General features: G+C 39.1%; 3 protein-coding genes and 1 pseudogene across 6 annotated transcripts; 1 reads left to right on the forward strand and 3 right to left on the reverse strand.

The window, feature by feature from the left end:
• Positions 1-17,773: 17,773 nt before the first annotated feature.
• LRIF1 (ligand dependent nuclear receptor interacting factor 1) lies at positions 17,774-33,870 on the forward strand. 2 transcript variants are annotated; one of them, XM_032361209.1, is made up of 4 exons: positions 17,774-18,289; positions 29,470-30,979; positions 32,146-32,418; positions 33,412-33,870. In XM_032361209.1, exons 1-4 carry the CDS (start codon positions 18,222-18,224, stop codon positions 33,847-33,849), a joined length of 2,289 nt encoding a protein of 762 aa, XP_032217100.1. In that variant the 5' UTR covers positions 17,774-18,221; the 3' UTR covers positions 33,850-33,870. The 2 variants fall into 2 exon arrangements, with proteins under 2 accessions (XP_032217100.1, XP_032217101.1); XM_032361210.1 differs by lacking the exon at positions 29,470-30,979 and having other exon boundaries at positions 17,776-18,289.
• On the reverse strand, positions 30,034-88,125 carry CD53 (CD53 molecule). Of its 3 annotated transcripts, none has more exons than XM_032361212.1 (8): positions 87,894-88,125; positions 67,938-68,017; positions 66,302-66,478; positions 64,767-64,841; positions 64,155-64,250; positions 63,555-63,635; positions 62,380-62,463; positions 30,034-30,104 (listed from the first exon to the last, which is right to left on the reverse strand). In XM_032361212.1, the coding sequence occupies exons 2-8, from the start codon at positions 67,998-68,000 to the stop codon at positions 30,090-30,092; spliced, it is 591 nt and encodes a 196-aa protein (XP_032217103.1). In that variant the 5' UTR covers positions 68,001-68,017; positions 87,894-88,125; the 3' UTR covers positions 30,034-30,089. The 3 variants fall into 3 exon arrangements, with proteins under 3 accessions (XP_032217103.1, XP_032217102.1, XP_032217104.1); XM_032361211.1 differs by lacking the exon at positions 30,034-30,104 and adding an exon at positions 60,695-61,568 and having other exon boundaries at positions 87,894-88,124; XM_032361213.1 differs by lacking the exons at positions 30,034-30,104; positions 66,302-66,478 and adding an exon at positions 60,695-61,568 and having other exon boundaries at positions 87,894-88,124.
• On the reverse strand, positions 78,532-80,804 carry LOC116600841 (annotated as a pseudogene).
• Positions 88,126-132,756: 44,631 nt separating the features above from the next.
• Positions 132,757-133,707, reverse strand: LOC116567432 (olfactory receptor 11A1-like). Its single transcript, XM_032302484.1, has one exon. It carries the CDS (start codon positions 133,705-133,707, stop codon positions 132,757-132,759), a length of 951 nt encoding a protein of 316 aa, XP_032158375.1.
• Positions 133,708-144,179: the final 10,472 nt, after the last annotated feature.

Raw genomic sequence — 144,179 nt, forward strand, 5'->3', positions numbered from 1 at the left:
ATCTCCCCGTGTCCTCCGTGTTATTCCTTATGCTCCACAAATAAGTGAAATCATATGATAATTGACTCTCTCTGCTTGACTTATTTCACTCAGCATAATCTCTTCCAGTCCCATCCACATTGATACAAAAATTGGGTAGTCATCCTTTCTGATGGAGGCATAATAATCCATAGTGTATATGGACCACATCTTCCTTATCCATTCATCAGTTGAAGGCATCTTGGTGCTTTCCACAGTTTGGAGACTGTGGCCATTGCTGCTATGAACATTGGGGTACAGATGGCCCTTCTTTTCACGACATCTGTATCTTTGGGGTAAATACCCCAAAGTATTTACCCCATGCAATTGCAGGGTCATAGGGAAATACCCCGTGCAATTGCAGGGTCATAGGGAAGCTCTATTTCTAATTTCTTAAGGAATCTCCACACTGTTCTCCAAAGTGGCTGCTCCAACTTGCATTCCCACCAACAGTGTAAGAGGGTTCCCCTTTCTCCACATCCTCTCCAACACATGTTGTTTCCTGTCTTGCTAATTTTGACCATTCTAACTGGTGTAAGGTGGTATCTCAATGTGGTTTTGATTTGAATCTCCCTGATGGCTAGTGATGATGAACATTGTTTCATGTGTCTGATAGCCATTTGTGTGTCTTCACTGGAGAAGTGTCTGTTCATGTCTTCTGCCCATTTTTTGACATGATTATCTGTTTTGTGTGTGTTGAGTTTGAGACATTCTTTATAGATCCTGGATATCAGCCTTTTGTCTCCACTGTCATTTGCAAATATCTTCTCCCATTCCGTGGGTTGTCTCTTTGTTTTGTTGACTGTTTGCTTTGCTGTGCAGAAGCTTTTGATCTTGATGAAGTCCCAAAAGTTCATTTTCACTTTTGTTTCCTTTGCCTTTGGAAGCATATCTTGAAAGAAGTTGCTGTGGCTGATGTCAAAGAGGTTACTGCCTATGTTCTCCTCTAGGATTCTAATGGATTCCTGCTTCACATTATGGTCTTTTATCCATTTTGAGTTTATCTTTGTGTATGGTGTAAGCTAACGAGTGTCATTCTTCAACACATAGCTGTCCAATTTTCCCAGCACCATTTATTGAAGAGACTGTTTTTATTCCATTGTATATTTTTTCCTGCTTTGTCAAAGATTAGTTGACAATAGAGTTGAGGGTCCATAACTGGGCTCTGTTCCACTGGTCTATGTGTCTGTTTTTATGCCAGTACCATGCTGTCTTGGTGATCACAGCTTTGTAGTAAAGCTTGAAATCAGGCAATGTGATGCCATCAGTTTTTTCTTTTTCAACATTTCCTTAGCAATTTGGGGTCTCTTCTGATTCCGTACAAATTTTAGGATTATTTGGTCTAGCTCTTTGGAATTTTGATCAGAATGGAATGAAAAGCATAGATTGCTCTAGGCAGTATAGACATTTTAACAATGTTTATTCTTCCAATCCAAGAGCATGGAATGGTCTTTGATCTTTTTGTGTCTTCTTCTATTTTTTTTAAAAAAAGATTTTATTTATTTGACAGAGATCACAGGTGGGCAGAGAGGCAGGCAGAGAGAGAGAGGAGGAGGAAGCAGACTCCCTGCTGAGCAGAGATCCCAATGTGGGGCTCGATCCCAAGATCCTGGGATCATGACCTGAGCCGAAGGCAAAGGCTTTAACCCACTGAGCCACCCAGGCGCCCCTGTTCTTTGATATTTTCATGAGTGTTCTGTAGTTCCTCGAGTACAGATCCTTTATCTCTTTGGTTAGGTTTATGCCCAGGTACCTTATGGTTCTTGGTGCTATAGTAAATGGAATCGACTCTCTCATTTCCCTCTCTGTATTATCATTTTTAGTGTATAAGAAAGCAACTGACTTCTGTACATTGACTTTGTATCCTGCCACATTACTGAATTGCTGTATGAGTTCTAGTAGTTTGGGGCTGGAGTCTTTTGGATTTTCCATATAACATATCATGTCATCTGCAAAGAGAGAGAGAATTTGACTTCTTCATTGCCAATTTGGATACCTTTTATTTCTCTTTGTTGTCTGGTTGCTATTGCTAGGACTTTTAATACTTGTTGAGCAAGAATGGTGAGAGTGGGCATCCTTGTCGTGTTCCTTATCTCAACGGGAAGGCTGTGAGCTTTTTCCCATTGAGGATGATATTTGCTGTGGGTTTTTCATATATAGATTTTATGAAATTTAGAAAGGTTCTCTTTATCCCTATACTTTGAAATGTTTTAATCAGGAACAGATGCTGTATTTTGTCAATGCTTTTTCTGCATCAATTGAGAGGACTATGTGGTTCTTCCCTCTTCTCTTATTGATTTGTTCAATGAGAGATTTGCAAATGTTGAACCATCCTTGCAACCAGGAACGAATCCCACCTGGTCATGGTGGATAATCTTTTTAATGTGTTGTTGTATCCTATTTGCTAGGATCTTGTTGGGAATCTTAGCATCTATATTCATCAGTGATATTGGTCTGAAATTCTCCTTTTTGGTCGGGTCTTTGCCTGGTTGATCAGGGTAATGTTGGCTTCATAAAAAGAGTTGGAAGTTTTCCTTCTGCTTCAGTTTTTTGAAACAGCTTCAGGAGAATATGTGTTATTTCTTCTTTGTAAGTTTGGTAGAATTCCCCAGGGAACCCATCAGTCCTGAGCTCTGGTTTTTGTTGTTGTTGTTGTTGTTGCTGTTGTTTTTAAGATTTTATTTTTTTTTTTTTATTTCACAGAGCGATCACAAGTAGGCAGAGAGGCAGGCAGAGAGAGAGGAGGAAGCAGGCTCCCTGCCAAGCAGAGAGCCCGATGCGGGGCTCAATCCCAAGACCATGGGATCATGACCTGACCCAAAGGCAGAGGCTTTAACCCACTGAGCCACCCAGGTGCCCCCTGAGCTCTTGTTTTTTGGGAGGTTTTTGATCACTGCTTCAATCTCGTTACTAGATATCAGTCTATTCAGGTTGTCGATTTCTTCCTGGTTCAACTTTGGAAGTTTATAGTTTTCCAGGAATGCATCCATTTTATCTAGGTTGCTTAACTTATTGGCATATAACTGTTGATAATAATTTCTGATGATTGTTTCTATTTCCTTGGTGTTAGTTGTGATCTCTCCCTTTTCATTCATAATTTTATTAATTTGGACCTTCTCTCATTTCTTTTGGATTAGTTTGTCCAATGGTTTATCGATCTTGTTGATTCTTTCAAAAAACCAACGTCTAGTTTCATTGATGCGTTCTACTGAATCTCTAGTTTCTATCTCATTGATCTCTGCTCTAATCTTGATTATTTCCCTTCTTGTGTGTGGAGTTGGCTTAATTTGTTGTTGATTCTCCAGTTCTTTAAGGTGTAGAGACAGCTGGTGTATTCTGGATTCTTTAGTTTTTTTGAGGGAGATTTGGATGGCTATGTATTTCCCCCTTAGGACCACCTTTGCTGTATCCCATAGGTTTTGGACTGGAGTGTATTCACTCTTATTGGTTTCCATGAATTGTTTAAGTTCTTTGATCACCTGGTTGATCCAAGCATTCTTAAGCAAGGTGGTCTTTAGCTTCCAGGTGTTTGCGTTCCTTCGGAACTTTTCCTTGTGGTTGAGCTCCAGTTTCAAGGCATTGTGACCTGAGAATATGCAGGGAATAATCTCAATCTTTTGGTACTGGTTGAGCTCTGATTTGTGACCCAGAATGTGGTCTACTCTGGAGAAGGTTCCATGTGCACTCAAGAAGAATGAGTATTCTGTTGTTTTAGGGTGGAGTGTTCTGTATATATCTATGAGGTCCATTTGGTCCAATGTATCATTCAATGCTCTTGTTTCTTTATTGATTTTCTGCTTGGATGATCTGTCTATTACTGAGGGTGGCATGTTAAGATCTCCTACTAATAATGTATTCATATCAATATGACTCTTTATCTTGATTAACAGTTTTCTTATGTAATTGTCTGCTCCCATATGGGGGCATAAATATTTACAATTGTTAGATCTTCTTGGTGGATAGTCCCTTTAAGAATTAAGTAGCATCCTTCTGTATTTCTGACTACAGTCTTTAGTTTAAAATCTAATTTATCAGATATGAGAATTGCTACCCCAGCCTTCTTTTGAGGCCCATTGGCATGAAAAATGCCTCTCCATCCCTTCACTTTCAGTCTGGATGTATCCTTAGGTTCTAAATGGGTCTCTTGTAGACAATGTATGGGTGGGTCCTGTCATTTTACCCAATCTGCAACCCTGTGTCATTTTATGGGTGCATTTAGGCCATTCACGTTGAAAGTGATTATTGAGAGATACGTTTTTACTGACATCGTGTTACCTGTGAAGTCTTTGTTTCCATAGATTGTCTCCATATATTTCTGTTCAATGATATTCTTAGGATTTTTCCTCTTTTATAGAAACCCCCCTTAATATTTCCTGCAGTGTCGGGTTGATGGTTGCATACTCTTTTAAACCTTGCTGGTCTTGGAAGCTCTTTATCGCTCCATCCATTTTGAATGTCAGTCTTGTTGGATAAAGTATTCTTGGGTGCATGTTCTTCTCATTTAGTGCCCTGAATATGTCTTGTCAGCCCTTTCTGGCTTGCCAGGTTTCTGTGGACAGGTCTGACGTTAAAGTCTGATGGGCTTTCCTCTGTACATAAGGCATTTCTTTGCCCTAGCTGCTTTGAAGAGCTCCTGTCCACAATTAAGATTCATCATTTTCACTATCAGGTGTCTTGAGGTCTTTCTAGATTCTATGATCTTGGGGGAGACCTTTCTGCCTCTAGTACATGAACGCTAGTTCCATTTTCGAGATTGGAAAAATTTTCATGGAGAATTTGTCCAACTATATCTTCTAGTTTTCTTTCTTTCTCCTCCCCCTCAGGGATTCCAATAATTCTGACATTGGAACATTTCATGGCATCATTTATTTCTCTAATTCTGTTTTTGTGGCTTCTAAGCTGTTTATTCCAGGCTTCCTCCTGATCTTTTTTCTCTATCTGTTTGTCCTCCAGATCACTAATTCTATCTTCTGCCTCAGTTACCCTAGCTTTTAGAGAATTTAGATTAGATTGGAACTCATTCAGAACATTGTGAACATCATCCTTGGTGGCTTTCACTTCTGCCCTAATCAATTCCATTTTGTCATCAACGGCTTTCTGCAACCTAGCTATTGCCTGGATAATTGTTAGCCTGAATTCCTTTTTTGACATGTTGTCTATTCCATATCCAATAGCTCTGATGCAGAAGGCCCAGTCTCTGAATTTTTCTTCTGTTGGGCATTCCTTCTCCTAGTCATTTTGGTGAGAGATGGCTGAACGGAAGTGTAGCTGAATGTATTGACTGTGGTGCAGGCAAGGTGCACCCTGGAACGCTTCTGAGTAATCAAGAATCCCCACCCAAAAGAAAGAAAAAAGAAAATAAAAGACAGAGAGAGACAGGGAAAAAAAAGAAAGATAAAATAAAAAAGAAGGCCCAGCCCAAATGGGCCCCAAGGTAAGATTTATGAAGTATACAAATGAAAACAGACAAACAAAAAGACCGACAAAAGTAGATGACAAGAGAAAAATAAATAAATAAAAACAAAAAAAGGAACTTCTTGAAAAAGAACCCCAAGTATAAGATTTATATACTACCAAGACAAAAACAAATACACAGAAACACTGGCAGAAGAAAAAGATGGGAGAGTGGCTATAAACTCTGTGTGGGCGAGGAAGTTTATTTTGATTCTTCCTAGATGTATCTTGATATCTCTGTTAAAGGACTCAACTTTCCTAAGATAAAGGGTGATTAAAATGGTTTGCCTATAGGGGTAGCATTGACTGGGGAAAGGGGATTACCTTGAAGCTTATCTCTATATGACTATTAAAAAAATAAAATAAAGTAAAGTAAAATAAGATAGAATTAAAAAAAATTAAAAATAGAAAAGCAAAGGAAAACACAGTTATATGTATCAAAAAGTTCAGGTTAAAAGGTTATTATGGAATTTGATGTACTGGACATCTCATTGTGATGGTAAATAGGTTAAAAAGTTATATATATATTTTTTTAAAAATGAAAAGAACCAGAATAGTGGGGATGAATTAAAAATAAAAGTTGTATCTGTGAAGTAGTGGTGGTTGTCCTCTTGTCTTTTTTTTTTTTTTCCCCAGTTGGCTTTCTGAGGGAGGCATCTGCCACGTGGGTTTTCAGGGAGTCTTTCTAGAGTCAAGTCCTCCTTCCCCCATCAAGGGGGTGGACTCTGAGGAAACTGGTTTTTCAGGCTTTTGCTCTCTGGAGGTTTTGTTTGTTCGTTTGTTCGTTTCTCTTCCCTTGGCAGCTTTTGATGGTTTTTGGAGATTTATAGGAAAGCAAACTTCACCCAGACCTCCCTCTCAGAGAGAAGTCTCAGTCTGTTCCCCTCTGGGTGCTCCGGAGCACATAAATTCCCCCTCTGCTTCTGGCAGAGCACGTTCCCAGTCACAGTCTCTGGGGTCACAGGAACTCCTGCTTGTACTCAGGAAATGAGAAATACTAGCTGCAACTATCTGGGCATCTCCAGTCCTCCAGAGAGGTCCCAAGCATGATAGCGCACTGCGATTTTCACACTGGCCCAGGCTGGGAATGCTCAGACTCTCCGGGTCCAAGAGAGCTCCAGCTCGCACCAGCACACAGCTCTCTCAGGGGATGGTGCAGGGCACAACTCAGACTCTGGTTGCAGGGCCTGCATGTGGAGAGTGCAAAAGGCTGTGGTTCTGCTGGCTGGTGAGGCTCCCTCACCCTCACGGGTCCCACCACCCAGATGCTGTCAGGTGCACTGGTGACTCAGAGACCAAGACCTGGCTTCCTTGCCACACTCTCTCTGGCTCAGCACCATAGGTGGCTGTCCTGGGTTGGTGGACTTAAGCCCCTGTCCCTAACCGCCTGATTCCCACAATTTCTGCCCATGATCTTTGCTCTTTTTGAGTGCTTTCAACCAGACTCCAAGTTAATGCTGGTCCCCAATCACAGGGCACTCTCGTATTGGGGTATTACTTTCCAATGGGTCTTTTCTAGTGGCTCCCTCCCCCTTTTGTTTATCTTCCAATATCAGTCCGATGTTCCCACTCTGCTTTACCTTCCCACTGACATCTTCTGCCCCAGCAGAGATCCAGAAGTGTATAATTCTAATCTCAGGCTGATTTCATGGGTGATCAGAGTTCTTTGGTAGGTAATCAGCTCACTTTAGGATACAGGTTGAAATGGTGCCCTCTCCTACTTCCCCCGCATCTTGTCTCTCCCCCTAGAGGGATGTTTTTTAATCACCAAGTGTTTGAGTTCCTTTCAAATTTCTTCTTGTGGTTGAGTTTCAGTTTCAAAGCATTGTGATTTGAAAATATGCAGGGAATAATCAGAGTCTTTTGGTATCTCAATTGAGACCTGATTTGTGACCCAGTGTGTGATCTATTCTGGAGAAAGGTCCATGTGCCCTCTAAAAGATTGAGTATTTTGTTGATTTAGAATGGAATGTTCTGTTTATATTTGCGAAGTCCATCTGGTCCAGTGTGTCATTCAAAGCCCTTTTTTCTTTCTTGATGTTCTGCTTAGATGATCTGTCCATTGCTCTGAGTGGAGTGCTGAGGTGTCCTACTATTAATGTATTATTAGTAGTAGGTTTCTTTATTTTGGTTATTAATTGGTTCATATCATTGGCTGTTTCCATGTTGGAGGCATAGATATTTACAATTGTTAGATCATCTTGCTGGATAGACCCTTTAAGTATGATGTAGTGTCCCTCTTCATATCTTACTATAGTCTTTGTTTTAAGATACAAATTGTCTGATATGAGGATTGCTGCCCCAGCTTTCATTTTGAGGTCCACTAGCATGGTAAATGGTTCTCCATGCCCTCACTTTCAATCTGGAGGTATCTTTAGTCTCAAAATGAGTCTCTTGTGGACAGCATAAGGATGAGTCTTGCTTTTTTATCCAATCTGAAACCCTCTGTCTTTTGATTGGAGTATTTAGCCCATTTACATTCAAAGTAACTACTATAAGATATGAATTTAGTGTCATTGTATTGCCTGTAAAGTCCATCTTTCTGTAGATTGTCTATGTTACTCTTGAGCTCTCTGTTCTCTTATGGTATCCTCTTAATATTTCTTGCAGGGCTGGCTTGGTGATCACATATTCTTTCAGTTTCCATCTGTCCTAGAAACTCTCTATCTCTCCTTCCATTCTGAATGATAGCCTTGCTGGATAAAGTACTCTTGGCTACATGTTCTTCTCATTTAGTACCCTGAATATGTCTTGCCAGCCCTTTCTGACCTGCCAGCTTTCTGTGGGTAGGTCTGATGGTATTCTGATTTTTGTCCCTTGATACATAAGAAACCTCCTCTCCCTAGCTTTTCTCAGTATATATTCTTCACCTCTGAGATTTGCAAGCTTCACTATTATATGTTGGGGTGTTGATCTATTTTTATTGATTTTTGGAGGGATCCTTTCTGCCTCTTGGACATGAATCTTTGCTTCTTCTCCAGATTCCAGAAGTTACTCAAATTTACCTTCTAATACCTCCCCCCCGCACCCCACCCCACCCCCTACCATCTACCCTCTCTGTGATCCTGATAATTCAGACATTGGTTTGTTTCAAGGCATCATTAAATCCTTGAAAACTTGCTTCATGGGTTATTAGTTGTCTTTCTTTTTCTCAACTTCCTTTCTATCAGCTTGTCCTCTAGATCACTTATTCTCTCTTTTGCCTCATTAACTCTAGCTGTTAGAACATCCAATTTAGCCTGCATCTCATTCATAGCGTTTTTAAGTTCAGCCTGTTTAGAACTCATTTCTGCCCTTAGAGATTCTGTATTTTCATTTATGCATTTTCAAGTCTACCTATTAACTTTATAATTGCTATCCTGAACTCCATCTCTGACATCTTACTTATATATCTATATATTGATTAACTCTGTGGCAGAGAACATTGCCTCTGTTTCTTTCCTTTGTTATGAGTTCCTCTTTCTAGTTATTCTGTCCAGGGAAGGATAGGTAAGTGAAGTGAGTACAAAATATCAACCACAACCCAAGCAAAATGCACCCTAGAAAAAAATCTGAAGTGGTCTGAAGCTACCACAGAAAAGCACACGAACCCAAAATGCAATAAAACTAACATGAGGAAACACCTGGAACTCAATATACTATTTTCCCCTGGTGCTGGAGTTTTACAGTTTCATGGGATCCATAAGCTTTTCATTCACCTGTTCTTCTATTCTGTCTTCTGGGGGTGGGGCCTCCTGTGCTGCTTCTGAGGTGTCTTTGTCTGAATGGAGTTTCCCCACCCCTTTTTGGGGGCTGGGCTTAATGTAAGCTGGTCCTCTATGTGGCTTTATTTCCCTGGCAAATTTCGGCACCTCTTAAAAGAGGGTCAGAGCAAAAATGACCATACCCAAATCTCCATCCCAGAGACACAAGATTGCAGTGTCACCTCTTCAATAAACCCTCTGAGTCAGACAGAATCCACTTCTGTGTGTGCCAAAGTCTGCAGACTCCCATGGTTCATACCCACTGCAATCCTCCCCAAGGGGGGTTAATACCAGGGAGCCATGAGCGTCACTGTGCTTTGTGTCTTTGTGACTGTGAGCATGTGTGAGCTCATGTGTGCACCTTGCTCCACTGTTCTCAGTTCCTGGCTGAGTGCCACCCTATTGTCCTTTCCAGGGCTGCTACCTCCCTGAGAGCCATTTTCCAGGTATGGGAACACCCATGTCATCACTCCCAGGATTGATAACTGACCCACATGTTCTGGTCCTTTTCCAGGTTCTCAGGCAAAGAGTGGTCTCCCTACCAACCCCGCTCATGGTTTATAGCGACCAAAGCTGAAATCCCTACTGGGTTCACTGACCATAAACAGTTTCCCATCTCCACTGCTTGGGCACTCTATCAGTTCAGGCACCCTCATTCATTCTGTCTCCTGGGATCTTGAGACCACAATGACCCACATAGAATTCTGTACTTTGAATTCCCTGAGCCCTTTTCAGAAAGGGATGTCTCTCACTGGAGCAGATTTCTAAAGGTTCCAATCTTGTGCTCCAGTGTTATATCACTTTCTGGCAGCAAGCTTATTGAGGCTGCCTCCCTCCTCCACTTATCTTCTGATATTTCCCTGCAGATTTATGACTCCCCTCTTCCTACCTTGCAAAAATCAGTTGCTTTTTTGCTTGTAGAGTTCCAGATATATTTTCTTACATCTCAGGCTGATTTCATGGGTGTTCAGAATGGTTTGATAGATATCAAGCTCATTCAAAGGACCAAATGAAATGTCCTTTACTCTACCACCATCTTCTAGAGGGAAGTATATTGAATCAGTAAATAAAAAAACCTTCCCAATAAGGAAAAAGTCCAGGGCAAGATGCCTTCTCTGGTGAAATCTATCAAAGATTTTAAAAAGAATTGAAAACAGCATTTTTCAAACTTTTCCAGAAAGTTGAGGAGGGAACACTCTCCAACTTGTTTTTGTGAAACCAACATTACCTAATACCAAAGCTAGTCAATGATACAAGAAAAGAAATTTACAGATCAATATTTTTGGTGAATACTGATATAAAAATCCTTTACAATACTAGCAAACCAAACTCAAATGCATGCTAAAAGGATCCTACATCATAATAAAGTGGGTTTTATCCCTGGAATGCAAGGATGATTCAATATAAGCATATTGGTAAAAGGGATATACCACATTAACAGAATGAAGGTAAAATCATTGATCATTTCAGTAGATGCAGAAAAATTATTTCACCAATTTAACTTGCTTTCATACTAAAATATATTTTCAACAGATTAGGGATAGAAGAAATGTACCTCAGCATAATAAAGTCCATAAATGAAAAGCTTACAGTGAACATAAAACTCAAATGTAAAAAGCTAAGAACTTTTCCTCTAAGGTCAGGAACAAGACAAGGATTCCCACTCTCCAGACTTATATTCAACATAGTACTGGAAGTTCTAGCCAGAACGATTAGGCAAGAAAAGGAAATAAATGTTCATTATAGATCCTGGATATCAACCTTTTGTCTGTACTGTCACTTGCAAATATCTTCTCCCATTCCGTGGGTTGTCTCTTTGTTTTGTTGACTGTTTCCTTTGCTGTGCAGAAGCTTTTGATTTTGATGAAGTCCCAAAAGTTTATTTTTGCTTTTGTTTCCTTTGCCTTTGGAGACATATCTTGAAAGAAGTTGCTGTGGCTAATATCGAAGAGATTACTGTCTATGTTTTGCTCTAGGATTCTGATGGATTCCTGCCTCATGTTGAGGACTTTCATCCATTTTGATTTTATCTTTGTGTACGGTGTAAGAGAATGGTCGAGTTTCATTCTTCTACATATAGCTACCCAGTTTTCTCAGCACCATTTATTGAAGAGACTGTCTTTTTTTCACTGTATATTTTTTCCTGCTTTGTTGAAGATTATTTGACCATAGAGTTGAGGGTCCATATCTGGGCTCTCTACTCTGTTCCACTGGTCTATGTGTCTGTTTTTATGCCAGTACCATGCTGTCTTGGTGATCACAGTTTTGTAATAAAGCTTGAAATCAGGTAACGTGATGCCCCCAGTTTTATTTTTGTTTTTCAACATTTCCTTAGTGATTCGGGGTCTATTCTGGTTCCATACAAATTTTTGGATTATTTCCTCAAACTCAACACACACAAAACAGACAAGCATATCAAAAAAATGGGCAGAATATGAACAGAGACTTCTCCAATGAAGACATAGAAATGGCTATCAGACACTTGAAGAAATGTTCATCATCACTAGCCCTCAGGGAGATTCAAATTAAAACCACATTGAGATGTCACCTTACACCAGTTACAATGGCCAAAATTAACAAGACAGGAAACAACATGTGTTGGAGGGGATGTGGAGAAAGGGGAACCCTCTTACACTGTTGGTGGGAATGCAAGTTGGTGCAGCCTCTTTGGAGAACAGTGTGGAGATTCCTCAAGAAATTAAAAATAGAACTTCCCTATGACCCTGCAATTGCACTCCTGGGTATTTACCCCAAAGATACAGATGTCATGAAAAGAAGGGCCATCTGTACCCCAATGTTTATAGCAGCAATGGCCACAGTCTCCAAACTGTGGAAAGAACCAAGATGCCCTTCAACGGATGAATGGATAAGGAAGATGTGGTGCATATACACTATGGAGTATTATGTCTCCATCAGAAAGAATGAATACCCAACTTTTCTAGCAACATGGACAGGACTGGAAGAGATTATGCTGAGTGAAATAAGTCAAGCAGAGAGAGTCAATTATCATATGGTTTCACTTATTTGTGGAGCATAACAAATAGCATGGAGGACATGGGGAGTTAGAGAGGAGAAGGGAGTTGGGGGAAATTGGAAGGGGAGGTGAACCATGAGAGACGATGGACTCTAAAAAACAATCTGAGGGTTTTGAATTGGCGGGGGGGGGGGTGGGAGGTTGGGGTACTAGATGGTGGGTATTATAGAGGGCACGGATTCCATGGAGCACTGGGTGTGGTGAAAAAATAATGAATACTGTTATGCCGAAAATAAATAAAAAATAAATTAAAAAAAAAAAGAAAGAAAGAAAAGGAAGTAAATGGCATCCAAGTCAGGGAAGAAGAAGTGAAACTGCCTCCATTTGCAAATGACATTATCTTATATATGGTAAACCCTAAGATCCCACCAAACAGCCATTAGAACTAATCAACAAATCTAGTAAAGTTACAGGATACAAAATTGATGTATCAGTTGCATTTCTATACACTAACAATGAACAGCAAGGCAAATTAAGAAAGCAATGCCATGAGCAGACACTTCTCCAAAGAAGATGTACAAATGGCAAACAGACACATGAAAAAATGTTCATCATCATTAGCCATTAGGGAAATTCGAATCAAAACCACATTGAGATACCACCTTACACCAGTTTGAATGGCAAAAATTAGCAAGGCAGGAAACAATAAATGTCAGAGAGGATGTGGAGAAAGGCGAACACTCTTACCTTGTTGGTGAGAATGCAAATTGGTGCAGCCACTTTGCAAAAGAGTGTGGAAGTTCCTCAAAAAATTAAAAATAGGGAGCACCTGGGTGGCTCAGTTGGTTAAGCCTCTGCCTTCTGCTCAGGTCATGATCCCAGGGCCCTGGGATCGAGCCATGCATTGGGTTCCCTGCTCAGTATATGGCATGCTTCTCCCTTTCCCTGCCACTCTGCCTACTTGTGCTCTCTCTGTCAAATAAATAAATAAAATCTTTTAAAAAATTAAAAATAAAACTACCCTATGGCCCAGCCAATGCACTAATGGGTATTTACCCCAAAGATACAGATGTAGTGAAAAGAAGGGCCTTATGCAACCCAATGTTCGTAGCAGCAAAGTCCACAATAGCCAAAATGTGGAGAGAGCCAAGATGCCCTTCAACAGATGAATGACTAACTTAGTTTTGTTTTTTAACTCTTTTATCTCTTTGGTAGATGACTTCCTGAAGTCTTCCATTCTTTTCTCAAGCCCAGTAAGTAACTTTATGCTTATTGCTTTAAAATCGTGATCAAGCATGTTACTTATATCTGTTTCACTTAGGTGTCTGGCCTATCTTATTCTTTCATTTGGCATGAATTCCTCCACCCTGGCATTTTATGTAAGTCTTCTTACATAATAATATGTCTTCTTCTGTTTATTAGAAATTGCCATTAGGTTTCCTGCTCCAGAGAGTAATGGCTTTATGAAGAAGAGGTCATATAGTCTAGGATCTGTTGCTTCAGGGGGTGTCTCTTTGTGCTGTGTGTGCTCTGCTGTTGTGTTTTTGACTGCACTATCCTTCAGGCAAGTCTGCAGAGGTTCTCCTTGTCTGTAGTGGGCAGTGTCTGGACCTTTGCCATAATGTGGTAACTTTTGTCCTAGTGTGCTCTGGTCTGCTTGTTAAACAAGACCTGATATTACTTCCACTAGAACTGAAGCCCTGCAGAAATGTTTGGATGGGAGAAGTGGTGTGGGCAGGAGTTTCTGCTGGTCTTCTGGGGAAGGGATTTGCCACACTAGGACTTAGACAAATTTGATGAAGAAGGACAGTACTATGAGAGTGCAGGGGTGTGGAATTTGGTGTAAGCAGGCTAGGTAGCCAATTTTGTTACTGTGCTGCTTACTGCAGGTTGCTTTGCTCTTATGCTGAGGGGTAGGAAAATGGGGCCAGTTTCTTTGTCCCTGGAGCAACGTGGGAGGCAACAGAAATAATTTTAATAATTTAAAACTTCCTTTCTCCAACCTGATCTTTCACTATGTTCTCTAAGTGTTCTCCACCCAACTGCAGCTATCTTCTTCCCTTGCCACATACATTCATTGCTTTAAAACAGCCTTCAGCTCCCTCAGAAACATTTCTTAAAATGTTTCCCTTTTATAATTTAGATAAAGGAACCAGCATCAAATGGTAGCTCATCATTGTAGCAGGATTCAGCAAGTGTTGTATTATAACTGCTGTTCATAATATTTCAAAGAAAAATCTGTCTTGTATTTAGTTATTTTCCCTTTTTATTCTGTCTTTTGCTTACTTGTATCTTTTTTGGGGAGGGAGCTTGACCAATCTTGCTAACTTTATCTTTTCTTTTTAGAGATTTTATTTATTTACTTCAGGGGGGAGGGATACAGGGAAAGGGAGAAAAAAAAATCCCAAGCAGATTCTGCACTGAGTGAAGAGCATGATGTGGGGCTTGGTTTTGAGACCCAGAGGTTCCGAACTGAGCTGAAACTAAGTCAGATTCTCAACTGACTGAGCCTCCCAGGTGCCCCACAACAGTTTATCTCTTTCATTGGTCTTATCAAAGAACAAGCTCTGGTCTTGTGAGTTTAATGAAAAATTTTTCTTCTATACTCCACTTATTCTTGTGTCTTTTGGTTTTGTTTTTGTAATACTTTTCTTTGACTGTTTTTTCTGCATTCCAAGATTCATTGTTTATGCACCACACCCAGTGCTCTATACAATCCCTGCCCTCCTTAATACCCACCAACAAGTTCACCTATCCTTCCACCCTCCTTCCCTCCAAAACCCTCAGTTTGTTTCTCGGAGTCCACAGTCTCTCATGCTTCATCTCCCCCTCCAATGTCTCCCAATTTACTTTCCCTTTCCTTCTCCTAAGGTCCTCCATATTTTATAATATGTTTTAAATTGAATGCTTAATTCATTTGCTTTAATCTTATTTTATGACAAATGTATTTAAGTCACTTAATTTCCATTATTTCTTCTTTAATTCAAAGGTAATTTAGCAATAGCTTATTTAGTTCCTAAATGTCTCAAAGATATTCTTTATTATCTGAACTTCTAATTTAATCAATTTGCAGTCAGAAAACATAGTCTGTATAGTATTGGTTCTTTGAAACTATCAGGGTTTCCTTTATTACCATTACCATTATATAGCTTATTTTCATACATATTCTACATATGCTTAAAAATAATGGTAAACTAGGTGTCTTACTGGCTCAATCAGAAGAACATATGAATCTTGATCTTGGGGTTATGGGTTACTAAAGTAACAAATTAATTAAGAAAATGGTAAACTATCTAATGAATGGAGTTATTTATATATCTACTGGATTGACTGGGTTTATTGTTTAGAATTTGTTATCTATGCCAGTTCTTTGTCTGCTTCAACTATTAATTTCTCAGAGATGTGTGTGTAAAATCATCCTCTACATGTATTGACTTATGAATCTACTCATTTCTGTCAGTTGTTCTTTAAATTTGTCACTATCTGTTATCAAAATATATATTTCAAGATGCTCTAATTTCTTTTTGTTCTTACTCTCATCCCTTTATTCTGTTATGTTATTCTCTGTGCATCAGTTTCTTTAACTGTAGTAATTTTTACTAGTTGTTGAGTAAGAGTTAATATTCGTAAAATACTTGAATAGCATTTGGCATAGAATTACATAAGTATTTAGTTAGTATTGCAATGAGTAGACGTGGTAATTAAAGCTATGGGCATGCCTGAAAACATCTGAGGAGACATGACAGTTCAAAAAACATAAAAGGATCAATGATCAATACTTAAGAAACTCATTTAATGGCTGAGAAGGGAGGGATAAACCTCCAAAAAAGACCGAGGAGAAGACAAAAAAGTAGGATGAAAACCGAGAAAGTACATTCCCAAATGGATAAAGAGTGAAGGAATAATTAAGTGCTGCTGAATACAGATCTGAATAAATGTGAGACAAACAGCATTAATTTGAACAGTTGAATGAGAGATTTAATGAGTACTGTGGATGCCGTGATGTATCTCTAGGACCTCCCTTGAGGAATAAAGTCTTATTCCGCCAGTTGCTGGGAGTGCTGCCAGCAGACATGTCTCAGCTGTCAACCTCCTTGAGTAATTGCTTTGGCTAAAGAGATCCTCCTTGCCTAAGGTCATACACCTTTCCTTGGCAAAGCCTGCATTCCTACTGGGAAAACTTTGAAAGTACATCACGTTAGAGGTCTATGTGGGATACTTTGTTGAAACTGGGCATTACAACTTAGCTTCTCCCTCTTCCCAGTTTCACTTCCCCTCACTCCCTTCCCCAAATATTGATACCTAATAAATTCCCTTCACAGCAAAAAGGCATTGAAAAAGTCTGCTTCCCAAGGAAATCAATTTGTGACAATGAGTTTCATTTATAGGAAGAGGTGATGGACATGAAAACTGAGAATGCGAAAGGTAAGAAATAAATAATAAAAACATGGAAGAAGCTATGAATGGGCAAATTATTCAAGTAATTTGCTTTCACAGATCAGAGAATGACCAAAATGAAGACAGTATAAAAGGGTCACCACCCTGCTCCTTCTTTAGTATGGGCAATATTCGACTGAAAGATAAATGCCAGTTTCACATACAGGATTGTGTATCGCTGAAACTAACCTTCAACAAAGATTAACAACAATTAAAAAGTATTGCTTTCCGTTAAGGTACCAGGACATTAAGCTCTTTAATAACTATTAATTCATTAAGAAGTTAGGTGAATAAGTAAACAGCATTTTAGAAAGATAAACGTAAAGCTTTGATTCGGCCACCTTATGCCAGCCTTCTAAATTTGAACAGTCCGTTTGAGCCAGTTTACATTTTTATTTTCTATACCTGATAAAACCATCTTCTAAACTACTTCTCCCACAACTTCCTTCTAGTTCCAGCTGAACTAGAATGTCCACCCTTTAACCCAGAGACCTAAACATTTCTCAGCTAAGTGATTCAACAACAGGAATCAAGAGACTTCCGGAAAGGACTTCTCTGGAAATCCAAATGAAGGTGGAAAACAAAAACAAAAATAAAAACAAACAAACAAAAAACCCAAACAACAACAACAACTATGTGGAGAATAAACTTTTGAAGAATTAACGAATTAACTATATGGCCATGAGTAGTAATTTTGACCGAGGAATGAGATGAGCGTGGGGTGGAGGAAAGGTTAAAACTAGAGCCAAAGCTTCAAGAAAAAGTTAAAAAACAAACAAACAAACAAACAAAACTAAAGTAAACAAAACGAGAAACCCTATAAAGCAGCAAGAAATACAGCGCTGGCTACACGCAGGCGTCTAAAAGGTTCACACATCACCAGTGCACAGAGTCCAAAAGAGCCTTCCGACCCCTTTTAAAGCACTGGCGGGAAAGGAAAACTTACACTACCGGCTAACACATAGGCTGAAAATTTACGAATGACCCCGGAAACATTTTATTTTGCGTAGAAATCTTGAGAATATTCTTTTGTGATTCGTTATTTGATCCGGAAGAAGAGAGAGCAAACGCCACTTGCGATTGGATCCCATCATAAGGGCGGTGCTTCAGCGAGCCAGTCACCTTGGCAACCGGACGTGACGAACCCGGAAGCCAGTCTGAGCTTTGCCCGGCTGGCTACTGCGGTGGGCGGGGTCGGCCGGGCCAGTCCCGCACGGTCTTCTCCACTGACCCGGCACCCCTAGAGGCGGCGCCGTTAAAGCCACGCCTTCCGTGTTGTCTCCGGATGGCTCTGAAGCGATGTCGTAGGCTCGCCGGGGCGGAGACTCGGGCCGCTCCTCTCAGAGGCTAGGACCCGAGCGGCGTCGTCACCCGCTTGGATTCTTCCGGTTTGTGGTGGCTGCGTCGCGTCTTTCCGAAGGCTAGGGATACGCCCTCCCTAGACCCTGCCGTCGCCCTCCTTTCAGCATCGAACCTGAGTTGCTCCGGGACACCTCCAGCCCAACCTTCTTTCGCTCAGGTTCTCTCCCTTTGGAGGACCTCGGCCCCCCATTGCCCACTTTCCTGGATGTGCTGGCCCCTCCCACCCCTCTAAAATGTCCAATAACCTACAGAGGGTCTTCCTGAAACCCGCAGAGGAAAAGTCAGGCAACGCCTCGCAGTGGTAAGTACCGGTTTCGAATCTCCCTCGACACACTGCCCCTCGCCCGCCTCTTAGCAGGGTGCTGAGTCGGCCGTCGTTTCCGGACGCCCTGAGAGTCAGAGGAGCGTAACCCCGTAGTGGGGGCGACTGCCGGGCTCGTCCCTTGGGCTCCTCAGAGCCCTCAGAGCGCGCCTCGCTTGGAAGCGTAAAGCCTCTTCAGACCCTGACGCGGGCAGCCTCGGCCGCGGTTCCGCAGGATTCCAGCGTCTCAAGTTTCATAGGCGAAGGAGTAGATCTCCACGGGAGAGGAAGACCAACATGGCCGACGCTCCTGTGTGACTAAAACTTTCTGGAAGATTCTCGCGCACTCGCAGAAAAACACGCCGCGCCCAGCACGGAATAATAGCAAGTGCAGCCCAGGTGGCGCTGGACCTTCCGTGGAAATAGCTATTATTTAAGAGTTAGTGAAAAGGGAAGGAAAAATTTGTGCAGATGATAAGTACATGAATTCAGAAACTGAAAAATTGATACAGAGCTGGAATGGATTTTTAAAAAATTTCAAATAATAGTTTTTATATGCAAAGGAAGAAAAGTAGAGTAATTCTCATGTGAAATCCATCCTTTGGAACAGCGTGTTTGAAGCGGGTGTAATGAGAATGCCGTCTCTAATTGGATGTCTCTATACAGGAACTCTGACATAGGGAGATCGGTATTTCTTAAAAAGAGTTGCACATTTACAAGTTTTTTTTTTTTTTAATCACTCAGTTAGTAGTTTCTTTCTTTCTTTCTTTCTTTCTTTTTTTTTTTTTAAGGTTATGTTAGTCAAGATGAAATTAAACGGGAACAAAACTGTTAGAGAAGATCAAGTATTTTAAGTTGTAGACTCCATGGTCAGTGGATGTGTAATTGGTGAGAAAAAACTTAATGAGTCTCTGCAGAAGGAAAATGTGAAGAAAACATGGAAATTGGAATGTAAAATTCATGGAAGAGGATTTATGTTTGAAGAACATCAGTCTACCTAAATTTAACCCTAGCTTTGACATTTACTGTTCCTGAGGCCAAGTGCGTTCTCTCCAGTCTCCTTTCCAGTAAATAAGAGTGCCTAGAGATATTTTAAGGATCAAAAGAATGAGTATATGTGAAATACTTAGTGTAGGAAAAAAGAAAAGCAATACTTATATGTTATGTATTATTATTAGGAGAATACAACTTTATTTCTGTACAAATTTTAGCCCAGGAAATAGGTTTCTTTTAATTACAAGTAGAGGCAAAACGGAATTGTAATAACGACTGAAAAAGCACGCACAATATTTTAAGAAGAACTCACTAAATGCGATGGGCCAAAACAATATGAAGAACTGCCAAGAAAGAACCGTTGCATTTCATGTTGTAAAAAGAGCCAGCTTGTGTATACGGATAACGTTTGTTGGTTTCCTTTTGGTGGAAGCTGGGGGAAGAGGCAGAGATAGTACTCTGTATGGATGACAAAAAAGTACAATTACTTCCTAATAACTGTTCATTTCTTCTCATTTGTTTTGGTATCTGGATATTTGATGACATTTGACTTGCCGTAACTTAACACAATTTGTCTTAGGATTGCATTGTTTTTCAGTATTAGAAATAAGAATAAGAATTTAACATTTTTGTTTATTGTGTATTTTAACTCTTTTATTTAGTTTCTAAGCCTTTGGCTATCTGTATTTGACTTTTTTTTTTTTAATTACAAACAGTTGTATTTTGATTACATTCATAAGTCATTGGAAGTTCATTAACTCATTGGTTTATGCACTGTTTTCATCATCTTCAAATGCATTTATTTCTTCAGACCACTAAGGTTTGACATCACATTTTTGGAACATTACCAGATGCTTTTCTGAAATTATTTGACTCTTATTTTCGTTATTGCTTGCATATTTGATTCTATTCTGTTTTGTAAGTAACAATTGGCATGATGTACAACTATAACTTAAAAATCATTTGATTAATATCAGCTGTTGGAAGTTTGGTTTCCTTATTTTTCTGATAATTTTAATGGTACTAAATCATCTTCATAAACTTAAAATGAGTATGATTTATTTTCTATAGATGCTTGGATTTTTCTTGAGTTACTGCTGCTTGCTTTATAAGTTTTTCATTATTGGTTTTCAGAATGTTTATTTAATGTATATCTAATTCATCAGGGCATAAAGTATAAAAGTCTTTAGAGTACAAAGGAAAAATCTGGAAGATATTTGTGATAGAAGGCATTCAGTTTATCTAGATTGATGCTTTATCTGCAAAGAGCAAAGCAGGAGTTAGAATGGTATAGTGGAAAGAAGGTAAGCTTTGGAATTCTAGCAATCGAGGTTTATGTCCTAGTTTACCATTATAGTATAGTTCAAACATTTGGTTGAAAAACATTCACTGAGTGCCTACATGATAGACTTTGCTAAGTGGAGAGACTGACTAAAGAAGAGAATATGAACCATGCACGAAAAACCTTACAGTCTAGGGGGAGGTGATGTAATACACTTTTAAAATAGTGTTGTGCATAGGATGCTGTGAGAGCATAGAGAAAGGAAATTGTAGGAAAGGTTTATGGAGCACCTGAGTTTGGGAATGTAAGTGTCAGCTATCCAATTAAAGATGAATGCAGGCTGCATCCAAATGGAGGGAACTGGTAAATAAAGCACCAGTATGACTTATTACCAGGAATCAGTATTTTTGTTTGATTCTGTACTACAAGCAGGATAAATAGATAGCTCTTCGTTTGCTTTGCTCTGCTGGGAAGATTAGACTTAATCTATCTGAGGTCATTCAGAGGATTTTAAGAAAAGGTGGTCATGTTCCTGTGTGCATTATAGATAACTGATGGTAGTGTGGATTTGCGGGTGATGGATAAAGATTCTATTTAAGTTGTCCTTTCAGATTTCAGAGATTTTGAGGGCCTGAACTAGCTGATGTAGAGTAAGGTTGGATTCAAAGAAATACAGAAGGGAAAATGGGCAGATTTTGTCAGTGAATTGGCATGAGGAAAAGGGGATCAATTATAATGCCAATTATCTGGATAAGTATTGGTAAATTAATTGAGATGAGGTGAACACACCCCAAAAAAATAATCGAAGAGGTATTTGAATTTGAAACTCAGGCAGGGTCAGAGCTGAAAACAGAGATGTAAGTCATCAGCTCAGAGGTATTATAATAAAAGCCTGTGATGATACATGTCAGAATAATGAGAATCAGGAAGTGACTGGCAACTGGCCTCTATCTGCATTTAATCCTTTGTTGTTAGATGGGGAGCTAAAGTTAGTGTCCTCAGCAGTGGGCGTGGTTTGGTCAGAAACATGATGTTTCATTATCAGTTTATTGTGCATTTCCTTTGTAAAGTGTGTTATATTATCTTTACTGTTTTGGTGTGTAAGAAAGAGACATTGATACATATACCTGATGGGCTAACTGAAATCTGTTTCTCATTAATCTCTCACTTTAATCAGTCGAATATTTTGGATCCTGTTATGTTTGGTTTATACTAAAGCATATTCAAAAAAGTGGATGGGATTGTCAAAGAAAGCATGTAATTTTGAATAACTTATTTAATATTACTGAATCTCCAGCTATAAAAATCATAATGGCAATATCCACATTGCTGATACGTTTATCAGAATTAGAGTTAATGACAACTATTTACAATAATGGATCTATTATGTGTATAATATGTAGTATATATTGTTGTATGTTATTACATTATGTATATTGTGTATGTACATAATGTTAAATCATAGATGGAAAAAAATGCTAGCAGTTGAAAAAATATATTTCGCAAAAATATCTGCAAAATGTTCATAAGTCTGCAAAATTTTTATCATTCCATTTCTTATATGTGAATGTTTTATGTCAATATTAGAATAATTTAAAATGTCAAGTTATGTAAGTATGTTTAATATACTTTTTATTAAGAGTTCTCATACCTTTTTATTCAAGTTCTTACATTGTCAAAAAACTACCTGATTCATTTACTTATTTTTGGACACCAATTATATATTTTAATGGAATATGATAACTAGCATATATTGGACATTTATCATAATTCCAGCCAGTTATTTCATTTACTTCTCATTGCAAGCCTTACTGTCCCCATTTTGCAAATGAAGAAACAGATTCAAAGAAGTTAAGCAAATTTACTCCAATTAATTAACAATCGGAAGAGCCAAGATTAGAATCCTGTGAACTTTCTAATGTATTCTTTTCAGTTTTTTTAAAGTCTTAAACTTGACTGTGTTTGCAGTATAGTTCTCAGTTCAAACACCAACTGATCTAAAGTAACTAGCACATTGATGATTTTCTAAATTTTTAAATAACCACACCAGAACATGGGGTGCAGAATCTGATTCTAATTTTAGTTCTTTTTTTTTTTTTTTTTCTAATTTTAGTTCTAACATTAGCTAGCAGAATATGATTATTAAGAAGGAGAATCTTTATGAGGTTTTAGTTATAGGTGTTTTTTTTTCTCTTTTTGAATTAGTTATAGTTTAAATGGAATGTCTTTTCTAGATCTGAAAAAAAAGTATACTAATTGAAGAAGTATGAATTTCACCCTGATTTATTATTTTTTGCTTAGCATTCTACACTCCAGTTGAATTTTTAGAACTTATTCCATTTTCTGCTAGGAAATCATGGTGCTGTGGTTTTGTTTTGTTTTGTTTTGTTTTGTTTTTAATGATGACTTGTAGCAGGAGATAATTCAGCTAACATTTTTACAATGTGCCAGTTGCTCTTTTAGGTGGAGAGGATGTGAATTGGATAATGAATTGGATAATTTACCTTTAAGGAATTTATGGTCTCTTGTAGATAATGTGAATCTGTATTGATACACTGACATAGAAGTTGTATTTTCCTTCGTTTTTTTGGGGGGGAGGGGAAAGGGAAGAGAGAGGAAAAATGAATGATGAGACTTGAAAATAGTTTGTGCAATATAAATGTTTTCTGTAAAGCAGAAACATATAGGCCATATAATGAAGTATGTGAGTGAGGTATCAGAAGCCTGTGTCCTTTCTTTAAAAACCATACCAATTAAAAATGTACATTCCCATATGCAAATAATTATAAAAACATTATAAAAGTTCTGCTGTGTTGAAGCTTCTAGTCTGTGAGCCAGATATTATTGACAGATTCATTGACAAAAGTGTGTAAATAAACAAAAGGAGACTAAAGAAAAGGTATTGAGATAGTTCAGTTAAAGTAGAAATTTGAAAGAGCTCCATTTTTTATATAAGTTTTTTGAGGGCCTACTATACTTGGTATTGGGGGAATCATTACAAAGTAAATGATATAGTCTCTGTAAGAAAAACAAAATTTTACTTACTTTTTAGAAGACACTATATAGAAGGCATTATATAACTCCTAGCATTAGTGGCATCAGTGGGAGTACTTTAGGCATTTTTTTTTTAAAGATTTTATATTTGACAGAGAGGAATCACAAGCAGGCAGAGAGGCAGGCAGAGAGAAAGGAGGAAGCAGGCTCCCTGCTGAGCAGAGAACCCGATGCGGGCCTTGATCCCAGGACCCTGAGATCATGACCTGAGCTGAAGGCTTAATCCCAGGACCCTGAGATTATGACCTGAGCTGAAGGCTTAACCCACTGAGCCACCCAGGCGCCCTACTTTAGGCATTTTAAGTTGGAAGAAATCAATGTGAGTTTGACGGACTTGGAAATATTCGTGGAGAAGATGGAGTTGGTCCTCAGTTTATAGCTATGTTTTAGATTGTTGAAGAAAGAAAGAAAATAACCTGAAGAATACTTGGAGTAAATAATATACTTAGGATAATCAAGAATAATCCTCCAGGATCAGAGATTTTTAAGTTGAGAAGTTATAGATGGTACTGTTGTAGAGATTGGTTGGATCTAGATTTTAGACAATTTTTCAAGTCAAGCTGAATTGGCAGTGATGAATCATTGGAACGTTGAGAAAGGAGGTAGCAGGATGAAAATAATGCTTTAATCTTCCAGAGATTAAAAACTTAAAACTAGTTTAAAAGTGAAGCAAAATACAGGGGTGAGATAATGAGGACTGGACACAAGGTAATGCAGGTCTGATCTAGATAGTAGGAGTGGCAGTGGTGAAAGAGAAGAATGAGTAAAAGCTATAAAAAAAAAAAAAACTTTACAGACTCAGTGATTCATTCACTATGCATTTATTGAATGTTTACACTTTGTAAGCATCTATACAAGATGTTTAGGGTGAATCAAAGGTCAAAAGGGTGATAAAGGTAAGTCAGAGACGACTAGGTGATTTAAAACCTAAGTGACTTGGGAAATAGTAGTGCTAACCTATGACTGGATAACTGGGTGGTAGGATTAGAGTACTAGTTAACAGTAGAGAGTAATTTGAACTTGAAAGTCATGGTTTAAAAAAAAGTCATAGTATTAAAAGTGAAAATGTTTGGTAAGACAACACAGATAAGGAACTGAAGTCAATATTAGGGAATAGGAATAAAGGATATAACTATGGGAGTCACTATTGCAAAGGCAATAGTTGAAGCAGGTGATGCAATAGTTGAAGCATTTGGTTTTATGTTTAAGGAAGAATGTCTTGAGGAGAAACGGGTCAAGAGTTGTGCTTTGGGGAATAGACATAGTTGGATACTTAAAATGCAGAAAGTGAATAAGAAAGGAAACATTAAGAAAAACAAGCAAATTGTGCACAGTGGAATTCATGTTAGGTAGAGGTCCACAGTGTGTAATTAGCTAGAAATGTCAGTTTCACCAGGGGGCACCTAGACAGTGAGGATAAAGACAGATTTAACTGTGAGAACATAAATTGATAATCTTTGAGAATGAGATGTAGTAGAATAATGGGAAAGAAAATAGACTGCAAAAGAGAATGAATTTCTAGTGAACTTTTTGGCATATCAGTGACCAGAAGTTGGTAGATGGTCTTAATTGTGGTTCATGAACATCATCTACCAACTTCCTGTCACTGAATTTGGAACACAGGTCACAATCATCTCTCTAATCCTGTGTGACTTTAGCAATTATATGGATAATCTGTTAGTCATCTAGTCTTTCAGTATAAAGTTCTTTTTCTTTGGTGATCTTATTCTCCATTCTGTCGCCATCCATCCACTTCTGTAGTTCTTGTTGTAAGATTCAATTGCTGCATCTATGAAATTCTTGATTCAGGCATTCTCTTTTCTCAACACCAGTTGCTTTATTCCTAGCTTACTTTTTAAAGTACCACACTCTGTGGTGTTTTTTTTTTTTTCCTTAACTTTATCTGGCCTCCAGTCCAGTAATCCCTTCATTCTCTACTTTTGCCTTCTACTTTTTCCTTTTGTGTTCTCATTTTCTTCTCCTTCTGTTTAGATTCTATATGTCCTCATTTTAATAATTTTTACCAATATCCTAAATTATTTTGTTCCTCTTTGACTTTTTTGCCCCATTCTTCTGAAGCCGCTCCAACCCTGGATGAACTCAGGGATTTGCTTATACTTTGCTTAAACCTGATGAGACAAGGAAGATCTCACAAAAGCACAGACTGGTCTCACTATAAATTCATAATCTGCCTATATCCTTAGCTATCTTAGACTGTTTCAGATCTTTTTGATTCTCCTCAAATTTCTGTTTTTGCTCTCCTTATCACACCTTACACTTAATTAGCCCTCTTTATCCTCTAAATCTTGATAACTCAGAAGAGCATTAATTTATGCTCTGATTCATTTAACCTTAAAAAAGAGAAAACAGATCCCTTCTTGACCCCATTTAGCCTCCATCTACTTGCCAGTCTTTATCTTCCCTTTGACAGTCAAAGTTCATAAAAGTTGTCTGTACCTTCTATCTTAATATCCGTTTTTCATGTTAATTCCTGTGCAACTTTTGTCCTCCACCAAACTGTTTTTTTTTTTTTTTAAGATTTTATTTATTTATTTGACAAAGAAAGAGGGAGACAGTGAGAGAAGGAACACAAGCAGGGGGAGCAGGTGGGAGAGAAGCAGGCTTTCCTCCAAGCAGGGAGCCTCAGACTCAGGACTAGATCCTAAGACCCCAGGATCATGACCTGAGCCGAAGGCAGATGCCTAACGACTAAGCCACTCAGGTGCCCCCAAACTTTTTTTTCCATGCAAGTTTACATTTTAATCTGCATCCTACTTGGCTTGTTAGAACTTTTAAATAGACTTGCCCATTTTCTCAAAACTCTCTTCTTTTGGCTTCCATTGCATCAAAATCTCTTGGTTTTTGTTCTCCTGCTCAAAGAAAATGGGAGCCTGCTGAACTGTTTTAAGCAGGGAAGGATCTGTGGCTGAAGAAGAGACCAGTTATGAAGCTACTACAGTAGTGCAAGCCAGCAGTGATGTTTGCTTGAATAGAATGGAGGAAGATAGTTTGGAAAGAATTGAAAAGATTAAGGGAAATTTAGGAGATAATACCAACAGGATTTTGTGATAGATTAAATGTAGATGATTAGAAAGCAGGAAATTCCTTGTTCTGATTTATGATATGCCACTTATCATAGGGGAAGGAAAAAAAAAAAAACACTGGAAAAGTCCATGTTGAGTTTTAGGTGCATTTGAAATTCTGAATGGAAATGTCATTAGGGTAGTTGGATGTGTAAGTCTGAATCTCCAAAGAGCTAAGATGCAAAGCCTTTAATTGTTGCTGTACAAATGGAAATTTATTGAAGTCATGCACATTAAAGAAATAATTGAGAAAAGCTTAAGAGTAGGAAGAGAATTCAGTCTCAGCTTTGGTGAATTTCAGCATTTGAAGGTTGATTCAGGTAGGATGAGTTGAGTTGACAAGGAAGACCAAGGAACCATTATGGAAGTAGGAGAATGTCCTATCTAGGAAGCTTTTAAGAAAAGGAGCAAGCAGGGGCGCCTAGGTGGCTGAGTCATTAAGCATCTGCCTTCCACTTGGGTCATGATCCTTGAGTCCCAGGATTGAGCCCGCATCAGGCTCCCTTCTCAGCAGGAAGCCTGCTTCTCCCTCTCCCACTCCCCCTGTTTATGTTCCCTCTCTCATTGTGTCTCTCTCTGTCAAATAGGTAAATAAAATCTTAAAAAAAAAGGGGGGGGCAAGCATTTTTGTTCTCATCCAAATATAGTGTATCATTTATCTCACCTAATGATAATTGCCTGTTTACCTGTCCATATAGCCAACAGTTTAAGTTCTTTTGGGGATTGTGGGTCGAACTAGCTTGGAGACAAGCAAATATTTTCTGTAAAGAGCCAGATAGTAAATATTTCAGGCTTTGTGGGCCATATGATCATTTCTGGTGTAACTACTCAACTGTGTTATTGTAGCATGAGAGCAACCATATGTAGTACATTAAAGATGAGTGTGACTGTGTACTAATAAAACTTTACTTATGGATGCTGATATTTGAATCCCATAATTTGACAGATAACAAAATACTGCTCTTGTCACTTTTAAAAACCATTTCTTTTTATTCTTTTTTCTTTTTCTTTTTTTTAAAGATTTTATTTATTTATTGAGAGAGAGACAGTGAGAGAGAGCATGAGCAAGGAGAAGGTCAGAGGGAGAAGTAGACACCCCATGGAGCTGGGAGCCCGATGCGGGACTCGATCCCGGAATTCTGGGATCATGACCTGAGCCGAAGGCAGTCATCCAACCAACTGAGCCACCTAGGCGTCCCTAAAAACCATTTCTAATAGAAAAAACATTCTTAGCTTATGGGCTGCACAAAAACAGGTAGGGGGCAAAATTTGGCTGAAGGCTGTAGGTTACTAACCCTTTTCCCATAATTGAGCCAGGTGCCTGACCCATAACAGACACTCAAGTAAATTTTTGTTGAATAAATTAAAGTTGAATAAGTTCAGGCCTTTTCTCTGTTTTTTGGGGAGTGGGGAGGTAATGAAAGTAGGTTTAATTGTATTATTTTGGGTTACAGAAAAGTAAAACTGAGTTCCAGGGCTTCCTAGAATGCATAGTTTTTGGCTTTGATTTTTCTAATATGTAGGTTTTAAAAACACTTATGGGCAGTAAAACACACCTTTACATCATTGAGAATTCTAATTATTACTTGTTTTCATTTGGTCTTAGTCATATATAAGGTCATACTGTTGGTAGGACATGAACTCGGCATTTCTGTTGCTAGGATTTAGCATGAGAGACAGTCTATATGCAGGTGAACAAATAGATTAGTATATATTGACAACTTGTGATGTGTACCATGAAACTAACAGGTGTAGTATTATACACTAATTATGAAAGATGGGCAAAGATAGTTAAAGTGGTTAGAGAATGCATCTCTTGGGAAGTATTATTAATGCTGACACTTGAGTTATATGGGTGGGAGAGGAGAGGAGTAGCTAGGTAGAGAGCACATGTGATTACTCTGAGTCCCATGAGAACTGAGTATTTTCCAGGAACTGAAGTGGTTTTAAGCATAAATAACTTGAGGTATCTGTATTGAAGAAATCTACAAATAATTGCTTATAAAATAGAGATTGGTATATTTTGGATTTTTAAAAGTCAGAGAGTCTGTACTAAGATACATAAGTATCAGAATCAAAATAGGCTAGTTAAAAAAAAATATCCACTGTGTTCCACGTTCATTGAAAACCACTTAACTGAAATGGCATTGCTGTTATTTATATGGATTGATAGGCAGTGGGAACTAATATGAATAATTTCCATACCAAGGGCTATTTAGCACCAAACTTCAAATGTGCTAAAACAATAAGTCAAGGAAGAAAATGATTCCTACATGAGTTACTCCATTTAGTCTCCGAAAATGTGGTACACTAAGGTATCATACCGTAAGAGATTCCTTAAGCAAAAGAAGGATGGCTGACAGTAGGACTTGTGAGTCATTGTCAATGGGAAGAGCACAACAGATTGGAAAGGAGGACAGAAGGAAATAATATGAGTTAAAAAAAAGAAGGGAGAATACTACTAGTTTAAGAGGAAAATATTGTAATAGACATAATTTTATACACGGTAAAACCTTAGAAAAGTCTAATTTCCCCTTTACCTAACCATATGAGCAATTCTAAATCGAAGCTGATCATACCTTTATCTCTCCTTCAAAATCTTTGTTTTGCAGTATTTCACTTTGAAAACTCAAAGTGACAAATTATATACTTTTACCATATTTTATAAATTTTTATCTTTTTAAAATAATATTTGCAAATATCTGTTTTTAAATAAAATGTATATACCGTCTAGTATGTTGTATTGATTTACTCAATGTTCTTTTAAGTGTTTCAGGCTGCATGTACCAAGTAGTTCAGACGATTGGCTCCGATGGAAAAAATCTTCTGCAATTACTTCCAATTCCTAATTCTTCTGGAAATCTTATACCGCTAGTTCAATCTTCAGTCATGTCTGATGCTTTGAAAGGGAATACAGGAAGCCCAGTTCAAGTTACTTTTCAGACTCAGATTTCCAGCTCTTCCACAAGTGCATCAGTTCAATTGCCCATTTTTCAGCCAGCCAGTTCTTCAAACTATTTTCTTACAAGAACAGTAGATACAGCAGAAAAAGTTAGAGTTACTTCTGTGGGAACTGAAAATTTTACCTCATCAGTTTCTAAAGTTCAGAGTCATGGTGTGAAAATTGATGGACTCACCATGCAAACATTTGCTGTTTCTCCTTCCTCAACACAAAATGATTCACCTTATATTTTAGTAAATACTCAGAGTCTTCCAATGACTGTGAAGTCTCCAGTTTTGCCTTCTGGGCATCATTTACAGATTCCTGCCCATGCTGAAGTGAAATCTGTACCAGCGTCTTCATTGCCTCCTTCAGTTCAGCAAAAGATACTTGCAACTGCAACCACAAGTACCTCAGGAACAGTTGAGGCCTCCCAAATACCAACTGTTATTTACGTATCTCCTGTAAATACAGTGAAAAATGTAGTTACCAAGAACTTTCAAAACATTTACCCAAAACCTGTTACAGAAATAGCAAAGCCAGTGATACTAAATACCACACAAATTCCAATGAATGTTGCTAAAGAGACACAGTTAAAAGGTGGTCAGCATTCTCAAGCTGCTCCTGTGAAATGGATTTTTCAAGAAAATCTACAGCCTTGCAGTCCATCTCTTGTTCCTGTTAAGTCTTCAAATAATGTGGCTTCAAAGATTTTAAAAACTTTTGTAGATAGGAAAAATTTGGGAGATAACACTATAAATATGCCATCACTAAGTACTCTCAGTCCTAGTGGGACACAATCCAAAAGTATGCCTATTAAAGATAATGCCTTGGTTATGTTTAATGGGAAAGTCTATCTATTGGCTAAAAAGGGGACAGATGTTTTGCCATCACAAATTGACCAACAGAATTCTATTTCTCCTGATATTCCACCAAGAAAAGATACATCACAAATAGTGAGTTCAAGTCCAATCACAGAAATATCCAGAGAGGTTGTAAATATTGTTTTGGCTAAAAGTAAATCTTGCCAGATGGAGACAAAATCACTTTCAAATACTCAGCCTGCTTCCATGATCAATCTAAGGGCAGAGAAGAATAAAAAAGTGGAGAAACCATCTCTTTCTACCCCAAACCCACATAATATGAATCAATCCATTAACTACTTAAAACAGAGTAAGACTTTATTCACAAAGCCACACTTTCCAGATGGATTTAGTACAGTACAAAATGCCCCCAGAAAAGGAAATATCATCCAAAGCATAGAGAAAATAAGTTCCTCTGTTGATGCAACAACTCTTACTTCACAACAGTGTGTTTTCAGAGACCAAGAACCAAAGGTAATTTTCCCATGTCAGGGTGTTCTTTTTTTCTATCTATATAGAAAATTTTTCTTTCTTAATTCTCAAGTTAGTTACCTGTGATACCTCTTCCCCCTTCCTTTCCCATCCTCCACTCCCATCACACACAAATACCATACACACATGAATGCTTAATTAAGTCAAAGCTTTCATCTGAAAGAAATGTTTGAGGAGCATAATAGAGTACAAGCAGTACCTTTCTCTTAAATCATTTGGCATGCCAAATCTTTAAGACAAAATCAAACAAACAAAAAACTCAGCAACAAAGTTTAGAAGAGATAATGTGACATCAAAGCTTGGTAAAATTCTGTGTGTGTATATATATACATTTGTACACATATATATACATATATCTACTAGATCAATGTTAGTGTATGAAAAGATCAATACTATGCATCTAGGAGAGCTGGGTTTTTTGTCTGTGATGGTGGGTAGATGTCTGGCAGTTTTTTTAGGTAGATGGTAGAAGGAGCAGAATGGGGCTGATCAGTACTGTTTGGTCATTTGCGGAAATAGGATTTATTAACATCTTTTTGTTGTTGTTGTTGTTAATAGACAAGTTTCCCTTGTTTTTTTTTTTTTTAAAAGACCTTTCTGACTCTTCAATTATTCAACATATCCACATAGTTACCTTTCTGTTGTACTTAAGGTATGTGTCTATGCTAAGTATTTGTGCTCACTCTTTCCTTATGGAGTGATCTACTTAATAATGCCAGTGTATCTCCCCTTCAGTATAGAATTCATTGAATTCTAGATATGTAAGGAGGTAAATTCTGAAGTATAAGATTGATTAAAGGCATAAGACTTTTCCAGAAGACTATAATTTCCAACTAATGTTTTATAGATTATTTTTAACTTGTCATTAGTTTGTATTCTTATTTCAGTTTGAGAATCAACTGTCTGTTAACCTTTCTAGTACAAGAAAGCAAAATAAATGAGAAATTTTAAAGGGACAGTTTAAGTTTGTACTCAGTTAAATTCATTTTTTCAAGTGAGGGTGGTAAGATAAGGGTAATGTAAACCCCATTTAGGACTTTAGAGCATGATGTTTTAAGTAAGATGAGATGAACACTTAGCTGCTAGTCTGATAAAATAGCTTAAGTAATTAGCAGTATTGTTTGTGTGTTTTGTTTTCCTGATTCCAGATTCAGAATGAGATGGCATCAACATTCAAAAAAGTTACTCAAGAAAGAAATGACAAGAACCATTCCCAAGGAGGAAGCAGTAAGGCATCATATCTGAAGAGTGATGCAGAATTTAAAAAGATATTTGGTCTCACTAAAGATTTGAGAGTATGCCTTACTCGTATTCCTGATCATTTGGCCTCTGGAGAAGGTTTTGATTCCTTTAGCAGTTTGGTGAAGAGTGATACTTACAAAGAGACTGAATTGATAGTGAAGGAAGAAAAGAAAAAACAGGTAATAGATTTTTGATGTCCTTTGTAGTTACTCCACAGGTTCATGAATGTATTTTCTTAATTTGTTTTTTTAGTCTGTACATTGATATACATGATAGTTACCAAATTTGCATATGTGTATATATTATATGAAGTCAGTGTTAAAGAGAACCATATATACAAAGGTAAAAATACATCTCCAGTTAAAGATGTTGTATTGTTTCTATTCACCTATTTATTTTTTCATCAAAAAATTATAAGAAAATTCCCATAACTTTTTAATCTAGTTATCTTACTTTGAAGACCCAATGTAAAACAAATAATCCAACATGATCCAGTAAGCACTGGATATTAAACACAACTAATGAATAATTGAACACTACATCAAAAATTAATGCTGTACTATATGTTGGCTAATAGAACTTAATAAAAAAAATTTATAAATAATCCAAATGTAGGGAAAATATAAGCATGTAGCTGTTCATTGCAGTATTACCCTTAATATAAACATTTTAAGAACTCTACTTGGTCAATAATGGTGAAAAGAAACATCTGTATAATTTGGCCTATTACTCTACTCTACTTTGCCTATTACTCTTAGAAGTATATCATTATACTGTTTAATACCTCAACTTTAGATCAGAGACCAGTGAACCTTTGCCAATGAAAATCTTCAATATGTGCTTACTGTGGAAAAGGAAACAAAAAATTAAGTCAATTCTTTTTCTCAAGTACTTTACAAATGGCTGTTATAGTTTGGTGATAAATTGATACATCTAATACTTAAGTAGGAAAATGTGAATTAAGCAATTTCTTCTCTGTGAATATCAGTAGGACACTGCTGTTCATTTTAGTACTGTACAGTGGTAAACAATTTTTTGCTGTAGTTGTCAGTATATTTTGTTGAGTTTAGTTTTAGTACCTGTTACCTGCAGATCCTGTTAAATTTGAGAGCACACTGTCTATATGGCAATAATTTGTTTTTCTTTTGGAATCTTACTCAACATAACAACAGGGTTTTGATAAAAAAAGAAAAGCAAAAACCGTTAAGAAGATGGATCATACAAAGAAGAGAAAAACTGAGAGCGTGTATAACACAGCTGCAAATGGAGGAACTAACGTCACCAATTCCCAACTCGTCAGCAGTATTTTACCAACTTCAGATGTATCATGCCATAACATTCTCACAAGCCGCAACAAAACCAGAGAAGAAAAGAGAACTGAGGTTGAACATTATACCCCTGAGAACCAGGAAAAAGGCACATTGAGTTCAAATGCAGCTTTTGAACAGAGTCATTCCTTTAATAAAAATTACACTGAAGATATTTTCCCCATGACGCCACCAGAGTTAGAAGAAACCATTCGAGATGAAAAAATAAGAAGACTTAAACAGGTTCTGAGAGAGAAAGAAGCAGCTCTTGAAGAAATGCGTAAGAAGATGCAACAAAAATAATAAAATATTGCTATACTTAAAGACTGCAGTGAAATAGCTGTGATTTTTTTCATATACTTTTGCATTAAGTTAATTATAGATGCATTCTGAAAGTGTCTTTAAATATGAAACTTGTTTTTTCATCAGTTAATGATTAAATTTTATTTAAAGACTACAAAAAAGGTTGATTCACACATGCCTCTTGTGAATAATCTACATGCGGTATCTGAATCTTTGCCTAGATACTTTTTTTGGGGGAAGGAAAATTTTTCTATTTTTCTATTAATTAGAATTCCCAAAGTTTGAATATTTGTGCAAGGTTTTTTGTTTTTGTTTTTGTTTTTAATTGTCTACATCTTTAGCTGAACTGTACAGGTGTTATTCCAACAGTAGAGAATTTATTGTATACTACTGAAATTACACAGTCCAAGGGAGGATACCAGTACTAACTTAGCCTTGCCAATGGGCTTATATATGTACTCAGGCTGTATCCATAAAATGATACCATTGTTGTAAATCTATTTTATTTCATGAAAAAAATGTATTATAACAGTATTATTTAAAAATTCAAACATTTCTCAGAGTGAGGGACACTTGTTTTGTGGCTTTTACAAAGTAGTTTTATATAATTCAAAATGGGTTTTAGAATCCAGGCTACATAGTGTAATGTTTGCTTAAAGTAATAAGTTATTATTCCTAGGTAAATGCTTTTTCTTCTTCTCCATCCTCTTCTTCCTCTTCTCCTCCTCCTCTTTTTTTTTTGGATTATGTACATATGTAACTATGTGAAAAGTAAATCTGAACAATGGCCTCACTTAATACTTTTTAAAAATTGTAAAGTATACTTTTTCTTAATGGAGGCAAACATTTTTCTGTCTGATTGTGTTTGATTTGGAGAGTTCAGGAGTTGTATGGGGATAGGGATTAATGGGAAGAAAGAAAAGTTTACCCCCCCCCCCAAAAAAAAAGATCTCCAGAAGTAAGGTCACATAAAAGTTATACATACTGAGAAAAATGCAAACTGATTGACTAAATTCTTCTGCCTTTTTTTCTTATACCAGTTTTATTGAGATAATTCATTTACCATAAATTCACCTCTTAAAAGTGTACAATTCAGTGGTTTTTATTATAGTCACAAAATTGTGCAACCATTAACATGACCTAATTTTAGGACATTCTCATCATTCCTCAAAGAACCTCATACCCATTAGCATTCACTCCCCAGATCCTCCACCCCCTCAACTGTAGGCAACCACTAATATAGTTTATGTCTCTAGGGACTTGAGGAAATTTTTAAGCATGGTAGGAATTATTCAGGATGTTTTCTTATGTGATTGGCTTCTTTCACTTAGCTTAATGTTTTCAAGGCTCATCAGTGCTGTGGCATGTATTGGTACTTAATTCTTTTAAAATTTGCTGAACAATATTCCATTATATGAATATATCACACTTTGTTTTCCATTCATTGGTTTATGGACATTTGGGTTGTTTACAGTTTTGGCTTCTAGGCTCTTACGTTGCTGTGAATATTTTTGTATAAGTTTTTATGTGGACAAAAGAGTATATACCTAAGACTATAATTACTGGGTCATACCCTAACTCTGTTTAACGTTTTGCAGAACTGCCAAACTATACATGGGTATTTCTTACCCTCCTCCACCAAAATGGATCTTGTCAAGGATACCAGTGACTTCTGTGTTACTAGATATAGTAGTTATCTTAATTTATCTATCTGGGGAAATACAATTTCATGAATCAGTGCCTCCTTTGAAGAATTTTTAAATGTTTTGTTTTTAAAGATTTCATTTATTTATTTGACGGACAGAGATCGCAAGTAGGCAGAGAGGCAGGCAGAGAGAGAGGAAGGGAAGCAGGCTCCCTGCTGAGCAGAGAGCCTGATGTGGGGCTCGATCCTAGGACCCTGGAATCATGACCTGAGCTAAAGCCAGAGGCTTTAACCCACTGAGCCACCCAGGCGCCCCAAGAATTTTAAAGTGTTTTATTAAACAAGCAGTACATGTGCATTGTAAAAAACTTAAAAATACAGCAAACTGAAGTATTAAAAATTGAATCTTCATCATCACACTTTGAAATATTAATGTTGGGACATGGAGACACGTAATTACCTCTTTTATTAGGTTTATTCACAGTTATCTTACGGTTTTTGGGGTAGCTGTAAATGGGGTTGATTCCTTAATTTCTCTTTCTTTTGCTTAATTATTGGTGTATAGAATTGTAGCACATTTCTGTATGTTAATCATATCCTGTGACTTCACTGAATTTGTATATCAGTTCTAGTAATTTTCTGGTGAAGTCTTTAGGGTTTTATATATAAGGTATCATGTTATTTGCAAATAGTGAAAGTTTGACTTCTTGACAATTTGGAGGCCTTTTATTTCTTCTTGTCTGATTGCTGTGGCTAGGACTTCCAGTACTGCATTAAATAACAGTGGTTAGAGTGGACATCTCTGTCTTGTTCCTGAGCATAGAGGAAAAGCTCAGTTTTTCCCCATTGAGGATGGTATTAGCTGTGGGTTTTTTGTTCTCTCTAAACCTGCTTTATTGATGGCTTTTATTATGTGTGAATGTTGTACTTTATGAAATGCTTTTCTACGTCTACTGAAATGATCATACATTTGTATCCGTTTTTAATTAATGTGGTGTATCACATTGATTGATTTGTGAATATTGAACCATCCTTGCAAACCAGGAACAAATCCCACTTTATTACAGAGAATGATTTTTTTAATGTACTGTTGGATTCTGTTAGCTAGTATTTTTTTTTAAAAGATTTTATTTGTTTATTTGACAGAGATCACAAGTAGGCAGAGAGGCAGGCAGAGAGTGAGAGAGGGAAGCAGGCTCCCTGCTGAGCAGAGAGCCCGATGCGGGACTCGATCCCAGGACACTGGGATCACGACCTGAGCCGAAGGCAGCGGCTTAACCCACTGAGCTATTTTTTTTTTATTTATTTTTTTTATTTCCAGCATAACAGTATTCATTATTTTTGCACCACACCCCGTGCTCCATGCAATCCGTGCTATTTTTATAGAGAATTTTTACACCCATGTTCATCAAGGATATTGTCGCATACTCTTTGTCGTTGTTGTTGTGTATTTATCGGGTTTTGGTTTCAGGGTGATGTTGGTCTCATAGAATAAATTTGGAATTTTTCTTTTCTTATTTTTTGGAATAGTTTGAGAAGAATAGGTAGTAACTCTTCCCTAAATGTTTGATAGAGATCTCCTTTGAAACAAGCCATCTGGCCCTGGACTTGAGCGTTTTGGGAGATTTTTGATTACTGATTCAGTTTCTTTGCTGGTTATAGGTCTGTTGATGTTTTCTATTCCCATTTCAGTTTTCATAGTTTATATGTTTATTGGAATTTGTCCATTTCTTCCAGGTTGTCCAATTTATTGACATACAGTTTTTCATAATATTCTCATAATTTCTTGTTTATTTCTGTCATGTTAGTTATTTCTCTTCATCACTTGTGATTTTTATTTGGGTCTTTTCTCTTTTCTTTTTGATAAATCTGGCTAGAGGCTTATCAATTTCACTTTTTTTTTTTTTAAAGAACCATCTCCTGGTTTTCACCAATGTGTTCTGTTGTTTTTGTTTTTGTGGTATTTTGTTTGTTTTTCTGTATCATTTATTTCTGCTCTATATTTCTTCTGGCTTTAGACTTCATTTGTTGTTCTTTTTCCAGCTTCTGTAGGTTGGAGATATATAATTAAAGCCTTTTAGTAAATAGATATTTGAAGTCATAGGTCTGAATAACATCACTTAAGGAGATTGTATAAACACAGGATAAAATTTAAAGGTCGGGAAAAGGACAATCATGAATTTTGAGGATTGGAAGAAGTGAATGTTAAATGAATTGTATTTACAAATCCTTGAATAGTGTCTGACACATAGTAAACAATATATCAGTGTTTGTTAAATAAAATAAATTCTAAAATCACCCTGATATATTGCATTCATCTTCCATTTCATTTTCTTACCTGTTTTAGCCTACTTTCTCCTTTGATTTTTCTGCTTCTTTATATTAAGGTTTTGTTGATCATGAAATCAACAAGCACCTACATTTCTTCTGATATCATATTCCATTATGCTGAAATGAAATGCTTGAATCCTTTACTGTACCATACCACTAAAACTTAAGGTCTCCAACAACGTTAAAAATTTGCTGTATCTAATGTCAATTCTTAGGCTCTATCTTACTTGACCTGTTGGTAGCGTTTGACAATTTTTATCAGTCTGTCAGTGAAATGTGTTTTTCACTCGGCATCCAAAGCACCATATTCTTGTTTTCCTGCTTCCTTATTGGCTGCTCCTTCTGTCTCTTTGGCTGGTTCCTTACCTTCTCCATGATTTCTTAAATGGCTCAGTGTGTGTATGTCTTTTATTTTACATCTGTACTTGTGTTGACCTCATCTAGTTCTTACACATCAGTGCTTCTGCATACTACTATTCCCTTTGAACTTCAGCACTATATATCGAATCATCTTCTTGACATTACCACTTAGAAATTTGATTGGCATCTCAAGTTTGACATGATTCAGACCCAGCTTGTGTTTATCATCCACACCCCAAATTTGCCTCAACCAAGATTTTCTCTAAGTTAATGACAAATCTAGGCTTTCATTCTTTCAAACAGAAACGAGAAACCACCTTGATCTCTCTTTTGCTCATAACCTACAGCGTGTCTGTTAGGAAAATTTTCTGATTTACATTCCCATGATACCTGCAGTGTGACCATTGCTCACCACCTCTACTCTGACTACCTTCCTTTAATTCATCTGGATTATTGAAATAACCTTCTCCCTGTTTCCAAAAGTATCCTCCTACAACCTATACTTAGGACGATAGCTGAGTGATTTTGCTGTAAGGAGGGGGAAGGCACTAAAAACCCAATAGAAAAATGGGAAAAATACATGAACAGACAACTCACCATAAAAGATTTTAAAACAAACTGAAACATATAAAAAAATTCTCACATTCACTCAAAATTGGACAAATGCAAATTAAAACCATTCAAACCATTTCTCATTGGTGAGACTGGAAAAATTTTAAGAAAATGGCAACACATTCTGTTGGCAATGCTGTGAGGAAATAGACATGTTCATATATTGCTGATGGGACTACAGATTGTACAATTCTGAAGAGAAATTTGGCAATGTCAAAAACAAAATTTTCCTATGTATTGTTTTGACCAATGCAGCCAGCAATTCTAAGAATTCACCTTGAAGATATGCCTCCAACAATATGAAAATACATATGCACAAGTTTTTAATTACAGCATTGTTTTTTTAATTCCCAAGTATAGGAGGGAGCCCAAATGCCCATTCATAGGAAAGGGTTGAAAAAATCATAGTATATCTACACCATGGAGTACTAAGTAGCTGTAAGAAAAAAAAAGAAGAATATAACTGATACGGAGTGTTTTCTAAGACTTGCTGTAAAATGAAAAAAAAGTACCAAAGAATATATATAGCAACCACCTCTCATATAAGGAAAAAAGAGAAGAAAATAATAGATATCTGTTCATTTGTACAAAAGAAATTAAAGATAAACCAAAAACTAAATAAGGGGAAGAGAAAGAAGAGAAGGGGACTGGGTTAACAAGGATGAAGTACAATAATGTGTCTCTGATAATATCTTTGTGTATATAGCTCTTACTCTTAGAATCATAGAAGGGTTTTTGCATACCCTTTACATAACCCCAAATAAACAAATGATTAAAACCAAAAAGAAAATAGGGAACCTAAAAGGGAATGCAAATACTAACAAACGAAAGGGTATTTTACAAGAGAATAGCGTGAACACAAAGGGATGGGAAAGAAAGCTAACCTAAGTGACTTAGGAAGCAGTAGCTTCACCAGGCACTGGAAAAGCCAAAAGCTTAAATGCTGTAATCTGCTTGGTAAAAGTGTTTCCCATAGGAGTATGGGTTTGCAATCCCGACACTACCGTTACTTGTATACTAGAACTGAACAAATAAGTACATATATATTGTAGATAATGAGAGACCACTTTCACTGTTGGAAGATACTACGAGGAAAGGAGGAAGGCTAAAATAAACCCTGTGGTATTGGATTAGAATAAGAGGCATTAGTATAAACTCAGGTTTTTAAATATATATTCAGGCAGATAAATATACATATGGGTGTATGTGTGGGTTATACATACATACATACACTCATATACTTTCTAACTTTGTTCATTGGGATGGCCTAGAAGCAGTGACACTCCAGAACCATGAGCACACCTAACACCAAATCTTGGTTTCTAGACACATTCTTCAACATAAAGAACCAGGACTCCTTGCAGAAGTTGATTTCAGGACAGGCAAGAAAGATACAAAATGAGCCTAGAACATCTTGTGATGTCAGAAGGTAAGGAAATGCCCCCCAAATGATGGGGGAGAATTTGAAAACAGGAGCCAGTTTGAAGGAGTTCCTAATGGCCAAAACTGGAATACCTTGAACAATGGTATTTGACTTTAAGCCCTAGAACAAAATATGCCCAGTAAATCTATACCATATATATAAAAATCAAATATGTAAACAAGGGAGAAGGAACAGCTCTTCCTTACAATTGAATTCCAATTACTAGATGTAGACAGAAGGAGGGAATACAGAATTCATCATTGAAATTGCCCTAATTACTTGCAAACAAGATTCACCAATGGATGCTAGAATGATTAGGCAAAAGTTGGGGAAGAAACAAGATTTGCAGTTTCAAAGTATCTTCCCAAAGACGTTTATTAACTGTGAATGTAGAGATAGTCTTTAGTGGAGAAACCTAGCAGACACCAACCCATGCAAATGATCAAGGTAAATATCACCAGTAATAAGACATACCAATATCACAAATCCATTATATGATGCATAAAGTCACGTGTGTGGTAGTCTCCAAAAATATAAAACCTTTCTGTTATGAATGTTCGTTTCCCCCTGAAACTCATACTATGAAACCCTAACCCCCCATTCTGGCTGTATTTGGAGATAGGGGCTCTAAGGAAGTAATTAAGATTACATGAGATGGTAAGGATAGGGCCTTAATCCAATAGGATTAGAGTCCTTTATAAGAGGAGACTTCAGAGTGCACTCCTCTCTTCACACCCTCATCCAACACAAATGCACTAAGCCAGCAAGCTGAAACTGGGGAAAGGTTATGCCACGACTATAAGAATGATGCCATCTGCAAGTCAGGAAAAGGGCTCTCACCAGAAACTGAATTGAGTGGAACCTTGATCTTGAACTTCTAGAACTCTGAGAAATGATATTTTTGTTGCTTAAGCCACCTAGTCTGTGTTATTTTGCCATGGTAACCTTAGCAGACTAATATACTTTCCAAGCATGAGAAATTATCAGATAAACTCTATTTGTGGGGCATTCTACAAAATTACTGATTATTATTCTTCCAAAGTGTCAAGATCAAAAGACAAGGAAAAGAGTGAAGAACTGTTGCACACTGGAAGAAACTAAGGAGGGAAAAAAACCCCAAAACAACTACATGCAATAGGGGACCCAGGTTAGGATTGTGAAACAGAAAGATGATACAAGTGGAAAAAAAATATGTGAAATGTAATAAGACCTATAGTTTAGCTAATAATAATGCACGAACATTAATTGCCTATTATTGTTGTAGGGTGAGATAAGGGATATAAGGGAACTTTTTGTACTATTTTTGCATTTTTTCGGTAAGTCTAAAATTAGGTCAAAACAAAAGTTTAAAAACAAAAGAAAATCTTTTAAAATGTAAATCAGAACATTTCCTCCCGGTTCAAAATCCTCTAGTGGTTTTCTGTCTCACTCAGAATAGATGCCATCCAGACACCCCTGTATATCTGTTTTGAATGATGTATGATATCAGCAAAAATATATCTCATATACTCAAGAGCCCAGAAGATATACTTTTCATCTTTTCTTCTTGAATAAAACTACTTAAACACATACTATTACCACTGCTCATTGTGTCGTCTTTCAGAAAAATATTCCTACCTTTGGTAGCTTTGTAGTATGTCAGTTTGGCTAGGCTGTACTACATTTCCCAGAATTCGATTTGGTGTACATTTCCAGTTAGGGTTACAAAGAGATTCTTGTGGGAGAACTGGGGGGCAAAAGTGAAGCAACAGTTATCTTGTAGCCCTCACACATTGTCTCTGATCTATAGGCTCATCTTGGCGTGAGATAACAGCCAGATCCTAAACTACTTTATCTTCCCCTAGATCTTTCTTCAGCTTCTCTTACTCCAGGTGACTGTGTTTAGCTCTGTGAAAAAATCCCTGACTTTTGGAGGACACGTGTACCATCAAGAGCAGAGACAAAATGACTGACACAGACTTCGGTCTGTTCTGGTGGCCTTCAGCTTGTGCCTGTGTGTTCCAATTTGTTCTTACTCTCCCTCACACTACATTCATCTTTTCTTCCTGACTTTCTGCCCTGTGGAATTCAAGTTCCAGGATCAATGGGGAGACAGTGTCTTCTCACAAAGAGGCAAGAAGATCAGACTCCTGGAATCTTTCTACACACACACCACATTGTAGTAGTTCTGCTTCTTTGAACTCTGACTGATACACTACTCTTGAATTTATAAAGAAATTCACCAATAATTTCTCCTAAGCATTTTAGAATTTTGCTTTCAAAGAATGGTCTTTACCTCATGTTGATTTTTGTGAATTGTGTGAATAAGAAGTGCAATTTCATTTTTTCCATATGTTTAACAAATCACACCAGCATTTTTAATTGAAAAGTCATAATTTTTTTTGAATGACATTGAATAACAACTTTATATAGTAGGTGTCTATATGTGTGTGGACTTATTTTCCTTGTCTTTCTCTTAGGTTCCATTGGTATATCTATGTCTCAGTAATGTGTTTTGATTACAAAAGCTTTAATATAAATCTTTTTAAAAAGATTTTATTTATTTATTTGACAGACAGAGATCACATGTAGGCAGAAAGGCAGGCAGAGAGAGAGAGAGAGAGAGAGGAGGAGGAAGCAGGCTCTCTGCTGAGCAGAGAGCCTGATGTGGGGCTCGATCCCAGGACCCTGAGATCATGACCTGAGCTGAAGGCAGAGGCTTTAACCCACTGAGCAACCCAGGTGCCCCAAGCTTAAATCTTAGCGAGTACTCTATTTTATCCCTCTTTATCAAAAGGATCTTTGAATTCTTGATTTTTTCCAATTTAGTATATATTTTAGAATTATCTTACCAAATTCCATAATGCAATATATTGGGCAGGTATTGGGGTTGAATGTAATCAGTAGAATAATTTGAAGATAATTGACATATATACAATGTTCATAGATATAATCTGCAAGCATGATACATTTTTCCTTTATTAGGGTCTTCTGTAATGCCTTCCAATTAAGTTTTAAAATATTTTCTAAGAAGGTGTTGCACAACTCTTTGAAGATTTATTACTAAATACTTGATATTTTTTATATATTAAAAATGGTAATTAAATTTTTTAATGTGAAATATAACACCCTAAAAGTGCTCAATGCACTCAATATTATATTTTAAAGATTCAATCATTAGTTTGTTCATTTTCATTGCCATGTGATATTTCATTGTATGTATATACCAAAACTTAACCATTCTTTGGTTGATAGACATAGGGCTTTCCCCAGTGTTTGGCTGTTACAGACAATGCTTCTATAAAACAAATTTTGTATTTTTGTCCTTGTGAATGTAAGAGTGCATTTTGGGAGGACTTATCTAATAATGGAATTACTACATCATAAAAATGTCATGTTGTTGTAAAGGGGTTGAATTATATGAGTATATATTTATATACCCATCAGCAGTTTATAAGAGTTCCCAATATTCCACATTCTGTCCAACACAGGAACTAGTTAGTTCATTTGTTTGTTTATTCAAAGTGATATATCTTTATATCTATGTCTAAATCTAGGGGCACCTGGGTGACTCAGTGGGTTAAAGCCTCTGCCTTCGGCTCAGGTCATGATCCCAGGGTCCTGGAATCGAGCCCTGCATCAGGCTCTCTGCTCAGCTGGAAGCCTGCTTCCTCCTCTCTCTCTGCCTACTTCTCTGCCTACTTGTGATCTCTGTCAAATAAATAAATATAATCTCTAAATATGCACTCTATCTTTATCATCTATCTATATATAGTGATATATTTTTTTCCTTGATTCCTAATGAGTTTGAATAATTTATCATATGTTTAGTGGTCATTTGAATTTTCTTTTTTGTGAAGTGCCATTTCCAGTCTTTTGCCTATTTTCTATAGATAGATTTTATTGACTATATAGATTTTCTTTTTTTTTTAAGGATTTTATTTATTTATTTGACAGAGAGAGAGATCACAAGTAGGTATAGGCAGGCAGAGAGAGAGGGGGAAGCAGACTCCCGATGAACGGAGAGCCTGATGCGGGGCTCGATCCCAGGACCCTGGGATCATGACCTGAGCCGAAGGCAAAGGCTTAACCCACTGAGCCACCCAGACGCCCCTATTATATAGATTCTCTATAGATTGTATCTTATCATTTATAGGTATTCTTTATATATTCTGAATATGAGATTTTTGTTCACTATATGTGATGCAAATATTTTCTCTTCCTCTGTGGTTTGTGTATTCAGTATTTGGGGATTTTTTGGATAGGTAGAAGGTAATAAAAATAATCAGTCTTTTCCTTCTGCACTTGCTGAGTCATATTTTTGGAAAGTCCTTTTCTCCTCCAAGATCATGAAGTAATTTTTCTATGTTATATTCTAAAAACCATGGTTTTTCCTTTCACGGTTAGGTGTATATTTCACCTTATTATGAAGTGATCTTGATATGGTATATTTATTTATTTTCAGACTGATACTCAAATGTCACAGCACCATACTAAGACATCCATACTTTCTCTGTGTTCTCTAATACCACATCTGTTATATATAAAGTTTCCATATATGCATGAATGTTTCTGTTTTTTGTCTCTGTTCCATTGGCCTATTCATCCCTATGCCATTACTGTGTTGTCTTCATTACCCTAACATAACGATGTCTTTTTTTTTTCATTGAGGTATAGTTGACACACAATGTTACAGTAGCTTCAAGTGTACAGCATAGTGATTCAACTTTATATGTTATGCTATGCTCACCACAAATATAAGTATCATCTGTCATCATACAATGCTATTACAATGCCACTGACTATATTCAATATGCTGTATCTTTCATCCTCATAACTTATTTATTTATTTATTTATTTGACAGACAGAGATAACAAGTAGGCAGAAAGGCAGGGGGTGGGGGGGAAGCAGGCTCCCCGCCGAGGAGAGAGCCTGACCCGGGGCTCGACCTCAGGACCCTGGGATCATGACCCCAGCCAAAGGCAGAGGTTTTAACCCCCTGAGCCACCCATGCGCCCCTCATAGCTTATTTATTCCATAACTGGAAACCTGTAACTCTCAATCTCCTTCATCCATCTTGACCAGCCTCCCTCCTCCCCAGCAAACACTAGGTTGTTCTTTGAATTTATGGACTTTTTGTTTGTTCTGTTGGTTTTTTTAGACTCCTAGTATAAGTGAAACCTTATGGCATTTTTTCCCTCTAACTTATTTCACTTAGTGTATACCCTCTAGGTTCATCCATGTTGTTGCAAATGACAATAATCTCATTGTTCTTATGGCTGAATAATATTTCATTACGTGTGCGTGTGTGTGTATCACAATGTCTTTATTCATTCATCTTTTATGTTTTATTTAAATTCCAGTTAACATACAGTGTAATATTAGTTTCATGGGTGCAATATAGTGATTCAACACTTCCATACAAACCTTATGCTCAGCACAAGTGTACTTGTACTTAATCCCCATCACCTATTTAACCCATCTCCCTGACCACCTCCATTCTGATAACTATCACTTTTTTCTCTATAGTTGAGACTGTTTCTTGTTTTTTTCTCTCTCTCCTTTTTCCTTTTTGTTCATTTGTTTTCTTTCTTAAATTCCACATATGAGTGAAAGCATATGGTATTTGTCTTTCTCCCATTCACTTATCTTGTCTAGCATAATACTCTCTAGCTCCTTCCATGTCATTGCAAACAGAAAGACTTCATTCTATCTTATGGTCCATTATATATATATAGACCACATCTTCTTTATCCATTCATCTGTTGATATACACTTGGGTTGCATCCATATCTTGGCTACTGTAAATAATGCTGCAATAAACATAAGGGTGCATATATCTTTTCAAATTAGTTTTAGTTTTCTTTGGGTAAATACATAACAATAAAATTATTAGCTCATATAGCATTTTTATTTTTAATTTTTTGAAGGACCTCCATACTATTTCCTGCAGTGGCTGCACCAATTTACACTTCCACCAATGGTGCACCAGGGTTCCTTTTTCTCCACATCCTCATCAACATTGTTATATCTTATCTTTTTGATTCTAGCTATTCTGACAGGTGTAAGGTGATATCTCATTGTGGTTTTGACTTGAGGTTCTCTGATGTTGAGTGATATTGAGCATCTTTTCATGTGTCTGTTGGCATTTGTATGCCTTCTTTTGTAAAATGGCTATTCGGTTCTGCTCATTTTTAATCAGATTATTTGTGTTTTTTTGGTGTTGAATTGTATAAATTATATGTTTTGGATATTAACCCATTACCAGATATATCATTTGCAAATATCTTCTCCATTCAGGAGTTGCCTTTTGTTTTATCAATGGTTTCCTTTGCTGTGAAAAAGCCTTTTATTTGGATGAAGTCTTAATACTTTATTTTTGCTTTTGTTTTCCTTACCTGAGGAGGCATATCTAGGAAAATGTTGCTAAGACCAATGTACAAGAGATTACTGCCTATATTTTTTTTAAGGAGTTTTATTATTTCCAGTCTCACATTTAGGTCTTTATTTATTTATTTAGTAAAGTTGACATTCTGTTTTTATTTATTTTTTAAATTAATTTAATTTTATTTTTTCAGTGTTCCAAAATTCATTGTTTATGCTTCACACCCAGTGCTCCATGCCATACGTGCCATCTTTAATTAATAGGTTTTTTATTTCAAGTTGGTTAGATTTTAGCTCTTTTATTTCTCCAGAAAGGGATTCTCTAATATCTTCCATACTTTTTTCAAGCCCAGCTAACACCTTGATAATCGTCATTCTGAACTCTAGTTCTGACATCTTACTAATGTCTGTATTGATTAGATCCCTAGCCATGGGTACTGCCTCTTGTCCCCCCCGCCCCCCACCAACCACCGAGGTGAGTTTTTCCTCCTTATCATTTTATCCAGATAAGAATAGATGAATGAGGGGCGCCTGGGTGGCTCAGTGGGTTGAAGCCTCTGCCTTCGGCTCAGGTCATGATCCCGGGGTCCTGGGATAGAGCCCCACGTCGGACTCTCTGCTCAGCAGGGAGCCTGCTTCCTCCTCTCTCTCTGTCTGCCTCTCTGCCTGCTTGTGATCTCTGTTTGTCAAATAAATAAATAAAAAATCTTAAAAAAAAAAAAGAATAGATGAATGAGAACAAAATACTAAAAAGGTAGCAATGACCCCAGAAAAATATACACTAAACACATCAGAAGCGACCCAAAACTGGAGGGAGAATAAAGGAGGGGAAAAAGGTAAACAACAACAACAACAACAAATATATATATTAGATTGGTGAATAGAACAGAGGCACACACTTGATTTTGGATGTATTTTGATCTGTTAGAAGAGACTGCCTCCCGAAATTTTAAAGAAAGAAAAGCTTATGTATATACAAAAATAAGGGTAAACACAATGAAGGGATGGAATATGACATTCTAAAAAAAGAATTGATAAGTTGATTGAAAAAATAATGAAAAAAAAGAGGAAAGAACGTGATTAGGCTGGAGACTAGAACAAAGATATGAGCTAAATTAGGGTATATTTTGATTGGTAGAAGAAACTATATCCCAAAATTTTAAAGAAAGAAAAACCCGTATGTATACAAAAAATAAGGTTAAAATAATGAAGGTATAGAATATGACTATAAAAATGAAAATTAAAAAAGATTTTTTAAAAAAGGCATTGATAAAATAGTTTTAAAAGGTTAAAATACAGATGTAATGAAAAGAAGGGCCATATGTACCCCAATGTTCATAGCAGCAATGGTTACAACCACCAAACTGTGGAAAGAACCAAGATGCCCTTCAACAGATGAATGGATAAAGAAGATAAGGTCCATATATACAATGGAATATTATGCAGCCATCAGAAAGGACGAATACCCAACTTTCATATCAACATGGATGGGACTGGAGGAGATTATGCTGAGTGAAATAAGTCAAGCAGAGAAAGTCAATCATCATATGGTTTCACTTACTTGTGGAGCATAAGAAATAACATGGAGGACATTAGGAGAAGGAAAGGAAAAGTGAATTGGGAGAAATCAGAGGGGAAGATGAAGCATGAGACTATGGGCTCTGAGAAACAAACTGAGGGTTTTGGAGGGGTGGTGGGTGGGGGAATGGGGGAACATGGTGGTGGGTGTTAAGGAGGGCACATATTGCATGGAGCACTGGGTGTGGTGCATAAACAATGAATTTTGGAACACTGAAATAATAAAATTAAAAAAAACAAATTCAATTTAAAAATAAGGTTAAAATAGGAAAAAATTTTAAAATAGAATAAGAAAAAAATAAAATTTAAAAAATTTAACTTTGAAAGGTGAAAGAATCATTGGGAGGGAAGCCATGAATTCTATGTGTTGCATTCCCCTAATTCTGGAGTTCTGCAGTTCTCGTTGATCAGTGAACATGGTCTTGGCTGGATGTTCCTGCTAATCTTCTGGGGGAGTGGCCTGTTGCCATGATTCTTAAATGTCTTTGCCAGAGGTGGGATTGCACCACCCTTGCCAGGGCCAGGCTGCGTAATCTGCTCGCATTTGCTCTCAGGAGCTTTTGTTCCCTCAACGCTTTCCATAGAGCTTTGGAGGAGGAGAATGAAGATGGCAGCCTCCAAATCTCCAGTTGGTAGGAGCCAAGAGCTTGGTCCCTACTCCTCAGTGCAACCTCAGAGAAAAGCAGGCAACTATGCCTGTCTCCCTGGTCTCTGGCCGCACTCCGTGCTCACCCAGCCTGTAACCAAGCCTTTCTATCTCTGACATCTGGACCCATTTGGAGTCTCCAAACCCAGCAGATTCCTGCAGCGTGATCCTCTGCCACTCCTCCCAGAGAAGAAAGGTGAGTTCCCCCAGATCTGCTGCTTGTGCGGTCCCTGCCTGAAGAGTAGTGGTCCATCTGTGCCTCGGATCATGGTCTAAGGTAACCCCAACCTGGGAGCTCACTCCCTGGCTCCATCTCTGCAGCCAGCTTCCCCGCTCCAATACCTGGGAGCTTTGACACACACGCCCCTGGTCTTTCTCTGACCCTGAGGGCCCTGAGACCACATTGTCCCTGTGAGGGTTCCACCACACCCCCACACGGCCCCCTGCCCTGTTAGCCTCTGGAGCCGCTATGCTCCTCAGTGGAGCAGACTTCTAAAAGTTGTGATTCTGTGCTCTGCTGCTTACCAGGGGCTTACCAGGAGCCAGCCCCTCCCCCCACAGTCTCTCTTCCTGTATATCCCTTTGGATTCATCTCCGCACATCCTACCTTCCAGAAAGTGGTCACTTTTCTGTTCATAGAATTGCTGCTCTTCTTCTCTTCAATCTCCTGTTGAGTTTGTAGGTGTTCAGAGTGGTTGATAACTATCTAGCTGAACTCCTGGGACCTGCCGAAATTTAGATCTCCCACTCCTCTGCCATCTTGCTCCTCCCTGCTCTGTTTGCTTTTGCTGGTTCTCACTCATGTTGCCATGTTTATTGTGTCTATTTCTATCTTTGGCTAATAATTGGTAATTAACCTTGTAAAATTAAATTTGAGATATCCTTAAGGTCTCAGGTAGAAGTTCCTTCAGCTATAATTGCTTTATTACTTACTTTTTCCTGGTCCTTGTAGATACCATGACTCAGGAATGACCCCAAAATAACTCTACACAGCTTGGACCTAACCTGAATGAGGGCCCAACTGCGGACCCTACTTCTTATGCCCAGTTTTGTTTTTTCTAATTCTTATACTCTACTTTTGCCATAGAAGTTTAAGAAAGTACCTTTCTGTTATAGTTTTGTTAGAAGTTTTTAAGTGTGTATTTTATTCTTTGGTGTTTTGTGGGGGTTTTTTTGTTTTTTTTGTTTTTAATTGAAAGATTTTTTTATTGCAGCAAAATATATGCATAAGATAAAATTGACCGTTTTAACCATTTTAAGTGTATAATTCAGTAGAATTAATATTGTTGTGTAATTGTTAAACCTCTCATTTCATATAGTAAGATAGTAAAGCTCAAGAGGCCAACTTGTCCAATGTCACACAGGTGATTGGCAGAAGAGCTCTACATTGTGCAGTCAGTGCATTTCCTGCTTTTCCTGTTCATTCATTTTATGGTTAAATAAATCGAGCCCAGAAAGGTAAAGTATCCTTGATCACATCAGGAGGAGGAGTAGTCACATCTACAGACCTCATAGTCCAATGGTCGGCTTTCTCCACCTCACTACTTCAGACTGCCAATATCCCTCACTATTTTCCTTTTCCAGTCTTTCCACAGGAATTCCAGGCTTCTGTGCACCAAAATGTGAGTTTCACACAGCCCGTTATCACCTAAAAGTGATTTTCTAAATTGGTGCTCGGCAAGTGTCAAATCCATTGGCTGCAATATGTCTTCACGCCAGACTTCAGTATTTGTCAGTTATGGATTAAAGACACTGCTTGCCACCATTTCCTGCCACAGCTAAAGTTTTTCATGCATTATTTTTGGCTGAAAATCAAGTTTAAGGTATTGGGAGAGTAATTTAGATTATATATATTGGGATTAATTTGATTAAGCATATGGTCATTTACATATAACAACTGATAAATTACTGAACACCACATCTGAAACTAATGATATACTATAAATTAGCTAATCGAATTTAAGTTTAAAAAAATTAAAAACTAAAATGATACTCCCCCCCCCCACAAAAGAAAAAGAAACTTCAGAAAATGGGACTTGTCTCATAATATGGTAGGTTTTCCTCAGTATGAGGGCAAAATAGTCACAAGATTCAAGCTGGTCAAAGAAAGGACACATGCCCACCAAGATTCCAAAGCAGGTCCATGATGATGGTCAAACAGGATTCAGTATCTATGATTATGCTTTGCATTATACCTCTTGTTTTGTTATCAGGAAACTATTACACTTTGTCTTAAATAAAATATCTCTATCAGTACCAACACAGATCATACAAACGTGTAAGCTAATATGAGCTAAAGGTTTGAACATGCTTACTTCCTATAGTCCCAGATGCCAATAAGCTTTTAAACAAATAAAAAGAAGTTAAAATTCACATGTAATGAAATCTGGAATTAGACCAAATACATTTCAAGTGGGGAATGGATAAGCAAACTATGGTACAATACACAATGGTATACAATGAGCTACTTATATAATGCATTAATACAGAACTTTAAAAGTGTTATGCTAAATGAAATAAGCCAGACTGTAAAGGTTGCCTACTGTGTGATTCCATTTATGACACTCTTACAAAAGCAACCTAGAAGGATAGAAATCAGATGTGTGGTTGTGAGTGGACTGAGGAGGATAGAAGGGCCTGACTACAAAGGGGTGTGGGGAAATTGTGGGGAAGTCGTGGTGGTTATATGACTGTAAACACTTGCTAAATCTCACAGAACTGCATACCTAAAAGGGTGAATCTTACTGCATGTATGTTATACCTTAATTTTTTAAATGGGTGAAAAATCAATGAATATATCTGCATTCACTTTTTCCAGCCTATATTTACTGATCATCCACTATGTGCTGGGTACTCTTAGGTGTTTTTTTTTTTTTATGTGAAGTGATGAATGTGTCAAGTATTTTGATCTTGGTAACCATTCCACAATGTATATGTATATCAAATCATCATATTTTATGCCTCAGATATATACAATTATATTTTTAAACTATTCTCCTATAAAGCTAGGGGAAAAAAGGTGTCAGTAGGAATCTTACCAGTAGCAGTTTAGACAATTTCACTGCCTAATTTTTATTAGGAGTATATTTTGAATTTTGTCAGATGTATTTTTAAAATATTGAAATAATTACATAGTTTCTCCTTTAATATGATGTAAATTACATTCATGGATTTTTAAGTGACATACATTTATTTAATTCCCGAGATAAAATTATTTGAACACAAAATATCTTTTTTATATGTTGCTGTTATTAATTCTGCCAGTATTTTATTTAGAATTTTTGCATCTATGTTCATGAATAAGATTGTGCTCTAATTTTTCTCTCTTATATTGTTCTTGTCAAGTTTAAGTATCATAGTATTTTATTTTATTTTTTTATTGAAATTCAGTTAGCCAACATAGAGTGCATCATTATTTTTGATGTGTTCAATGATTCATTAGTTGTGTATAACATTGCCCCTTAGGCAATCTAATTTTTTTCACAGTACATGTCACTTCATAACATACTACAGAATTTAATTGTACACTGCATTTATTTCTAATGTTTACCCCTTTCCAGAAAAATGTAAGCAATTTGAAGGCAAAGATTTTTGTTGCATGCATATATCTCAAGCACCCAAGCTCTTAGCATATCACAGACTTTCAATACTATTTTATGTGGTAATAATTTCACAATATATACATGTACCAAATGATTTCTTTGTATACTTCAAACTTATATAATTATATAATATCATATGTCAATTATATCTCGATAAAACTGGAAAATATCTTTAAATAAAAGAGTTGAAGACAGATATAGTGACACAAATTACCTTATGATCAGTTTTCACAAATTGTTCCGTGTTCCATGCCCACTTAAAATATGTATTTATGAATCAGTTTGTTACAGGGATTTGACTTTACACAATCTGGTTAAACAATCTCTGAAAGGATGTTTTCTGCTCATCTGAGGTTAGAGCTTGAAGTCTGCAGGGGAGGCATTTGGGAAGGAACGATGGAACTAAAGTGGGAGAAAGCAGGAACAAACCTGGAAGTGAGCTGGAACTTACATGGACAGACAGGAATGTATGTCAGTTCTCAGGACTCCAGGAATAATACTGTGTGTCCTGCAGGAGAAACTAATGCCGTTTGTCCCGAAGCTTAGCATGTACCCGATTCAAGAGTTTGAGAAGCTGAAGGGGGATCCAGTCGAAGGTGAGAGCTATTAGACTGGCTGCTGTTCACACTACCAACAAGGTGAGCCAGCAGACCTGTGATATCTGTTGACTCTGCTCATAACTTCTAAGTGGAAAAACAGTATGAGTATTTAGGTTGAATATAAGAAATAGCACTGAGGGTTATAGAGGATGGGAGGGAAAATTGAATGGGACAAAATCAGAGAGGGAGACAAATCATGAGAGACTCTTGGCTCCAGGAAACAAACTGAAGGTTGTGTAAAAGGAAGGGGGAGGGATGGGGAAACTGGGTGATGGGTATTAAGGAGGGCATGTGATATGATGAGCACTGGGTGTTAGATGCAACTAATGAATCACTGAACACTACATCAAAAGTTAATGATGCACCACACCCAGTGCTCCATGCAATACATGCCCTCCATAACACCCACCCCCTGGCTACCCCAACCTCCCACCCCCCGCTCCTTCAAAACCCTCAGATTGTTTTTCAGAGTCCATGGTCTCTCATGGTTCATCTCCCCCCCCCCAATTTCTCTCAACTGCCTTCTCCTCTCCATCTTCCCATGTCCTCCATGTTATTTGTTATGCTCCACAAATAAGCAAAACCATATGATAATTGACTCCCTCTGCTTGACTTACTTCACTCAACATAATCTCCTCCAGTCCTGTCCATGTTGCTACAAAAGTTGGGTATTCATCCTTTCTGATGGAGGCATAATACTCCATAGTGTATATGGACCACATCTTCCTTATCCATTCATCTGTTGAAGGGCATCTTGGTTCTTTCCACAGTTTGGCGACCGTGGCCATTGCTGCTATAAACTTTGGGGTACAGATGGATCTTCTTTTCACTACATTTGTATCTTTGGGGTAAATACCCAGTAGTGCAATTGCAGGGTCATAGGGAAGTTCTATTTCTAATTTCTTAAGGAATCTCCACACTGTTCTCCAAAGTGGCTGCACCAACTTGCATTCCCACCAACAGTGTAAGAGGGTTCCCCTTTCTCCACATCCTCTCCAACACACGTTGTTTCCTGTCTTGCTAATTTTGACCATTCTAACTGGTGTAAGGTGGTATCTCAATGTGGTTTTAATTTGAATCTCCCTGATGGCTAGTGATGATGAACATTTTTTCATGTGTCTGATAGCCATTTGTATGTCTTCATTGGAGAAGTGTCTGTTCATGTATTCTAACCATTTTTTGACATGATTATCTGTTTTGTGTGTGTTGAGTTTGAGGAGTTCTTTATAGATCCTGGATATCAACTGAAAAGAAATAAAAAAAAAATAAAGTGGAAAAAAAAAACCTTAATTATGTGCTATATGTTGGCTAATTGAATTTAAATTTTAAAAAATTTTAAAAATAAATAACTGCTGCTTCCATACCACCTTCCAAACTTCATGCAGAAATGTCTCTTGTGGGGGCTGCCTGCGAGGCTCAGTTGGTTAAGCAAGTGACTTCAGTTCAGATCATGATCCTAGAGTCCTGGGATTGAGTCCCACATTGGGCTCCCAGCTCCATGGGGAGTCTGCTTCTCCCTTTGACCTTCTCCTCTCTCATTCTCCCTCTCACACTCTCTCTATCTCAAATAAATAAATAAAATCTTTAAGAAAAAAAAAAAAAGGAAATGTCTCTTGTGGCCCACGCTAACCAGAAACACACAGGACCAGAAATTGTAGGATTTGTAGTTTAGCTTAGACAGCTTTGAACACAATAACAGAAGGATTATACAAATTTAAAGTTTTATATTCATGTGTTGCAAGTTTTATCATTATAAAATGTCTTCATTTCTATAAATGCTATTTGCCTTAAGGTGTATTTAACCGAGTTTGACCACCTTTCTCTTGATTAGTGCTTACCAGTTACAAGATCAAGAATGGAAGACTACTGCCATCCCAGAAGTCCCTGCGTATTCCTTTACATTCACAACTGGCTCCCTTCACACACAGGCATCCACTACCTTGACCTTATAAGAGTAATTTCTTTCCTCTTGGTTTTCTTTTAAATCTCATAATGTGTTAACTTTCATTGATTTTTAATCTATTGAAAGTTTAAAAAGTTTTTTCTTTTCTTGTGGTGACTACCCTAGAAATTATATACACTTCCCCTTTCAAGGTATGGATTTAAAAAATATTTACCTCCCTCCTAGATAAACAATAAATACTGAAACTCCATTTATCCTCTTCTTGACTTGCTGTTGTCTAGTATTTTGTATCTACTTCTTGGTTTTATCCCAACAATGCATTATGATAATTATGATAATAATTATGATAATATCCCAACAATGCATTATGACAATTTCTAGAATCAATGGTTGTTTACACATTTGTATGTATTTAACCATTTTTTTTCTTCTTGGTTTTTCTTGTATTTCTGAATTTCATCTGAGATCACTTTATTTATACCTGGAATTTATCTTTTAGAATTTTTAGTGAGTGTGTGATGATTACAAATTATCTTGGCTATTTAGTCTTAGTTTTTCTCTAAGAACATTCTTTTTTTTTTTAAGATTCTATTTATTTATTTGACAGAGAGAGAGAGAGAGAGAGAGAGCAGGAACACAAGCAGGGGGAGTAGGAGAGGGAAAGCAGGCTTCCCAACAAGCAGGGAGCCCATTGTGGGGCTTGATCCCAGCTGGAATCGATCATGACCTGAACCAAAGGCACCCAACTGACTGAGCCACCAAGTGCCCTTCTAAGAACATTCTTATTTCAACTTTAGCATTTTGAGGTCCACACTCTTCTAAGGAGAATTACTACTGATATGTCTATGGCTAATCTATCATTCTTCAAAGATAATCTTTCTTTTCCCTCTGACTGCTTTAAGGTTTTTGTCTCTGGTTTTCTTAACTTTTCCTATGGCTGTAGAGGTGGATTTGTTTTTATTTAACCTTCTTGAGATTATTTAACCTTTTGAATCTGTGCATTGGGTGTTTCATCAATTCTCACTCATATTCCCTTCAAATATTTTCTTCGGCCCATTTATTCTCTCCATTCATTCTAGGACTCATAAAATGGACTCAAACTGTATTTTCTACATCTCTCATCCTTTCTACATTTCCTATATTTTTACATATTTGTGCTGTGTTCTCAGTATTTTATTTCTGTTCTGTCTTCTAAGTAACAAATTCTGTCTTTTGTTTGTATTCAACCTTTTACTGAATTAAAGTTTTTAACTTCAGTTTTTGCTTTTTTTTCATCTCTAGATGTTATTTGGTTCTTTTTAAAGTTTGTGATTTTTTTTCTTTTATGGCTTCCTAGTCCTGGTAGAAACTTTAAAGTTTATGATTTACTTTTATATCATGGTAAGCATAGTTGATAGTTGATCTAAAACACATGTCTGAAAAGCCTCGTCTGGAACAGCTATTAGGCTTGTTGTCAATTTCTGTTGCTTAGAGAGTTCCAGGACCTGGTTCAATATTACAGAGAGATTTTGAGCTTGCTTCTCTCAGTTCTCTATAGTATGTTTAGTTGGGATGACTTCAAGCCAGTTTAAGTTCTGAAGGGTCACTGGTCCAACTCGACCTTGTTTAGCTGGTGTGCAAAGACATGGGAGGTTTGCTCTGTTGTTACAACAACATGAGGAGGTTTCCTTTTGCTTTTCCTATTCATTTTCCTTTCCTAATTGGTTCAAAACCACAGAATTCCATTCTGTAGTTATCAGAATTTAAAGTAACTATAGGGCATCAAGCTCTGGTTTGTTTTGACAGAGGATGGGGTTCAATATAAAGGTCTTCCACATGACTCCTCCCACCTATAATGGTGTGTCCTGACAAAGATTCAAAAGACAAGTATTTGTGATATTAGTTCATACTTTCTTAACATAGGTAATGTTGGTGCTCTAATATTCCATTCTGTTTGCTTATTACTAGAACTACAACTTCTTTTGCTGTTCTTAAATCTACACCCCCATTCACCCCACTCACCATGTTAAGTCTAGATGTGATTTTCTTGTTTTTCCTTCATGAAAGTAGTCCATTTGACTTTTTATTTGTGGATTTCATCTTTCATCAGTTCTGGAATATTCTCAACAATTATGACTTCAAGTATTGTGTCTACTATGCTTTGTATATCCTCTTTCCAGAACTCCAGTTATACTTATGTTAGACTATAACTCTGTCTTCATCATTTCTTAATCTTGCATTCATGTTTTTCACTCCTTCTATGTGCTACTGTATTACTATCCTAGAGCTGTTGGAATAAAGCACCACAATTTGGTGGCTTCAAATGAAAGAGAATCATTCTCTCATGATTTTGAAGGCTAGAAGTCAAAAATCAACGTGTCTCTGGGTGTTGGTTCCTTCTGGATGCCCTGAGGAAGAATTTGTCCCATGTTATTCTCCTACCTTCTGGTAGTTCTTGGCAATCATGTGTTTCCTGGCTTTAGACACATTATTCCAATCTCTGCCTCTGTCTTCACATGGCCTTGCCCTATGGGTCTTCTCTGTATCTGAGTTAAAAATATCCCTCTCTTTTCTCTTATGAGGACATAAAACATCGGATTTAGGGCTCACCTTAAATATAGGATGATCTCATCTCAATATCACTAATTTAATCACATCCACAAGGACCCCATTTCTAAATAAAATTTTATTTACTAGTACTAGGGATTAGAATTTGGACATAACCTTTTTGGGACTAAGTTCAACCCACTATAGCTACATTCTGTTTAATTTATTCATATAAATCTTCTCATTTATTAATTTTGCTTTACTTGTATCAAATTTGCTTTCAAATTGTTCATTTAAATTTTAAAAATTTCAACCGGGGCGCCTGGGTGGCTCAGTGGGTTAAGCCGCTGCCTTCGGCTCAGGTCATGATCTCAGGGTCCTGGGATCGAGTCCCACATCGGGCTCTCTGCTCAGCAGGGAGCCTGCTTCCTCCTCTCTCTCTGCCTGCCTCTCTGCCTACTTGTGATCTCTCTCTGTTAAATAAATAAATAAAATCTTTAAAAAAAAATTAAAAATAAAAATAAAAATAAAAAATTTCAACCACTGTATTTTCCTCTTTCAAAATGATTACTCTTTCTTTCAGTTTTTCTCTGCACATAATTTTAAATCTGTTCTTTATTTTCATAAATATTAAAAAATGGCTATATATTTAAGTAAGGAGACCAGGTATTATCATTACTATTATTATTATTATTATTAATTTTTCCAAGTTTTAATTTAAATTCCAGTTAGTTAACATTCAGTGTAATATTAGTTTCAGGTGTAGGATTTAATCCTTTTTTAAAAATTTATTTGTCAGAGAGAGAGAGCACACACAGGCAGAGAGAGTGGCAGGCAGAAGCAGAGGGAGAAGCAGGCTCCCCGCCGAGCAAGGAGCCTGATGCAGGACTCCATCCCAGGACACCGGGATCATGACCTGAGCTGAAGGCAGCCGCCTAACCAACTGAGCCACGCAGGCATCCCAGGTGTAGGATTTAATGATTCATCACTTACATACAATACCCAGTGCTTATCACAACAGACCTGATATTAACGTGGGCTCATTCAGAAAGTGTGTGCATTTTGCTTCTGCCAGAGCCTGGGTAACTTTTTGTTTGGACTACTTTAAACTAAATTTTAGTTTGAGATTTTGAAGATGAATCCGACACTTTAAGTTTTCACTTTGAGTCAATGTAATGGCCAGATTATGGATGCAACTTTTTAGGGATGTTGCTTTCCTTTGCTATATCGCCAAGTTGCAAACAGATTTTCATGCAATCTTTTGGAAAATGAGTGGTATTTCTAGTTTACTCTTATACTAAAGTATAGCACTTTGGTGCCTCTGACTTAAAAGAGGAAAGGTCTCTGCTTAGACTCTTCACCTTAGACCCTGAAATTTGACATGTACCCTATGTGCCATGAAAACTGAAATCCAAGTTCACCTAGTTTGACAAATGTCCTCAAATTTCTCTTACCCCTCTGGTTCCCATCATCACAAAGTTTCTGGCTCTAGTATTCCTTACTTTCATTCCAACTCAACAGTACTCTTCATAAATTGTTTTAAAGATTTTATATAGCACTTTAGTTGTCTATAGTGGAAGTTTAGTCTATCTTATCAGAAACAGAAATCTCTTTTTTCTATTTGAGTCAATTTGGATGGTTCCTATTATTTTAGAAAAATGTTTATAGCAAGTACAGCTTCTTTTCAAAATGATTGGCCTAGATTTTTTTTTTTTAAATCATGTAGTTTTATGGTTTTTAAAAGTTTAGCTGTAGGGGCATCTCGGTGGCTCAGTAGGTTAAAGCCTCTGCCTTCGGCTCAGGTCATGATCCCAGGGTCCTGGAATCGAGCCCTGCATCTGGCTCTTTGTTCTGCGGGGAGCCTGCTTCCTCCTCTCTCTCTCTCTGCCTACCTGCGATCTCTCTCTGTCAAATAAATAAATAAAATCTTAAAAAAACATTTTGAGCTGTATTGTGGTTATGGCACAATCTTTATTTTTTCTTTTTTCATTGTTTCCAACTTAGGCCAATAATTAATAGAGACAAATAAATAGCAATTAAAATAAAATGTAACAAGACCTGCGAAGTTTCTATGAGTGCATTATGGAGGTATTCACAAAAGACATTTTGTCAAGATTTAAATGGGGAGATGTGTGGAAAGCTCTTAGCACACTATCTCATACTTGTAAAGACCTCAATAGATGCTAAACTTAATACCAGGGAAACCTTCCTTAGGGCAGAGGAATTATCCAGAGTGATCATTGGCTGAATGGGAAAAATAAGTCTGTATAAATAAAGCTCAGAGAAACTAAATAAACTTCAATAGAACTAAAGTTGGGATAAAACATCAAGAACTGGAGGGCTAAGGGTGGGACAGATCATATAGGTCCTGGTAAACATAATAAGGAATCTGAATTTTATCCCAAGAGAAACATAGTATTGAAGGTTTCCCTAGAACTACCACTAAAATGACCAATTTTCCTTAAATGGAGGTGAAAGATCCCACACAAAACTTCAAGAACAAAACCCAATTCTTCTGTCCTTTTCTCTGCCTTCTCTACATTTGGTTCTGTATTTAGATATGTTCTGATTTTATGCCTTATTACATATGGTTATTAGACAATTTAATTTAGCTTATAGACAATCCAATTAAGCTTTTCCTGCCCAACAGACATGTGGCTGGCAACCTTTAAAATGCTCACTGCCCACCAGTGATTTCTGCTCTCTGGTAACCTCCCGACCCTGAGTGCGGGTTGAAATTTTTGACTCACTTCTAAGGAATATAATATGGCAGGATTGATGTGATGGCACTACTGAGTTAGATTGTAAAAGGATTGTGGCTTGTTTGGGGTGCTGTATTTCATGTTCTCTCTTGGATGTTTTGTAATGAGGGAAATCAACTGTGATGTCATAAGGCAACCCTGTGAAAGGTGGCAATTGGCAAAGAACTGAGGCCTACCAAGAGGCATATGAAAGATCTTGAAAGTATATCGCTTTCCAGTTGAGCCTTCAGATAAGTATAGCCCTGGTTTGACAGAGCTGATTGATTGATTGGTTGATTGTAGTCATGTGAGAGACTATGAACCAGAATCACTCAGCTAAGCTGCTCCCAGATTCGTCACTCACAAAATATGTAAGATAATAAGTACATGTTCTCAGTCCCTAAGTTTTGGAATAGCTTGTTATGCAACAATGGATAACTAATATATCCAGCTTGCTGACAGAGCAATCAGTCTGAGTCACAGAAAACATCTGAGATATAGGAATGAGAATGTAATGATTGAGGTCATAAGCTGTTTTATTTATTGAGGAGATAAAATAGTACATTAACAAAACCTTATTTGATAGAAAAATAATACCAGAACTCTTACGAATGTGATTATTAGCTAAACCACTAGAGATACCGGTCCTGCTAAGTTCTTCCATAGCTATGTAACTCAAAGGCTAAGAGACTGGCTGAAGTCAGGATACGAATCACTGGGCAGTTACTTCTAGAAAGACAGAAAGAATCAATAATGTCCTTTAATAATGAAGTTTCAAAGTTTCTCTTTGGAGAAAGAGTACTCTGTCATTCCTATAGTGAAGGCCCAGGCCCAGCCAAAAGGAAAAAGAGGGTTGTGACAATGATCCAAAGAGTCTGGCCCCAAAGGTCCCTTCAGCTTCTCTTTTGCTTGGCTTTGGAGAGTGGACTGGGTATGATTTAGAGGCTGGAGCCTTATTTGACAACAAGCAGATGCAAAAATTCAAGTCCCAAACCCATCCTTTGATCTTGAGCCATTAGTGCAGATTCTCTTGGCTTCTCATGTCCAAAAAATGCTCAGGTATTAGTGTCACCACCTTGAGGGACATAGCTGCCCCATAAATGGTGCCTGAGATGGGAAATTTCTGGTGCCTGAGATGGGAAATGTCTGGCTAATACCTTCTTTTCTGGTTTTATGATACAGGGACCAAAACAGGGAAAGGATGAGAAGGGGACAAAGACACCAGACCAAGAGATGACCATTTAAGGCTTCATGCTAATAACTGATTTTGGGTTTCCAAAGATGAAATAAGCCTCTCCAACACAAGGCAGTATCATGTCACAGCCCTAGGGCCTGGCTGGTTTTATCAATCTGGCAGTTCAAGGTCAGCGCAAAGGACATCCCCAACACCTGAGAAAAGAGTTGAGAAAATGTGAAGTCTTCATAGGAAGAGCCATCTCTCCCATACCCCTGGGATTAGCCCCAGAGAAAAAGAGTGTCCATCACACAGGAACCACCCTTCATGCCATTATTACCCAATTCCTTCTCTCTTCTCTCCTTTTGCTTTAGAATTGTAGTGGGGGTGATGGTGTCAGAACAGTAGAGGATAGAATGTTGGGACATCTTGGTCTCCTTAAGAAGTCACTTGTATAGTCAAGTACTGCACAAGTCAACACTTTGTGCAATGAGTCATCTCTCCCCGTGCCCTGAGATTCCTTAGTTTCCAAGCAGAGAAAAATTATTTCCCTCTGAGCTTCTTGATTACATCTTAGCTCTTCTGTGACATACCCAAAATACTTGGGTATAAAATTAGTAGAAATGTCACATAATAAAAAAGAACACAAAACTATCCCTAATTCACCCCTGACTTACCATGCTAAGCAGAGAAATTATGATTATGATTTTTATCATCAGCTCCTGCTTCCCATACAAGGCTACTCTATCACAAGCTTTTCCACACCAGCTCAGTGAATGATCAAAGTAGAGGTCTGCCTGATGATTTTTAATTTGACTACGAAGCACTCATATCTCTTAGTGTTAAGTTGACCAGATAGATTTTGCAGCATATTTTCTGAGCCTTAAATAGGTAATAACATCATTTGCTACCTGACTGGGGAAACTCACATTTACTGAGCATGTACTATGTATCTGGTACTGGTCTAAAACTTTACTTGACTTACCTAATTTAATCTTCACAATAGTCCCATGATTAAGTTCTTACCTGAATCACACAGACACAGATAGTGATGATTCCAATGTGTAGGAAGTTGGAGTGAAACCACAGTTTTGCTTGTGCATAACAACCCTAGAAAAAATTGCAAATACAAAGGATACCAGTATATTATTTGGCTTGATAAGGAACCTGATTTCAGAAGATTTCATATTTTACCTTATGACAAAAGACTTAGGCCATTTTTATTTTCTTTCTGTGTATGAAGAAACAGGCATAAAGCAGAGAATATTAAACTACAGACTTTTCTGGTCTTGTTATCATCATAGTAGCACCTAGATTTCTACATACAGAGTTAAAATGGCTCCTGAGAGGCATTTCAGCAATAGATGTCCTTATGTTCTTTAAACTTCCCCTGCTGACTTGGGACAAATAAATGGGGAGATAGCCTATGCAATTCTAGAGTTGGTTGCATTTCAGCTTCTGCTGAAACCTGAGTCTATCATAGCCCTACCAACCTCCAGGCCAGGGCTAGTTGGTGAGTATCTCAGTCTTTCTTCATAGACCTAAAAATTTCTGGAGATTTTCAAACAACCCTAAGGTGGATAACACCAGGTAACAGGAATTTAGGAACTTAACCTTGGAATATAATCTTGGCTTCTTCTCTCGCCCTAGTCTGGAGGTCTAACATAACACAATGAAAAAAAATAAATAAGCAGGCAGGTTGTTTCAATTTCAATAGTTCTACCAATTCTCTTTCCTACAACTCCAGACTCTTTTACTAATGATTCATTTTACCAAGAGGCTGGATGTTGCCATTTCCAAGGAAGAAAAGCAGAGAAACAGGAAAAGAGGAAGGTTTTCTACCTCAACTTTATAATTTTCACTTTCAACCAAAATACCTACTTCTTGCTCAAGAAAAATGTAGATATAATCCTCTGCCACTATCACATAAACTTTTCTCCTCTAATGTAATAGTTTAGGGTAGCAAGATTTGTGATGGCATCTCTAGTCTAATGAGCTTTTTCCTTTCTTTTCTTTTGTCTAGTTGTCTGGACAACTTTTGTCTAATTTGTCTAGTGACCTGGGATTTCTCCCTGGCCTCTATTTTATCCAAGGTTCCTTGTTTCTGGTTGGGAGGACTAAGTCCTGTATGACTAGAGTTTCTAAGATAATTGAAAGTTTAACCAAAGAGGCTAATAACAGAAAAGTTGCCAAAAAATTACCTGAACTTGTGGATTTGAGGGACAAGATGCTGGTGGGTGACCGCCCCAATCACTTGTGCCATTTACACCACAACATTGCAGCTAAAAGCCAAACCCCCAAAAAACATGATGGTTAGAAAGTTAACAGAAGGAAAACTGTAACTTGGAGAAAAGGTGGGCCCTTCAGATCTGACTGTAGTGGAAAATACAGAATTAGCTTAACTACTCTGGCTCCTTAGAACAAAATATTTTCAGATCCATTATACCATTTCATTCACATAAATCTCCTTCAAGTATAAAGGGCATGTTTAACTTATCCACATTTTACAGATGAAAAATTAAGTACACAGGGGATTCAGTCTGACATGTTTGGGTCTTCCTTAGATCTTAGTAGGGCTTAGACAGTGAGCCTACCTGAGAATGTGAAGGATGAGAGAATGTAGAGAACTTTGTACCAATCAGACAGATTCGTGTTTGTGACTACTAAACATTATTTTGGACCTAGGGGCTGCAGACCTTAGGTTCTGGACCTTTCAAGAAAGGAAGTTCCTTTAGCCTCCAGGCACTGAGGTTGGAAAATTAAGTCTGGGCTAAGCTGAGGAAGATTCCATCTATACTCACAAATGTCTGGATGGAATCCCATGTTGCTTTGGTGCTGTTGTTCGAGTGGTATTGCTGGATGCTCTCAGTCAGGCTTGTAGACACATAATTATTCAACTGGGTGAGACATATTCCAGCAGAGAAGACATTATAAAAAGCAGGTGAGTTCAAGGAACAAGCAATTTCTAAAAATGGCTGGTGGTTCCATTTGCTCCTCCCTTCCAAATGATCTCCTCAGAGCTAAGGAAGTGAGGAGCCGGAGTTTATATACAGGGCAAAGTGCTGAGACTGAAATAGCATTGCAGGAAGAAGTTCATAGTAGCCTCTTGTCTTTCCAGAACTCTGGTTTTTCAGAGGGAGACAATCAAAGCATGGGCTCTCTTAGGCATGGAGACAGACATTTTCTACTGCCAGACACATAGAGGGAAGGAAGTAGGTGGAGGATAAACTTGTTTTTACTTTTCTTCCTATTCATCCTTCAAAGCATGATTCAATTGCAATCTTTCATGAAATTCCGCCCCCCCCCCATTTACAGTTAATTTCTTTCTTCCATCCTTCCACTTTGCCTCTATCTCTATTACAGGACTTCTTCTCCCCCGTCAGAAATACAATAATTTATTCTTTATAGCTTACCTTCTGATCATACACGAAGAGCAGGATGGCCATGGTCACCTCAGCAAGGAGGATAATCAGCAGCAGGAAAAAGAACTGAGGCAAAGTAGAGACATGCTCATAGCACTGATCCTAGTTCTTCCCTCACTCCCACTGCACCCTGGGAGTATCCAGACATGTCTCCACACGTGTACAGAAGTTCCTATTTCTGCTTTCTCAGGCCTTCATAAGCCTTTTGTTTTGTGAGGGATATGTGTCATTCTTGTGCAATTAGACTCCAAGTCTTTAGAGGGCAGATCAGCTGTCTTCTAACTTTATTCTCCTCATTATGTGCCTATACAGCTCCATGCACATAATGAGTATGAAATATTATTTGTTGAATCAGTGAAGCAATTTTGGCATCAGCTTTTTGAAACAGTTGAGCAAAAGAGCAGTAAACTAAACTATATGTCTTTAGTTTGGGGTCTGGTCCCTTCTGCAAGATCAGGGCTATTTTGGGGTTGGGAGCAGGTGATGGTGGAAGTTGAGAGGAGCCCTGTACAGATGTGGAGAAGAGGTATTCTAATCACAGTCCTAATACTTGGTTACCTCTGGCTGTAGATGCTTACTCCCTTTATGCTAATTACACACAGCAGAAAACACATTGTCACTTATCCTGCTTTCCCTTTCTATCGCAACATTATTTTTAACTACTTAAACCTGTTTAATCTTTTCTCTATGTCTATCAGCTCCCATCTTTTGCCATTAATCTGGGAACTGAGAACAGGAACTTTTTATTCTATGTCTTGGTTTCAATTTAAGAGTTGACCCATAAGGGAAAGGAAATTAACCAAATAACCTAAGGAAGAACCAAGGTGACTTGGAACCCTTACTAAGGATGGAGTAGTACTGCTATATCAAGCACTGTTCTGGGTCCACTTAGAGATACAAGGAGCTCGTCTTTCATAGAGCTTACAGGTAAAACCTAAGCCTAAATGTACTCTTCAGGAGTCTTAACTGACAGGGAACAACAGAAAAGCTCTAGCATCTCTCAAGTTAGATCACAATGGCTACCACCTAGGGCCTCACTTAAGTTGGATCATCACACCGTCATGTATCCTGTGCGGATCTGAGATAGAGAAGCATCTTCTGTCATTTTAGGAGGGCCACAGTACTCAGAAGAATCTAGAGACTAGATTTTCCATCAGTTAATGACTCTGATTCAGATCCTAAAAATACATACTGATGTGAAAGCATTTAAGCAGATGGATAACACTTGATTTCAACCAGACATGAAGAAATAAAATGTCATAAAGGGAAATTATGACAAAGGCCATTATTAACACTGTACAACGAATCCCAAGGAAGATAGCAATGTCCTCTTCCACATATCCCTGGGACCCCAGACAGAAACAAAATACTATTGTTCTAGACAGATTTGGCCAGCTTAAAGTGCTAATCCTATGTTCCTATGATTTCCCTGTGCCCATAGGTTAGCTACCAAGGAACATCTTGCCTGGGACTTAAGGTATCATGTCTCTCTACTTAGGGTACCACATCTGCTGCAAGATACTTACTGACATAAGCAGGCACTTGTTCTCCTTGATGGAGCCCATGCAGCCCAGGAAGGCAACCACCATGATAATGGAGCCCACGATGACAAATGCATTGCCCAGTGTGAGGGAGGGGAACAGGCTGAAATTGTTGTGGACCAGGAGATAGATCCCAAAGCCCAAAATGCAGCAGCCACAGAACTGAAAGAAAGAATCCCACAACATTCTTGAATATCTGCTCACATTTTCACTTGAGATTAGGGTGGAGGGTGGGGTAACCATGTTATGGGTATTAAGGAGGGCACATGTTATGAGCACTGAGTCTTCTATGGAACTAATGTTGAATACTACATTAAAAACTTATGATGTACTATATGTCAGCTAATGAACATAATAAAAAAATTTTTTTAACTTTCCCACCAAAGAATCAAAAAAAAAAATCATATATTTCCATTGGCTCTATCAAGACTCTCATGAACAACCTCTTTTCCCAGCTTTCCCCTGCACCTAGAAAAGAAGTGATCCTACTTTCCTCCTGTGATGTCCCACTCATGCTTCATCTTACCCATATCAGATACCAGGGAAAGCTCGCTGGTATCTTCATGCTTCAGCTCTCCTACTCCTTGTTCCCACAACATTTTACACATGGTGTTCCCTTTGGAAAGCACAACAATGTAGAGGGGATGCCTGGTTGAGAACTTTCTCTTGCTAGGCAGAAAACTAGAGAGCCAAAACTTTTAAGAATCTTCTAATAGACACATGAGTGCAAACTGATCCTATATTTGAAATTCAATTGCTAAATTTGGTGCGGTGAAACCTTCCCAGAAAAGGTGATGTCCCTTTCAATCAGTTACTCATCCAAGGGATTAAGGGAGGGAGGGGAGCAGGAAAGTATTTATTCACAAAATAGAGAGTCTCAGGTTTCTCACCCATAGATGTCAGCAGTGAGCAGTAATAGCCTAAAGTCCCCAGAGAGAGGAAGAGCATGCCAATAGATCTGCACTGGATAAAGATGTGGTACATATACACAATGGAATATTATTCCATCAGAAAGAATGAATACCCACCATTTGCACTGACATGGATGGAACTGGAGAGGATTATGTTAAGCGAAAAAAGTCAAGCAGAGAAAGACAATTATCATATGGTTTCACTCGTATGTGGAACATGAGCAATAGCATGGAAGACCATAGGGGAAGGGAGGGAAAACTGAAGTGGTGGGGGGAATCAGAGAGGGAGATGAACCCTGAGACTATGGACTCCGGGAAACAACCTGAAGGTTTCAGAGGGCAGAGGTATGGGGAGATGGGGTAGCTGGGTGATGGGTATTAAGGAGAGCATGGGTTCTGATGCGCACTTGGTGTTATATGAGACTATTGGATCATTGAACATTACACCAAAAACTAATTTTGTACTATATGGTGGCTAACTGAACATAATTAAAAAAATATAACTGCATTGGTACTTTTCAATTTTACAGGCTTAGACAATGGCAAGATGGGAAGAGGGGAAATTATTACTCCCTTGTTTTAAGCTGGGTATGCCATTCAGACATGCATGGGTTGCTCTCCACACCAGGATGGATCTTCAGTAGAGGAGAGAGAAATAGAATGGAGCTGGGAGGAGATGAGCTCCACGTGCTCAGAAGAGGCACACTTACCCAAAAGAGCAGGTTGAAGAAAAACAGAACGTACTTCAGCAATTTCAAGCCACTCATGCCCATGCTGGGATATTCTTACCCTAAAAAGTGAAAGGAAAAAAAGAGGAAATAAGTTACCTGGCTCTGTAACGTGACACTGGTGAGCAGACAGTATAAATATTCAGAGTTCAAGATCTCTTGGGTTTGAGCTGTGAGTATCCTCTGGGAAGTTTCTCCAAACTCCCTGTTTTCCCCGTCTCTGAACCAAGGTACCAATTGGTTTATCTTGGACACTCACTTTTGCTCCAATTCGCAAGCCAAGAATACTTATCACTGAATTAAGCACTGTAGAGGAAAGCAATAGAGTTGCTTTTGGAGGAGTGAGTCACAGTAACACAAACTAGGCCAGTGCTCAGAGAAAAGTGCTTGGGCATTTACTCAAGAAAGCAGGCTAGGGGTCAGGAATTAATCAGCTGTGGAGGTCAGTGACTTGATCAACCAGTTCCTTAAATGCCCTGAGATGTATATATACTACATTTGGTTTATAAAACTCTCCACATGAAAGTGGGAGGAACATACATATGTATGATTCATTCTTCTACTGAAGAAACATTTATGATGTTTTTTATTCTAGATACTGTGGGAGATATAACTGTGACTAAGCAGTAGCTATCTTCCAGGAGATGTCAATCTTATAGTAGAGATAAAACTAGCTATCAAATATCCAATGGAGAAATGAAGAGATAGCAATGAGAGCTTGATTTAAAAAAATATATATAATTTCATTTTCTCAGCAAGGTATTAATGTGCAAACTCTCACCCTCAATTCTAGAGATCTGAATACACAATTTTGAATTTTCTCTCAGACACAATTTGGCTTTATAGAGTAACTCGTATTTTAAAATCACACATAAGCCTGCTATATATAAAGCAGAATGCTATTTTATTGGCGTTTTTTCCCATTAGAACTATGCCTTTTCTAGTAAATAGATTGCTTACACAATCTATCGCCTGTACTCTCTTAATAGTATCAAGCTATCCAGAAATCAGATGGTCTTGAGGGATAGGTCATCTAGGCTATTAATAAGCCTGATGAGCTATTTGTATTCCACAATAAAATAATCTCTGTTGTAAAGACCAAATATATATATTTATCTCATATTATTTTGTCCTTCTCCTTCCCTTTCCCCTTCTTGTCTTGACCCTCAGTATTATTCTTAATTCTTCATCAATATTTTAGCCAAGTTAAAGTAAAATTGATTATATTATAAGTGTGTTTGTATATACTTGGGAAGTTAATATGATGACTTACTACATAGGCTTTGAGGTCAGACTTGAATTCAACTCTCACATATGCCACTAAAGAGCTCCATGAGATTTGGAAATTTACTTAACATTTCTAGTCACAATTTATTCCTATGTAAAATGAGGGGTAATACTTACACCTCCTAGGGTGGATGTGAAAATGAAATGATCTTACAACAGAGACTGATATACCACTGTACTCAGTAAATGGAACCCATGATTATTTTGTCTTAAAGAAACTCTCTGGGGAGGGAGAAATGGAAGTACACTATAAAGTTCTACTATGCAGTGTGGTAATGTTATTTGAAGATAGACTGTGATGAATTTAAGATGTACAGTATACACTATAAGGCAGCCTCTAAAATAGCAAAATGGGGAATTAATAAGTCACCAAAGGATAAATAAATGAAACTTAAAAAAATAGGCCAGCAAAGGAGATAAAAAAAAATTTTAAATACTGGATTAGTTGAAAGAAGCATGAAAAAAAAAAAAAAGAGGAAAAGGAAACTGCTACGGTCTGAATGTTTGTGTCCCCACAACATTTACAGGTTGAAATCCTAATGCCCATGATGGTGTAGCGACATAAGGTTTTGGGACGCAGTTAGATCATGAGGGTGGAACTCTCCTAAATGGGATTAGAGATCTTATAAAAGAGACCCCAGAGAGCTTCCTAGCTCCTTCCATCCTGTGAGGACACAACAAGAAGTCTGCAACCCAAAAGAGTGGTTTCACCTGACCACATTAGCATCGTGATCTTAGATTTCCAGCCTCCAGAACTGTGAAAAATATATTTCTGTTGTTTATAAATTACCCAGTCTTTAGTATATTGTGCAGCAACCTGCACAGACTAGGACAAAAACAAAGAACAGATGGGGAAAACAGAAAACAAATAGAAAGATGGGACAAAGAGAAAACAAATATGCTCAATTCTAACCATATTAATAGCAAGTAAATGAAATGGTCTAAGTACTCCAGGTATGCCCCAAGATAGCCAATTGGGTGAAAGAATATTCAGTAATGAATTATCAGAAAAAGAAGAAAACAATCCCACTTAAAAATAGCATGAAAAAAAAAATTCTTAGGAGTAAGTTTAACCAAAGTGGTAAAAGATCTAGACACTGAAAACCAGACATTAATGAAAGAAATGTAAGAAGACACAAATAAATGGAAAGATATTCCATGCTTCTGGATTGAAAAAATATTGTTAAAGTGTCTGTGCTACCCAAAGTGATCCACAGATTAAATGCAATATATGTAAACATTTCAGTGGCATTTTTCACATATACAGAATAAACTATCCTAAAATTTATGTAGGATCATAGAAGACCCTGAATAGCCAAAGGTATCTTGAGGAAGAAAAACAAAACTAGAAACATTATACTTCCTGATTTCAAATTATATTACAAAGCTGTCCTAATCAAAATAATATGACATTAGCATAAGAACAAACACATAAACCAATAGAACAGAATAGGATGCCCAGAAATAAATCCATGCATCTATGGTTAATTTATTTATAGCAAAGGGGCCAAGAATTATGATGGGGAAAAGACAGTTTCTTCAATAAATGGTGTTGGGAAAAGTGGTCAAGCACAAGCAAATGAATGAAATAAAAACACTATCTTATACCAGTCACAAAAATAAAATCAAAATGGATTATAGACTTGATATAATAGTGATTTGAAGGGGACACATGTACCTCAATGTTTATAGCAGCAATATCCACAGTAGTCAAAATGCAGAAAGATCCTAAATGTCCATCAACAGATGAATGGATAAAGAAAATATGGGAGAGCCATACAATGGAATATTACTCAGCCATCAAAAAGAATGAAATCTTACTATTTGCAACGATGTGGATGGAACCAGAGGATATTATGCTAAGTGATATAAGTCAGTTGGAGAAAGACAAAAATTTCACCTATATATGGAATTTAAGAAACAAAACAGATGAGTATAGGTGAAGGGAAAAAAAATAAAATAGGATAAAAACAGAGAGGGAGGCAAACCATGAAAGATGCTGAACTCCAGGAAACAAACTGAGGGTTGCTGGAGGGGAAGTGAGTGGGGGGATAGGATCATTCGGGGTTGAGCATTAAGGAGGGCACTTGATGTAATGAGCTCTAGGTGTTATATGCAACTGAAGAATGACTAAATTCTATACCTGAAATTAATGCACTATATGTTACTTAATTGAATTTAAATAAAAAATTTAAAAATGGATTATAGACTTGAATGTAAGACTTGAAACCACAAAATTCCTGGAAGAAAACATAAAGTGTAAGCATCTTGACATTGGCCTTGGCAAGAATTTCTTGGATATAACACCAAAAACAAATGAAACAAATGCAAAGATAAATAGGTGGGTCTGCACAGCAAAGGAAACCATCAACAAAATGAACAGGCAACCTATTTAGTGGGAGAAAATATTTGCAACATATATCTTATAAGAGATTAATATCCACAATATATAAAGAACTCATGCAATTCAATAACAAGAAGCAAAAACAAATATATGATTTACAAATGGGCAGGGGAAGTGAATAGACATTTTTCCAAAAAAATTCATACAAGTGGACAGCAGGTATAAAAAAGATGCTCAACATTACTAATCACCAAGATGGAAAATGCAAGTCAAAACTGCAATGAGATATCACCTCATACCTGTTAGGAAGGTTATCAGCAAAAAGCTACAACAAGTGGTGAGAGGATATGGAGAAAGACAGCCTTCATGCACCATTGGTGGGACTGTAAAATGGTTACAGGCACTATGGAAAACAGTATGGAGGTTTCTCAAAAAATTAAAAATAGAACTATTCTACAACTCAGCAATTCCACTTCTGGGCCTATATCCAAAGGAAAGGAAATCATGGTCTCAAAGAGATATCTGCACCCCCATGTTTATTGTAACATTACTTACATAGCCAAGACATGGAAACAACATATGCCCATTGACATTTCAATTTTTAAAAAATGTGGTATAGGGTGCCTGGGTGGCTCAGTTGGTTGGGCATCTGTTCATTGCTCTGGTTGTGTTACTGGGATCCTGAGACTGAGTCCCGCATTGGTCTCCTCACTCAGCGGGCAACTTGCTTCTCCCTCTGCCTGCTGCTCCCCCTGCTGCACTCTCTCTCTCTCTGACAAATAAATAAATAAAATCTTTTAAAAATTTAGTATAAATATACAAAAGAGTATTATTAAGCCATGAGAAACAAGGAAATCCTACCATTTGTGACAACCTAGATGGACCTTGAGGGAATTCTCTCAAAATTCAGAAGACAAATAATCCCATTTGAAAATGGACAAAAGAGGGGCACTTGGGTGGCTCAGCTGGTTAAGCGACTGCCTTCTGCTCAGGTCATGATCCTGGAGTCCTGGGATCAAGTCCCACGTCAGGCTCCCAGCTCCATGGGGCATCTGCTTCTCCCTCTGACCTCCCCACTCATGCTCTCTCACTCTCTCTCTCTAATAAATCAATAAAAAAAATCTTTAAAAAAAAAAGAAAATGGACAAAAGAATAAAAAGAACAAAAGATCTGAATAGATAGTTCACCAAAGAAGATACACAGATGAAAAATATGTAAATGAAAAATAACTCTACTTCATTAATCATTAGGGAAATGTAAATTAAAACCAAAATGAGATACTGCTGTCTCCCTCCTAGAGTGGCTAAAATTAGAAAAAAAAAAAAGACAAAAATTGACCATACCAGGGGTTGATGAAGATGTGGCTAGTGAGAGTGTAAAATGGTATATCCACTTTGAAAAACATTTTGCCAGTTTTGTGAAAAGTTAAACATATACTTACATGATTTAGCCATTCCACTCGAAGGTATTTATCAAGAGAACAAAAAGCATATGACCATACAAAGACTTGTACAGGAATGTTCATTGCAGTTTTATTTGTAATAGCCCAAAGCTGAAAACAGCCAAAAGGGCCATCAACAGATAAATGGAAAAACAAACGGTGATATACCTATCAAATGGTATACTACTCAGGAATAAAAAGAAGTGAACTGCTGTTATACAACACAGCATAGATGAATCTCAAAATAAGTATGGTGGATGAACAAAGCTAGACAAAGAAAAGACCACATAGTGTATGATTCCAGGTATATAAAATTTTAGAGATGAAATGAAAACTAATATATAGCAACAGAAAGCAAATCAATGATTGGGGATTGAGGCAGAGGAAAGCAGTGGTGGTGGCGGGGGTTAGGTAATTAAAAGGAGAGTAGAGACAGGCAGGAGAAAGGGATTACAACAGACCATGACTGATCTTTTGGAAGTGATGAATGGTTGTTATCTTGATGTAGTGATGGTTTTATGTATGTATGTGTACATCAAAAAGTCCTATCTAATTTGCCCCTGTCCATCTCTCCAAATTCATGGCAATATACTCTGGCTTATAGTTTATTTTTAAAATTTTTTAAATTTATAAAAGCACTTTAGATATGCATGACATATGTACATACTAATATATACAACTCAATGAGTTTGGGATAAGTGTACACTCATGAAACCATCACTAGTATCCAAACCATAGACATACCTATTATTTCTTGAAGTTTCATTCCATCCCATTATTATTATTATTTTTATTTTTTGTGGTAGTAATACCAAATATAAGATCTACCCCCTTAGCAAATTTTGAATGTACAATACTGTATTGTTAGCTGTAGTCACTATATTGTAGAGTATATTTCCAGAACTTACTTATTTTGGGTAACTAAAACTTTGTGCCCTTTGACCATCACCTCCCTATTCACCTCTCTCCCAACCACCATTTGACCCTACGCTTTCATGAGTTTGACTATCTTATATTCCACATGTAAGTGACACCACACAGTATCTGTCTTCCTCTGTTGTGCTTATTTCACTTAGCATCATGTCTTCCAGGTCCATCTATGATGTCACATGAAAACAGAATTCGAAAAATAAATGACTCCATGAAACATTCCAGTGTCAGTGAGGGCATGGAGAAAGAGAGGGGGGACTAGAAGATATATTTGAGCAAACCCTAACTGAGAACTTCCCTTATCTGGGGAATGAAACAAGCATGTATGTCCTAGAGGCAGAGAGGACCCCTCCTAAGATCAAGAAGAGCAGACTTGAGGCGCCTCGGTGTCTCAGTGGGTTAAAGCCTCTGCCTTTGGCTCAGGTCATGACTCAGGGTCCTGGGATTGAGCCCCGCATTGGGTTCTCTGCTCAGCGGTGAGCCTGCTTCCCCTTCCCTCTCTCTCTCTCTCTCTCTGTATACTTATAATCTCTGTCAAATAAATAAATAAAATCTTAAAAAAAAAAAAAAGAAGAGCAGACTGACCCAAGGCATGTAATAATAAAATTCACAGGTCTTAGAACCAAGGAAACCACCTTAAGGGCAGTTAGAGGGGAGAGATTCCTTACATACAGAGGGAGGAACATCAGAATAATGTCAGACCTGTCCACAGAGACCTGGCAAGCCAGAAAGGGCTGGCAAGACATATTCAGGGTACTAATGAGAATAACATGCATCCATGAACACTTTATCAGGCAAGGCTGTCATTCAGAATAGGCAGAGAGATAAAGAGCTTCCAGGGCCAGCAGAAACTGAAAGAATATGAGACCAGTAAGCTGGCCCTGCAAGAAATATTAAGGGGGTTCTATAGAAGGATAAAGACCCTAAGAGTGATATAGAACAGAAGTTTACAGAGACAATCTACAAAAACAAGGACTTCACAGGCAACATGATAACAATAAAATCATATCTTTCAATAATCACTCTCAACACAAACAGCCAAAATGCTCCCATGAAATGGCACAGGGTTGCAGACTGGATAAAAAGATAGGACCCATCCATGTGCTGTCTTAAAGAGACTAATTTTGAACCTAAAGATACATCCAGACTGAAACTGAAGGGATAGAGAACAATTTTTCATAACAATGGACCTCAAAAGAAAGCTGGGGTAGCAATTTTCATGTCAGACAAATTAGATTTTAAGCTAGGGACCATAGTTAGATAAGGACACTATATCATGCTTAAAGGGTCTATCCAACAAGATGATCTAACAACTGTAAATATCTATGCCCCCAACATGGGAGCAGCCAACTACATAAGCCAACTGTTAACCAAATAAAGAGACAATTGATAATAATATGTTAGTAGTAGGACACCTCAGCTCTCCATTCAGCAACAGACAGATCATCTAAGCAGAAAATCAACAAAGAAGAGCTTTGAATGGCATATTCGACCAGATGGGCCTCATAGATAAATATAGAACATTCTACTCTAAAGCAACAGGATACTCATTCTTCTTGAGTGCACATGGAACTTCCTCCAGAATAGACCACATACTGGGTCACAAATCAGGTCTCAACCTATAACAAAAGACTGAGATTATTCCCTGCATATTCTCAGACCACAATGCTATGAAGCTGGAATTCAATCATAAGAAAAAAATTGGGGGGCGCCTGGGTGGCTCAGTGGGTTGAGCCTCTGCCTTTGGCTCAGGTCATGATCTCAGGGTCCTGGGGTCGAGGCCTGCTTTGGACTCTCTGCTTAGCAGGGAGCCTGCTTCCACCTCTCTCTCTGCCTGCCTCTCTGCCTACTTGTGATATCTGTCAAATAAATGGGTAAAATTAACAAAACAGGAAACAACATGTGTTGGAGAGGATGTGGAGAAAGGGGAACCCTCTTACACTGTTGGTGGGAATGCAAGTTGGTGCAGCCTCTTTGGAGAACAGTGTGGAGATTCCTCAAGAAATTAAAAATAGAACTTTCCTATGACCCTGCCATTGCACTCCTGGGTATTTACCCCAAAGATACAGATGTAGTGAAAAGAAGGGCCATCTGTACCCCAATGTTTATAGCAGCAATGGCCACGGTCGCCAAACTGTGGAAAGAACCAAGATGCCCTTCAACGGACGAATGGATAAGGAAGATGTGGTCCATATACACTATGGAGTATTATGCCTCCATCAGAAAGGATGAATACCCAACTTTTGTAGCAACATGGACAGGACTGGAAGAGATTATGCTGAGTGAAATAAGTCAAGCAGAGAGAGTCAATTATCATATGGTTTCACTTATTTGTGGAGCATAACAAATATCATGGAGGACAGGGGTGTTAGGAGAAGGGAGTTGGGGTAAATTGGAAGGGGAGGTGAATCATGAGAGACTATGGACTCTGAAAAACAATCTGAGGGGTTTGAAGTGGTGGGGGGGTGGGAGGTTGGGGTACCAGTGGTGGGTATTAGAAGGGCACGGATTGCATGGAGCACTGGGTGTGGTGAAAAAATAATGAATACTGTTTTTCTGAAAATAAATTAATAATAAAAAAAATCTTTAAAAAAATTTGGAAGAAATTCACACACTTGGAAGCTAAAGATCATCCTGCTTTAGAATGTTTGGGTCAGGGGTGCCTGGGTGGTTCAGTCAGTCAGACAGTTGCCTTTGGTTCGGGTCATGATCAGGGTTCTGGGATCGAGCCCCACATCAGGCTCCCTGCTCAGTGGAGAGCCTGCTTCTCCCTCTCCCTTTGCCTGCTGCTCTGCCTACTTGTACTCTCTATCTCTGTGTCAAATAAATAAAAATCACTTTAAAAATCTTCTAAAAAAGAATGTTTGGGTCAACCAGGAAATCAAAGACAAACTTAAACAATTCATGGACACCACAGAGAATGAAAACACATTGGTCCAAAACCTATGGGATACTGCAAAGGTAGTCTTAGGAGGAAAATACATAGCCATCCAAGACTCAGTCAAAAAAATAGAAAGATTCTGAATTCACCAACTAACTTTACACCTCAAAGAACTGGAGAAAAAAACAACACATTAAGCCTAACCCACACACAAGAAGGGAAATAATTAAGATTGGAGCAGAGCTCAATGAATTAGAAATCAGAAACACAGTAGAACAGATTAAGGAAACAAGAAGCTTGTTCTTTGAAAGAATTAGTAAGATTGATAAACCTCTAGCCAGACTTATCCAAAAGAAAAGAGAAAGGACCCAAATTAATAAAATTATGAATGAAAGGAGAAAGGTCATGACTAACACCAAGGAAATAGAAACAGTTATCAGAAATTGTTATCAACAACTATATGTTAATAAATTAAGCAACCTGTGGGAAATGGATGCCTTCCTATAAACCTATAAACTACCAAGACTGAAACAAGAAGAAATTGACAAACTGAATATAGACCAATAACCAGTAATGAGATTGATGAATCAGTTATTCATCAGTTGCCTATAACACTCAGTGCTCATCAGATCACATGCCCTCCTTAGTGTCCTTCATCCCAAAGATTTCATTCTTCTTGATGGCTGAGTAATATTCCATTGCACCTATACACCACATCTTCTTTATCCATTCATCAGTTGAGGGATACTTGGGTTCTTTCCATAATTTGGCTATTGCTGATAGTGCTGCTATCTAAAAACCTAGCAATCAACATTGACTATTTCAGTGCCTCCTTTTTCACCTGTGCTCACAGGGTTCTTTGCTGAAATTTGCTGTTTTCTCTCCCTCTGACCCCTTAATTTGGTTAGCCACTACTCATCCTGACATTCAACCCCAGTGTCACTCTTCCAGGAACCTCTCTGATTATATCTGTTTCTCTGCACCCAAAAAGTTGTGCCCATAATATCTGCACATCCTGGTTACTGCCCTAGGCTCTTTTTTTTTTCCAAGAGAATATTAAATCGTTTATTGATTACACATGATAATGGATGATACACAAGATTTAATCCCATCTATAATTTTATCTGATACCATAATTCAATTTAGGTATATTGCATAGGATGTGCCAACAATCATATTAATAACCAAATAAACTCCAGGACTTTGCTTGGGTGACCTTTTAATGGTGAACTCAACACTGTCAGTTCAACTACACCAAGGTTTGTGGAGACAATGGCTTCTGTGCCCAAGCAGGTTGCAAATAAATTTCGAATGGAACCTGGCATCACCCTGAAGGAATTCTAACTTCACACTGTTGGGGTAGTATACCAAGATGGCTTCAGAGTAGACTAACTTTACACAGCACATTTTTTAAAAAGACACATTTATTCAGCGTCATGATCAGACTATTACATTTAGCAATCAACAGCATGGGTGCAAAAAAAAAAAAATCTACATTAAAACCCTTTGTTGGAATGCTTTACACTTTCCACAGAACAGAAACTAAAATAACCTGTTATACAATTAGTCACAAATACAGTCCTCGAGTTTTTTTGCCCATACACATGAGTATTGTCTAAAACATGTCTTCTTTGTAGCAGCTAGGCCCTGCCACCACTGTGCTTGGCTGAGTTCACAAATCTGTTGTAACCTGTAGCTTCCCTGTCACTTCTCTGGCTCTCCTCTCCTGCTAAGCTTTGTTTCCTGGCAGTAATTAAAACCTTCTGCCACTGCTATAGCTGCTGCTGCTGCTGGAGCCACCATAGCCACCTTGGTTTCGTGGTTTGGCAAAGTATTGGCCTCCACCACCATAAGGGCCAGTGCTTCTGCCTCCAAAATTGCCTCCTTTCATGGGTCCAAAATTTGAGGACTGATTGTTGTAATTGCCAAAATCATTATAACTTCCACCACCTCCAAAGTTGCTTCCATCATTACCAAATCCGTCATAGCCATCCCCACTGCCACCATATCCACCACCACCTCGACTGCCACCAAAGCCACCTCGACCACTGAAGTTTCCTCCGCGACCAAAGTTGTCATTCCCACCAAAACCACCTCCATGACCACCACCAAAGTTTCCAGAACCACTTCGACCTCTTTGGCTGGATGAAGCACTAGCCATCTCTTGCTTAGAGAGCGCTTTCCTTACTTCACAGTTGTGGCCATTCACGGTATGGTATTTTTGAATGACAATCTTGTCTACAGAATCATGGTCATCAAATGTTACAAAAGCAAAACCCCTCTTTTTGCCACTGCCTCTGTCAGTCATGATCTCAATCACTTCTATTTTCCCATACTATTCAAAATAATCTCTTAGATGATGTTCTTCAGTGTTTTCTTTAATGCCACCAACAAAAATCTTTTGCACAGTTAAGTGGGCACCAGGTCTTTGAGAATCTTCTCTTGAGACAGCCCTCTTTGGTTCCACAACTCTTCCATCCACCTTGTGTGGCCTTGCATTCATGGCTGCATCCACCTCCTCCACAGTGGCATATGTGACAAACCCAAAGCCTCTGGAGCGCTTGATGTTCGGATCTCTCATTACCACATAGTCCGTAAGTGTTCTCCATTGCTCAAAATGGCTCCTCAGACTCTCATCGGTTGTTTCAAAGCTCAGACCTCCAATGAAGAGCTTCCGCAGCTGTTCAGGCTCTTTGGGAGACTCTGACTTAGACATGACGGCGGTGGGAGGGGAGACTTTAACGATGCTTACTCGGCGGCGTCCACAGGCAGAAAGCAGCTCTTTGTTTTATAATTATCTCTTCCCTCTCTAGAATGTGAACTCCTTGAGAGTAGGAGCTAGTTTATTCATTTTTTAATCCTTGAGATCTAACACAGTCCCCTGATTACACTAAAAAGAGTAAGATTGTTCAATAAGCGTTTTTGTCAGTTAACTCTGAATAATCTGGTATGGTGGAATGAACATGACACTACAGCATCAGAAGCCTTGGACTTTAAAATTATTCTACCGATAGACGAATCTTTTGGATGTGGGCAGATGACTTACATAGAAACTTGGGCCAGATGCCTCCTAGGGTCACCACAGTCCCAACATCCTGGGAACCCGAGATCACCTCTTCAAGTCCCTGTAATGAAATGGCCCACAGAGAACTAACAAATGAAGCGCCCACAGACCTGTGGGTATCCCTACTGAATTTTCCCCTCACAGATAGGAAGAAGAACCTCTTCTTTCTCCTTTCTTTATTTTTCATTTGCTCAGACTCCCACTGGTTGAAGGAGAAACCTACCCTTTTGGTGAAGATTGTCACTACTTTTACCACGTGCATGGCCCTAGTTTTCTTATTAACCCAGACAGAATGACACTCCATTTCCACTTCCTTTCTTCACTGTGACTGCGTCAGCTATTGGGCTCTTGCCCCTTCCAGCCCAACTGTCTGGAAGAACTGACACCTCTTTGCAGTCAAAATCTGCTCCATGACTCATGGCTCTGTGAAGAAAGTCCCTGACGTCAGCTTCCAGGAAACCCCTGTGACCAAACTCCAGTTAACTGTGGCCAGGGATGAAGTTCACTTTTCAGTTCCCTCCAAGCATATCTTTGGCTAGTAAACTGTCTTGTGGATTTCTAGCTCAATCGCTCCTTTTTTTTTTTTTTTTTTTTTTTTTTTTTTTTGGCCCATCCTTGCAGGGCCATCATATCTAGTCCTGAATTAATTCGAATTTAGAAGTAGCTAAGGTTGGGAAAGAAACTTCAGGAAGCTATCAGTTCAATCCAGTCTTATGCGATCCAATCTTGGAGCCACAGCAAGATAGCTTTGGTGTTATGCGGACTATTATATTTATGAGATGTTAATACATGTTCCCCGAATGAAAACAAGCAAACAAAATCATAAGGAATCACTATATTGTGCACCTGAACCTAAAATTATGCTGTATGGTAACTAACCAAATTTTTTTTTAAAGATTTTATTTATTTATTTGACAGACAGAAATCACAAGTAGGCAGAGAGGCAGGCACAGAGAGAGAGGAGGAAGCAGGCTTCCGCCGAGCAGAGATCCCGATGCAGGGCTTGATCCCAGAACCCTGGGATCAATGATCTGAGCTGAAGGCAGAGGCCTTGACCCGCTGAACCAACCCAGGTGCCCCAACTACCAAAATTTAATTAAAAACTTAAAAAAAAAGGAATAAAAGGAATCCATGGTAAAATAAATTTGAAAATAAATAGGATTAAATAAAAATAAAAGAAAAAGCAATAAACAGTTCTTTTAATGAATGACGTTGGAGAAACTCATTATATGCTAATGTACATTGTTACTACAAACCTATTCTTCTTTTGAAGATTACTTATAACTGCTCAGAGAACATAGTGTTCCACAGAATAGAGTTTGATAAACACTAGTTGCAGAATCAGACGGATCTAATTTTGAATTCTGGCAGTGCTATATGCCAGAAATGTGGCCTTGGGCAACTAGTGTAATCTCTCTTCTTTCACAATTTCCTCATCTTTTAAAAAATGGTGATATCCACATACAGCTCACATGTGGTTCAAGGGTTTAAAAGAGATAACATCTTCAAGATGGCTCAGCACCAGAGTGCATGGTTCAGTGAGCACTGACTAAAAGATCAAGTTTAGAGATTCCTTACCATAAGGGTAACCCTGGGCTTTCTGCTAGATTTTCAGAAATAATATATAGCAGGGGCCAGAAGGCCTTTAATAACTTTTTGCTTATTTAATTTTTTTGGTAAGTACCTAAAAAAAAAAAAATCTGTGCCCCCTCTGTAAAAAAAATTCAAGCAATAAAGAAAGTACAAAGTTGAAAGCATAAAATCTTCTGAAATCTCATGTCCAGAGAGAACCACCATTGACATTTTTGGTGAACACCTTTCCAGACATTTCTCCCTATATACAGATTGATTTGCCAGCTTACACAGAAAAGCAAGGTACTCAGTAAGGTGACTTTTGGCTTCCTATCCTCTTCTACCCAGTGCCTGTGAAGCTTTTTGGTTCATCAGTGAAGAACAGTGGAAACTTGATTAACAAAAGATTTTTCTAAATAAGGAAGAAAATCTTCTCTATGACGGTCCCCCAAATAAGGACAAAATAAATTTAAATAGATGATAGAGTTCACTGAGCCCTGCAAAATGCTGAATGTTTCATGAATGTGTTTTATTTATAATCCTTGTATCAACCCTGTAACTTAGGTGTCAACAGCCCCACTTTGCAAACAGGAAATCCAAGTCTCAGTCAACCCACTTAACGGCACAAGTTCACCCAGCTAATGAACAGCAAACACAGGGCACGAGGCAAGGTCTCTCAGCCTCCCATACCACCTTCTTTCCACGGCCCCAGGCCCCATTTTGTGCCTCTCACTTCCCAACCCAACTCATGCCCTGCAGCTTGATGAGCCTCAGGAAGACTCCTTCCAACTTTCAGAGTGAACCTCTGTGAGCAGCGGCTGAGAGGAATGGGGGTTATGCAAGTATGTCTCTCTGAGGGAGTAATAAGCAATCACAGGGGTAAAAGTGATACTAAAATAAAACCAAACCAAACTAACATTTATGCATTGTTTTCCTCTCATCCTTCCCTCATCTTGTCAAAGTCATGTGTTTGTCATCTTAATCCTCCCCAAAATTGTGATCTAGGGAAAGCTTTCCTATTCAAAGCTGTTATCAGGGAGACAAATGGGTGATTTGTGTAGGAAAGAAAGAAAAAAGAAGCAAAGAGGAGAGAAAAAATGAGGAAAGACAAATCCAGATGATCTCGGAAGCTCATTTCCTAGAGGTTCTCTTTCCTTACCCCCAAAATATGTAGAATTTTGCTGTGGAGGATCCCTGTCCTGGAGACCCATCTATGGTGCTTTTAGGCAAGTATGTCAAGTGTGAGCAAGGTTCTCTGTGGGCTAATAAAATCCACTTCTGGGGCACCTGGGTGGCTCAGTGGATTAAAGCCTCTGCCTTCTGCTTGGGTCATGGTCCCAGGGTCCTGGGATCGAGCCCCACATCGGGCTCTCTGCTTAGCAGGGAGCCTGCTTCCTCTTCTCTCTCTGCCTACGTCTCTGCCTACTTCTGATCTCTGTCAAATAAATATATAAAATCTTAAGGGAAAAAAAAAAGCTACTTCTGTGGTATTCCCATCAAAATTCTGAATAACCTGAATCTAGTCATGAAGAAACATGAGACAAGCCAAATAAAGAGACATTCTAGAAAATAGCTTGTCTATACACTTCAAGAATATCAATGTCATGAAACACAAGGAAAGACAAAGGAACTATTCCCGGTAGAAGGAGACTAAAGAAACAGGACAGTTAAAAAGCAAGGTATGATCAGAGATTTCCAGTCACTGTAAGGATACCAATGGGCAACTGATGGACTCTGAATAAAATCTATAGATTGGTAACAATATTGTATCAGTGTCAATTTCCTGATTTTCATTACTATAAAGTAGTGTGTCAGAGAATGTATTTGTTCAGAGAAAATACACAGTAGGGACTCCTGGGTGGCTCAGTCAGTTAAGGGTCTGCCTCCAGCTAAGGTCATGCTCTCAGGGTCCTGGGATCGAACCCCGAATCTGGCTCCTTGCTCAGCGGGGAGTCTGCTTCTCCCTCTCTCTCTGTCCCTCCCCCACCTTGTGCGCTTGCGTGCTTTCTCTCTCTCTCTCTCTCTCTCACTTTGTCTCTCTCTCTTTCTGTCCCTCACTCTGCACACTATCAAATAAATAAATAAAATCTTTAAAAAAAAAAAGGAAATACACAACAAAGCACTCTGTGGGAAAGGATATCATGCCAGCAATTACTCCCAAATGATAAAGCGAAGGAAGGATAAATAAAATGTGATAAAATATTAATACTTGGGAAACCTAGGTGAAGCGGAGTATTCAGAAATTCTTGGTACTAGTTTTGTAAGTTTTCTATAAGTCTGAATTGGGAGAGAATGTTGAATATGAGTAAATGATCTAAGGAATCCTGGTCTTTAAGTCATTACGTGATAATTCCCTGATAGCATAAATACTGAGATCCCACAAGAGCTGTTTTTAGAAGGACAAACCATAGGATAATTCTTTAAGGCCTCTATTTGTTCCTAATAGGGAGTGAGTATCAAGCCACGAGTTCAAACTGAAAAGTTGTGAGGTATCAAAATAATTTATCACTCCCATTTGTCAGTCTAGTTCTCCTGAAATATAAAACGTCAAACAAAATGTGACAAATTAAACATGTTTCAAATATTCCATTTGCTAGCATATTGACTTCAGGTCAATTGGATTTATGATTAGGTTGTATTTTTTATGCTTGCTTATGTTAAAATGCACTGGAAATCTATTCAAACAAAGAACACAGTCTAATGATGCTTATTTAATAGGAGGTTTATAAGAAAAGAAAGTATAGTGTGTAATGGGGAGGAAAGAACATTCCATGGAGAATCTGGAGTTATTATTTAACTTGTTTTAAGACTTTGGACAAGTTTCACCTTACCTGAAAAATAAGCAGTTTGGAATGTTATAAGGATAGCTAATGTTTACTGAGTTGAACATTTCATTTGAAACTAATATAATCCCGAATTCCATTTAAGTAACAACATTCTAACACTTGGAAAATAGGGCTCTTATTTTAAGTGGTTATAGAAATGTAGCCTTGTGGCACTTTTCCTTAACAACAGTTCTTGGCCATTGCTGTGATGTACTGATGTTCCTGCTTGGGAAGGACTGGTCTCATGTGCTGGTGACCTGGGGAATGAAAAGGGGCCTTGCCTCTGTGTCGTAACCCAGAGATCCATGGCCTCCACTCTCCGAGTGCTCACCCAGGGGCTTTGGAAATGGCTTCCTTCTTCTCAAAGCCTGTGTCCAGACAGCCTTCCCACACTTGCCCTCCAGCTACAATCCTTGCCTCTGGCCCAGCCTTCACCCCTGCAGGCCTGCTTTGTGTAGCGGTCTCATTTCTCTGTTCCTTTCCTTGGGTGCTCTGAAACTGCGGCAACAGCTGGGCCCCGGAGCTTTCTGAGGGCATGCACCCAGTTTGCAGGCCTGGGGTGGCCTGCACACACTGGGTGCTAGCTTGGTACAGGAAGTAGGGGGTGGGGGTACTAATGTAGGAACACAAACAAAACCACTGTAACTAAATCAGCACAGCATTTTCTGGAACAGAAGCTGAGGGACCGGGGCCAGAACCTCATGAAGAGCTCCAAACTTCACCCTAACTTGGGGGAAATTGAGATTAAGGAGTAAGAAAGCTGCCCCTTCACCCTTATTTCAAGCCACATTCCATCAATTCTGATGTCTCAGGCACAGCCACGGCCAGGCCCAGACCTCGGACCTGCCTGGTTGTTTGGTCTTGCCTCTCACTTCCAGGTGTTAGGTTCTAGAACCAAGTAGAAGAGAGAGATATCCACCTCCTGTGCTCCTGCTCACTTGCCTCAGATGCATCTGGGATGGGGGCAGGTCCCACTCTTTGAGTGTGCATGTGCTGTGCCCCAACTGGAATGCTGTTACCCCTAGTCTCCATAGCAAACTCATATTTCTTTGAAAATGAACCCAAGCAGTCCCTTCCTCTCCAAGGCACACTCCTAGACTCCTCCCACATTTTGTGCACACTCTTTGTCCACTATCAAAAAGATTGCCTTGTGTTATATTGGTGTGTTGAGTCTGTACTCCACACCAGAATCTACAAAGTCTTTGAGATTGCTAAGCACATCAGTTATCTCCGGGTTCTGGGCCTTAACACAATGCCTAGCTGTTTGTAAACTGTGGGGTGGACAGGAAAAGGGGAACAGGCTTCATATCTGGAGTCTGAACCCCTCTGGGTGGTCAGAGATCAACCTGAGGACACCAGAAACCAAAGACCAATGGATTTGACCTTGTCTGTCTGTGCTGGTTGATTACCAAAGATGAAGTGGCTTCAGCAACAGTAGCTGCAAAGAAATGGGCTTTGAATCATTTCCCATGGGTATAAAGGTGCCCAATCCTTTCATTTAAAAGCTAAGTACTCTTTTTTTTTTTTAAGATTTTTATTTATTTATTTGACAGACAGAGATCACAGGTAGGCAGAGAGGCAGGCAGAGAGAGAGGAGGAAGCAGGCTCCCTGCTAAGCAGAGAGCCCGATGAGGGGCTCGATCCCAGGATCCTGGGATCACTATCTGAGCCGAAGGCAGAGGCTTTAACCCACTGAGCCACCCAGGCACCCCTAAAAGCTAAGTACTCATAATTGGCCCACACAGAAAACAACACAGGAAATCAAGCTTCAGTTCAGTCTCTGCTCCAAACCAACCGCAATTTCAAAACAGTGCAGATTCCGGTAGAGATTGAGAAAGCAAAACTCCTTTGTTTTAACCAGCAGCTAAGACTCCTTTTGCTCAAGTCTCTTCCAAAGCAGTGATGTATTTTATCTTCCATAGGAGTTCCTGAAGGGCAGGACTATTTTAGGGAGACAAATCTTGATCTTGCTATTTTTGTCTCCCCGCCAGAATCTTCCAAAACAGGGTGCTTGGCCCCAGGAGTCACTTAATGCATGATCATTTAAAAAAACTTGTAGGACGCCTGGGTGGCTCAGTTGGTTGGGCAGCTGCCTTCGGCTCAGGTCATGATCCCAGCGTCCTGGGATCGAGTCCCGCATCGGGCTCCTTGCTCGGCAGGGAGCCTGCTTCTCCTTCTGCCTCTGCCTGCCATTCTGTCTGCCTGTGCTCGCTCGCTCTCCCTCTCTCTCTCTGATAAATAAATAAAATCTTAAAAAAAAAAAAGTCTGGTCAGTAGAGCATGCGACTCTTGATCTCAATATTGTGAGTTAAGGATTACTTTAAAACCCAGTCTTAAAGGGCACCTGAGTGGCTCTGTTGGTCAAATGTTTGACTCTTGGTTTAAGCTCAGGTCTTGATCTTGTGGAATAGAGGCCTGCATCTTATTCCATGCTCAGTGCCTGTTTAAGATTCTCTTCCTCTGCTCCTCCACCGTACCCCTAACTTGCACACACACACACTCTCTCTCTCAAATAAATAAATAAAATCTTTTTAAAAAAAAATCTTGAAAAAATAAAATAGAAAATCTGATCTTTATTTTTAAATTCATGGCTCAATGGTCCCTGAGGTGCTTTGGGAATCTAGAGCCCTTGGAGGTATTGCCATCCCTCATTGTTAGGTGGGTTAGTAATGGTCCTTGAGGGCTTTTCTCTCCAAGGGCATAATCAATTGAGATTCCAACAGGTCTTAGAAGGAGAAAGCTCTGATTTAGTGTTTCCTATGGTCTCCTGACCTCTAGTAATGACTAGGGTGGTCACAGAAAGCCAAAAGCAAAGCCTGACTTTGACCTTCTGAGTCCATGAGACCACAGTCAGTAGTTATAGGGCACAAATTAGAAATCATTACAATATCAAATTTTGTTGGTTGGTGCCTGTCACATTATATTTATCAATATTTATGGTTTGTATACCAAGGACATTTATTTGTTAGAACCCTGAGGACCACAATGTTCTTCCTATTGTTTGAAAACAATCAATCTAAGCATCTCTTTGGAGTGTTCAGCTTTTACCTCTTGATACACAGGCAGTGGGAATGCCCTGCGTTCCTGACTCTGAGCTATTTAGTGGCTCTGAAGAATCACAGTAAGAGGCATGAAAATTGACTGAATGAAGAACTGCCATCTCCCAGCTGCCTTTCTAAATGGCTCTGGCCGTTGGTTCTCTCCTCACTCTAAAATCACAAGATCTATCTTCTAAGAGACCTGAGCATGTATGAAATCTCCCCAATGTTATGTCCCGCAGAAGGCTCCAGGCATCAGAAATGACTACACACAGAAATTCAAGTTCTGAAGCAATTTAAGCCCACGAAGGTCCTGGCCTAAAGAGGTTTCAGATAATGGGAACCCAGTTAAATGAAAAGTCTCTATGGCCTGCTTGTCTTTTCAGGGGTGCCAAAATCTTAATCTTTTGACTTTCCTGCACTAAATATTTATGAAATAGAAGTTCCAGGAGATTTTGGACTTACTGAAGAGGCATATAGACAATCCTAAGACAGCCCATCCCACATAATACAGTTCAGGTCTTGTCAAGCCAGATCAAAATGTTACCCAACTTACCTTTTGCAGGCACTCACTCTTCCTTAGTCTTTTAGGCAGGATCAGTGATTATCCTTGAGGTGGTCACAATGAGGCTGGTAACACGGATGTCCGGGGCTATTTGTATAAAAGGAGAAGTGAAGGGAAAATAAATGTGCTCACACTGTGACAACAGGAAGCCCAGTTGATGAGAAGGAGGAAGTGAGGCTCAGCCTGCTCTTTTTAGCCTTAGAGATGTAATCCTTCCCCTGTGGCTTTTTAGACACCTACTCTCATGACCCACCCAAATATGTAAACTTGTTTCTATGAAACACTGGAAAAGTCAAAGACCAAGCTGGTCAAGGCACTCATTGGTGAGTCCCGGCGGGTTCTGGGATGATTTGGGCTTTAATTTCTGTCTAGAAAAAGTCAGTGCTTCTCAATCAAGATGGCAACTCAATCCACACTCAATGTGTGGATTGTTCAAGAATAAGTATGCCTGGGTCACCTGGGTGGCTCCATCAGTTAAGCATCTGCCTTTGGCTCAGGTCATGATCCCACGGTCCTGGGATCGAGCCCCATGCCGGGCTCCCTGCTCAGCAGGGGGGTCTGCTTCTCCCTTTCCCTCTTCCTTGCTTATGCTCTGTCTCTCTCTCAAATAAATAAATGAAGTATTTTTTTTTTTTTAGAAGAAGTATGCCTGGCCCTCCATTCGGCAGATGGAAACTGGAGTAGAACCCAAGAATAATTATTTTTGGAAGTTTACTAGGACTGAGACAGGAATGTCTCTCTCTCTCTTTTTAAAATTAATTTATTTATTTCCAGCATAACAGTATTCATTATTTTTTCACCACACCCAGTGCTCCATGCAATCCGTGCCCTCTCTAATACCCACCACCTGGTACCCCAACCTCCCACCCGCCCCCCGCCACTTCAAACTCCTCAGATTGTTTTTCAGAATCCATAGTCTCTCGTGATTCACCTCCCCTTCCAATTTCCCCCAACTCCCTTCTCCTCTCTAACTCCCCATGTCCTCCATGCTATTTGTTATGCTCCACAAATAAGTGAAACCATATGACAATTGACTCTCTCTGCTTGACTTATTTCACTCAGCATAGTCTTTTCCAGTCCTGTTCATGTTGCTACAAAAGTTGGGTATTCATCCTTTCTGATGGAGGCATAAGGAATGTCTCTTAAGCCTCTCGGCCTTCTCCCCACTCTCCCTCCAGCTGCCTTCCAGAAGATCTCTAGTTTCCTGTTGGATTGGGATGCCATTTTCAGACACCTGTGTCTCAGAAGCTGGACTTCCCTTGCATAAGGATATTGCCAAGGGTAAACCCCAAGGCACAATCCAAGGGACACTGGTAGAAATGATTTGGTTAGTAAAGGGAGACCCAGATTTAGAACCTAAACTTCTGAGTTTTGATCCCAGCTTTATGTCTGTTAGCTCTGCGGTCCTGAGCAAATCTCAGCCTTTCAGCTTCAGTTTATTAATGGCAACATCTAATAATAATCCCGCTAGATAGTTACCATTATTTCCCCATTTATAGATGAGAAAACAGAGGCTCAAAGAAGTTATGTATTTAGCACAAGATTATACAGCTAAGAAATAGACGTTGTGGGGGGGGGGGCCTGGGTGGCTAAGTGAGCTGTGTGAGCCACTCTTGATTTTGGCTCAGGTCATGATCTCAGAGTCATGGGATTGAGCCCCACATTGGGTTCCATGCTCAATGCAGAGTCTGCTTCTCCCTCTCCCTCTGCATCTGCCCCCTACCCTGGCTTGTGCGCTTTCCCCCCAACTCTCTCTTTAAAAATAAATAAATAAAACATTTAAGAAAAAGTTGTAACAGTTGAGACTCAAATTCATAGTCACAGAGAATGCTATTTTAAAAACCCTATGACCAGTAGACTTTAAAAATCTTATTTCCAGTTTTCTCTCTGCTTTGTCTATGCAGATTTTCTTAGAACGAAACCGTTAAGGGCTAAGTGATAACCCCAGCATATCCCGAGTCAGCAGTGAAATGCAGAACCTACCACTGAGCCACAGTTTCGTTTTTTTTTTTAATCTGATAAAGGAAGACATGGACATTCTCCCCAGTGATCGACTTAGAAACACGCGTCTGGGAAGGCAAGCTCTCTCTTGTCTTCCTTTACCCTGACACATCCAGATTCTGCAATCACTTCTGACCAGGGCTGGCTTGTGGAGAATGCTGAGTTCAAGGGGAAATGGATCCTGACTGCAGAACGTGTCAGTCCTTAATATTCTTTAAGTGCACAGATTCCTTCAAACTTATGAGATCATGGAACAGCAAGTGTGTGTGTGTGTGTGTGTGTGTGTGTGTGTAGTTTTTCTCAGGGAACAGTTTTTCAGCATCACTGCTCTGTAGGAAATACTGTCATCAATTCTCCTCTCTTCATCTGGTATCAGTCTGAGGAGTTGGTGCCCCTCCCTCAGAGCTGCTGTCACCATGACAGATCCCTGCAGTTGGGGGTCTAAGAAAAGATTTCTTGCCAGGCTCCCATTCTCTGTGGCTTCCATTACTATCTCTTTGTGCCCAAGAGTCACAGATCTACGTGTGTGATCCAAGTTCTCATTGAGCTCCACATATGTGCTTGAAATCCCCTACACGACATTCAGCTTGGGAAGCCAGGCATTCTCCTGCTGAAACCTCCTCCTCTCCTGTATTCACCATCTCAGGGAAAGGCTCCACTCAGTGCCCTGTTGCCCAAGTCAGGCTTCCTCTTGGGCCTCTTTCCCACATCGTGGCATATGACCGTCCACCAAGTCCTAGAAATTGTATCTTTCCCTCACTATTTCTCCAGTCAGGCAACTTCTGTCCAACTCCAGAGCCATACACTAATTCTTATCTCTCACCTGGTTCACTGCATCCCAGGCTCCTGCAAGATCAGCCTCGGTGTTTTCTCACTCAACCCTGACAAGGAAATCTTTCTAAAAATGATAATTATCAGGCGTTCCCCAGCTTACAGTCGTTCCCCTGCTTACAGTCCTTCCCTGGTTTCCCCTTAGGTTTTTTATTTGGTTTTGTTTTTGTTAAGTAAGCTCTATGCCCAGTGCCCAAGAAGTGTTCCCCTTGGGCCAAAGACTTGTGATTTCCACATGGAAGTTATGACTGTCTTGTTAGAGTTCTATCTTCTTTGAACTCAAGTGGGGATGGATACATGAGAACCCACCGAGACTGTATGACACTGTAGCACAGATGAAATAAGCCTGAGCTCAGAGAGAGCAGAGTGACAGGTCTGTCTGCAAACACCGTTACTCTCTGTGTTGTCTGAAGCAGCTATGAATTCCCCTCCTGACCCCTCCATCCTGCCTTGACTACATCTACCTTCCCTCCCATCCATCAGCAAAGGACTGCACTGCCCTAGGACAAGAATCAGGAACTCATAGCTCATTAAGTAGCATCCCCTTTGCTTCTCCTCAGAGTGACAAGAGGCTCCTTTTGCAGGACAATTCACTACTAAGCCTCAAAGTACAAATATGTCCAAGTGTGGCCATGCTAACTTGGGGTATCCTGTGCCCCACAAGGACAGGTATCCTCGATAAGCCTGGGAATGTCACTGGCAAATGTTGCTTTGAGACCCGACTTACAGATGACAAGTCAGTTATAAAGATTTTGAGGCTTTAAAAAAAAAATATACAGTGCAGGTGGGGCGCCTGGGTGGCTCAGTCGGTTAACTATCTGCCTTCAGCTTGGGTCATGATCCTGGGGTCCTGAGATCGAGTCCTGCATCAGGCTCCCTGCTAAGCTGGGAGTTTGCTTCTACCTCTTCCTCTGCACTTCCTCTCTCTCATGTGCGCGCTCTCTCTCTCTCTCTCTCTCTCACATAAATGGATAAAATCTTAAAAAAAAATACTGTGCAGGTAACTGTGACACAAAATCATCTGTAGAAGCTGGTCACCCCAGAAGCTGTGGCTTTCTGTAAATACTCTCTCCTTATGCTCCTCTCCATCAGGGCATACCAAATGTCCTTGACCTTACAGGGCATAAACTAATCCAACTGTGAACTCCCTGATTTTGTGTATCTTTCCAGCAGGGAAAGTAAGGGAAGCTAAATTGAAAAGGTCTAGCTAACCAAAAAAAAAAAAAAAAAAAAAGGTGTGTGTGTGTAATGCATGTGTAAGTATACATATTTAGCAGCAAAACTCTCTTCATTCAAATAAAGCTTAAAATGGAACAGCCATAACTAAGATAGAAGAAAGCAGAACTGCTCAGAGAATGCAGGGGTGGGGCTCATCCTATCCCCCCTTTCGTGACTTCTTGGCTTCTTGGTCCAACCCTACGGATAGAAAAGCCCTAGTCCAGGGGGCCAGGCTCCTGGTTCCCTTGCCAGTGTTGGGGTTTGTTTTTAGTTGTAGGCCCAGGGCTGTGGCCCCTCCAGTCCTTCAGGCCTCACTAGCTTGGAGAAAGTCTCATTGTCATGGCTCAGTGGAAATAAGAAGCCAGTTCCACCCCACAGCTCCTCTTCCCTATTTGGGAGGCTGGGAGTTGTGGCTTCCTGCAGAACAGATAATGGGGAAATGTTTTTCTCAGCTGACAGAAATTGTACTGCCACAAATACCCTGAGGCTTTCTTACCAGATTGGAGGTTGTGAACTCGGAGTAGGTACCATGTGGGGCTTGGGGCGGGTGCAGGATGTTACCAGCTCTGTGCCCCATGATACACTACACTCTCTCCTAGCCAAGAATAGCAAAATGGGTTCCCCTTTCTGCACATCCAGAATGCAAGCTGGTGCAGCCACTTTAGAAAACAGTATGGAGATTCCTCAAAAAATTAAAAATAGAGTTACCCTATGACCCTGCAATCTCACTATTGGGGATTTACTCCAAAGATACAGAGGTAGTGAAAAGAAGGGCCATATGTACCCCAATGTTCATAGCAGCAATAGGCACAATTGCCAAACTGTGGAAAGAACCAAGATGCCCTTCAACACATGAATGGATAAAGAAGATATGGTCCATATATACAATGGAATATTATGCAGCCATCAGAAAGGATGAATACCCAACTTTTGTATCAACATGGACCGGACTGGAGGAGATTATGCTGAGTGAAATAAGTCAAGCAGAGAGAGTCAATTATCATATGGTTTCACTTACTTGTGGAACATAAGAAATAACATGGAGGACATTAGGAAAGGAAAGGAAAAGTGAATTGGGGGAAATCAGGGGGAGAGATGAAGCATGAGAGACTGTGGACTCCGAGAAACAAACTGAGGGTTTTAGAAGGAAGGGGGTGGGGGGATGGGTGAGCCTGGTGGTGGGTATTAAGGAGAGCATGTATTGCATGGAACACTGAGTGTGGTGCATAAACAATGAATCTTGGAACACTGCATCAAAAACTAATGATGTATTTTATGGTGACTAACTTAGCACAACTAAAATAAAAAAGAACAGCAAAATCGTAATCTTGCAGGCAATTCTGGCATACCCCGGGGGAGCTCCTTCTCATCTCTGGGCAAGGAGAACAGCCAGAGATGACAGGTGGTGTGGTATAGGGGGGAGAGGCCTGGACACAGAAACAGAAGTGCTGGATTCTAGTCTTTATTCTATAATTACCCAGGGAAAGTCTGCTTAATCCTCTAAGGGCTCACTTCCCTGTCTGTGGAAGAAAATAGACCAGGCAATCCACACATTCTCTTTGGGTCTTAAGCATTCTGAAAATTTATTACTTTAGAATATCGAAAACAAATTCCTAAAATACAGTTATTTAGTTAGCATGTGGTGTGGAAGGTGGAGCCTTCTAGTTCTTATCTAGCATTCGTGTTCTTATTTAGCAGCAGTGTGAAAAAAGTACGGCATTTCTGCCCTTACTGGACAAAGGCTAGGATCAGTGAGTTCAGGTAATTTGCCCAAAGCACACTGCTAGAAAGTGGCAGAGCCCAAATGGAAAAACTTGCCCATGACACCAAAGCCTGCTCACCCATTTAGCTATCCAGCTTCCCCCAGAGGTAATCTGACATTCTAAAACTTGCTCCCCTTGGGGATAATTGAAAGCTCACGATGTTTACTTTCACCAGGAATATCGCAAGGTTCTCTCTCAATATTTTCCAGGTTTATAGAAAAGGAGCAAGAAGAGGACAATCCTCCATAAAGCAAAGCCTGAGAGTGTTTTCAGACACCCAGCACAGACTCCTGCGTGCTGTTTCCCTGACAGGGTTTGGAGTAAGCTCCATGAATGGTGCACATAATCTCTAAGTAAAACAAACAAACAAACAAAAAACCACAACAACCACCCAAAATGCTTCAAGAGAAAGGTTTAGACAAGACCTATTTGTATCCTCAGCATTGGGGAGCATAATCCGAGGAACCAGAGGCAGGCAGCATCTCAGTGTGTATTTCTGATGTTAGCTTTTCCACTCTGAAGTCAACTCAGCATTTTAGAGTTGCATAGAGCAAAAAACAAACACATGCCCACTACACCCTATGTTCTAAGTACTAAGAGTGCTTGCCAGCGGGAAGGGGAATGAGTTTGGGCAAGAGCCTGGCAGAGGGCCTGGCAGAAGGAAGTGACCTTGGGAGACAAAGCCCCAGCTCCTGGCTGAGCCTGCCCCTAGGACAGCATGGGAGATGGATGGAGCCCTGCAGATATCGTTGTGGGTTGTGGGTCCTTTGCCTAGCTGCATCTTTCCAAAGCTTCACTTCCCACCGGGAAGCTCTAGAGTGCGAGGGCTTAGAAAATGCTCTGTCTACACAAAATCTACTTCAGAGAAGGAAACCAAAGCTCCAAAAGCTCCAAATTATTTTTTTTCCTCCAAATTCTTGATGGATAACTTATACCTTGTGACTAGAGCTATTATTATTTTTAAGTTTATTTTTGGAGTAGTTTAAGGTTCTTGACAAAATGGAGTGAAAAGTACAGAGAACTCATATATATCCCCTGGCTGCTGTGAAAATTAGAAGAAAACCTTGTTTAGAATGGAGTCAGGAGGCCAGCAGGGGGAGCTCTCACACCCTACCACTACTTGTCAATTGCGGCCCCAACAGGAAGAGTTGGCTACTTGGGCTTGGATATTTTTTTACTATACAAGCAGGAAAAAAAAAAAAATACAGATGTGGTGAAAAGAAGGGCCATCTGTATCCCGATGTTTATAGCAGCAATGGCCACGGTCGCCAAACTGTGGAAAGAACCAAGATGCCCTTCGACGAATGGATAAGGAAGTTGTGGTCCATATACACTATGGAGTGTTATGCCTCCATCAGAAAGGATGAATACCCAACTTTTGTAGCAACATGGATGGGACTGGAAGAGATTATGCTGAGTGAAATAAGTCAAGCAGAGAGAGTCAATTGTCATATGGTTTCACTTATTTGTGGAGCATAACAAATAGCATGGAGGACATGGGGAGTTAGAGAGGAGAAGGGAGTTGGGGGAAATTGGAAGGGGAGGTGAACCATGAGAGCCTATGGACTCTGAAAAACAATCTGAGGGTTTTGAAGGGGTTGGGGGTGGGAGGTCGGGGTACCAGGTGGTGGGTATTAGAGAGGGCATGGATTGCATGGAGCACTGGGTGTGGTGCAAAAATAATGAATACTGTTATGCTGAAAATAAAAAAGAAATTTAAAAAAATAAATAAAAAAGAAAAAAAATAAAATCAATTAAGATAAGTAAAAAAAAAAAAAAAAAAAAAAGGCTCTTCCCTTGCCTGGCACCAGCCCACCCAATGAGAAACTGCCACAACTCAGCCAATGAAAAGTCACTACACTTTTTTTTTAATTAATTAATTTATTTTCAGCATAACAGTATTCATTGTTTTTGCACCAAACCCAGGGCTCCATGCAATCCATGCCCTCTCTAATACCCACCACCTGGTTCCCCCAACCTTCCACCCCCCACTGCTTCAAACCCCTCAGATTGTTTTTCAGAGTCCATAGTTTCTCATGGTTCCCCTCCCCTTCCAATTTCCCCCAACTCCCTTCTCCTCTCTAACTCCCCATGTCCTCCATGCTATTTGTTATGCTCCACAAATAAGTGAAACCATATGATAATTGACTCTCTCTGCTTGACATATTTCACCCTGCATAATCTCTTCCAGTCCCGTCCATGTTGCTACAAAAGTTGGGTATTCGTCCTTTCTGATGGAGGCATAATACTCCATAGTGTCACTAGATTTCTAACTCCCAGTTTAACTCATTGGATTTTTTGTTTAGGGGAGCCTTCCCAAGTTCCCATTCTCCTCTATAAAAAAGCCTTCCCTCTCTTTTGTTCTTTGGACTTGCGTATGGTTTGCTGTATCTTACTTGTTGGGATTTGCAATTCTGGGCTACTTTCAAACCCATTTTTGTTGGTGAGATAACTGACAGTTTTATATTTAAGGTTAACATTACGTGGTGATCTGAAACGGGATCCAGGAGACCCCCAACTCTGAGGCTGGTGAGCGAGCAAGTGCCTGTACCCACAGATCCAACTGAGCTCCCTGCTTTCTTGCCCACCTGTGAGTTCGAGGGTAAGTTTTCTCTTAGATTTCAGCTTCGTTCTCTTTTGTTTGAGCTCTTCAGGCCTGTCACAAGCATGCAAGCATGCTATGAAGGTGCCCACACGGGTTGTGTCTTTCCAGCGTCAGCTTTATTCAGTCATGACACAAGATTAACATAACTGTAACAGGGTCTTATCAGTCTTGGGGCTTTGCAGGTCTCTTCCAGTTCTGGTGATTATCAACTTTGAGTTCTTCCAGGCTGTCTTGGTTTTGCTGGTTATCAGGTCTGGATGCCATCAGGAGGTGCTGGTTTTGGTGCTTCATGATCTTGGCTGCAACACCCCTGGCTGCTTATGTCACTGTTTAACATGAGTCACTGCTTGACAGGGGTGACTCCATCTTGCTTTCTACATTGCACCTGGTGATTCTGCATGATTAATCTATCAGGGTCATTCAGGAATCAAGTATATCTTCAACCAGGTCAGCACACAGTTTTATTCGGCTAACTTGGTGAAGGCAAATCTAAGTCATCCAATCATGGTTCCAATCAAACAAAATCAAATCAATCTCAAGTCATATGAAATGTCAACTGACATCATAAAATGAAAGTGACACTGAATAAAACAAGTTAGATTGAATTAAATGAAGGTAAATCACTTTAAAGTAAAGCAAAATTAATTATTAAATCAAATATCAATCAAATCAGATTATAAAGTCAAATCAGAATACTCAAACCCAAAGTCACATTTAATAAGAAGTCAAGTAAAAAAAAAAGCTAATCTGAATCTGAATTTAATTACCTTAATTACTGTAAATTAGATAATCAAGAAAGCAGTCAAATCAAATGAAAATCATATCAATAATTACATGTAGGTAGAAGCCCAAAAATACATATGGAATCTTCAACCAAAGAATGGCAAGGGTGTGGTTAACTTTAGTAATTTTTGTAATTTTCCCTTCTTAAGCCTGAATGTACATAACATTCTAATAGCATGTTTAATAAGATATGGAATAGGGGTGCCTGGGTGGCTCAGGGGGGTAAGTCTCTGCCTTTGGCTCAGGTCATGATCTCAGGCATCAGGCTGCCTCTGCCTACCTCTCTGCCTACTTGTGATCTCTCTCTCTCTCTGTCAAATAAATAAATAAAATCTTTAAAAAAAGATATGAAATATAAATAATAGCTAAAAACAATACAAGGATTTTTTTAATGGATTCCCAAATGTAAGTAGAGAAATAATTTCATTCCATCTTTAATTATTTTAAAGGGTTGTAGTCAGACCATAAGCCAGAACAAATCACATATTTAAAAGGTTTTGTTAGCAATTCTAGAAACATCTAGGAACATTTCTTAGATAGATTTTGTGTATCTGTTTACTGCAGCTAGGTTGTTATTAATGAGTGCCAAGGCCACAGGAGCAGCCTGTGCAGCTGGTTCAGAGTGGGTTAGCTTGTGGGTCAAAGTTTCATGGGCTGCTTTGAGCCCTTCTAAGCTTTCATCTAAAAGTTTTACAATAATATCAGTTTTTACCCAAGGGAATTCTGTTATTTAAGTATGATAGGATGTTGAAAAATCTTTACACGAATATTCTAAGATAAAAGTACCCATCTTGGTAACATTATGAAAGTATCACATAAATAGCATACAATATATTGATGTACTCACTGTCCATGGTAATGGGCATCCTTCATCCTAGTGTGATTAAAACACATGACCTCTGAGAAGTTCTTTACATAAATCATCCAGTTAAAATGTCCCATGTCTAAGAATAAATTTTCCATGGATGTTCTTGTTGAAGGATAAAGATTAGCATTGATTTCTAATTCATGGCAGGCATAAGGTCATTAGACCATTGAAATATCATCTCTTTGGGTAGCAAATATCCATCAATCTGTAAGAGTGTTTGGGTTGCTAAAAGAGCTGTGTTGCCACATACTTCTTGTATGTGTATGTGTCATATGCTAGTAGACTTTGACCCTTCCTAAGTCTGAAAAATGGAAGTTTACATTGTCCTGTACTGTCAATACCCAATGGTTGGAGGGTGTCTCACTGTAAAAGAGACTGTCTAGTCCAAAGAATGCATTTTTCTGCCTGTTACAATGTTTCTGATATCATTCCGTGCTCTCAGTAGGTTATTGAGTTTGTAGTGGCAATTTTTATTGAGTTATTGAGTTTGTAGCAGCAATTTTTCAATTGTTCCCTTATGTAGAAATTTCTTTTTTTAAAAGATTTTATTTATTTATTTGATACAGAGAGAGAAAGAGAGCACAACAATGGGGAGCAGTAGGCAGAGGGAGAAGGAGAAGCAGGCTCTTTGCAGAGCAAAGAACCTGATGCAGAACTCAATCCCAATACCCTGGGATCATGACCTGAGCTGAAGGCACACGCCTAACCTACTGAGCCACCCAGGCATCACCCTTATGTAGAAATTTCTAAGATTGAGTAAATTCTGTTGGAAATCTTGGACCTTATGGTCCACGTCACAGTTCAAGTCCAGTTGGTAGGCACAGTAACCATGCACAGTTGAGACTATAAGATGTAGTTCTCTGAGTGCTAGGGAGATTTTGGAACCTAAATTGCCTACTGCAGTAAGTAGGGGGTTCACATGTTTTGTTTTGTTTTTTAGTGTAAATGAAATGTAAATAACTCCTGTTAATGGCCCAGATTTCCATTTCTTGATTCCAGAAATCATTTAGAGATGATGCCTCTTCCTATTAGGATTGTAGGGGTGCTCTAAATTTAATCTTGTCAATGGGTAGTACATCGGGCAATTCCTGGGTGGCTGTTCCCAGCTCTCTTGCATAAATCTTACATTAAGGTTCTATATGAAACAAGTTGAATTGTTCCTTTTGGAAGGTGATTTGAACTCTCTGTGGCATAGGTTTATATCCAGTTCTCATAGGGTTAAGTAATACAGGTTCGAACATACTTGGTTTGAGAATTTTTGGTGTTGAGTTGGTAATGCCTTTTGTCCATTATGGTTTCCAGTGGAGGGTTCTCATACAATGTGTAGTATTCCTGTATCCCCTCTCAATAATACATGGGCCTGAACTATTGGGTGATACATCCCATTGGTCAAAGGTAGTTACTTTCGCTGCATAAATTGGTATTGATGAATCAGTTCTGGTTATATCCTCATATATAGGGTGCTGTGCCGATCGTGTGAGTTTTACCCATTGTGCATCTGATGACTGGATCCATGAAAAGACAAATTTTTGCATACCTGGATCAATCTGTGTCACTAGGTCTGCATTAAAATCAATTCCTAATGTTTCCCATCATGCTCATGGTCTTTGTATAACTGAGGTTTTGTTCACCAAAGGATAGTAAAAATATATTGAATCTAATTGTTCTAATGTACATGCCAGTATGATCCCTTCCTTTGTTATGTTATATGGGTTGGCTTTAGATTTGGATATTAAGTAACATTATAGTATTGGCAATTGAGTTGTGTCTAGTTGCTAGGTAGGTGTGAAAGGAGCTAAGGTGGTGGTACTCAGGTGCAAGGCTATGAAAACATCATCTAGATAATGATCACAGGAAGAGACTGTATTGCCCCATTTACCTCTCATGTTCTGAAACTCATTTGGGAATGATTGTATAGGTGTCATAGGCTTTTTTGGGAACTGTTTGGCCTTAACTACAGGGTGATCAGATTTCCAACAATTAGATATATCAACCGGTAGTTTGTAAGTTGTGATGTTAGCTTGCAGTAGGGACCTCATAACAGGTAATCCCTAAAACCATAAACATTATCTCTGAAATATTCCACTACGTAATATTGCATTCAACTTTTGATAAGCCTGGATCATATCCAAAAGTATTATCCCTGGAAGAGATGTCAATTCCATGAAGGTGTGAAACAATAATGATATATTCCGTGAGGATGTCTTCAAGGATTGAGGTGTTATGTGGCATGGGTGTGTAACCTTTGTGCCATCATTCCATTGTATACTACTGTATCCTGGGCTATTGAGTACAACTTAAATTCAGCTATCTCATTAAGTGGGAGTTGTCTGGTCATGGTATTGTTCAAGAGTTTTTGTTTGTTTGTTTGTTTGTTTTTAAAGATTTTATTTATTTATTTGACACACAGAGAGAGAGATATTACAAGCAGGCAAAGAGGCAGGCAGAGAGAGAGAGTGGAGGGGAAGCAGGCACCCCGTTGAGCAGAGAGTCTGATGCGGGGCTTGATTCAAGGACCCTGAGATCATGACCTGAGCCGAAGGCAGAGGCTTAACCCACTGAGCCACCCAGGTGCTCCTGTTCAAGAGTTTTGATTCTGTTCCATTATGATTTGTTATGCAAAAAGTTTCAAAGACTGACTTTGAGGTTATCTTTCCTGCTCTAGGGCAATTTATCCTTCTGGGTAATGTCCATGTCCTGTAAACAAATGTTTTAAAGGGTGAATTGTTCCAAATGGTTAGTTTAGGTACTGGTTTTCTGAATATTCTGCATAAGAGTGGCCCATCATGTGTGCTGCTATAAGGTTCAGTTGAAAGCGTTCACAAATAGGTTTTAAAAAGCACTGGTCTTGTAGCATTGTCCCTGTGTAAATGCATGGTAAAATTACCTTTAAAGCCCCTTAGGCAGGCCACTGTCCATTTATGGCATAATGGTTTCATCTATTAATGTGTGTTTTTTGGTTCATGTAAATCCGGTCTGACTTGATGTGTGATGTTGTTATCTGGCTGTGTAAGAAGCGTTGATCCTATTTTTAATTTTGAATCTAAGTCTGTAGGTGCCCATTTCTTCTTCTCTAAAATTCTTCAGATGTTAAGTAGGTTGATGAAATCTTGGGGTACCAAGTGCCACGTGTGGTGGTGTTGCATTGTGTGTCTTTTTTTTTTTTAAGATTTTATTTATTTATTTGACAGAGAAAGACACAGTGAGAGAGGGAACACAAGCAGGGGGAGTGGGAGAGGGAGAAGCAGACTCCCTGCTAAGCAGGGATCCCAATGCAGGTCTCGATCCCAGGACCCTTCGATCATGACCCGAGTCAAAGGCAGACGCTTAATGACTGAGCCACCCTGGCGCCCTGCTTTGCTAAAACAAAAATTTCCAAAAAATGGTAAGTCTGGAAAACTTGTTAAATAATAGTCAGTAATATGTAATGTTGTGGGTATGTTGTTATGATCCTTTGGGTATCTGATTGGCAATGGAACCTTGTTTAGGGGTGGGTTAAACTATGTTAAATGATATAATTGGGGCTTAGTACTAATAGTACTTTCAGAATATTCATATTTTGTCATATTCATTAATACAAGTAGTATTTTCAGGATATTTGTATTCATCATATATATCTTACTGTTCTAAACCTGGTTGGTCCCCAAATTTATACTTCGTGTTGACAAGGGATTTGTGCAGGTATTATAACGTTAATGCATGTGATGTCTTGGACATCCTGCAGTGTGAATGGCTCTGTGTTGGGTACATATGCTTGTGTGGTGAGATTATGTAGGATGGTACTAATTAATGTTTTTATTTTTTCTTATTTCTGAACATTTTCTTTTCTTTTCAAGGATAGGTTACATATTTTCAAAATTGTTTTTTAGAAGAGGGTATGTCCATCCCTTTTTGTTTCCAGTAAGAATTTTCTTTTTTAAAGCTTTATTTTAATTCCTGTTAGTATAAATTCCCATTAGTAACATAGTATATTAGCTTCAAATGTACAATGTAGTGACTCAACACTTATATACAATACCCAGTGCTCATAACAAGTGCACCCCTTAATCCCTATCACCTATTTAACTTGGCCTCCCACCCACTTCCCCTCTGGTAGCCATTGGTTTGTTAAGAGTTTATTAAGGTTTGTTAAGTTTGTTAAGGTTTGCCCCCTTCCTCTTTTTTTTCCCCTTTGCTCATTTGTTTTGTTCTTAAATTCCACATATGAGTGAAATCTTATGGTATTTGACTTTCTCTGACTGGCTTATTTTGCTTGGCATAATATTCTTTTGCTCCATCCATGTACTTGCAAAAAGCAAGGTTTCATTCCTTTTTATGACTGAGTAGTATTCCATTGTGTGTGTGTGTGTGTGTGTGTGTGTGTGTAGTGGTGTGTATATAATATGTAATATATAAATATAATGTATAAATTATATATTATATATGGTATATATATAATATAAAACATAAATTATATAATACATATATAAGCTATATATATATATATAAAATACACATTATTTACACACAACACATCTTCTTTACCCATTCATCAATTGATGGACACTTGGGTGGTTTCCATAATTTGGCTATTGTAGATAATGCTGCTTATATACATCAGGGTGCATGTATCCCTTCAAATGAGTATTTTTGTATTCTTTGAGTAAATACTGGTAGAACAATTGCTGGGTCATAGGGTAGCTCTACCTTTAACTTTTTGAGGAACTTCCATGTTCCTCATGCACCAGTTTGCATCCCCATCAATAGTGCAAGAGGGTTCCCCTTTCCCCACATCCTCATCAACTCCTCTTGTTTCTTATGTTGTTGATTTTAGCCATTCTGACAGGTGTGAGGTAATGTCTTATTGTAGTTTTGATTTGTATTTCCCTGAAGATGAGTGATGTTGAGCATTTTTCATGTGTCTGTTGGTTGTATGTATTTTTTTGTAAGATTTTATTTCTGTGTTTGATAAAGAGCACAAGCAGGGGGAACGGCAGGCAGAGGGAAAGGGAGAAGCAGGCTCCTTGCGAAGCAGAGAGCCCAATGCAGGGTTTGACGCCAGAACCCTGGGATCATGACCTAAACTGATGGCAGATACTTAACCACCTGAGCCACCCAGGTGCCTCGCCCATATGTCTTCTTTGGAAAAATGTCTATTCGAGTCTTTGATTTTATTTATGTATTTGACAGAGAGAGAGAATGAGATCACAAGTAGGCAAAGAGGCAGGCAGAGGGGGAAGGGGAAGCAGGCCACCTGCTTCCCAGGGAGCCCGATGTGGAGCTTGATCCCAGGACCCTGAGATCATGACCTGAGCCAAAGGCAGAGGCTTAACCCACTGGGCCACCCAGGTGCCCATCTTCTGCCCATTTTCAATTGGAATATTTAGTCATGGATGAATATAAGACATGGATGTCCACTCTCACCACTGTTATTTAACATAGTATTGGAACATAGTTCCTAGCCACAGCAATCAGACAATAAGAAGAAATAAAAGGCATCCAAATCAGCAAGAAAATAGTAAAACTTCCACTATTTGCAGATAACATGATGCCCTATGTAGAAAACCCAAAAGACTCCACCAAAAAAATTGCTAGAACTGATATATGAATTCAGTAAAGTCACAGGATACAAAACCAATGTACAGAAATCTGTTGCAATTCTATACACCAATAATGAACTGGCAGGAAGAGAAATTAAGGAATCAATCCTATTTACAATGGCACTAAAAACTTTAAGATACCTAGGAATAAACCTAACCAAAGAGGTGAAAGACCTGTCCTCCAGAAACTATAAAACACTGACAAAAGACATTGAAGACAATGAAAAGAAATGGAAAGACAGTTCATGCTCATGGATTAGAAGAAGAAATATTGTTAAAATGTGCTTACTTACCCCAAACCATCTATACATTTAGTGCAATCCCTATCAAAATACCACCAGCATTTTTCACAGAGCTAGCACAAATAATCCTAAAATTTCCATGAAACCAGAAAAGACACAGGATAGCTAAAGGAATGATGAAAAAGAAAACCAAAGCTGGGGGCATCACAATTCCAGACTTCAAGCTCTATTACAAAGCTGTCATCATCAAGACAGTAGGATACTGGCACACAAACAGACACATAGATCAGTGGGACAGAATAGATATCCCAGAAATAGACCCTCAACTCTATGGTCAACTAATCTTCAACAAAGCAGGAAAGAATGTCCAATGGGAAAAAGACAGTCTCTTCAACAAATGGTTTTAGAAAAATTGGACAGCAACATTCAGAAGAATGAAACTGGTGCATTTCCTTACACCATACACAAAAATAAACCCAAATGGATGACAGACCTAAATGTGAGACAAGAATCCATTACAATCCTAGAGGAGAACACAAGCAGTAACCTCTTTGATGTTAGCCATAGCAACCTCTTACTAGATATGTCTCCTAAACCAAGGGAAAGAAAAGCAAAAATGAACTATTGGGACTTTATCAAGATTAAAAGCTTCCTCACAGTGAAGGAAACAATGAACAAAACTAAAAGGCAGCCTATGGAATGGGAGATGATATTTGCAAATGACTTATCTGATAAAGGATTAGTGTCCAAAATACATAAAGAACTTAGAAAACTCAACACCCCTCCAAAAATCATACTAATGTTTTTTGATTTAATGAATATGGTTAATTCCATGTTTTTAGGTATTTTGATAGAGATAGCACTGAATGTCTAGATTGCTTTGAGTAGCGTATGTCCATTAGGTTTTATTTATTTTATTTTATTTTATTTTTTATTATGTTATGTTAGTCACCATGAGTACTTCATTAGTTTTTGATGTACTGTTCCATGACTTATAGTTTGCATATAAGACCCAGTGCTCATTGCAATATGTGCTCTCCTTAATACCCATCACCAGGTTAACCCTTCCCCCTCTGTTACCTTTGAAGTCTTTCTTTCTGTAGATTGTCTCTATATTTCTGTTCAATGCTATTCTTGGGCTTTTTCCTCCTTTAAAGAAGCCCCCTTAATATTTCCTGCTGTGTCGGCTTGGTGGTTGCATAGTCTTTTTAGCCTTGCCGGTCTTGGAAACTCTTTATCTCTCCATCCATTTTGAATGTCAGTCTTGCTGGATAAAGTATTCTTGGCTGCATGCTCTTCTTATTCAATGCCCTGAATATATCTTGCCAGCCCTTTCTGGCTTGACAGGTCTCTGTGGACAGGTCTGACGTTATTCTGATGGGCTTTCCTCTGTACGTAAGGATCTTCTACAATTATAATTCTTCATTCTTACTATTAGGTGTCTCGAGGACTTTCAAGAATCTGTAATCTTGGGGGAAAACCTTTCAGCCTCTAGTACATGAACGCTGGTTCCATTCACGAGATTCGGAAAATTTTCATGAAGAACTTGTTCCACTATATCTTCTAGACTTCTTTCTTTCTCCTCCCCTTCAGGGATTCCAGTAATTCTGACGTTGGAACGTTTCATGGCATCATTTATTTCCCTGATTCTGTTTTCGTGGCTTCTAAGCTGTTTGTTCCTGGCTTCCTCCTGATCCTTTCTCTCTATCTGTTTGTCCTCCAGATCACTAATTCTATCTTCTGTCTCAGTTACTCTAGCGTTGAGAGAATTTAGATTAGATTGGAACTCATTGAGAGCATTGTGAAGCTCATCCCTGGTAGCTTTCAGCTCTTCCCTAATATTGAAAACATGATCTCTGGTCATTTTCAGTATGGCCCTAATCAATTCCGTTTGATCACCCATGGCTTTCTCCAACCTAGCTATTGCTTGGATAATTGTTAGCCTAAATTCTTTTTCCAACATATTGTCTATGTTGATAGCTGTTAACTCTGTTGCAGAAGGCCCATCCTCTGTATTTTTCTTCTGTTGGGCATTCCTTCTCCTAGTCATTTTGGTGAGAGATGGCTGAACGGGTGTAGCTGGATGTATCGACTGTGGTGCAGTCAAGGTGTACCCTGGAACACTTCTGATCAATCAGGGTTCCCCACCCAAATGAGAGGAAAAAGAAAAGGAAAAAGAGAGAGGGAGAGAGACAGGAATGAAAGGTGAGATAAAAGAGAAGGTTCAGCCCAAATGGGCCCCAAGGTAAGATTTATGAAGTATACAAACAAAAACACTGATAAAAGTATATGACAAGAGAAAAAAAAAATATATATATATATATTTGCATATATATATATACAAATAAAGGAAGAACCTCGTCAAAAAGAACCCCGAGTGTAAGATTTATATACTATTAGGACAAACACAAAAACACAGAAATACTGGTGGAAGAAATAAATGGGAGAGTGGTTATAAATTCTCAGTGTGGGTGAGGAAGTTTGTTCTGATTCTTCCTGGATGTATCTTGATATCTTTGTTAAAGGACTCAACTTTCCTAAAATAAAGGGGGATTTGGAATTGGCTTACCTATAGGGGTGGCATTGATTGGGGAAAGGAGATTACCTTGAAGTTTAACTCTATATGAATATTAGAAAATAAAAATTTAAAAAAGGAATAAACTAGACTAAAATAAATTAAATTAAAAAAAAGAAATTTAAAAAATAGAAATGCAAAAGGAAAACCCAGGTGTATGTATCAAAAAGTTCAGGTTAGAAGGTTATTATGGAATTTGATGTACTGGACATTTCACTGTGACGGTAAGTAGGTTAAAAATTTATCTATAAATAATAAAAAATTATCTATATAAAAAAAATGACCAGAATAGTGGAATTGAATTAATAATAAAAATTGTCCTATGAAGTAGTGGTGGTTGTTCTCTTGTCATCTTTTTTTTTTTTTTTTCCTTTCCCGGTTGGTTTTCTGGGGGAGGGGCCTGCCACGTGGGTTTTCAGTCAATGATGTTCTCTGAGTTAAGTCCTCCTGCCCCCCTCAAGGGGGTGGGCTCTGAGGAAACTGGTTTTTTCAGGCTTTTGTTTTCTGGAGGTTTTTATATTTTTTCACTTTTGTTTTTCTCTCTCGCCTTGACCGCTTTTGATGGTTTTTGTAGGTTTAGAGGAAAGCAAACTGCACCCTGACCTCCCTCTCAGAGAGAAGCCTCAGTCTGGCTGCAGAGCCCAAATAAATTTCCCCTTGGCCGCTGGCAGAGCAGGTTCCCAGTCAAGGTCCCTGGGGACTCGGGATTTTTTTGCTTGTACCCAAAACCACGCTGTCTGTGTAGCTCCAGAACTGAGAAGTTCCAAGCAGTGATCACACACTAAGGTTTTCCTGCTGGCCCAGGCTGGGAGTGCCTGGTCTTGGCGGGTCTGAGAGCACCCGGCAGGCCCCTGTGTGCACCTCTCTCAGGGGAGGGCGCGGGGCACAACTTGGACTCTGATGGCAGGACAGGGCACTCAGGTGGGGACTGCAAAAAGGCTGTGCTTCTGTAGGCTGGCGAGGCTCCCAGCCCCTCACAGGATCCAGGCGCCACGCACTCTCAGGTGCGCTGGTGGTTCAGGGACCGAGACCTGGTTTCTCTGCCGCACTCTCTGGCTCTGCGCCAGGGGTGGCTGTCCTGGGTCTGGGGACTTAAGCCCCTGACCCTAACACCCCGATTTCCGCAATTTCCCCCTGGTTATCCTTTGTTCTTTTTGAGTGCTTTCTACCAGACTCCCGAGTTAATGCTGGTCCCCAGGCACAAGGCACTCTCGTATTGGGATATTACTTTCCAACGGGTCACCTCTGGTGGCTCCCTCCCCTTTTGTTTATCTTCCGCTATCAGTCTGACTTTCCCACTCCGCTTTACCTGCCCACTGGCGTCTTCTGCTCCGGTAGAGATCCAGACGTGTATAATTCTGATCTCAGGCTGATTTCGTGGGTGATTGGAGTTCTTTGGAAGGTAATCAGCTCACTTTAGGGTGCAGGTTGAAAGGGCGCCTCCTTCTACTTCCCCACCATCTTGTCTCTCAACCCTTCCCCCTCTGAAACACTGGGTCTGTTTCCTGGAGTCCTTAGTCTCTCATGGCTCATCTCCCCCTCTGATTTCCCCCTCTTCATTTTTCCCTTCCTTCTCCTAACATCCTTTATGCTATTCCTTGTGTTCCACATTTAAGTGAAACCATATGATGATTGTCTTTCTTTGACTTATTTCACTCAGCATAATGCCCTCCAGTTCTGTCCATGCCAATGAAAATGGTGGGTATTCATCCTTTCTGATGGGTGAGTAATATTCCATTGTATATATGGACCACATCTTCTTTATCCATTCATCTGTTGAAGGGTATCTCAACTCAATACCCAAAAAACAAATAAAGTCAAAAAATGGGCAGAAGACATGAACTGACACTTCTCCAATGAAGACATACAAATGGCTAACAGACACATGAAAAAATTTCAACATCATTTTCAAATCAAAACCACATTGTGATACCATCTTATACCAGTTAGAATGGCAAAAATTAACAAGGTAGGAAACAACCAATGTTGGAGAGGATGTGGAGAAAGGGGAACCCTCTTACATTGTTGGTAGGAATGCAATTTTTTACGGCCACTCTGGAAAACAGTATGGAAGGTCCTCAAGATGCTATAAATGGAGATACCCTATGACCTAGCTATTGCATTACTAGGTATTTACCCCAAAGATACAGGTGTGGTGAAAAGAAGGGGCACACGCACTCCAATGTTCATAGAAGAATGTCCATTAGGTTTTTTTAAAGATTTTATTTATTTATTCATGAGATAGAGAGAGAGAGAGAGAGAGAGAGAAGCAGGCTCCCCATTGAACAGGGAACCTGACGCAGGACTCGATCCCAGGACCCCAGGACCATGACCTGAGCAAATGCAGATGCTTAACCATCTGAGCCACCCAGGTGCCCTCCATTAGGTTTTAATACTAACCTTATGGGACTATTAAAATTAGATGACATCCCTGGAATGATTAGGCCCCCTTTTAATAATTCCATTATCTTATCTGTTATTTCCTTATGTTCCCTTTTAATGGGCATTGTTCAGTAAATGATCCCCTCTTGGGGTCTTGAGAGCTCTATGGGATCTATTTTCACTTGTGCCAAGCATGGCTTCTTATTTTTCATCTCTTTTTAATGGTATCCCTTCTTCGTATAACTTTGGAATCAGATTCATTCCTATAATGTTTTCCAGCGGCAACACATTCACAAAGGTGTATTTTATGGCCTCTCCATCATATATTAGCACTTCTGTTTCTATGGGTATTCCTTATTTTTCCTCCCAATCCTCCAGTATTTATAGTTTTTTCTTTATTGGATCTTTCTCTCTTTAATAGTGATATTTGAGATCCTGTATCTACTAAAAATTTATCTGTTATTATCTTTTCTTATTCTTAATGCTAATTGCAGATATGACCTATTATCCCTGATTCTGGTGATGTACTGTTCCACCCTGGGGTTCTCTAGTATTTTGGTAAAAAAAAGCTTTGGTAAAGACCCCTTTGTTCCTTTTGTCAGTAATTCTATTCTTCTCTTGATGGTTTTTTTTTTTTTTTTTAGATCTTTTTTATTTGAGAGAGAGAGAGGAAGAGAGAGAAAGAGATCAGGGAGAAGGGGTAGAGGGAGAAGCAGAGGACTCCATCCCAGGACCCTGGAATTATGACCTGAGCCAAAGACAGACGTTTAACCCACTCGGCCACCCAGGCGCCCTCTCTTGGTGGTTTAAATGAGACGTTTCTTTTCTCTCCTCTTATGTCTTGATTTCTGTATGCATTTCTCTTAACTTTCTCATTTCTTTGTTTCCTGTTCCTTTATTGATTTCTGTTCCCTGTGCTTCCTTGTTGATATTTTCCTTGGTTTCTTCCTGGATATCGGTGGTTAGACTCTCTATTTTCTCTTCTTTGATTATTTGATAATTCTGGATTCTATGTCTATCAAATGGTCTGTTTGTTTTGTTCCCAGACACCTGCACAGTAGTGTTCAATGTAAACCTCTGCTGTGGTCTGTTTCTCTCAGTGGATGTTTGCATGTATGTTCATTTGTATGAGCAATGCGTGGAGGTGTCATTGAGGGTTTGTGGATGTTCTCACATCTCTTAAAATCCTCATCCAGTGAATTTGAGTTATTCCTGGGCCATAAATATTTTCTTATGTGTGACTGATAGCTCAGCCAACGATCTAAATATGTCTATTACATCTTGAATGTTGTGGCATCCTGCTAATGTGTTCATAAATGAATTTTTTTTTCATTCTCTTGGGCTCTTTTGATCTCTTCAGGCATCTCAGATGGTTTTGGGAATCTTCCCTGAGTGTTATATCATTGCCAGATTAGCCAATTTTGACAATGTAATCCAACCTGTTCTAGATCAGTCCAATTTAATTTACCTCCAGATTTTTAAAAATTTTTTATTTCTTTTCATCATAACAGTATTCATTGTTTTTGCACCACACGCAGTGCTCCATGCCCTCTCTAATACCCACCAGCTGGTTCCCCCAACCTCCCACCCCCAACCCCTTCAAAACCCTCAGACTGTTTTTCAGAGTCCATAGTCTCTCATGGTTCACCTCCCCTTCCAATTTCCTGCAACTCCCTTCTCCTCTCCATCTCCCCTTGTCCTCCATGCTATTTGTTATGCTCTACAAATAAGTGAAACCATATGATAATTGACTTTCTCTGCTTGACTTACTTCACTCAGCATACTCTCCTCCAGTCCCGTCCGTGCTGATACAAAAGTTGGGTATTCATCCTTTCTGATGGAGGCATAATACTCCATAGTGTATATGGACCACATCTTCCTTATCCATTCATCCGTTGAAGGGCATCTTGGTTCTTTCAACAGTTTGTCAACCGTGGCCATTGCTGCTATAAACATTGGGGTACAGATGGCCCTTCTTTTCACTATATCTGTATCTTTGGGGTAAATACCCAGTACCGCAATTGCAGGGTCATAAGGAAGCTCTATTTTTAATTTCTTAAGGAATCTCCACACTGTTCTCCAAAGTGGCTGCACCAACTTGCATTCCCACCAACAGTGTAAGAGGGTTCCCCTTTCTCCACATCCTCTCCAACACACGTTGTTTCCTGTCTTGCTAATTTTGGCCATTCTAACTGGTATAAGGTGATATCTCAATGTGGTTTTAATTTGAATCTCCCTGATGGCTAGTGATGATGAACATTTTTTCATGTGTCTGATAGACATTTGTATGTCTATAATGGAGAAGTGTCTGTTCATATCTTCTGCCCATTTTTTGATATAATTATCTGTTTTGTGTGTGTTGAGTTTGAGGAGTTCTTTATAGATCCTGGATATCAACCTTTTGTCTCTACTGTCATTTGCAAATATATTCTCCCATTCCGTGGGTTGCCTCTTTGTTTTCTTGACTGTTTCCTTTTCTGTGCAGAAGCTTTTGATCTTGATGAAGTCCCCAAATTTCATTTTCACTTTTGTTTCCTTTGCCTTTGGAGACATATCTTGAAAGAAGTTGCTGTGGCTGATATCGAAGAAGTTACTGCCTATGTTCTCCTCTAGGATTCTGATGGATTCCCGTCTCATGTTGAGGTCTTTTTTCCATTTTGAGTTTATCTTTGTGTAGGGTGTAAGAGAATGGTCAAGTTTCATTCTTCTACAAATGGCCATCCAGTTTTCCCAGCACTATTTATTGAGGAGACTGTCTTTTTTCCACTGTGTATTTTTTCCTGTTTTGTCGAAGATTATTTGCCCATAGAGTTGAGGGTCCATATCTGGGCTCTCTACTCTGTTCCACTGGTGTATGTGTCTGTTTTTATGCCAGTACCATGCTGTCTTGGTGATTACAGCTTTGTAATAAAGCTTGAAATCAGGTAATGTGATGCCCCAGTTTTATTTTTGTTTTTCAACATTTCCTTAGCGATTCGGGGTCTCTTCTGATTCCATACAAATTTTAGGATTATTTGCTCCAGCTCTTTGAAAAATACTGGTGGAATTTTGATCGGAATAGCATTAAAAGTATAGATCGCTCTAGGCAGTATAGACATCTTAACAATGTTTATTCTTCTGATCCAAGAGCATGGAATTGTCTTCCATATTTTTGTGTCTTCTTCAATTTCTTTCATGAGTGTTCTGTAGTTCTTTGAGTACAGTTCCGTTACCTCTTTGGTTAGGTTTATTCCCAGGTATCTTATGGTTCTTGGTGCTATGGTAAACAGAATCAATTCTCTAAGTTTCCTTTCTGTATTTTCATTGTTAGTGTATAAGAAAGCCACTGATTTCTGTACACTGACTTTGTATCCTGCCACGTTGCTGAATTGCTGTATGAGTTCTAGTAGTTTGGGGGTTGAGTCTTTTGGGTTTTCCATATAAACAGTCATGTCATCTGCAAAGAGAGAGTTTGACTTCTTCATTACCAATTTGGATACCTTTTATTTCTCTTTGTTGTCTGATTGCTGTTGCTAGGACTTCTAATACTATGTTGAACAAGAGTGGTGAGAGTGGGCATCCTTGTCATGTTCCTGATCTCAACGAGAAGGTGGCAAGATTTTTCCCATTGAGGATGATATTTGCTGTGGGTCTTTCATAGATAGATTTTATGAAGTTCAGGAATGTTCCCTCTATTCCTATACTTTGTGGAATCTAGATAGGAGATATTCCCTTTCCATGCCAAAAGAATAGAATTTTTGTGACATATTTCACAGTTACTTCCATAATTGTATGGTTTAATGAGGGGGCTTCCACTAAAAAAGGTACCTGATACATTTCCCCTGATAGTGCTGTAATCACCACCACCACCCCGAATTATTAGTCTTCTGGATCCTCAGGATGGGGGTCCTGTGGTCCCAAGGGTGGTGCATCCTTTAAACTGAAATTATTCATTGATTTCTCCTGCTTTATTTGTTAGTTAACTCTTTCCCCCTTTGTTGATCCTGGTCTTGCTGAAAGATGGTTTTCATCAGTAAGATGGGAACCTCTGCAGTGAGCTCTTGGGACACTCAGAGTTTTACATTTTTATGATCCTTCAGATTTATGATTACATCTCCTAGAGTCCTGTCTGTGAGTTTCTCTTTGACTTTCAACTCCATGGGGTACCCAGGGTCTTCTATACAAAGTAATGACATCTGGCCTCTTGGCCCTCTCTGCCATCTTTTTAAGGTATTTACGTAGTGTCAGACATGGAATCGTCAGCATCTGGAGTGTCTGACAGTTTGTTCCAAGAGTCCTCCCTCTTTACAGGGGTTTAATCAGTCTTGGGGCTTTGCAGGCCTTGACAGAGGTGAACTCTATCTTGCTCTCTGTAAGCCTTATTTGGGATCTGTTTTAAGGGATTGTTTTTGTTGTTGTTGTTGTTTTGTATTGTTTTGTTTTGTTTTTGTTTTTCCTCAGAGTACTCATCAGGGCCTTTGGGCCAACTTCTTTTAGGAATCATACTGTTCCTGATGGAGATGTGCTGGTGGTTGGTCTGATTCCTTCTAGGACTGGGCTGTTCCTGTTGAAACTGTGCTGTTTAGGAATTTGTATCTTTACTTTAGCGAAAGACCTCTGACAAATGACATCCCAGTGAATGCCTTGAGGGCATTCAGCCCCTTGGGACATGGGCTGGTTTTACATTTAAAAAAATATGGTCCCCTGAAGGAGTCAAGATAGCAGAGAAGTAGCAGGCCGAGATGACATCAGGTAGCAGATCAGCTAGATAGTTTATCAAACCATTCCGAACACGTACAAATCCAACAGGAGATCGAAAAGAAGAAGAGCAGCAATTCTAAGAACAGAAAAGTGACCACTTCCTGGAAGGTAGAACATGAGAAGAAGTGAATCCAAAGCAACGGGAAGATAGACCGCTGGGGGAGGAGCCAGCTCCTGGTAAGCAGCGGAACAATGGAGTACAAAATCAGAACTTTTAAAAGTCTGCTCCCTTGAGAGACATCACTCCAGAGGCTAAGTGGGGGTGGAGCCCTCATGGGGATAACATGGTCTCAGGTCCCACAGGGTCACAGAAGGATCAGGGTGTTTGAGTTTCGCAGAGCTTGCAGGTATTAGAGCAGGGAAGCCAACTACAGAGACAGAGCCAAGGAGTGAGCTCTCAACTCGGGGTTACCTTAAACTGTGATCTGTGGCACAGTCAGGCCACTGCTCTTTGAGCAGGGACACCACAGGTGGCAGATTCGGGAAGACCCCCCTGGAAGAGTGGCAGGGATCTGCTGGGTTTGGTGACTCCAGGCAGGGCTGTGTGCCAGAGACATAGATGTTCGGTCACAGGCCGGGTGAGCTCGGATCGTGGCCAGGGACCAGGAAAATAAGAGTCATTGAGCACTTTTCTTCGAGGGCGCATTGAGGAGTGGGGCCCTGAGCTCTCGGCTCCTCTGGGCTGGAGATTGGAAGGCCGCCATTTTCATTCCCGTCTTCCAGACCTCTACAGAAAGCATTCAGGGAACAAAAGCTCCTGAGAGCAAAGCCAAGCAGATTACTTAGCCCAGTCCCTGACAAGGACTGAGCAATTGTGCCTCAGGCAAAGACACCTTAGAATCACTAGAACAGACCCCTCCCCTCAGAAGATCAGCAAGAACATCCAGCCAAGACCAAGCTAATTGATCAAGGAAAACAGCAGAATTCCAGAGGACAGGAAAGTAAAACATGGAATTCATGGTTTTCTCTCCATGATTCTTCAGTCTTGCAAAGTTAATTAATTTATTTTATTTTATTTTTTTTTTCTTATTCTATTTTTTTAACTTTTACTCTGTCCTCTTTTAATGTTTTTTTCTAAACTAGTTTATCTTAACAATACCTTTCTTTAAACAAAATCTTTTTGAACCTTCGTCATTATAGTCATATTTTATCCTTCATTGTATCTAACTTTATTTTTTGTATACACATAGGGTTTTTTCTTCTAAAAAATTTTGGGATACAACTTCTTCTAAAAGATCAAAATATACCCTAAATCTAGCACAGGGCTTTGATCTAGTCTCCAGCCTGAGCAAATTCTCTCCACTTTCTTTTTCTTTCTTTTCCCAAAGAACTTATCCTTTTTTAGGATTTAACTCCTTTTTTAGAATTTTTTTAAAAATTTCATCCTTACAGTCATATTCCATCCCTTCACTGTGTTTACCCTTATTTGTGTGTGTGTGTGTGTGTGTGTGTGTGTGTGTGTGTATACATATATATATAATTTCTTTAAAATTTTGGGAGGTAGTTTCCTCTAAGAGACCAAAATACTCCCAAAATTAAGTGGATGGCTCTGTTCTATTCACCAGTCTAATATATATATTTTCTTTTTCATTTTTTAACTTCTTTTTAACCCCTCTTCTTCTCCTCACGATTTGGGGTCTCTCTGATTTGGTTAACGTACATTTTTCTGAAGTCTTTGCCAACCTTTTAGTATTTTATTCTCTCATTTATATATTCTTATCTGGGTAAAATGACAAGGCAGAAAAACTCACCACAAAACAAACAAACAAACAAACAAAAAAACAAAAAAAACAAGAGGCAGTACTGAAGGCTAGGGACCTAATCAGTACAGACATTGGTAATATGTTAGATCTAGAGTTCATAATGACTATCCTCGAGGTGCTAGCTGAGCTTGGAAAAGGCATGGAAGATATTAGAAAAACCTTTCTGGAGAAATAAAAGCCCTTTCTGGATAAATAAAAGAACTAAAATCAAACCAAGCAGAAATCAAAAAAGCTATTAATAAGGTGCAATAAAAATTAGAGGCTCTTATTGCTAGGATGAATGAGACAGAAGAGAGAATTAGTGATATAGACGACCAAATGACAGAGAATAATGAAGCTGAGCAAGAGAGAGACAAACAACTACCGGACCATGATGGGAGAATTTGAGATATAAGTGATACCATAAGATGAAACAACATTAGAATAATTGGGATTTCAGAAGAAGAAGAAAGAAAGAGGGGGGCAGAAGGTATATTGGAGTGCATTATTGCAGAGAATTTCCCTAATATGACAAAGAGAACAAGCATCAAAATCCAGGAGGTCCAGAGAACCCACCTCAAAATCAGGAAGAATATGTCCACATCCCATCATCTAATAGTAAAATTTACAAGTCTTAGTGACAAAAAGAAAATTCTGAAAGCAGCCCAGGCAAGAAATCTGTAACATATAATGGTAAAAATATTAGATTGGCAGCAGACTTATCCACAGAGATCTGGCAGGCCAGAAAGAACTGGCATGATATATTCAGAGCACTAAATGAGAAAAACATGCAGCCAAGAATACTATATCCAGCTAGGCTATCATTGAAAATAAAAGGAGGAATAAAAAGCTTCCAGGACAAACAAAAACTAAAAGAATTTGTAAACACCAAACCAGCTCTACAGGAATTATTGAAAGGGGTTCTCTAAGCAAAGAGAGAGCCTAAAAGTAGTAGACCAGAAAAGAACAGAGACAATATACAGTAACAGTCACCTTACAGGCAATACAATGGCACTAAGTGCATATCTCTCAATAGTTACCTTGAATGTAAATGGGCTAAATGCCCCAATTAAAAGACACAGGGTATCAGAATGGATAAAAAAAACCAAAACCCATCAATATGCTGTCTATAAGAAACTCATTTTAGACCCAAAGACACCTCCAGATTTAAAGTGAGGGGTGGAAAACAATTTACCAAGCTAATGGACATCAAAAGAAAGCTGGGGTGGCAATCATTATATCAGACAAATTAGATTTGAAGCCAAAGACTATAATGAGAGATGAGGAAGGACACTATATCATATGTAAGGGGTCTGTCCAGCAAGAAGATCTAACAACTTTAAGTATCTATGCCCCTAACATGGGAGCAGCCAACTATATAAATGAATTAATAACAAAATCAAAGAAACACATTAACAATAATACAATAATAGTAGGAGACTTTAACACCCCACTCAGTGAGATGGACAGATCATCCAAGCAAAAGATCAACAAGGAAATAAAGGCCTTAAACAACACACTGGACCAGATGGACATCACAGATATATTCAGAACATTCTATCTTAAAGCAACAGAATACACATTCTTCTCTAGTGCACATGGAACATTTTCCAGAATAGATCAAATCCTGGGTCACAAATCAGGTCTCAACCAGTACCAAAAGATTGGGATCATTCCCCGCTTATTTTCAGACCACAATGTTCTGAAGCTAGAACTCAATCACAAGAGGAAATTTGGAAAGAACCCAAATACATGGAGACTAAACAGCATCCTTCTAAAGAATGAATGGGTTAACCAGGAAATGAAAGAATAATTTTAAAAATTCATGGAAACAAGTGATAATGAAAACACAATGGTTCAAAATCTGTGGGACACAGAAAAGGCAGTCCTGAGAGGAAAATATCTAGCAATACAAGCCTTTCTCAAGAAAGAAGAAAGATCTCAAATACACAACCTAAACTTACACCTAAAGGGGCTGGAGAAAGAACAAAAAAGAAAGCCTAAACCCAGCAGGAGAAGAGAAATAATAAAGATCAGAGCAGAAATCAATGAAGTAGAAACAGCAACAACAAAAACCCACAATAGAACAAATCAACGAACTAGGAGCTTGTTCTTTGAAAGAGTTAATAAGATTGATAAACCCCTGGCCAGACCTATCTAAAAGAAAAGAGAAAGGATGCAAATAAATAAAACCCTGAGTGAAAGAGGAGAGATAACAACCAACACCAAAGAAATACGAACAATTATAAGAACATAATATGAGCAACTATACACCAGCAAATTTGACAATCGGCAAGAAATGGATGCATTCCTAAAGACATATAAACTACCACAACTGAACCAGCAAGAAATAGAAAATCTGAATAGACCCATAACCAGTAAGGATATTGAAACAGTCACCAAAAATCTCCCAAAAACCAAGAGCTCAGGGCCAGATGGCTTCCCAGGGGAATTCTGTCAAGCATTTAAAGAAGAATTAATTCCTATTCTCCTGAAACTGTTCCAAAAAATAGAAATGGAAGGGAAACTTCCAAACTCATTTTATGAGGACAGCATTACCTTGATCCCAATACCAGACAAAGATCCCATCCAAAAAGAGAATTACAGACCAATATCCTTGAACATAGATGCTAAAATTCTCACCAAAATACTAGCCAATAGGGTTCAACAGTACATTAAAAGGATTGTTCACGACAACTAAATGGGATTTATCCCAGGGCTGCAAGGTTGGTTCAACATCTGCAAATCAATCAATGTGATAAAATACATGAATAAAAGAAAGAACAAGAACCATATGATATTCTAAATAGATGCTGAAAAAGCATTTGACAAAGTACAGCATCCTTTCTTGATCAAAACTCTTCAAAGTGTAGGGATAGAGGGTACATACCTCAATATCATCAAAGCCATCTATAAAAACCCACAGAGAATATCATTCTCAATGGCAAAAAAACAGAGTTTTTCCACTAAGGTCAGGAACATGGCAGGGATGTCCATTATCACCACTGCTATTCAACATAGTACTAGAAATCCTAGCCTCAGCAATCAGACAACAAAAAGAAATTAAAGGCATCCAAATCAGCAAAGAAGAGGTCAAACTATCACTCTTTGCAGATGATATTATACTTTATGTGGAAAACCCAAAAGTCTCCACTCCAAATCTGCCAGAACTTGTACAGGAATTCAGTGAAGTGTCAGGACATAAAACCAATGCACAGAAATCAATTTTATTTCTATACACCAACAACAAGATAGAAGAAAGAGAAATTAAGGAGTCAGTCCCATTTACATTCGCACCTAAAACCATAAGATACCTAGAAATAAACCTAACCAAAGAGGCAAAGAATCTGTACTCAGAAAACTATAAAGAGGAAGACACAAAGAAATGGAAAAATGTTCCATGCTCATGGATTGGAAGAACAAATATTGTGAAAATATCTATGCTACCTAAAGCAATCTATACATTTAATGAAATACCTATCAAAATACCATCAATTTTTTTTCAAGGAAATGGAACAAATAATCCTAAAATTTATATGGAACCAAAAAGACCTCAAATAGCCAGAGGAATGTTGAAAAAGGAAGCCAAAGTTGGTGGCTTCACAATTCCAGACTTCAAGCTCTGTTACAAAGCTGTCATCATCAAGGCAGTATGGTACTGGCACACAGACACATAGATCAATTGCACAGAAGAAAGAGCCCAGAAATAGACCCTCAACTCTATGGTCAACTAATCTTCAACAAAGCAGGAAAGAATGTCCAATGGGAAAAAGACAGTCTCTTCAACAAATGGTGTTGGGAAAATTGGACAGCCACATTCAGAAAAATGAAACTGGACCATTTCCTTACACCACACACAAAAATAGACTCCAAATGGATGAAGGACCTCAGTGTGAGAAATGAATCCATTAAAATCCTTGAGGAGAACACAGGCAGCAACCTCTTCGACCTCAGCCACAGCAACTTCTTCCTAGAAACATTGCCAAAGGCAAGGGAAGGAAGGGCAAAATGAACTATTGGGACTTCATCAAGATCAAAATCTTTTGCACAGCAAAGGAAATGGTCAACAAAACCAAAAGACAACTGATGGAATGGGAGAAGATATTTGCAAATGACATATCAGATAAAGGCTAGTATCCAAAATCTATAAAGAACTTATCAAACTTATCAAACTCAACACCCAAAGAACAAATAATCCAATCAAGAAATGGGCAGAGGACATGAACAGACATTTCTGTAAATAAAACATCCAGATGGCCAACAGACACACACAAAAAAGTGCTCCACATCACTCTGCATCAGGGAAATACAAATCAAAACCACAATGAGATACTATCTCACACCAGTCAGAATGGCTAAAATTAACAAGTCAGGAAACGACAGATGATGGCGAGGATGCAGAGAAAGGGAACTCCTCCTACACTGTTGGTGAGAATGCAAGCTGGTGCAACCACTCTGGAAAACAGCATGGAGGTTCCTCAAAAAGTTGAAAATAGAGCAACCCTATGACCTAGAAATTGCACTACTGATTATTTACCCTAAAGATACAAATGTAGTGATCTGAAGGGGCAGGTGCACCCGAATGTTTATAGCAGCAATGTCCACAATAGCCAAACTATGGAAAGAACCTAGATGTCCACCAACAGATGAATGGATAAAGAAGATATATATATATATATATATATATGTAAAATGGAATACTATGCTGCCATCTAAAGAAATGAAATCTTGCCATTTGTGACAGCATGCATGGAACTAGAGGGTATTATGCTGAGCAAAATAAATAAAATAAATAAATCAGAGAGAGATAATTATCATATGATCTCCTTGATATGAGGAAGTTGAGAGGCAACGTGGGGGTGGTTGGGGGTTAGGAAAGGAATAAATGAAATAAAATGGGATCGAGAGGGAGACAAACCATAAGAGACTCTTAATCTCACAAAACAAACTGAGGGTTGTGGGGGGGGTAGGGAGAGGTGTTTGGGTTATGGACATTGGGGAGAGTGTGTCCTATGATGAGTGCTATGAAGTGTGTAAACCTGGAAATTCACAGACCTGTATCCCTGGGGCTAATAGTACATTATATGTTAATAAAAATTTTTTAAATTAAAAAAAATTTTTTTTTAATTTTTTATTTTTTATAAACATATGTTTTTATCCCCAGGGGTACAGGTCTGTGAATCACCAGGTTTACACACTTCACAGCACTCACCAAAGCACATACCCTCCCCAGTGTCCATAATCCCACCCCCTTCTCCCAAACCCCCTCCCCCCAGCAACCCTCAGTTTGTTTTGTGAGATTAAGAGTCCCAATCCCATCTTGTTTCATTTATTCTTCTCCTACCCACTTAAGCCCCCATGTTGCATCACCACTTCCTCATATCAGGGAGATCATATGATAGTTGTCTTTCTCTGCTTGACTTATTTCGCTAAGCATGATACGCTCTAGTTCCATCCATGTTGTCGCAAATGGCAAGATTTCATTTCTTTTGATGGCTGCATAGTATTCCATTGTGTATATATACCACGTCTTCTTGATCCATTCATCTGTTGATGGACATCTAGGTTCTTTCCATAGTTTGGCTATTGTGGACATTGCTGCTATAAACATTCGGGTGCACGTGCCCCTTTGGATCACTACGTTTGTATCTTTAGGGTAAATACCCAATAGTGCAATTGCTGGGTCATAGGGCAGTTCTATTTTCAACATTTTGAGGAACCTCCATGCTGTTCTCCAGAGTGGCTGCACCAGCTTGCATTCCCACCAACAGTGTAGGAGAGTTCCCCTTTCTCCGCATCCTCGCCAGCATCTGTCATTTCCTGACTTGTTCATTTTAGCCATTCTGACTGGTGTGAGGTGATATCTCATTGTGGTTTTGATTTGTATTTCCCTTATGCCGAGTGATATGGAGCACTTTTTCATGTGTCTGTTGGCCATCTGGATGTCTTCTTTGCAGAAATGTCTGTTCATGTCCTCTGCCCATTTCTTGATTGGATTATTTGTTCTTTGGGTGTTGAGTTTGCTAAGTTCTTTATAGATTCTGGACACTAGTCCTTTATCTGATATGTCGTTTGCAAATATCTTCTCCCATTCTGTCAGTTGTCTTTTGATTTTGTTAACTGTTTCCTTTGCTGTGCAAAAGCTTTTGATCTTGTTGAAATCCCAATAGTTAATTTTTGTTCTTGCTTCCCTTGCCTTTGGCGTTGTTCCTAGGAAGATATTGCTGCGGCTGAGGTCGAAGAGGTTGCTGCCTGTGTTCTCCTCAAAGATTTTGATGGATTCCTTTCGCATATTGAGGTCCTTCATCCATTTTGAGTCTATTTTTGTGTGTGGTGTAAGGAAATGGTCCAATTTCATTTTTCTGCATGTGGCTGTCCAATTTTCCCAGCACCATTTATTGAAGAGGCTGTCTTTTTTCCATTGGACAGTCTTTCCTGCTTTGTCGAAGATTAGTTGACTGTAGAGTTGAGGGTCTATTTCTGGGCTCTCTATTCTGTTCCATTGATCTATGTGTCTGTTTTTGTGCCAGTACCATGCTGTCTTGATGATGACAGCTTTGTAATAGAGCTGGAAGTCCGGAATTGTGATGCCACCAACGTTGGTTTTCTTTTTCAATATCCCTTTGGCTATTCGAGGTCTTTTCTGGTTCCATATAAATTTTAGAATTCTTTGTTCCATTTCTTTGAAAAAGATGGATGGTACTTTGATAGGAATTGCATTAAATGTGTAGATTGCTTTAGGTAGCATAGACATTTTCACAATATTTATTCTTCCAATCCAGGAGCATGGAACATTTTCCCATTTCTTTGTGTCTTCCTCAATTTCTTTCATGAGTACTTTATAGTTTTCTGAGTATAGATTCTGTGCCTCTTTGGTTAGGTTTATTCCTAGGTATCTTATGGTTTTGGGTGCAATTGTAAATGGGATGGACTCCTTAATTTCTCTTTCTTCTGTCTTGCTGTTGGTGTAGAGAAATGCAACTGATTTCTGTGCATTGATTTTATATCCTGACACTTTACTGAATTCCTGTATAAGTTCTAGCAGTTTTGGAGTGGAGTCTTTTGGGTTTTCCACATATAGTATCATATCATCTGCGAAGAGTGATAATTTGACTTCTTCTTTGCCAATTTGGATGCCTTTAATTTCCTTTTGTTGTCTGATTGCTGAGGCTAGGACCTCTAGTACTATGTTGAATAGCAGTGGTGATAATGGACATCCTTGCCGTGTTCCTGACCTTAGCGGAAAAGCTTTCAGTTTTTCTCCATTGAGAATGATATTTGCGGTGGGTTTTTCATAGATGGCTTTGATGATATTGAGGTATGTGCCCTCTATCCGTACACTTTGAAGAGTTTTGATCAGGAAAGGATGCTGTACTTTGTCAAATGCTTTTTCAGCATCTATTGAGAGTATCATATGGTTCTTGTTCTTTCTTTTATTGATGTGTTGTATCACATTGACTGATTTGCGGATGTTGAACCAAACTTGCAGCCCTGGAATAAATCCCACTTGGTCGTGGTGAATAATCCTTTTAATGTACTGTTGAATCCTATTGGCTAGTATTTTGGTGAGTATTTTCGCATCTGTGTTCATCAAGGATATTGGTCTATAGCTCTCTTTTTTGATGGGATCCTTGTCTGGTTTTGGGATCAAGGTGATGCTGGCCTCATAAAATGAGTTTGGAAGTTTTCCTTCCATTTCTATTTTTTGGAACAGTTTCAGGAGAATAGGAATTAGTTCTTCTTTAAATGTTTGGTAGAATTCCCCCGGGAAGCCGTCTGGCCCTGGGCTTTTGTTTGTTTGGAGATTTTTAATGACTGTTTCAATCTCCTTACTGGTTATGGGTCTGTTCAGGCTTTCTATTTCTTCCTTGTTCAGTTGTGGTAGATTATATGTTTCTAGGAATGCATCCATTTCTTCCAGATTGTCAAATTTATTGGTGTAGAGTTGCTCATAGTATGTTCTTATAATAGTTTGTATTTCTTTGGTGTTAGTTGTGATCTCTCCTCTTTCATTCATGATTTTATTTATTTGGGTCCTTTCTCTTTTCTTTTTGATAAGTCGGGCCAGGGGTTTATCAATTTTATTAATTCTTTCAAAGAACCAGCTCCTAGTTTCATTGATTTGTTCTATTGTTTTTTTGGTTTCTATTTCATTGATTTCTGCTCTGATCTTTATGATTTCTCTTCTCCTGCTGGGCTTAGGGTTTCGTTCTTGTTCTTTCTCTAGCTCCTTTAGGTGTAGGGTTAGGTTGTATACCTGAGACCTTTCTTGTTTCTTGAGAAAGGCTTGAACCGCTATATATTTTCCTCTCAGGACTGCTTTTGTTGTGTCCCACAGATTTTGAACCATTGTATTTTCATTATCATTTGTTTCCATGATTTTTTTCAATTCTTCTTTAATTTCCCGGTTGACCCATTCATTCTTTAGAAGGATGCTGTTTAGTCTCCATGTATTTGGGTTCTTTCCAAACTTCCTTTTGTGGTTGAGTTCTAGCTTTAGAGCATTGTGGTCTGAAAATATGCAGGGAATGATCCCAATCTTTTGATACCGGTTGAGTCCTGATTTAGGACCGAGATGTGATCTATTCTGGAGAATGTTCCATGTGCACTAGAGAAGAATGTGTATTCTGTTGCTTTGGGATGAAATGTTCTGAATATATCTGTGATGTCCATCTGGTCCAGTGTGTCGTTTAAGGCCTTTATTTCCTTGCTGATCTTTTGCTTGGATGATCTGTCCATTTCAGTGAGGGGAGTGTTAAAGTCCCCTACTATTATTGTATTATTGTTTATGTGTTTCTTTGATTTTGTTATTAATTGGTTTATATAGTTGGCTGCTCCCACGTTGGGAGCATAGATATTTAAAATTGTTAGATCTTCTTGTTGGACAGACCCATTGAGTATGACATAGTGTCCTTCCTCATTTCTTATTATAGTCTTTGGCTTAAAATCTAATTGATCTGATATAAGGATTGCCACTCCTGCTTTCTTCTGATGTCCATTAGCATGGTAAATTCTTTTCCACCCCCTCACTTTAAATCTGGAGGTGTCTTCGGGCTTAAAATGAGTTTCTTGGAGGCAACATATAGATGGGTTTTGGTTTTTTATCCATTCTGATACCCTGTGTCTTTTGACAGGGGCATTTAGCCCATTAACATTCAGGGTAACTATTGAGAGATATGAATTTAGTGCCATTGTATTGCCTGTAAGTTGACTGTTACTGTATATGGTCTCTGTTCCTTTCTGATCTACCACTTGTAGGCTCTCTCTTTGCTTAGAGGACCCCTTTCAAGATTTCCTGTAGAGCTGGTTTGGTGTTTGCAAATTCTTTCAGTTTTTGTTTGTCCTGGAAGCTTTTAATCTCTCCTTCTATTTTCAATGATAGCCTGGCTGGATATAGTATTCTTGGCTGCATGTTTTTCTCGTTTAGTGCTCTGAAAATATCATGCCAGCTCTTTCTGGCCTGCCAGGTCTCTGTGGATAAGTCAGCTGCCAATCTAATATTTTTACCATTGTATGTTACAGACTTCTTTTCCCGGGCTGCTTTCAGGATTTTCTCTTTGTCACTGAGACTTGTAAATTTTACTATTAGGTGATGGGGTGTGGGCCTATTCTTATTGATTTTGAGGGGCGTTCTCTGAACCTCCTGAATTTTGATGCTTGTTCCCTTTGCCATATTGGGGAAATTCTCCCCAATAATTCTCTCTAGTATACCTTCTGCTCCCCTCTCTCTTTCTTCTTCTTCTGGAATCCCAATTATTCTAATGTTGTTTCGTCTTATGGTGTCACTTATCTCTCGAATTCTCCCCTCATGGTCCAGTAGCTGTTTGTCCCTCTTTTGCTCAGCTTCTTTATTCTCTGTCATTTGGTCTTCTATATCACTAATTCTTTCTTCTGCCTCACTTATCCTAGCAGTGAGAGCCTCCATTTTTATTGCACCTCATTAATAGCTTTTTTTATTTCAACTTGGTTAGATTTTAGTTCTTTTATTTCTCCAGAAAGGGCTTTTATATCTCTTGAGAGGGTTTCTCTAATATCTTCCATGCCTTTTTCGAGCCCGGCTAGAACCTTGAGAATTGTCATTCTGAACTCTAGATCTGACATATTACCAATGTCTGTATTGATTAGGTCCCTAGCCTTCGGTACTGCCTCTTGTTCTTTTTTTTGTGTTGAATTTTTCCTTCTTGTCATTTTGTCCAGATAAGAGTATATGAAGGAGCAAGGAAAATACTAAAAGGGTGGCAACAACCCCAGAAAAATATGCTTTAACCAAATTAGAAGAGATCCCTAATTGTGAGGGGGGAGAAAGGGGATAAAAAGAGGTTCAAAAAGGAAGAAAGAAAAAAGAAAAAAAAAGAAAGGAATTTAAAAAAAATAAGAAAAATATAAAAAAGAAAAAAATATATATTAGATAAACTGGTTAAAAAATGTTAAAAAAGAAAAAGGTAAAAGTTAAAAAAAATTTACCAGAAGGTGAGGAAAAAAACAAAAAATGAAAAAGAAAAAAAATTAAATTAACTGCAAGACTAAAAAAAATCACAGGGAAAAAGCCATGAGTTCCGTGCTTAAATTAAAAAAAAAAATTAAAAAAAACATTTTTTCTTGGGGAAAAAAGTTCCCTCCTCCTGTACATTTATAACTAAGTGGACTGACTTAACCAAAATAACTTAGAACTTCAATGGCCATTATGGAATCTGCAATCTGCAGATTCATTATGGAATCTGCAATCTGCAGATTCATTATGGAATCTGCATTATGAAGACTGCAATCTCCCCAAACTTGTTTTACTCAAAATTAAATTAGAGAGCTGTGGCTCCAAAAAGAGCAAGCAAACAAAGAACTGAATGGGATGCCTATTTTAAATGGTACCTTGAGGCTTCCAGATGCTTTCAGAATTCTAAGTCTGCCTCTTTGCAAAATACTATTTCTAAATTAACTGAGGCAAACAATTGAAAGTCATCAAAACGACTTCAGAGGCTTCCCCCGCTACCCCCACCCCTAGCCTGCCACCCGTCTTCTTTGTTCACAAGCAGGTGGCAGCCACTTTGTGCTCAGGTCCCACCCCTGGCACCATCTCTGCCTAACTATGTTTTCCACTGAATCTTTCACCACTCCCTTCTCCTCTGAGCCCGTTAAAACCTTCCTCTTTAAAGTGAAGTTTTCTGTTTCCTGGAGTAAGACCAAATTGTGAGTCATGATTAGACCTTCATAAAATGACTGTGGACCCCCATGAGTTTGCTGAAGAATTTGGCATAGTTTTTCCAACTTACCAGCCTGTGTTTTCAGATTTACATCAGTTAGGCGCCATGCTTGTTGGTGAGAACCAGGCCAAACATTGGATGGAACTGCCTGAAGGGAATATCCTGAAGGGGGGATTTAGAGAAACAAACCCCTAACTTTTGACGAGATGTTAGAACACTCACTGGAAATCACTGAGCATTTGTAGTAGTTTTTTATAAGCCTGATGATCAAAACAAAATTTTGGTTGGCACCCAAAAACCTGATGAATCTGTCCAAGACCATTACAATCAACTCCAAATTGTCTTTTAAGAGACTTCTGGTCTTCTTTAGCTGTCTAATACACCCAGGGAACATTTAACTCTATGTTTATTAGCAGGCTGAACCAGGATCATTCTCTTTTAGTTAGAAGGACCAGAATGGAATGGGAACTACCCAGTCTGGATTTAGTTCATATGACAGACTGGTTCTCTTGTATCCTTGATGAGTCACCAAAAAGAAAGACTGTGAAAATTCTTAGTTTTCAACTCAGGCAAAGCCAACCCACCTTCACCGTTAGTTTCTACTGTTGTTGCAAAAAGCCAAGGCATTGGAAAAAATTGTTGTAATGAATTTAAGTGCTCAAGGCACTTTCCACCTTCTAGTTGGCCCTTCCACTGGCCTCACAATTCTCAGTGATGGGGCTATAGGAGCTCTTCCCAATCCTCCTCTTCAATCAACTTGGAGAATTCACTCTCCAGATTGGGAATTCGTCTCTAACCTTATTGACATGGAAGTTGCACTCTCAAGTTTTAAGCCCACTGCTATACAGTCAGCTCTGCCTCAAAGTATTAAAACAGTTCAAATTGTGGGGGTCTCTAATACATCTCAACCAATTCCTGTCTCTGAACCTGTTTCATTTTGTGTAGGCTCTTTGAGAGACACAGCCCCTTTTCTCCTTAGTTATTCTACCTCCTTCATGTGTTGGGCTGAGATTTCTTAGAAAAATATCATGTCAGAATTTCTTTTTCCCAGGAGTGGGGAATAGTTCTAGAATTTTACAATAGTCATCAAAATAGCCAGCCAGGGGAATTAAATAATCTTCTGACAGCTTTTATTTGCTCTGTCTCTGATGACACTATAGCTGAGTCTAGGGACACTGATTATTTATTCCCGTTGAATCAGATACCATTTTCTTTATGGCCAAAAGCCTTAACTGATATTGGCAGAACTCACAGTGTACCTGCCTTCAAGATTCAAATAGATACCTCAAAACCTCTTCCCATAATTAATCAATACCCTATAAATAAAGATACTCTTCATGGCATCAAGCCCATAATAGAATATTACAAGTCTCAGGCCCTCATTATCACTTGCGCTGGTCCCATAATACCCCTATTTCACTTGTGAAATAACCCAGTGACAGAAGAAGGAAGTTTTTCCAGCACCTCTGAGCTATAAATACCATTGTTACCCCCTTGGCACCCTGTTTTTCCTAACCATGCTATGCTGCTAATATTCTCTCACTAAAAGCAAATTTTTCACTGTCATTGATCTATGTGGTATATTTTTAGTATTCTAGTTGATAAAGATAGCCAATATCTTTTTGCTTTCACGTGGGAAGGATGGAAATACATCTGGATAGTAGTGCCTCAGGGTTTTGCAGAGAATCCTTCTTACTTTTCACAAATCTTAGGAGCTGATTTGGGTGGTAGAGAGTTTTCTACAGGCTCTACTTTGTTATAATACATCATGATTTGCTTCTCTGTTACCCTTCTCAAATCTCTGCCCAGGAAGATAGCTTCTATCTGCTAAGACTTTTCACCTTAAAGGGACATAAAATTGCCAAAGAAAAATTGCAGTTTGCTCAATCTCAGATTTGATACTTAAGGCACCTGATCTCAGAATAAGGACTACATTTGGGTCTAGGTGTTTAATGCTGATAGATTACCTTTTGAGTCCCTGTGATAACTTATAGGAGACTCCTTAGCCAATGCAGGTTTTTCATGGTTTATAGATAGTTCTTATTTAAAGGATAAAAATGGTAAACATTAGGCTGGGTATGTTATTTTAGCTCCTTTTGAAGTCATTGAAACATCACCTCTACATTTGACTGCTTCCCTGACACACTGAGTTATGTGCCCTTACTCAACCTTGTATGTTAGCCAAGGGTAAACTGCATTTCTGTCAATAGTTGGTATGCCTGTGGGGTAGCTCATGACTTTGGAATATTATGGAATAACAAGGTGTCCTAAACTTCAACGGGAATACAATTTAAAATGGCTCTTACGTTCAAAATTTATTTTATACACACACACACACACACACACACACACACACACGCATATACATATATATGTGTATTTATATATATACGCATATACATATATATGTGTATATACACACACACTCATATAAATACACACACACACACACACACACTTACTTTTGCAGCTGTTTTGGGCTATTAAGGTTCCTGGGCATTCCAGACTCAACTCCCTGGAGGCCAAAGTAATCTATCTCAGTGATATTTCCACCAAAATTACTAATTTCAAGGAAACTGGTAGTCAAACTTCTGTTATGACCCAAAGGGATAGTCTCCCAAATGATAAATTTTGGAAAATTTGACAAGAGATACCCCATAGTTGGTTCCATAGAGGGAAAAAGCAATATTGGAAACCTAGTCATTGTTAGTTTGATTACAAAAAGGGAAGGGGGCTTTCTCCTGTAGACATGCCAATGCTTCTTCTGTTAGAAAAGATTATCTTTACCCGAGGAACCTCTCTCAAACCTCATTGTAATCAGGGAACCCATTTGACTAGTCAGGTGCTTTGACAATGCTGTGTTATTTGTCTGGTTTTATACTTTCCGTATGCATATCATCCTAAACCCTCAGAGTTAGTCAAATATGCACTAAGTTAGGCACTAGGACTCAACTAGAAAAATTTGTAGAGACCCTCCAGACACCTTGGCTGAAAGCCTTGCCATTGGATCTTTTAAATCTCAGATCCATCCCCATGGGAACTCATAGTCTCCTCCTTTGAGATAGTCACACAATGTCCAATGCACTTGTCCCCTGTCTCCTTTGACCCACCCACAGTTGATAAAAGGAGATAGAGGTATACTTCAACACTGTAAGGTTCTAACTGCTTCTATTAAAAATAGTATGTTTGGTGGGTGCTTGAGTGGCTTACTCAGCTGAGCATCCAACTCTTGATCTCAGCTCAGGTCTTGATCTCAGGGTTGTGAGTTCAAGCCATATATTGTGCTCCATGCTGAGTATGGAGCTTACTTTAAAAAAAATAGCCATGCTTTGTGGAGCAGTCTTTTCATAGTGCAGTCCTAGAAGACAATGACCTTAAGCATCTTGCAATGACCTTAAACATAGTGTAGTCCTAAAAGACAATGACCGTAAGCAACTTGCAATGATCTTAAGCATAGTGCAGTCCTAGAAAACAATGACCTTAAGCATCTTGTAACCTAGAGATTTCATCTGTTGGGAAAAAATGCCTCCAGAAAGACTCTTCAACCTTATCAGGAACTGCTAACCCACCCTTGTGCCACCAAACTCCAGGGAATAGATTCCTGGATCTGTGTGATGCATCTAAAGAAAGTCCCAATGCCTGACTGGAAGCACACACCATCTGGTGATCTGAAAGTAAAGATTTTGAGGAATTGAAGCAGGCATCTGATGAGAGCTTTCCCAAGGTGTCCAGACCAGGCTTGTATACATTTTCTTACTGTGCTTCTTCCCTCTTCTGCATGGGAGCACAGTGCCCTCTCCGCATTTCCCAAGCCCTCACAAAAGGGGGAAAACTTTTCTTTCAATTATGGCCTTTTGGTAATAGCCTCATATTCCTGGGACAAGTTAATTTTTCACTTGCTTTTTCTGCAGGGTTAGAAAGTTCAGAATTCACAAAATTCATATGAATTTTCCAAATTCATGGTCTCTGAATTTTCAATCTTACTATGTTGTTGATAATACATTTGGTCCTAAACAGTTCTTTTGAGATAACAGCATTCTTTTAAAGTGTCTTTGAAGTTTTCAAAAACTTCATCGGCTATGGCTTTATTTATACCTATACTGTATCTTCCCAGATGCCCTTGGTTAACTCTTTCAGGTGCTCTCATAATATTTACTACTCTGCTTTTGTGACTTCCAGGAGGCATTCTATGGGAGTTTGCCTTCATAAGGAGAATCTTTTCTCCCATAAGTCAGATTAAGTGTGAACGAATATTTCAGTTACCTACTTTTCAGACCTAGAATCCTGGTTTAGAACCATCACACAATTCGAAATTGTTGTGTTACTTCTCCTATTTTTTTCAGAATTATTTTACACCTTATATTTTGTTGCCTGTCAAAACTTTTCTAAATTTTTAAATTTTTAAAATTTAAAATTAAAAATATGATGTACACAATAAAGCGACGCTATCTTGGTGCTCTGAGGTGACTGTGACAAGATATGGGCTTTAAGTTGGAGCACCTGAGAGTTTTTCCCTCCTAACCTTCCTTGTTACTCAAATGTGGTCTTATGAGGTTTCCAACTACTATAGACTTTACCTCTATTGTAGGATGTGACAACCAAGAAGGGTACTTCCTGGCACTGAGGGGCAAAACCACTAAATATGGAAAACCTGACTCTTGACCAGCGATGCTTTGGAAGAGAGAGATCCTGATCAAAAAACTTAAAGGGACAAGATGAAAATAAAAGGAAATCTCATTTAGAATGGTGTTGGGAGACCAGCAGAGGGAGCCTACCAGTCATTATTTGGTGACCCAACTGGGAGAGATGGATCTTGCTCATGGATACTACTTGACTATCCATGCAGGAGGAAGAAAGACTCTCTCCTGCTCTTGCAACAGTCCAGCTACTGAGAAGCCACTGTACTTTGAACTCCCTGTTAACCACGATGGAAGTCTTCCCAACTTAAAGAAGTGTTCCTCTCCTGTTCTGCAGATTTGGCAATAGCCCTGCCATATCTTCTTCATCTGGATAGCTATCTGCTATTCCCAAATAAACCCATTTTTGCTGGTCAGATAACTGGAAGTTTTATTTTTAAGGTTAATATGCCACACTTGCAGTCTCCCCCATTATCAACATTTCCCACCATAGTGGCACATTTGTTCCACTCAATGAACCTATGTAATTTACATTCAAGTGTCCTCTTGGTTGTGTACATTCTGTTGATTCTGCCAAATGTATAATGACAGGTATCTACTCTGTAGTAGCATACAGAATAGCTTCACTGCCCTAAAATCCTGTGTTCTCTATTCATCTCTCCCCTGACCCTAACCTCTGTGAACTACTGGTCTTTTTATTGTCTCCATAGTTTTACATTTTTTTCCCTGGCATGTCATATAGTAGGGACCCTATGGTGTTATGATTGACTTCTTTCTCTTAATAACATTCATTTCATATTTTGAGACCTCATTACTTTTTAGCATTGAATAATATTCCACTGTCTGAATGTATGAGTTTATTTTTCCATTCATCCATTGAAGGACATCTCGTAACTCCCAAGTTTGGGAAATTATGAATAAAGTTGTAGTAAATATCCATGTGAAGTTTTTTTGTGTAGACATAAGTTTAAACTCATTTGGGTAAATACAAAGGAGTGTGATAACTGGATTGTGTAGTAAAAGTATATGTAGTTTTATAAGAAACTTCCAAACTGTCTTCTTTTAAAGTGGCTGTGCCATTTTGTATTCCCACCAGCAATGAATGAGGGTTCCTGTGCCTCCACATCTTCACCGGCATTTGGTGATGTCAGTGTTCTGGATTTTGGCCATTCTAAGAGGCAAGTACTAATCATCTTATTTTTAAAAATTTTGAATCACAAGTGTAGTTTTACAGTAGATTTCTGTATGTAGTTTGACATTAGTTATCTGATTAACATTTGTCATTTCCCTAGAGACTGTGGGCTTCGTGAAGGCAGGGACTGCTTCTGGTTTTGTCTTTGTTATCATCTATGTGTAGGTGCCTCAGGGCTGCCTCAGACATAGTAGACCATGATGAATATTTGAATAAATGAGCAACCAGCTGTAGCAGTTCATTTGGAAGGTGAGCTTTTGCACAAGGATCCAGATATACTGAAGATAAGGGAGCAGAACTTGACCTACTGAAGCCATTCCTGGGACCCGAGTTCACCTGAGGCTATCAGAACTCTGCAGCACCTTCAGCCATGCTTGGAGACATCCTGTCATCTGACTTTAAGAACTGCCAGTACAGGTGGTGCCATTTACATAGAATCTAAATTACTCAATCCAATCCATTGTCCCTTGGACAAATATCCAAATTTTCCTTTTTGCCTTAGCTGAGGAGGAAATCTGGCTTCTTACTCAAGCACATCTTCAGGGCTCCATGGATATCTCTGTTTCTCAGGCTGTATATGATGGGGTTGAACATGGGTGTCAGGATGGTGTAGAGCAGAGAGAATCCTTTGCGCAAGAGTTGTGAAGAATTGGCTGAAGGCACAAGGTATGTGGCAATGAGTGTCCCGTAGAACACCGTGACCACAGTGAGGTGGGAGGAACAGGTGGAGAAGGCCTTTCTCCGGCCTGTGCCAGATGGAATTCTTAGGATAGCAAAAAGAATGCAGGAGTAAGAGGCAGCAATGAGGAGAAATGGAACTAGAGTTACTGCTGAGGAGGTGGCAAAGGCGATGGTCTCTGTCAGTGAGGTGTCCATGCAGGAGAGATGGACCAGAGGGGTGAAGTCACAGAAGAAGTGATCAATCTCTTCTCCGCAAAAGGTTAGTCTAGACAGCAGGACCAAAGTGATTGCTGTAAGGAGGAAGCAGCAGAGCCACGAGCTGGCAGCCAGCCTAATGCAAAGGGGGCCAGTCATGAGGACAGGATAGCGGAGAGGTTGGCAGATGGCCAGGTATCGGTCATAGGACATCACAGCGAGCAGGAGACACTCTGTTGCAGCCAGGGATCCAAAGAAGTAGAATTGGGTCAGGCACCCAGCCACAGAAATGGCCTTCTGTTCGGCTATGATAATCAGCAACATCTTGGGGACAATATTGGAGGTATAGCAGATCTCTAGAAAGGACAAGTTCACCAGAAAGAAGTACATGGGGGTGTGGAGGTGCTGGCTGAGCAAAACTAGCAGAACAATAAGGATGTTTCCAGAAACAATTAAGACATAGAAAGCAAAAAACATCACAAAGAGGAAAATATTTAGCTGTTGGTTGGAGGAGAGTCCTCGAAGCACAAATTCCACTATGGTCGTTTGGTTTTCCCAGGGCAGGATTACCATGCCTTGGCTTCCCTAGGACACCCAGTGATAAGATGTGTAAAGTACAGAAAGTTCTAGCTTACATGTAGACCATGGTCTGACAGTGGGTGATTTTTATTCCCTGCTCAGGTTTTTGGAAGGGTTTTTATTTAAGTAGAGGAGTATCATCTTTCTTTCCAAAGCCTGAAATGGTAAAGAAAAGAATTTTCAACAAGAACTTATGATGGCTCCAATCCCTCCTTCTTCTCCTGCCTGTGTCTTCATTTCATCAGGAGTAATGTCAGGCTTTGGGGAAAGCAGGACATTGAAGGAAGGGGAAGAAGAATACAAAGGGGAGGCAGGACAGAGGAAAAACAAAGGGAAGAAGAATCATCTGCTGTATGCTCATTCTGAATGCACTATGGTATCTTGGGGAATTTTGGAAAGAAAAGAAGATCTAAAAGGAAGGTAGGCACATTCCAGAGAGTTTATGAACGCTCAGTCAGAACCTAGAAAATCAAGGGCCCGGGCCGAAGAACCCTCCTCTCCCTCCTCAGGCATTGGTTATACAGGGATCCTATCCTACCTATGGTCCCTATCATATCTGCTATGCATTTTTCCCCTTTCAGCTTCTCAGGGAGCTGAGAAGTAAGTTTCTTTTTTCTGTTACAGTTTCCAGAACATTAGCAAGAGAAAATCATGTGCATGCACTTGCTGGTGTAACTCAGAGACAGGGGTGCTTTCTCTCACAGGTTTTTTTTTTTTTTAAGATTTTATTTATTTATTTGACAGACAGATCACAAGTAGGCAGAGAGGCAGGCAGAGGGAGAGGGAGAAGCAGGCTCCCCGCTGAGTGGAGAGCCCAATGTGGGGCTCGATCCCAGGACCCTGGGATCATGACCTGAGCCGAAGGCAGAGGCTTTCACCCACTGAGCCACCCAGGCACCCTTCTCTCACCGTTTTAAAAATCAGGTCATGAAAAAATTTTTGTGAGTGGCCTGGGTGGCTCAGTTGGTTAAGCGTCTATCTTGAGCTCAGGTCATGATCCCCGGCGTCCTGGGAGCAGCCTGCTTCCCCTGCTTGTGCTTGTGGTTCTGCTCATGCTCTCTCTTCTTTCTCTCTCTCTCTCTCATGCACATGCACTTTCCCCTCCTCAAATAAATAATAAAATCTTTTTTATTTATTTGGCAGACAGAGATCACAAATAGGCAGAGAGGCAGGCAGAGAGAGAGAGAGAGAGAGGAGGAAGCAGACTCCCCACTGAGCAGAGAGCCTGATGGGGGGCTCGATCCTGGGACCAGGACCCTGGGATCATGACCTGAGCCGAAGGCAGAGGCTTAACCCACTGAGCCACCCAGGTGCCCCTAAATAATAAAATCTTTTAGAAAATGGGGGCACCTGGGTGGCACAGTCATTAAGCACCTGCCTTTGGCTTAGGTCATGATCTTAGGGTCCTGGGATTGAACCCCACATTGGGCTCTCTGCTCAGCGGGGAGCCTGCTTCTCCCTCTCTCACTCCCCCTGCTTGTGTTCCCTCTCTCACTGTGTCTCTCTCTGTCAAATAAATAAATAAAGTCTTAAAAAAAAAAAGATTCTATGTTGGGCAGTAGTAAATGGGAGAAGATTCAGAACCAGGTGGCCTAAAGCACTATGTACAATGGAGTATAAGGTAGCCACAGGTTCATTTGAATGAGATAAGAAGGCCTCCTCAATTCCATCTTGTTCCAAGCCATAGGCCCCATCCAAAAGTTCAGGACAGAGAGAGTACTTACACAAGAAATACTGCTATCCTCAGACAGGGCCAGAGGCTGAAACCATTTGATTCTTCTCAACCTCCTTGTACTGGATCTGTTACCTTCTTTTTTAAAAAAATTTATTTATTTATTTATTTGAGAGAGAGAGAGAGAGAGAGAGCAAGCAAGAGCACAAGAGGGGGGTTAGGGAAAGGCAGACTCCCTGCTGAGTGGAGATCTCAACTTGGAGCTCGATCCCAGGATGCGGGATCATGACCTGAGCTGAAGGCAGACACTTAACCAACTGAGCCACCCACCCGTCCCTGGGTCCATTACTTTTTAAGAGGAGAGGGGCGCCTCAGTGGTTCAGTGGGTTGGGCCTCTGCTTTCCTCTCAGGTCACAGTGTCAGGGTCCTGGGATTGAGTCCCGCATCGGGCTCTCTGCTCAGCGGGCAGCCTGCTTCCCCCTCTCTCCCTGTCTGCCTCTCTGCCTACTTGTGCTGTCTATCTCTCTCTGTCAAATAAGTAAATAAAATCTTTTTAAAAAGAAAGAAAGAAAAAGATAGTTGTGGAGAAAGCGAATGCCTGCAGGTGGAGATGGGAAGCCCCATGTGCAGGTACAGAAAGCACCGGGGTAATAAAAGGGTTGTTACCAGGCTAGAGAGCCCTATACAAAGCCAAGGGTATGGCTTCATAAGGATCAGACTTTGAAACAAGTTAACTTCTCTGAGACGCAGTCTCTCATCCATAAAATGGGATACCAGGAGGGAGAGGAACTTAACATGTGCCTAGCATGTGCAAAACCATAAATACAAAGACTGCGAGATTGCTGGCTGTTCCTGACTGCCAACCTTATGTAAGTTCACCAAGGAATTGCCTTTACTTTGAAGGGGCGTTGGCAACAAGTGCCGTTTGTTTTTCTATTTCCTGCAGTGTTTGTGTATGTAATGGTGGGAGTCAGGAAGCTCTTCCAGCGATCTCATCATACTAAGAGCTCCTGGCATTAAATGAATCCCATTTTAAAATTGACCCAGTGTCCTTGGCATCATTTGGTGGGGCCCCAGTCCTAGCTTTCCAAGTGACTTGCAGAACTAACCTGGAATTTGCATTGACTGAGAGTCCTGGTGCCCAGGGGATGCTTGGCCACTGGTGACTCAGATTCTGAGCCCGTTGAGTGGAGTGTGAGGAAGGCACAAAGAGACACCTTCTCTCCATCCCTGAAAAGCACAAATAAAGATCTGAGATCTCGGAGGGAGGGCTTTGGTCTGACCACTCACAGCCAGAATCCTGGTTGCTGCTGCATTTCCCGCCAATGAGAAGGACATCATTGGATCCCAGGCATGTCTTAAATGCTGAAAACATAGACTGCTGTCATTGCAGCAACCTTCTGGTAGGTGATTACCCTGACTTGTTTTCCTTCCTTTCCAGATGAAGTCACAGAGAAGTTAAATCACTTACCCATGGTCTTCAGCTAGAAAGTGGCAGAGATGAGTTTGGACTTGACCTCAGTCTTTCACTTCTAACCACAGACACTGCTTTCCTGGGGCCTGGGTACATTAGTTATTTTGCACTGTATCACAGAAGCGGGAAGAGGAAAGTTTCCACAAAGCCTGGTTTTAACTTCAGGGAAAGTGAGGGCTGCATTGTTGGCTGATGAAGCAGTCATCCCATACAGGGTTATGAACCCTACCAACCTCTACCTGTCACCTGGACTTGCTTTCACATGGCTACTTTGCTGTCCTTTCTTTATAATCTAAAAAAAAAAAAAATCAAGTCAACCTCTTACCTTAAAAAAAATTCAAGGGCACTTGAGAACCAGCCCAGGGAATTACCACTTCCCTTCTACCAGGAAGTTAATGACATTTCTGCTGCAGGGCTGTGGCACCAGCTGGACGCAGGTCAGAGATATGATGAAGAATGGAAAGCCAGGGAAAGGTAGGCCAGAACTAACTGTGGATGCCTTGTTGAGAGTTCGGGCTCTAACACTAAACAGGCCTGGATTCCAGTCCCTGCTTGACCATGCAGGATGTAAGCAAAGGCATTTTATAACCTTTAAGGGAAGAAGAACTCTGCTGTCTCCAGGGGATGCAAATGAAGACTCGTAGGGCAACAGAGAGGTTGGTGATCCTGGCCAACCTACCCTAGCGCACAGCCGCTATCTCTTGCTCTTCTCTTCTTAGTAGAAGTAAGGAAATCATGCCCTTATGTTAACTCTGCTCCTGTATGCTTCTTGTTCTAGAGCCACAAGCCCAAACAACATGACCCCAGGGCTGGGGTCAGAGTAAGGGCTCAGTTAGTGGTAGAGTTTTCTCCCTGCCCACCTCCTCTCCTCTTCACCTCTTTCTCTGCCCTCCCCTTTTTTTCTCTCCAGTTACATCAGCTCTGTTTGTGCTATCTAAACATAGGCGATCTCTTTTAGGAATCCCTCCACTGGAGATATTCAACATGAATAAATATGAAAACAATTAAAGGAGACTTAAGCACTAGAGAATTATTGGGGTTTGATGATTTTTCACATCCCTTCCAAACTTGAGGTTTTTTGCTAATTGGGAAACACTCCATTTCCCCCCCCCAAGACACACCCAAAGCAAATTTGTAAGAATGAGAAGAGGGTTCTCAAGAAACAAAGTAAAAACAAATAATAAGGAATCACAGGTTTTGCTGCTTCCACTAACCAAAAAGCAAGGGAGAGCCGGAAGGGACTCGTGCTGTCCGAGTGCGATCCTTTTTCTTAGCTGAATTAAGTGGTCGGTCAACTAACAAATCAATTCAGCCAACATTTGGCTTGTTGATGAGGTCTCTTGACTCTTGGCAGCGGCTGGTGAATTCAGGTGAACAGCTGGTCAACCAGATAGACAGATAATTTGATTTTGTTACTACCACTGATAATTGATTTAATGTGCTAGGAAATTATATCCCCGGCCTTAGTTAGCAAAGTACAGACTCAAAACAGGAAACACGGAAGACAAGATGAGAGATGGGCAGAAGAGATGAGCTTTACCTCTGCCTCAGAGGGGTCCACTCCTGCTGTGGGGAACCAGGCCACAGAGAGGGACCATGGCATGTCCACCTCCCCTGGATTCAGAGAATTGGGCTACACATCTGGAATCCTGCTTTTATCCAGAGAGCTACCTCCCTTGACAAAAACTAAATTGGGGCTGTCTTTCCACATGAATGTAGGAGGCCACTTGAATTTTGCTCCCGCCTCAAGCTTCCTCTGTGTAAAGTGGAGTTCCTCTGTGGGCAAAGCCATCACCTCCCCTGACACTGCTGCTCATGGGCATTTCCCAAGTGACTCTGGTGGGGAACTGCTGTTTGTTTTGCAAATTATGTGAAGCCAGGTTATTACCTTCACCTTAGAGGAAATCTTTTTTCCTTTGCTTTGTGTTAAGCTTCTATCTTAATAATGACTATTTGTATTTATAGTGCCTGTATAAAGAACTTTAGTGATTAAAAATGCATAGTTATATTCTTCTTTGGGGGGTGGATTAAAACAGTATTTTGAAAGAAGTATCAATTTTCTTCTATCCTCTGGAAAAAGATGGCTGGGCATTTCCTTATTGCGTCGGTTTGGTAGGGAAACAAAACAAATACCTGTGATAGCAAACATTTATTGTCAAAGCCAGTAGCTAGGATCCTAAAGAAATTGTGTCCTCCTGGATACTTGTCATTTATTAAAAATTGTAACTGGGGCAAGCCCTGTTCTAGGAAACTTAAGTTTGTGATTGGCAACTTTATGGAATTAAAATGATAATCTACTCGCAGGCATTACAAACTGAAGAGATACTTGCTCCAGCTAACAAATTAATACAGCTGTCTGATAAGTGTAACAAATGAAACGATAAAAATAATCAATGACTTGAAATGACCTCATTTGTTCATTAGAACTGAAGTGTTTTCTCTATGAACTAGTACCCAGACTTCCTGAAACCTTGGTATTTGCCACTATTTGAACTCATGAATGAACAAATATCTGAACCATGACCTTTTGGCTAGGATGTCCTCATCGAAATCTACGGAGTAACCACTGTATGCCAGGCTTTGGGCTAAACCTGTGCTCTCTGTAATCCTTACAACCTCTGTCCTTATTGCCCATCTTACAAATGAGGAAATCCAGGCTCCGAGAGAGGAAGTGACTTGTTCAAAGTTACCCAAGCAGAAGAATGTAAGGGGGCTGGGATGGACCGAAAGCTCTGTGAAGGCAGAGCGTGTCCATTTTCATCACTGTTGTATCTACCTCCGATCCTGGCACACAGCAAGAGTTATAATAAATATATTCATGTTTATAAATTTTATAAATGCTGTATTAATAAAAATTAATATTTACAAATATTAATATAAAATATAAATAATACTTATAAATCAAATGCATAAATCTGTGAGCAAATGTCTGCCTTCAAATACAGTGTTCTTTCTATTTCAGCAAGCCCCTTCCTCCAGTCAAGTTAAAAAGGGGCTGAAGGGCAGACAGTCCCCCCCTCACTGTCCTGCCCTCTGCCCCTTTGTGGCGTATTCAATAAACATCTGTCTCCTTTAAAAAGGGGCAGGGGGAGGCTCTGGTACCTTATTTAAGGCTATGGATAGGTAATGGAAGTGGTTCTTGATGCTGAAAGTGTTTTTAAATGGCAAATTATACCAAAAAATTGAAAAGGCCACTGATAAAAACAGCAAAGATTATTTTATTTAGAACGAGACCATTTAGAAGAAGCCTTCTTCAGTATTTAAGCCAATTAGTTATTTTGCAGTTTCTAAGAAGTTTTTTTCCCCCCAAAAGATTTTTATTTTATTTATTTATTTGAGAGAAAGAATGAGAGCACGAGCTAGAGGGAGGGTCATAGAGGAAGGGAGAAGCAGGCTGCCTGCTGAGCAAGGAGCCCGATGTGGGGCTCATTCCAGGATCCTGGGATCATGACCTGAGCCAAAGCAGATGCTGAACCTACTGAACCACCCAGGAGCCCCACAAGTAAGTCATGGGGATAAAAGGTACAGAATAGGGAATATAGTCAATGGTTTTGTACTAGTGTATGGTGACAGATCACAGCTACACTTGTGATGAGCACAGCATAACATAGAAACTTGTGGAATCACTATGTTGTATACCTGAAACTAATATAACATCATCAACTTTACTTCAAAATAAAAGGAATGCAAGCTTTCGATATGTTCTGTAGCTGGTACAGATTCAGACCTTCAACCATAGAGCATAGCACAAGAAGCAATTGTAACTCTAACCCTTTGAATTCAAGGACTTGATGTCTCTAAACTGTAAGCCTTCCAAAAGTGAAAAATTCTAACAAGAAAACATTAAAATAAAAGCATTGAGCCTAATGTATTCATTTGAGTTATTCAATATGATTAGGAATGTAACTTTGTGACTGTAATAGAAAATTAACTCTATGTTTGGCTGTCTTTTACTTTTTCTTTTTTTTCTCCTTTGTCCCTATCCTTAGTTACCCCATGCCCCATTCTATCTCAGCAGCTTTGTAATTGTTGACTCTACCTAGACTCTGTCTTGTTTTTATGTAGGTGTGTTGAGTATCTTTATTTCAGTTTAATTTATTTGTTTACTTGGTTATTAACCATCTCCCCCACAAAACTAATCCTACAAGATCAGGAAACTCTGTCTTATCTGCTGCTGTATCCCAGTAGACAACTGTGTATCTCCATTTAGTAGATAATAACTAGCACATAGTTAATAATAACTATTTACAGTATCAAAAAGAAAGAACAGGCTCCAAATGGAGTCACTTGTGCTAAGCCCCACCAAGACTCACTGTCTAACCCAATTGCAGTTTCAGTCTCTCCCAGGAGTGGAATTTTCAGCCTTTCCCAGGAGTGGAATTTTAAACCAATCAGTGGAATTTCCTGATAAGCACTAGTGAGGTCATCAGTGTGATAAGACTCCCTGCTTTTCCCTTACAGAAAGATGACCTTGAAAATAATTCTTTCTTTCCTTTTGTTAATAATCTCCTTGCCTTGCCTAACTTCTTTTTTTTAATTTTATACTTATTTTATTTTATTTTTTCAGTGTTCCAAGATTCATTGTTTATGCACCACACCCAGTGCTCCATGCAACACATGCCCTCCTTAAAATCCACCACCAGACTCACCCATCCCTCAATCCCCTTCCCCTTCAAAACCTTCAGTTTGTTTCTCAAAGTCCACAGTCTCTCATGGTTCATCTCCCCCTCCAATTTCCCCCAACTCACTTCTCTCTATCTCCCAGTGTCCTCTGTGTTATTCCTTATGCTCCTCGAGTAAGTGAAACTATATGATAATTGACTCCCTCTGCTTGACTTTTTTCGCTCGGCATAATCTCTTCCAATCCCATCCATGTTGATACAAAAGTTGGGTATTCATCCTTTCTCATGGCTGCATAATATTCCACTGTATATATGGACCATATCTTCTTTATCCATTCATCTGTTGAAGGGCATCTTGGCTTTTTCCACCGTTTGGTGACTGTGGCCATTGCTGCTATGAACATTGGGGTACATATGGCCCTTCTTTTCACTACATCTGTATCTTTGGGGTAAATATCCACTACTGTAATTGCCCTGTCTAATTTCTGGTTATCAAATCCTTCCATTTTATATGGCTCATGAGATCTGCCTTTTATTTGCTGGATGTGATGCTGCCCAACTCAGAAATTGTTGAATAAAGCCAATTAGATGTTCAAATTTACTCAGTTGAAATTTTGTTGTCCAACAGATTGGGGGAAGCAACAGGCATCCGTTCTGATGGCATTTGGAGACAATGCGAAACACAGGTATGGCATCCCGGCAACCTTTTGAATTCACTGTCTTTCTCATTATTTCTGAGAGTCGTGAGTCAGTTCTCTTGGTTCTGAGCTCTGCTGTCTTTGCATCAAGCTCCTGATTTAAATGGCTTTCCAGTCAGTATGCCATTTGATTGGAAACCCCAGCCCTTGGTTTTGTTTCCAGAGCCCCGGATTCCATATTGGACCTGCCAGTGGCAGCTGCAATTTCCCATTTGTTTGGAATCAGTTCACATTCCCATTTGTTGAGCTCTGTCGATTCAGTTGTTTTTCCCCTAGTCCAAAGTTCTACAGTACTTGGTGGTGGCTACAGGCTGGAGTCAGACTGGGTCTGATTTAAAAATCGAATTAGGTCTGGGGTTGGACTGGGTTTGACTCAAGCTGGACTGGGTCCAGTAAAGCCTGTTGCTAATAGGGATCTCAAAAGCCAGAAAGCTGCAAAAATTGATGGGAAGTATCAAGAACTTAAAGGCTTTTAGAGCACTTGCCACCTCAGGAGCATTCCCATGGTAGGATAAATTGGTCATATAACTGGCCAGATTGGGTTTCCTGCCATCCTCAAGACAATTTCCACACACTGAGTGTAAAACAGCCCACAATTCCAATGCCCACAGCATATCCCTCTTAGATGTTAGTTTGTCTCTGAGAAACCCAAAAGCCTAACTTTAAAAAGTGGGTGGGCTTCTTTATATCCAGAGGGTTAAGTGTGCCACCTTTTGGCACACCTGTCTATTTTATGTATAAAGACTGGTCCTGGAGGTTATATATAGTTACAAAAATGACAAAGTCTTACTAAACACAACCTAGAATTACAGTGGCCATTATGAGGAATGTTCCAACTAGATATGATCATTTAAGAAGTACACTTGAGGGGGGCCTGGGTGGCTCAGTGGGTTAAAGCATCTGCCTTCAGCTCGGGTCATGATCTCAGGGTCCTGGGATCGGGCCCTGCTTCGGACTCTTTGCTCAGCAGGGAGCCTGCTTCCTCTTCTCTCTCTGCCTCTCTGCCTACTTGTAATCTCTGTCTGTCAAATAAATAAATAAAATCTTTAAAAAAAAAAAAAAAGAAGTACACTTGAAAGTAAGCGTTCCCAAATTAAATAGAATGGGTATCACTTAATTGTCATGCAGAAGCCTCTGGAAGGTTTCAAAATTCCAAAATGGTTTCATTAAAAGATTCATTGTAGAAGGTTAATGAAAAAGAGAAAAGGCACCGGAAATGAAAGACTATGACTATAAGAAGTAATCCCTACTGTTCCCCTCTACCTTCCTTTGAATATTCTGAGTTGCTTTTCCACTCTGAAGAGACTATTAAAAAGTTATCCTTTAAAATAAGACCACCTGGGGCACCTGGGTGGCTCAGTGGGTTAAGCCTCTGCCTTTAGCTCAGGTCATAATCTCAGTGTCCTGGGATTGAGCCCTGCATCGTGCTCTCTGCTCAGCGGGGAGCCTGCTTCCCCTTCTCTCTCTGCCTGCCTCTCTGCCTTCTTGTGATCTCTCTCTGTGTGTCAAATAAATAAATAAAATATTAAAAAAATAAAATAAGACCATCTGAGGCTACAGGCACACCTCTTCAGGTATATTTTACTCCTTGGTCAAAGACCAAACTAAGGGCTTTAAAGAACTTTTTTCAACCCATGGAGGATCCTCAAACATTTTTGTAAATAGATCACCTCCTGAGCCCCGTCAAGAGAAGAAAATAAAATTTCACATTGGCCTTTCCTTTCCAAATCCAGACCAACTGGTTATTGATATTCTCTCCCAAGCTCAGCTATTGGCTTCTTGCTTGTCTGATTTTATTTCTAAGAACTCGTCTTGGGTTTATGCCTGCTTGGGGCATATAGGTTGTGGGTTTGTCTTTGGCTATCTTTGGGAGTATCTCTAGATCTTGTGAAGATAGTATTATCTTTTGTACGCTATTTGAGGATGTCTCTTGGTTCTGTAAGGTTAATACTGATGAAGGATAATTGGAAGGCAGGAAGGCAGGGACAAGGGCCCCATCC

Source organism: Mustela erminea, chromosome 10 (assembly GCF_009829155.1).
Source record: "Mustela erminea isolate mMusErm1 chromosome 10, mMusErm1.Pri, whole genome shotgun sequence".
Taxonomy (NCBI): Eukaryota; Metazoa; Chordata; class Mammalia; order Carnivora; family Mustelidae; genus Mustela; species Mustela erminea.

Coding starts and splice junctions, on each gene's coding strand:
- LRIF1 (XM_032361209.1), top strand. CDS start 18,222: ATGTCCAATAACCTACAGAGGGTCTTCCTGAAACCCGCAGAGGAAAAG. Junction 18,290..29,469: donor TCAGGCAACGCCTCGCAGTG/GTAAGTACCGGT, acceptor TGTTCTTTTAAG/TGTTTCAGGCTGCATGTACC. Junction 30,980..32,145: donor TCAGAGACCAAGAACCAAAG/GTAATTTTCCCA, acceptor TCCTGATTCCAG/ATTCAGAATGAGATGGCATC.
- CD53 (XM_032361211.1), bottom strand. CDS start 68,000: ATGGGCATGAGTGGCTTGAAATTGCTGAAGTACGTTCTGTTTTTCTTC. Junction 64,251..64,766: donor TCTTCGTGTATGATCAGAAG/GTAAGCTATAAA, acceptor TGTCTCACCCAG/TTGAATAATTATGTGTCTAC. Junction 63,636..64,154: donor GGGATTCCATCCAGACATTT/GTGAGTATAGAT, acceptor TTTGGCTTTTAG/CTGCAATGTTGTGGTGTAAA.
- LOC116567432 (XM_032302484.1), bottom strand. CDS start 133,707: ATGGTAATCCTGCCCTGGGAAAACCAAACGACCATAGTGGAATTTGTG.